The sequence below is a fragment of the Scardinius erythrophthalmus genome (genome assembly GCF_964197995.2).
Source record: "Scardinius erythrophthalmus genome assembly, chromosome: 12".
Taxonomy (NCBI): Eukaryota; Metazoa; Chordata; class Actinopteri; order Cypriniformes; family Leuciscidae; genus Scardinius; species Scardinius erythrophthalmus.
The window spans coordinates 18619404-18751881 of record NC_138232.1 but is presented as its reverse complement, the minus strand read 5'-3'; the positions used below and the strand labels follow the sequence as shown (position 1 = coordinate 18751881).

Sequence of the window (132478 nt, the reverse complement as noted above, 5' to 3'; positions counted from 1 at the left end):
GTCTCAGCCTCAGACGTCACGCCCACGGAACGTTGGCTAAACGTCTGATGCATATGGTACACTTAACTGGAAACACTTCAGGAATGTCGAAGTCGTCATCTGATTGGTTGAATTTTATCGGATTTCCGGGGGGCGCGAGTGCCGCGTTTATTTTCGGTCAGCCGGGAAACAAAGAGCAGACATGTGATTGCGGAAGAAAAACTGTTGTGTTTACATGAGTGACAATGAGCATTTATCAAGATCAGCTAAACGTAGGATTCTCAAAAGTATACGTGCACGAACAGATCAATGACTTACTGCTTGTTTTCTTCTCCTTCTTTGATTTTCTATGCTGACTGACTTGTTGCACGCCGGTCTGTTGTTTTGGGGACATCTCCACGCCCCGAAACGTGACGCTGAACGAAACGAACTGTAATTGGTTGTTTGACATGTCGGTCAAACGGCCTTATGGGCGGGCCTTGGCCAAAGAAAGCTGCTATGAATTCCAGACCTTCAGTCGTCAGTCTGAAGGTCTGGCTACGCGAGACTAGGTGTCGCCCAGCCCGCAGCTCTACAAATGTCTGTTAGCGAGGAACCACGTGCCAGCGCCCAGGAGAATGCAATGCCTCTCGTGGATTGAGCATGCAACCTGAGCGGGCATGGCATTCAGTGGGCCGTCCTCTGCTTGGAGACAGCCTTTCCCTTCTGCTGGCCACCGTAACAGACAAAGAGCTGGTCTGAGGTCCTGAGACTTTTAGTTCTGTCCACATACAGAGTGCGAAAGTTGAAACCTTGGGCACATAGCCAGGCCGGGGTCTCAGTACAACATAGTTGTCACCTGGCCCGAACTCTAGGCACGATTCGTCAACCGAAAATACTTGCAGGTCCCCTATCCTCTTGATAGAGGCCAGTGCAATCAGCAGCAAAGTCTTCAAGAAGAGAAGCTTTAAGTCTGCTGATTGCAAAGGCTCAAAGGGAGTATCCTAAAGTGCTCGAAGCACCAGGGAAAGGTCCCTAGAGGATATGGACGGGGGTCGAAGAGGGTTTAACCGTCTCACCCCCCTAAGGAACCTGATAACCAGGTCACGCTTTCCTGTTGATTTGCCATCTATGTGGTCGTGATATGCTGAAATAGCGGCAGCATGTACTTTGAGGGTGGAGGGAGACAGACTTCGCTCCAACCCTTGCTGCAAGAAGGAAAGCACGGACCCTATCGAACATCTTCGGGGGTCCTCTCGGCGAGAAGAACACCACTCGACGAACAGGTTCCACTTCCAGGTGTTCCAGGTGTCTCGTGGACGGTGCCCGTGCAAAAGTGATGGTGTTAAGTACCTCTGGGGGTAAGTCACCTAGAACCTCTGCGTCCCATCCAGGGACCAGACATGGAGTTTCCAGAGGTCTGGACGTGGTTTCCATAGGGTGCCCTGTCTCTGAGTCAGAATGTCCTTCCTAAGTATGGCTTCATTTTTGTGTCATCTCTACCTCATTGTTATGTATTTTTCATTGTGCCATATTTTTCGATAAAAAAATATCTAACAGAATGTCCTTCCTCAGAGGAATGGGCCAGGGAGGGACTGTCACGAGGAGCATGAGTTCTGGGAACCAGGTCCGGTTGGGCCAATAGGGAGCCACCAGAAGGACCTGCTCCTAGTCCTCCCTGACTTTGCACAGAGTCTGTGCAAGTATAGGCTCACTGGGGGAAACGCATATTTGCAGAGGCCAGTGTGTGCCAATGCATCCGTGCCGAGTGTTCCCTCGGTCAGGGAGTAAAACAGCTGGCAGTGGGAGGTCTCCGAGGAGGCAGACAGGTCTACCTGAGCCTCCCCCGAACTCTCTCCAGATCAGTTGAACCGCCTGGGGGTGGAGTAGCCATTCTCCGGGGAGCACAGCTCGTGAAAGCTCGTCGGCCACACGGTTGAGCACATACATGGCGTGAAGCGACCTCAGATGCTTCTGACTCCAGAGGAGGAGATGGTGGGCGAGTTGCGTCATACAACGGGAGCGTAGACCACTTGTCGGCTGATGTACGCAACGGTCGCAGTGTTGTCCGTACGGACCAGCACGTCCCTGCCCTGTAGCTGCCTTTTTAAGCGGCTCAGAGTGAGACGTACTGCTAGCAACTCGAGGCAGTTGATGTGCCAATGCAGTTGGGGGGCCCGGCCACATCCCTGACACTGCATGCCCGTTGTACGTGGTACCCCAGCCGGTGGCAGAGGCATCTGTGAACACCACAGCATGCCTGGACACCTGTTCCAAGGGCACTCATGCCCACAGGAATGAGGGGTCTGACCACAGGCTGAAGGTCTGGAGGCACGCTGGTGTGATGTCACGGTCATCTCGGTACTCGGCCGTGAAGCCAGTGCTGAAGCGGTCTCATATGGAGCAGCCAGAACGGAGTTATCGCTGCTGCCATATGCCCCAGGAGCCTCTGAAATAATTTCAGTGGGACCGCCGTCCTGCCTTTGAACATGTTCAAGCAGTTCAGCACCGACTGAGCGTGTTCCTCTGTAAGGCTCACTGTCTGTGGGACCGAATCCAGCTCCATAACCAAGAAAAGAGGTCCTCTGCACGGGGGCGAGTTTGCTCAGTTGACCTGAAGACCCAACTGGCTGAGGTGCCAGAGCACAAGGTCCCTGTGTTCGCATAACTGATCTTGAAAGTGTGTTAGTATGAGCCAGTCGTCGAGATAGTTGAGGATGCGCACGCCCTGTTCTCTCATGGGAACAATGGCCCCCTTTGTGGCTTTCGTGAAGAAACGGGGAGACAGGGATAGCCCGAAGGGCAGGACCTTGTACTGATATGTTAGACCCTCGAACGCAAAGCGCAGAAACGGCCTGTTTCGAAGAAGAATTGAGACATGAAAGTACGCGTCCTTCAGGTCGATTGCTGCAAACCAATCTCGGGGACGGATACATTCGAAAATGCGTTTCTGCGTGAGCATTTTGAACGGTAGCTTGTGGAGACTCCGATTCAAATCTCGCTGGTCCAAGATCGTTTGTAACCCACCGTCTTTCTTGGGTACAATGAAGTGGGACTGTAGTACCCTGACCTCATATCGGACGCAATCACATAGCTGTGCCTGATGGTCAGAATGAGCCAGCGAGACGAACTGGGGAGCACTAACCAGGCTCGCAGAGACCTTACAAGCGGGACCAAAGGGACCGTAGGCGTACCCGCAGTGGGGCAGCGAGGTGGAACACAGGGTCTGGCTCAGGAGGCTCTCTCTGGGAGGCGGCCTGTAGCGGAGTCTGGGTGTGCTGAGCAACACTTACCTGGTTCCATGGGTCAGGAGGTACAGGAGGCGGCTTAGTTGCGTTCTCAAACCACACACTGCTGCCCGCTGGCGATAGAAGAGGCGGATGAGAGTGGTAAGGAAACTGCTCCTTTATTGAGAATTTGGGTACCGCTGGTTTTGAGGCCAGCGGCGGAACACAAACAAAGGGGAACAAAGGATTTTCCAGGCCCTCGGGGGAGGGAGCAGTGCGGTCACCATCTCCCGAAGAGCAGTCCCATCCATCTCTGGGTCACCCGTCCTAGGGCTGCTTAGCCTTGGCTTTGCTGCCCTTCTTGGCGGGGGCCTGGTCTGGCGGGGCGGCCTGCCTCCGTCTGGCTCCACGGCGCCGTTTAGGTGGAGCCTACTGCTGCGGCGCAGGAGCAAGGGCAGACACAGAAGGCCGCCCCCGGCGACGAGCAGACTGAGCGGGCAAGATGTGTTTTATGGCCTCAGTCTGCTTTTGTACAGCCGAGAACTGCTGGGCAAAGTACAGCCCGATCCTCACCGTAATCGTCAGGTTTCCCCTGCGGTGCCCGAAGCAACCCTCTGAGGAGGGTTAGATCGAGGCAGGGTTAGATCCGCCCCTTTGCAGGAACGAGAGTCTCGACCGCAGCTCCGTGATGGTCATCCTCCCACAATGGGTGCCTGACTCATCCACGAAGGCTGCCTTAGCGTGTTCGAGGCCCAGACAAACGAGGCAGCGATCGAGACCATCCCACGATCCCAGGTAGTGACCGCATCCAGAAACATACAGATAGAATGTCATCTTTAAAAAGACGCGTTCTATCTGTGTAAGCTCTTTTAGGGACTGCTCTCATAGGTGCTGATGCACGCAGGGGAACGGTCACCGCAATCACAGACAGGAATGTGCACCTGTCTGTGCGCTGTCTCTCTCTCTTACCAGCTGTGAGAACAGCTTTTTGTTTGCTCAAGTAAACAAAAACAGAAAAGAAAGGAAGAGAGAGAAAGACCACTCGCGCTGCTGTGCTGTGTTGCCCGCACCAGAGTGGAGAGGTCCGAAAAAAGCTTGCTCGTGGTTCTCCTGTAGAGTTGTAGAGAGCATCGAAGTGCTTGGCTCCGAAGCAAAAGACTGAAGTGCAATCACACCTTCTGCTCATTATATACCCGTGCTGCGTGGCTGAACAGCTGATGCAAATGATTGCTCGCCAATGTGCATTGGCTCGTTTAGTTTCACTCGAAGTAGATTGGCCTCTCTAGTGAGATTTCTATTCGTCGATCACAACGTATGCTGAGAGTGACCAACTGATTAGGGAACCCTTTAGATGATTCCTTCAGCTCTCTCTCCAGTGTTAGGATGCATTTTCTAATGCATCTATAATCACCTGTGCTCCTATTTATATTATCCTGAGATTCTGATTGATGTATCATCAGATTTGTTACATAATGTTTACTCATGGATAAATGTGTTATTTGAGTTCACATTGTGATTCTTGAGTTAATTAAATTATTAAATTGTGTTTTATGAATTGGAATGTGTGTAAAAACAGGTCAGTTTTTCTCAGTCGATTTGACACATTTCTTCAAATTAATGTAGTTGCTCTCAAAACAATTAACACAGCACACTAAACACTCTTATGTTGATGAAGCAGTTCAATATTCAATGCTTAATGAAGCACTGCCCTTTATAATGCATTTATTAAAAGTAAATGCTAACATCAAAACTAGGTGTGCTCTATTGTTTTTATACCATTCCCAGCAAAAACTTGAAGATGCAATGCACCTCCTGCTCATTATATTCCTGTGCTGCGAGGTGGAGCAGCTGATGCAAATATTGCATGCCAATGTGCATTGGCTTGTTTAGTTGCACTCGACAGCACGCCTCAGACAGCGCGTGATCCCGATATACACATAGCTTATACACAGAATAACAGTAGCCTAATTTCACAATATCTGTCTTGGCGAGTATTCTATTCTATGTTATGCACAGTTATGCACATTTCTCGAAACCATCACCCACTTTCTCAAAACCTTAAACACAAAAACAAATTTTCAAACTACGTTCAGAAAACATCTGACTCTTTTGGCAAAATCAAACAATTGCCTCAAAACCATTTTATGTGTTCAAAATCAAACAGTGCTTTCAGATCATACACACAGCAAGTCATTATTATAAACACTACAGATCATTCATTAGACACTACATGGAGAAAAATGGAGAACACAATGCAGTTACAGAAAAAAAGTGATTTGTAACAAAGTAAATCATTTTTAAATGACTTAAAAAAGTATAGTAATCACAATGTACAATAGTAAGGCGAATAAATTGTATACTGTATGCACTGCAAGTGTAGAATTGTACTGAATATTGTATAGTATTGAATGTCTGTATATTCAGCACTTGCATACTGTGAAAATACAGTGACCCAACTGCAAAAACCAAAATGAAAAGCATGCTACAGTACACTCAAAAGATTTGTGCAACTTCAAAATCTCAGTCTATGAGAGATTCATTCTGCCTCAGCATCATGTCTTCGTGTTGGGTCTTTGTCCACGTCACATAAACAATGTTGTCTCTTTACAGGCAAAATGGAAAAACCCTCTGGTGTGCTGGATCCAGCCTTGTCAACACTGTCAACACTTTGCTCTTCTTTGTCCTCATCCTCTTCCTCCCCATCCACCACCTCTTACACATTCTCTTCATCCTCTCCCTCTTTATTTGTTTTCATTCATTGTTGGTATCATTCAGTGCAACATTTTGAGTCAATTTTGGCACATTTTGAACTGACTTGTATTATGTACAGCTGGTTTGGTCACATCTTTAGAAATGAGTGTGAACAATTTTCAAAGTCATTGTGTGTAAACTGTGTTGTAGTTGTGTTTAACTTTTGCCTGCTTGTGTTTAGCATTTTGAAACATAAGTGCATCACAGTGAAAAATGTGTTTTAGAGTGAGAATGTGTTTAGAGGTAAACAGCGTTTTAACTACCTGAACTTGTTTAATGTTTTACAGAAAGAGTGATTTAATCGACAAATTAGTTTAAGCTATTGAGAATTTGGTTCAGAGAACGGGGTTTAGTGTTTTAGCAATTCAGAAAAACTGTAATAGAAAATAACAATAACTAATTTTTGAAAATTTGCTCATTGCGACTCATTTTGCCAGCATGGATCACATATTGTGCAGTAGGTTATCTAATTTTAGTACTTTCATATCATAAATCTTGTCTTTAATAGGATTTTTCTCTTCAAATTTCATTAGAAATGGAGAATTCACAATCAGTAATAATAACAAAGATTATAGTCACATAGACTTATAAAAGATTATTATTTTATGCTGAAAATATTTGTATTCAGCTACTTTTATAGTGTTGTTTTTTTTTTTTAATGTAGTGCATTTTGCATTGCTAGCAAATATATAAACATTATTTAGGCTATGCAATATAAGATAAGATAAAGCTTTTTTGATCCTTTTGGGGAAATTGGATATTACATTACTGGTCCTTTAAGAAAGCCTAAGTAGAATTGGATTAAGACAAGACAAGCAAAACCATTGTTTGTCATGCACTGGTCAGTTTTAAGATTTTTCTATAACATGTCTAGTTTCATGGGGTGATAAAAACTTTGTAAAAACCTGTAACTCCAATCAGCTAAATGAAACAAGAATTTTGAAATCCAGTGTTATCCAGTGTTCAGATTTCTGGTCTTGAAATGTGTGCAAATCAGTGCATAATTACTAAGATAATCCTTGTTTACATATTTAAACATAACATTTCAGAATGTCTTAATGTGCTGTGATTAATTAACTGGGGAAGTATGGTGATATAATTTTTTTAACCCTATTTAGCTGTGGTGTCTTGCTTTAAAGTCATCATGAAACTTACAATAGTATTTTCTTCGTCTTGTGATGTATGCCAATAGCCTAGAAATCTAGACGCACCCTAGCGGCAGCAAAATGTATTTCGCAGCCAGGTACGTCTAGCAACTCTCAATAAACCTTCTCGCTGCAAAAACCCAGATTGGGTCAGGCCAATCACGTTGTGTATAGAGTAGGCGGGGGCGGGCTTAACATACACGACAGAGTTGCGACGGTTACCTGGCTGCTGCTACTTGAAAACAAAGAATGGCGGCTGCTGATGGAGAACAACGGTCTTTCGAATAGGCTTTGGCCGCGACTCTGGAGGACTTGGAGTTAATTTTTTCTTTGAGAAAAGAGCAAAGAACGGCACTTAAGTCATTCTTAAAAAAAGGAAGATGTGTTCGTCGTTTTGCCGGCCAGATATGGCAAAAGTTGAATCTATCTACCCGCTGTTGGGAAAACGCTCTGGTTGGGTGAAGCGCTGTCCTATTGCGTGCAGAGGGAATTTGAAAGACAGCCGTTTATCCCGCCCCTCGGATTGAGCCGTGACTATGGTGAGTTTCCAGACCTAACATCTTGATGTAGGTCTGGCTTGCCAGGCTAGTATACCAATGTAAAACAGTTTCTCAAAAATAAAAAAATAAAGTAGGATGGGACTTGTCCATTGTTGGATCGTTGTGGTTTGCTATTGCTGCAATCTCATTTAAGTGAGGAGAGAAGAGAAGAGAAGAGAAGAGAAGAGAAGAGAAGAGAAGAGAAGAGAAGAGAAGAGAAGAGAAAAATAGTGGTAAAAATCATTTAGGATACATACTGCAATATTCCACAAAAAACAAGAACTGTCAATTTTGATTGACTTTAAATAATAAATACATACAAAGCTTAAAAAAAAAAAATGTGATGAGATTGCTCAAAAGTGGCTTATGCAGTGCACAATGGATTGTGCAAGAGAACATGCAAACCCTGTTTTTGAATAAATGTAACAATTTCTTTATACAGTAAACTAATAGATTTGATTTTGTTGTTTACTAGCTTTCTGCAGCGCCCTGCTGTAAAGTGGGATCTGCACTCATGACTGGTACGTGTGGAGAATGCAGACTTACAGAATGTACACCATAACTCTGGTCTGGCAGATGTTACGTGTTAATCTCTTGTTTATCTGATTACATTTCTGTAGGCTGCACAATGGCACAGTGTATGCTGCTACCAGATCCCAAACCAGAAGCTCTGCGAATATGTGCATTCTTTCCATTCATCAACCTCCCACAATATCCATTTACAAATAAACAAGCTTATACACACTTGCACATGACACCAACCTTTCCTAATGTAATGATGTACAGTTCACAACATGATCGTTTATATTTTTGTCTTTGAAGGCTCAAAGGGTTAATGCTTTTCCTACGAATGTGGGGACGTGTCTCGCAATCCAGGATCAGGCACTGCTGTCCCCTCAGGCCATGGCTTCTCATCCATGGTATCTCCACCTCTGCTCATAAAAGATCTACAAAGTAAACCTTGGATCATATGCCAAATAAACTAAGACCGTTTAAAAAGAAACAGAATAAAACAGAGTGATGACACTGCTCTGTGTGAGTTGGATTTCACAAGAGGATAAGTGAAAGATAAATAATATTCCTCTTTTTGATGGGCGTGTCCATATTAGTAGTGAACCTTGTTATTAGTGTTGTCATGGTGGCAAGATATATCACCTTATCTCACTGAACTGTGCAGAATCCAATTGGTTGATTTCCCTTGGAAATGGTGAAATAAAGCAGAGAGACCAATATTGTATCACACTGCTTTTCATAAGTGCCATTTTCATATATTGACTTCAGTGAATTGAGCTCTTTGTGGTCTGCTTTCTGTGGTTTTTCTTCTTGCATTTTGTAAGCACTTTTATGTCATCCCTGTAATTGCGGTGTTGTGTTGTGAGCAGTGTTTCCACGGAGGCTGAACAATAATTGCCCTCTTTCAGTTAAAAAAAATTAATAAAAAACAGCCAATAAATAAGAGCGGTGCATGTGCCACCTCCAAGAAATTATTAAAATTGTCAAAATATGATTCTAGTCTTTTGCATAATCTAGGTTGATTTGAGAAAGTGAATTGCATATTCTAAATGCATGACATAGTGTGGTTATATTTCTCAATATAAAAAGTGTGGTTGTATTTCTCAATATAAAAGTGATGTTAATTCAGCCAGCGCACATACCTGTATTTACTTCCTGTTTTCGGTCGAAGTCCACAGTAGTCGATTGTCGAGTTCATGCGCATAGGTTTAGTTACCTAAGATCACGCGCGTGAACTCGACAATCGACTACTGTGGACTTAGACCGAAAACAGGAAGTAAATACAGGTATGTGCGCTGGCTGAATTAACATCACTTTTATTCATATCTTTCACATCTACTGCAGTCAGATTCACCGTGTTCACTCTGAAGGAATCACTCACATGGCTGGTCACTTGTAATGACACATCAAGGCTGTTAAGAGGCTAAAAGCAGGTTTAAAACTTGCCCCATTTAAGTCAACAGGGTGCAAATTTTAAAAGAGGATAACACGGTGTAGAAAACACCGTTTTTTTCTCGTGTTCTCTGTACTGACATCACTCCAAATTTACAAAAAAAATAGCTCAATGTTAAAATTGACCGGAGTTCTCCTTTAACTGGCCTTATAACCTTATCAAGAAGTGACAGAGTAGCCCTATATGTGTATCTGTATAATACAGAATGATAATTTTGGAGGTGAATATACTGTTCTGGATGTATAAACATCCACAGTAATCCCTGTGCTTAGGTGTCGGGTACTTGATGGGTAATGTAGCACACAGAGTTCTTCAGTTAATCATCATGAAGTTTCATAATGGGAGAGGTTCAGGCTGCATTCTTCTGTGAAAAGGTAAGACGTTGCCCGTGGCTATAGAATCTTTTTCTTTCCATATATATATATTTTTTTTTTAATTGAAGCACAGCCTCTGACAAACTGACATCCTTTTTTTTTCATGCTTAGTAAATGGGTAAAAGTTGATATGGAAGGATTGCGTTTTGCTTTCTATCCGCTTTGAGTTCCAAGTTTATTTTCACAATATTACTGTTGTAATCAGGGGTGTAGTGTGTGTGTGTGTGTGTGTGTGTGTGTGTGTGTGTGTGTGTGTGTGTGTGTGTGTGTGTGTGTGTGTGCGTGTGTGCGTGTGTGTGTGTGTGTGTGTGTGTGCGTGTGTGTGTGTGTGTGTGTGGGAGAACCATAGAACCAAAAAGTAAACACCCCGTGTATAAGTGCTTAAACAAACAAATAAATCTCATGTCCCGGGTTTCAGATGATTTCAGATCATGCACATTTGAGTCAATAATATTAACACTACAGATCATTTATTAGACACTACATTAAAAAATGGAGAACAGAATCCAAAGCATGCAGTTACAAAGAATATATATATTGTAGTAAACAAATTACTAAACAAATTTGCAATTGCTTAAAAAAGTATAGTAATCACAAGTTACAGTAGTAAGGTGAATAAATTGTATATATGCACTGCAAGTGTAGTATTTTACTGAATATTGTAGCCCTATTGAATGTCTGTATATTTAGCACTTGCAAACTGTGTTAATACAGTAGTCCAACTGCAAAAGCCAAAACAAAAAAAAAACTCTAAATGAAAAGCATGTTACAGTAGAAAAAGATTCAAAAGAGTTGTGCAACTGCAAAATCAAGGTCAATGAGAGATAACAGCTTTTTTTCAATTGTTTACTCACTAAAATGAAAACTTTCCCACAATTAGCAAAACCTTACACTCAAGGAGCAAACCACCGGCCTAGATTTGCACAACTGTAAGCACATTGTCAGCTTCACACTTTTTGTGAAACATTGCACTGTGATTTGCAAAACACTAAACAGACTTGTATGCATTTATGATGTAATTTCCTTGTAATTTCAAAGCAAAGGCTTTCAAATGAACACACCCATGAACCAATTGATTAAACAAAGCCACGAGGTGTGCACACACACTGGTGCTTAATTGTAGACACACCAATCAGGTTTAAGCACTATAAAAAGGAAACAGGTAAGTTCACCTGTCTTCAACAAAAATGGACGGTGTCAGAGGAAGAGGGAGAGTGCGGATGAGAGGGGGAATCCGGAGAGAACAAGGTGGAGGAAGAGGCCAAGGTAGAGGTAGAGGAAGACCTGGAGGAGGGGTAGGACATGCACAAAGAAGAAGACAACCAAATCTGTGTAACGAAATTCGAAAACACAATTGCTATAATTGTGGACCATGTAATAAACCATGGACTAACACTGAGGGAGGCTGGACTGAGAGTACAGCCTAACCTAAGCAGGTACACGGTGGCATCAATAGTTCGGACATTTCGTCAAGAGCACAGGTAAGAAACTTATCTTCTGCCAACAGAAGAACAGTGAGAAGAAGGGGAAGAAACATCATTGGCCACAGGGCTATTGTCAGTTTACCAGGGCAAAGTGGGGGTAACTTTACCCTTTGTGCTACCATTTCACAGAATGGGGTCCTCCACCGCCATGCAACACTGACCTCATTCTTACATTTTTAGACAGATTACACAATATTTTCACAGCAGCAAACCAAAGGGACTAGATGCAATACATTGTCGTCTGGGACAATGTTGCTTTCCATCGTTCTGCTCTGGCCCAAAACTGGTTTCGTCAACACCCACAATTTACAGTTCAATACCTTCCACCACACTCCCCCTTCCTAAACCACATCAAGGAGTTCTTCTCAGCATAGTGGTGGAAGGTTTATGATCTCCGGCCCTATGTCCCTGTGGCCAGATCCAGCTAGGCGGAGAGATGTTTCGTGTTTTTTTTTTCAGTACTGAACTGAATATGTAATTTATGTTTCAGTATTACTATAAGCTTACAGTACAATGGTACGTTCAGTAATACTGTATGAAAACTGGAAAATGTTTTGTTATGAATGTTTTGATGAAATGTTCAGTATTGACTGACTTGAGTACATGAAAAGAAATAAATATTTTCATTAGTCTGCACAATTGGTGTCATGTGGTGTTGGTGAATTTATTTTTACACTTTCTCTGTGTAAATGCTAAAAGTGTTTTAGTTTGCGCACAGGAGTGTTTAACTGATTCAAACAGAATCAGACCATATGATGGTTGTGTTTATGTTTTGACAACAAAATAATGACATTGTATAGTTTTGACAAAAGTGTTCCATTTTGCAATTGATCTGAGGTCTTGTGCTACTTTGGTGTAGTGTTGGGTCCAGCCTGAGGACTTTGTCCACGTCACATAAACAATGTCGTCTCTTGACAAGCAAAGGGAAAACCCCTCTGGTGTGCTGGATCTAGCCTTGTCAGCACTGTCAACACCTTGCTCTTCTTTGTCCTTTGTCCTCTTCCTCCTTGTCCACCACCTCTTACACATACTCTTCCTCCTCTCCCTCTTATATTGTTTCCATCTATTGTTGGTATCAACATTCAGTGCAACATTTTGAGTAAACGTTTGTACTCTGAACTGACTTGTATTATGTACAGGTGGTTTGGTCACATCATCAGAAATAAGTGTGAACAATTTTGAGTCGTTGTGTGCAAACAATGACAACTGTGTAGCAGTTGTGTTTAACTTTTGCCAGCCTGTGTTTAGCACTTTGAAACATAAGTGCATAACAGTGTGAAATGTGTTTTAGTGAGTAAGAAAGTGTTTAAAGGTTTGCAAAAAGAGTGCATGAGTTTTGCAAACAGTGTCTTAACTACCTGAACTTGTTCATTGTTTTACAGAAAGAGTGATTTATTTGACAAATTTGTTTAGGTTATTGAGAATTTGGTTCAGAGAATGGGATTTAGTGTTTTAGTAATCAGAAGAACTGCTGCCTAATATTTTGTGGAAGTAATAAGAAGAATAAGTAATACTTGTAATGAGCAGGTATGTATTCATTTAATCAAAACGAAAGTTCTTTGATGAATTGACAGTTCAAAAGAACAGCATTTATTTGAAAATGAAAAAGTCTAGTTTCACTTTTGATGAATTTAATGGGTAAGCATTCATTTCTTTAAATCTCACTGACCCCAAACCTTTGAATGGTAGTTTGTATATATCATTTAGGATGAGAGACAGTGTGTTTGTGTGGCATATGTATTGCCTTGGAGGGTTTTGTGTCTTCTCATAGGTCAAGCGTCAGCGGAAAGGTAAATCGTGTCCTCTAGACAGCCGCTCTAGCTTTTTGTTGTGATATGAAAAGAGACTCCACATTGCCCTTGAGTGGAATTTGATTGGCAAAGTGGCCGAGGGTGGAGAAGAGTTGAGAAACTTTCTAGACACCCATGACCCCACATGACCCGTCTAACACCAGCGCAACATAGCATGCCTGGGGCGAGTAATACTATACAAACAGTCAATCGCCAGCCTGACGTTGCACATTGCCTGTAGCTTCCCAGTCTCCAACAAACACTGCTCAGGTCCCATCTGAGGTTCTAGAGAAGAAATGATATGTTCTGTATGCTCACAGAAAACTACAGAATAACCACTCATTTGTATGAAAGCCAGTTTCTGTTGTCGACATGAAACGGAAGTTGTGATAGTCTTTTCTTCCCTTTTCTGATCTATATCAAAGTGAAATGGCTACTTGAAGAAAAAATGTTGGGTGTGACTTGATTTTGTCCATTGGGAATTGATTGGATCATTGTAGTTTGCTATTGCTGTGATCTCATGTGAGTGACATGTTGTCCCGCATTCGCGCCAGTTAACACGTCATCAGAGAAGAGAAAAGATGTCACTGCATAAGGGAGGGGAATTTATTTTGATTAAAGATTACAAGGGCAAAGTAATTAAAACAATTATGTGCATCGATATATAATCTACAAGAAATACTGCAATATTCAATAAAAAAAAGAGTTGTCCATTTTGATTTCGTGGTGAATTTGAAGTCAGAGTGTTAAGTATTCTAAGTGCCTCAGGTCAGACTAGTGTCACTCTGTCTCAGTGTCTCTGAACATTGCTTGTTTGTTCAGTAAACACAAGGCACCTGTTTGCGGAATTCGGGTTGCCAACTAGACCAGTCCAGTGGCATTTATTATGCCTAATGACCCCAGACACTTTTTCCTTTTCGCTTTCTACTCGTTCCATCCGTCAGCCATACAGCTGTGTGTTATGTACCGGGGCAGGCGACGCAGATAGGGATACTTTGTTTTTATTTATCTCACCCCCCACCCCACCCCCTTTCTGCCTCAGCTGTCAGTGTTGTGTCTGGAGTGTGGTGTCAAACGTAGCGGGGAATGGGACCCTTGGAAAAGACTCAACTTTGCTAGCCCTCTCAGCTATGCAGAATGTAGAGGGGAGAGAGGAGCACGCCCTGGATTCAGATCCTGGAAAACAATAGCTATGGCAAAAATGTCAGGACACCATTGCTGAGTTGCTGGTTTGGCGTCATCACTGCAAAATAACAGCTCCTGTCATTTCGTTTACAACCATGAATTATTTTGATTAATCTCTAAATGTTAAAAGATGATTTAAGATTGCATACCAATTTTTTTTGTTTGGATTTTTCTGTTGGAGACTTATAAGCTCTTGACACGCAAAGATCGCTCTTGACACGCAAAGATCGCCGACAGCCCTATGTTAGCTAACATTCTATTAATTGGAGCTTCAAGATCTACACATTTAAGGGGGGGAAATGCCCAAAATATATGGAAATGTATTATTAACCTATATAATTCTAAACCTGTATGACGTTCTTCTACTGTGGAACACAAAAGGTGATTTTTTTATAATAATATATAATTTTATTTTTTTTCTTCAGTATTATGAAAGTGAACAAGAACTGGGGCCGTCAAGGTCCAAAATGCCATAAAAACACTTTTAAAACTATCTTTAAATTGGTCCACATTACCTATTGTATATAATATACATTATATCTAATATATTTCTATTGTGCTATATTTCTAACTCTATTTCAAGACTTCTGAAGTTTTATGTGAGAAATCAGGAAGTAACGATGTCTGAAAATTATTTTGAGCGATTATTTTTATTATTATTGTGTTCACAAAACTACTGAATGATTTTATTTTATTTTTTTCATGAATCATATTGATATGTTTCTCACTAGCTCAATGATTTGGTCACAGCAGTTATCAGTCCACTGAAGAGGGAGATTTTCAGTGAATAATGACTAAAATTTGGGTTTGCTCATCACACAAATCTATGATTTCAGCATACTTGTAAAATAGCGCATGATTACGGCAGAGTACTTTATTATGCTTTTTGCATCATTTTTGAAATCTTTCATTTACTATTTATTTTAGTTGCATGAAAAAGAAAAAAACAAGAGTATTTAAAAAATCTCTTTTACTGTTCAACAAAATAAAGAAAGTCATACTAGTTTGGAATGGCATGAAGATGAAGAAATTATAACAGAATTTTAGTTTTGGGGTGAACAAACCATTTCCAAAATAATTATTTTATTTTATTGCCTTTTTTACTCATGAATAATGATTTGATCAATTACATAATTAAATATCAATTAAATGATAACTTTAACATACACATTATCAAATCCAACATAAAAACTATATCACAAATCATCCTGCCAACTAAGAAAAAAAAAAAATACTGGAAGTTGTACATCAGTGTTAAAGTGTCCTATTATAAAGTGGCTACACTTTTGTTGATTTGTTTTATATATTTATTCACTTTACCTTTTCAGGACATCATTTAAATTGCACTGGTCCAGGAAACCATTTTCACTCATTTTCACTGGCTAGTAATGTTCAAAAATAATTACAAAGAAACAGCAAGTAACACATTGAGTTAAGCAGAAACTGTAATACTATTTTCTTGTAAGTAATAATCTAATGTTTTATGTTTTATTTAGGAATTCAAAACATAATTTTTACAGTGTGGGATTAAACTAGAGTCCCATGGGACTTCACAGAAATCATCTTGTAATCAATACCCATGGGGAGACAGCCCATCCTGTGAATAATGGCCACTTGCGCAACCAGTTATCTTAGCAAGAAGAGGAAAAGAGGAAAGAAAAACAACACACCATGATACGATAAAGATCTTTGATCCAGAAAGACATTAGTCACTGCATTTACAAGAAGTTGACAAACGAGGGGTTTCTTCTGTCATTTTTCTCATGAAAATACCCACATATTTATGTCCTCCTAAGCTCCCCTAAGTATTCTTGGGACAAGGAAAGCTTGTCGTTAATAGGTGTGTTTCCTTTAGCCCTGAAAAAGCAAAAAGCAAAATCCCTATTTGCTTAAAACTCCTGAATGAATTAATCTTAGTTTTGGCATTTTTATGCAGATTATTGCACAACAATTCGAAGTAACCTCCAAACAGCCATTTCGGCAGATTAATATAGTTTTATAGACCTTAGTGATATTTGCTCTGTATCAAAGCTGTTGCTATAGCTGACTGCAGGGGTCCGGCTGCTGACAGGCGCTTTAAGGGAGCATATCAATACGAGAAAGAGCAGACGCTGTTCTGGGGCCCACCCTAAGCCCTGAAGGTGCGTTAGTGCACACTCCATCCCTCCTGTGACTCCAAGGAATCTCAATCTTTATGCCCCCCAGTGTAACCGAAGCCCCAAAAATGCACCCACAAAAAAAACCCTACGTGCCTCGCTGGTTTGAGCGTTTAGGATACCACAGCTAGCGAGCAGGCTGAAATGCAAATGCATTCCACCACAATCTCTAACATTTTTGCTGAAGTTCTGTGTGGGTAAATATAGTGTAAGAATTGTAGAGTTGTACATATCAGATATTTAATTACCTCGTGTTCTGTCATGCAGTGCACCTGCATGTTTGTTTGACATCCCTGCAGTTCATCATCTGTTTTTATCCCACTTGAAGTCAGCATGCCACATATTTAAATTTCATATACGTGATTGTTTGCCAACAGGGGGCAATGCATGCCTTTATCCAATGCAATGTAATGGGATCCAGTGCAATGCATTGTGGCAAGTTTGTAGTCACTGAAAACCAAACAAGCAGTTGGATCTATGACACTCACTCCATGATACCCCCAGAAAACAGGAACACTGTAAAAAGTGGTCAGTTGTCTTAACTTAAAAAAGTGAGGAAACCCGTTGCCTTAAAATTATTACGTGAATAACCTCGAGTAATTGAAAAAATTAAGTAATGTGAACTTGACAATTCCTCATAACTTTTTTTCAATTATGCAGTTTATTTACTTAATAATTTTAAGGCAATGGGTTTCCTCTCTTTTTTAAAGGACAGTCAACTGATCACTTTTCACAGCTAGGATCCACGACTGTGTCCCTTTGGGAAAATTTCATCTCATTTGACCTTTTTATGACAAAGCATGGATAGTTCATGTTGTAAAAATGTGGTCATTGTGATTTTGCCAAGACAGGTTCCTGGGTAAACATATTTTGTTGATCCTGGAACAACATTTCTGTCCGAAAAAGTAGTCCCAACCTTGTCCCTACCCCTAACCCTACCTACTTATCCTTAAAATCAGAGGGAACTGAATAACACTGATAACCAGCTAACCCTGGTTGTAAGCCAACTTGACATAAACTGTAAACAAATCTGACTGGTTGATTGAAATGTTGTTCCAGGATCAACAAAGATGTTGATCCAGGAACACGTTGCACGTGCTGAAATCACTTTCACCGTAAAGGGTCATGGGGTGCGACTCCCCCAAAACTTCAATGATATTTATGAATCAGTAATTTATGATATTTGTAATGTACACATCATTGACCCAGATAGTCTATCTAATTTGTGGTTCTTCAGGTTATTCCACCCTTATGCTGCCATACACAACAACTGCTTCCACATTTCTATGCAGTCTTAAAAAGATGCACATCATTCAGTCATGTTGTGTGTTTACTTTGCAATGATGCTTCGCACTTAGTTCAGTAAAAAAAAAAAAAAAAAAACATTTTCCTCCACCAGTCTTACATGCCTCATGGTCTGAGTATGCTCAATTAAAAAAAAAGAAATAAATACTCATAAACTCATAAAACCTGAGCCAGCTAAAGCTCAGGTATTTACATTCGGGCTACGTATTGGTGACCTGAACTAGAGCAATGGCCATCTTTTCACCCCTCAGCCCCTGTGGCCCTTAAGCCTCAAACCCCTCTTGACAAGTGGGAGAGTTTATGAGCCGGGTTAAGATGTCAGCGGGTGCACGAGTTGAAAGGAACGCTTACGCCCCAAAGTGCACGCCACCATATCCCACACACACCCCAGCTCTCCATCCCCCTGTGCCCTGGAGCTTTTCTCCTTTTGACCTCTTGAAGCAGAGCATTGTGATCTCTGTAAATGAGAATCACAACACATTTCATTTTATCCCATTTATTCCTCATTTCTTTTGGCCTTGTTTTGTGTACTTGCTCACTCTTGCTCTCTCTCTCTCTCGACTGCTACTGTTTCTCTACTGCTGTGTCCCCGACAACCCCTTGCAAATCATGCAAATATGTCCTCCTTGAAATGATTGGCATGCCACTCGCAGATGTCCGTGCGGTGGGAGATAAATTCGAGTGAGTAGATGAGAGCGACAGCTGGGGGGTTACAGTTTCACCAGATGTCCACTGGGTGCTAACCCTCGGTCAGACATGAGCCACTCTGGACACTCCTCCCTCTTGCGCTCTGGATGCATTTGGGATACACGGTAAATATTTTTTTCTCTGCAGAATGAGGGGAGGAACGGATGGGAAGAGAAGTGAGCTGAATTCTCTCTGGCGAGACTTGCACGGTTTGACACATTGCAGATTGAAATGATGGACAGTAGTCTCACAATTTACATTAATAACCTGGGTGGTGCCGAGAGACTGGGGTGCCTTGTTTAAGTAGATTCACATCTGTAGCATTGATATGGGGCATCACTGTAGTCTTATTATAGCAATAGAATTTAAAAATCGAACTTAATGACACAACAATGATGTATCAATAAAACAATTCCCTCAGATACTACAGCAGTGAATAATTTTCAAGAATTTTTATGTGTTTTTATATACTTTTTTGTAATATTAAAAGTGCTGAGCAGTCTGGAAGTAAAAAAAAAAAATAACTGTGACTTTATATCATATAATTAAAAAAGCAATTGTGACTTTATATCACATAATTATACATTTATTTCTAATAATTGTGACTTTATCTCCCAACTGCTACTTTGTATTTGGGCCCGATCACCGATGGTGCAAGCACCATATTGGACTTTTGTTGGCTCCGTTTATGTTTCTTGTAATTGCAACATTTTAACTCACAATCTGACTTTATATTTATCAATCATGACTTTATCATAATTGGGATTTTATATCTCATAGTGTGACATATCCCACTTAAACGTAGTTTCTCGCAATTGTGATTTTTATATCTCAAAATGTGGGGTTATTGTAGTTGTAATTGTGGCTTTCATTTAAAAGTATAACAACAACAATTGTCTTGAAATTTTAATTATTTTTTTAATTTTTCAGTTCCATACAACCATTTATGCATTTGCAAAGTCACTACAGTTGAGATGTTGTTGTTTTTTTACACATAACACCACTGTACAATATATTCCAAGAAATGTATGCAACCACCACTAAGATGAAACTGTCATGTGAAATTTGTTGATTAATGACTTGTTTTTAATCTATTGTAAAAGACACAATTATGCTAACCGGATGCACTTCATGACTAAGAGTGCAACTGAGGTGCTGGTAATGATGACACATCCTCTGACTCCTAGTTGACAGTGTTTAATGGAGAAACAGACATAGAAAGAATAAAACACATTGTTCATTACTCATGTTTTAACCACAGCTATATAATAGGCCTATGTATGTACAGTAAGGGTGTTTTAGTCCAATTTAAAATTTTGTTTCAGTTCCATTTAATGTTGACAAGATTTAAATTTTAAATTAACATAAGTTGTCTTATATCAACAATAAACTGATACTATAATATTTCAATGCAGGTTTACAACATTTTGTGATTTACAAACAATTTAATATCATATTTAATAACATGTATTTATTTATTTTTGAACGGTTTGAATTTTACTCATTATTTTTAGTATCACTTCATTATCAAATGATTTTCCTTCACTAACAGCAAGTTAAGATGATGTAATGTAAAATTTGGCATAACTAAATGCATTTATTTGCTGTTTATAAATGTGATCATTGCACTTCGTTCCCATACAACATTTTTCCTGTAAAGGTCCTTGCTATGTCATTATATAGTGGAAACTAGTAGGAGTTTGAATAGAGAGATCGCATATGGGGATTTTCTGTCTTCTGTGGTAGGTTTGTCTCCAGTCAGCTGAATTTGCCCTGTGGGTGCACAGCCCTTAAAGAAGAACCAGGAAGAAGCCATGCAAACCTGTTTTGCAGCTCATATGTTTTGAATGAAGACATTAGTTGAGTTTAATTAAAAAAAAAAAAAAAGAGGAAACCCACTACTTTAAAAATTAAGTAAATAAAGTTCAAGTCAAACTGAAAAATATGATTAGGTTGACATTAATTTCTGAGTTACACTGACAAAATTAAAAGTTATTAAAACAAAAGAAAATGTGCTGTGGTCACTTTTTTTATGTTGGACTAACTTAAGCTTATATACTATGCTGACTGAGTGCTTTGCTTTACATCATTATAGTTTTATGTTTCACAATAGAATAAAGTTTGTAATACAGGATTTAGTAATACAATTTTAATAGATAATAAAAGCCAAATGTGTATTAGTTTATGATCTAGCTTGAAGTTAGATAAAAAAGAAACCAATACTGTTCCTTTGAAAGCACAAATAATTATAACACTATTACACTGATAGGAAGAGAATTATATAAAAACAAAATACGTTTCAAGTGCCAACCCAAAGAACACTAACCACCATAATGGTGACTTCAAAAGAAAAGTGAATAAATTTGAGGAATCAACATCAGTTATGGTCATGGTCAACTTCTGTGGTATTCTCTCAACATTTCCAGCTGTGTTGATAATTTAACAACATTCAAGATGACTAATGCAAAAGAAGAGGGGGAAATAAGAGAAAATGCAATCCGCCTGACTTTGCAAGTTAAGAACTAGGACACTGAATGAATCAGCATCAACTTTCATGTCATATCCTGCTCTTTGATCTCCATTCTCCACCGTTTGTATTTCCAGCAGTGTAATGCTATTTCATTTGTGAATGCCATGTCCAGCAATGAGAAAGTGATTAATAACATTTAACATTTTAACCAAAAACAGGTGTTAATCCAGATAATCTAATTAAATATTTTGTATGTGTGTTTGTGTCTAGTTAACATCTAAGTTGAATGAATAAATAAATAAAAACAAATAAAAATAAATAAAATAAAATAAATAATAATAATAATAAAGTGAACAATTATAATAAATAAGTGTAGTTAGCACATTAGAGCATGGCTAACTATAATACAGATACAGTACATGGTGATCCAGACTGGTGTAAATCCAGCGGCTGAGTGTTTATCGCTGAAATCTGAATCTGTCATATTCCATTAAGGAGTGCTTCTAAACTCCCAATATACCACAAAAAAAAAAAAAAGCACATGATAGTTTTTCATGAAGAAAAGGTAATTTAAAGGTGATAGTGATGTGAGTAGTTTCTTCATATAATTTATATCAGAAATATATAAATCTGAGAAGAATGGATAGTCTTTACCGACCCCTCCAGTGTCCCTTGGAAACATACACACACACACACACACACACACACACACACACACACACACACACACACAGCTGGTTGTCCTGATTGGCAGGTGACGTTATTTCATAGGAACCTGGCCCACCTTACAGTGTGAGTGTTCATGTACATACACACTATTACCTCCCTCTCACCCAGATCGGCTTTCATTCTCTTCCACGGCAATGTAAATTCCTTGAGCCAATCCAATTAGAAAAACAGATTACATGGCCTTTGCATCTAACTGAGCCCATGACTCCCCATTGCATGTATGAAAAGATTGTTAATGTTGAGAGCCAATGGAAACACATAGTTATTGTTAAACATTATCACATCGACATGCTTTCTTAGAGATGACTCACAGTGGAAATTTCACAAAGTGAACTGAATAGCTTTAACTCTAAAGTAGCCATTGTGCGTCAATCCATCTGCATAGGTGGATACAGGCTGAAACATCTGCTAAAAGCTGAGTTAGCTCTAGAGTTAATAAAGTCTGTTGCCATAACAACTCAAAAATACTGCCTTAATAGTCATGTAGAGTCAATGACTTAAAGGAACAACTTGAAATTTATAATCAAGTTACCCTTGATAAATGACTTTTAGCCTTCAGCTAACTCTTGAGCTGAGTGAGATCTATTTGCTTGCATTAAAGTAGCCCTTTACATAATTTAACCCTGTTTTATTTTTAAAGCCTATCCTGTGACAAAAGACACCTTAGAGCCTCTCTCAAATTACGCATGGATATGTGGTAGCTCATGGACCATGGATAAGATATCATTGAGATGCCACATTATGTACTACGCAAACATTCATTTTAATGGTTTGACGGGAGAACCAATCACGCTTGTCACTCAGTTGCCTGGATACCAATCTCCTGGTTGCTAAACACCAGGCCATAAGTTTTACATCATGAGCTATTTTTCTGAAAGTTAGAATATCAAAGATAGGGTTACCTCACAGAAGTGCTGAGCCGGAGACACCTGCTCAGATGTGTACAAGGGCTGTTAAAAGAGATCTCTTTTTACACGACCCCTTACTGCAACAACCCATAGGGTACACATGAACTGTCAGCAGTCTGAGGCAGCCGCTTATTTGATACTCTAAAGAAGAATTAAGTATTTGTCCAATGGAGATACAACACAACATTCGTAAATCAAAAATCTCAAACTTGACACATGGTGCTTCATGTTCAACAAGTTAAATTAAAGGGATCATGACATGAGAAATCTAATTCTGCTAGTGTCATAGTTTAAAATGTCCTCTTCAAAAAACAAAAAAACAAAACAAAAAAAAAGTAACACAGATTGCAAAAGCAAATAGATCTTCAAAAGCAAATAGAACCCATTAAAATAACTGACGCTGTCTACACTGGATACAGCATTTGCCCGTTCGATTTCTGATGTACTCCACATGCATGAGCAATATTCCCGACAGCAGGAATATTGGATATGAACATCATATTAGCATCTGCATAGACTTCTGAAGGACCCCAACGTCAGGAAGAAGTGGATGATTTATTTTTATCCCAGATCGTATTGGAAGATTATATTGAGAATTTTCAAAGTGTCTATATTAATCCACACAACAAAGTTAAGAAAATGCAACCATATGTAACTTGCACCATTCAAAGGGGAATTTGAACTAGTCAAGTCAAGTCAAGTGTATTTGTATAGCGCTTTTCACAATACAGATTGTATCAAAGCAGCTTCACAGTATTAAATTAAAATAATACAACAAGGTTTGTTTCTGATGGAATTTATTGATTGATAAAATTAAAAATAAATATCCCCAAAATATCCCCAACTGAGCAAGCCAAAGGCAACAGTGGCAAGGAACCGAAAAACTCCATCAGGTGACCTAATGGAGAAAAAAAAAAAAACTTGGGAAAACCCAGGCTCAGTCGGGGGCCAGTTCTCCTCTGGCGTTTATGAACTAGAGACCGGATTTAACTGTAAGATTAAAAATATTATATGAATGCCTGGCTCAAGAGATGCGTCTTTAATCTAGTTTTAAAATGGGAGAGCGAGTCTGAGCAACGAACAGTATCAGGAAGACTATTCCAGAGTTTTGGAGCTAAATGTGAAAATGCTCTCCCTCCTTTGGTGGATCTGGATATCCTAGGTATGACCAAACGCCTCGTATTAAGTGATCTTAAAGAGCGCGATGCATTATAGGGCGATAGAAGATCCGTTAAATAGACTGGAGCTAAGCCGTTTAGGGCTTTATAAGTCAGTAGCAATACCTTGTAGTTAATACGGGACTTTATAGGTAACCAATGTAGTGATATTAAAATCGGTGTTATATGATCATATTTTCTTGATCTAGTAAGAACTCTAGCGGCTGCATTTTGGACTAACTGTAGCTTGTTTATTGAGGATGCAGGACAACCAGCTAATAAAACATTACAGTAATCTAGTCTCGAGGTCATGAATGCATGAACTAACTTTTCTGCATCAGAAACTGATAGCCTATTACGTAGCTTAGCAATGTTTCTAAGGTGGAAGAATGCTGTTTTTGTAACACCGTTTGTTTAAACAGGTTTTTCTGGACTTTGTTTACCTCTGCAATACAGAATCCTCTCATTTACTGAGAAAAAAAATGATTTTCAAAAGACAGGTTGCAATCTAATATAACACCCAGGTCTTTTACTGTAGAGGATAAAGTAACAGGGCATCCTACTATGTTAAAATTGTATTGTGAGAGGTTTTGTGGGTGGTTTTTTGAACCGATAAGTAGTACCTCTGTCTTGTCTGGATTTAATAAAAGAAAATTACGCGTCATCCAATCTTTTATATCTTTAACACACTCTGTCAGTTTGGATAATTTAGCGTTCTCTTACGAGAGTCCTCTCGTAATGCGTTTTGTAAAAACGCTACGGGAAAAACTCTTTTTTCACGAAATACTGAAGCAAAAAATTATCCTTAATTTTCATACATGTAAAGCGCGTTGCAGCAGTACTCAGCTATGGCGAGACGGCTTGCTCGCTCATTGGCTGCTCTGCGGCAACTGCATAAGCCTATCGAGCGAGGCCTGAGGTGACGTCAGGCCAATGAGGGCGCTTCGCGCCCTCCTTGCCATTTCCCGCCGAGACGGGTGTGATCCAGCGCACGCATCGCTGGATCACGAGGAAGCAAGCGTCGTCTGAGGCAAGCACTTCAGCGGGACGAGCCCTCGAAGCCGCTGGCCAACGCCGCCTTCTACAGCCGTACCTGCTGCGCTTTCCGACGCCATATCCTTTCCATTATTTCTACTGTTCTTGTGTGTGTGTGTGTGTGTGTTCGCCCTGCGACACTCACCCCCTAAAAGAGCTGCGTCTTTTTAAAGATGCCTTCATGCGGCTCGTGCCGAGCCCCACTCACCGAGGGAGACCGCCATGTCATCTGCGTCTCCTGTTTGGGTGAGGACCATGCAGCGCTCGCGCTCGCTGACGGCGGCTGCCCTCACTGCGAGCTTTTGCCGATGGTGACTCTGCGGACTCGCCTGGCATTCTTCTCAGAGCCTGCATTCCCCGCCGCGCTGCCGCGCCGTAAGAAGCGCCGCTCGCAGCGGGTCCCGGAACCCGCTCCAGCCTGACTAAGCTCGCCGGTTCGCCCGCCTGCTTCACCGGCTTCTCCTGAATCACTTCCTGATGCTCAGCGCCCGCAGTCTGCCGCTGCTTCATCAGAGGAAGTTGTTTCCGAGGCCGCGTCGGGAGAGAAGGATTCCTGCTCTCTGCTAGCTTCAGGCAGTGAGGACTGGGCGAGCTCCGAGGATCTCGCGCCTCCTGCCCGCAAGCCCACTACGAGAGCCAACATCGAGAAGGAGCTCATGCGAGTACTCGCGCTGGCCGCTGGCGCTGGACTCACAGTCTATGACAGCGCGGCTGTCGCCACAGCGCATGCTGCACATTCAGCGCGCGGCGAGATCCTTCCGCTGCGGCGCGACTACCCCGCTCAGGACGTTTCAAAGGATGCTAGGTCTCATGGCCTCAGCATCACCAGTTCTTCAGCTGGGCTTGCTCCGCATGCGCCCTCTGCAGTTCTGGTTGAAAGCGCGAGTACCGCGCGGAGCGTGGGTGTCCGGCCGGTTACGTCAGCCCTGATACCTTGGTTGGCGGACGACTGGTACCGATCAGGTGTAAGCCTGGGGACTTCCTCGGGAGTGAGGATGGTGTCGACAGACGCATCCACCTCGGGATGGGAAGCGCTGCTCGAGGGCAGACCGTTCTTTGGCCTGTGGTCGGAACGAGAAAAGCTCCAACACATCAACTGCCTGGAAATGCTGGCAGTGCACAACGCGCTGACGCGTTTTTGTCCCCAAATCAAGGACCAACACGTCGTAGTCCGCTCGGACAACACGGCCGTGGTGTCCTATATAAATCGCCAGGGCGGTCTGAGATCCACATCCCTGTACAGGCTGGTGAAACGCCTCCTGATATGGGCTCAGCACAATCTGCGCTCGCTGAGAGCAGTGCATGTGCCTGGGCTCCAGAATGTGGGCCCAGACAGACTGTCCAGGAACAACATTCCCCTGGGCGAATGGTCTCTACACCCACAAACAGTCCGACTATTGTGGGAGAGATTCGGCAGAGCGGAGGTGGACCTATTCGCGTCCCGCGAAAACGCTCATTGCCCCGTGTTCTTTTCCAAGAACGACAGCGCGCTGTCCCTGATGTGGCCGCGCTGCCCGCTATACGCTTTCCCCCCCGTCTCCCTCCTGCCACAGGTGTTAGAGCGGGTCAGGGAAACAGGATGCCCAGTGCTGCTTGTAGCACCGTTCTGGAAGAACCAAGCATGGTTTCCAGTCCTGATGCAGCTAGCAGACATCGCTCCATGGCCAGTGCCATTGAGGAGAGATCTCCTCTCGCAGGCCGGGGGCTCGATTTGGCAACCACACCCGGAGCTGTGGTCCCTTCATGTGTGGGCGCTCAACGGATATCCGTTGAACTCGCAGAGGGAGTGATAAATACCATCACTCAGGCCAGAGCGCCGTCGACTCGGCGGCTTTATGCCTCAAAGTGGTCGGTTTTCTCCGGCTGGTGTACAGCTCGGAGCCTATCACCTCTCAATTGTGAGGTGACGGAGGTTCTCTCCTTCCTACAGGAGCTGTTGGATAAGGGCAGATCCCCTTCCACGCTCAAAGTTTATGTGGCGGCTATTACAGCGTTCTCTGGAACAACGCTGGGTCAGTCACTAGGAAGGAACGATTTAGTCATCCGCTTCCTCAGGGGAGCTAGGAGGCTGAATCCACCCAGACCTCCTTCAGTCCCTATGTGGGACCTTTCTACGGTTTTGGCGGCCATGAAAGGTGCCCCTTTCGAGCCTATCCAATCTATTAGCCTCAAACATTTGTCTTTCAAAACAGTGTTTTTGATGGCTCTCGCTTCGGTGAAGCGCATAGGCGACCTGCACGCGCTCTCCGTGAGCCCAGCGTGCTTAGAGTTTGGACCTAATGACTCTAAAGTCATACTCAAACCTAAGCATTGCTATGTGCCAAAGTCCCTCAACACGCCGTTTCGGGCTCAGGTTATCTCCCTGTCTGCCCTGCCGGGATCAAGTGAGGAAGGGGACTCAAGTTTTCTTTGCCCTATTAGGGCTTTAAGAGCTTACGTGTCCCGCTCTGCTGTCTTCAGACAGACTGAGCAGCTCTTTGTCTCGTTCAGTGGACGTTCCAAGGGAATGGCTGTTTCGAAACAGAGCTTATCCAGATGGATAGTTGACGCCATAGCGCTGGCTTATACTGTCAAGGGCCTCCAGTGCCCGTTTTTGGTCCAGCGGGATTTCCTTACAGGATATATGTACGGCGGCAGGCTGGGCCTCGCCGTCTACATTTATTAGGTTTTACAACCTAGAGGTTCCCGCCTTGCAGGCTAAGCTACTATCGGTGTAGTCGATTCAGCTGTCTAGCTAGAACACTGAAATCGCATGCGCAACGCGCTACCGACTGTCTTATGGGCAGAATTGTGTAAGACCCACATTTCCCACATTTAGTTCAGGTTCCCCACCCTGTCTATGTGATGTCATATTCACGTCTGCTGACGCGACCATATAAGGACGGAGGGAATCCCCTCTTGTCTCTAGACTCTCTCTGTGAGGTCATGTTTTACGTCTGCGGACGCTACAGTATAGGGAATTAAGGTCCCCCTCCCTTATTCCCAGACTCTTTGTGAGTCTATCTGGTGGTTATGCACTGTACACCTGGCTTAGCTTCCAGTGATCGGTGTCTTTATCCCAGCACGCACGGCGTTTTACAAGGGGTTCCCGTAGCGTTTTTACAAAACGCAGTACGAGAGGACTCTCGTAAGAGAACGTACTCGGTTACTAACGTAACCTCGGTTCTCTCTAGAAGAGGGAACGAGTACTGCGTTCTCTGCCGTGCGTACGGTTCACTCTGGTTCGCTTCGGCGATGAAAATCAAGTGAATCAGCCTTTTCGAGCTCCTTTTATAGAGGTTAGCCACACCCGTCTCGGCGGGAAATGGCAAGGAGGGCGCGAAGCGCCCTCATTGGCCTGACGTCACCTCAGGCCTCGCTCGATAGGCTTATGCAGTTGCCGCAGAGCAGCCAATGAGCGAGCAAGCCGTCTCGCCATAGCTGAGTACTGCTGCAACGCGCTTTACATGTATGAAAATTAAGGATAATTTTTTGCTTCAGTATTTCGTGAAAAAAAGAGTTTTTCCTGTAGCGTTTTTACAAAACGCAGTACTCGTTCCCTCTTCTAGAGAGAACCGAGGTTACGTTAGTAACCGAGTACGTTTTCATCCGGCCGTGATGCAATATATATTTGAGTGTCATCAGCATAACAATAGCCGCATTTCCACTGTGTCGGGCCATGCTAGTGCGTGCCAGGGCCAGTCGCGTTTCCACTGTCACTTCCGGGGCTTGATCGGGGCTTACTCGGGGCCAACGGCCAGGATTTCTGGCCCGTCGAATACCTTGGGCCAAAGCTGGCCAGCTCGGGATAGAGGAGTGGTTACGAACAGAGGCGGAGTTCACCTGAGTCGGGAGACGGCAGCGCCGGATGATTCTGTCAGCATTAAAGACTTTTAAAATAATTCAACTCGCGTTCATGTTTGAATGCCTTCTGTTTGTGATGCAAAAGACTATGCGCGCTAACCATTAGCCTACCATAGTAAACATATAACGCTTGAAGATACGCATAGTAAAAAAACATAGTGAACGCTTGAAGAAATCAGACCAATCATGAATCACAGTCATGTTTTTATTTTATCTGTCAGTAGCCTACGTCTCGTCTCTTTATACCGGACTATCATAAAATAAAGCAACTTTTTTTTCGGGAGCTTCCTCTGTTTCTCTGACTGAAAATATCTGTATGGGAGTCGAGAGAGTGCTAAAGCTCCTCAGGTCGTATTTTTGGTGGCATATATTTGTAGAAATTATCATTCTTTCTAAATGTGATGTAAATATGTCCTGTAACTACCAGATAAACAGAAACAGACGCGACTGAAGAAGTAAGTGTGTCCTCTTTCTTTTGTGAAATAGACCTAACGGTAATTTATTTCTGAGTGACTAATGTGCAGTTTTGACAAATTAATTCATTATGATCAATGTATCACTTTTTATTGTAAACCTGTGGTATCGATGCATCGATGCTTGGTTTTTTAAATATTCAAGTAAACAACAAAAATGCCAGCAAACGGCCGCTTTTATCATGTTTGTTTTCAACGCTGTTTCCAGTGATTTCTGATTAGTTTTCTGATAAAACTTCTATTTGTTGGTGAAATGATGGGTTAGTGTGACGTTGTTCCAGAGAGGCGTGTTACGGGCGTGTTTTAGTGAAGCGCTGTGGAGCTTCTGGCCCGACAGTGGAAACGCAGGCCCGGTGCTATTAGCCCGAGGCTAGCCCGGCACAGCCCGTTTAAAGCCCTGGCTCGCACTGGCCCGACAGTGGAAACGCGGCTATTGGAAACTAATTCCATGTTTCCTTATAATATTTCCAAGTGGCAACATATATATTGAGAATAATAGAGGACCTAACACAGATCCTTGCGGCACTCCATAGTTTACTGGAGTTATGATCGATTTTTCTCCATTTAAATAGACCATACTTAAATAGTATGATCTGAACCAGCTTAATGCTTGTCCTTGAACACCAGTATAATTTTGTAGTCAATCTAAGAGTATTGTGTGATCTATAGTATCGAACGCAGCACTAAGATCAAGTAAAACTAATATTGAGATACAGCCTTGGTCAGAAGCTAAAAGTAAATCATTTGTGATTTTAACAAGCGCAGTTTCAGTGCTATATGGTGCGGCCTAAAACCAGACTGAAACTTTTCATAGATGTCATTTTCTTGCAAGAAAGAGCCCAGTTGAGAGGACACAACTTTTTCTAATATTTTAGACATAAATGGAAGATTTGAAATTGGTCTATAATTTGCTAGGTTATTATGATCTAATTGTGGTTTCTTAATGAGTGGTTTTATAACTGCCAATTTAAATGTTCTTGGAACATGACCTAAAGATAAAGATGAGTTAATAATATTGAGGAGAGGCTCTTCCACTATAGGTAACACTTCTTTCAGTAGTTTAGTTGGTATAGGATCTAATAAACATGTTGTTGTTTTAGATGAAGTGATAAATTTATTTAACTCTTTTTGTTCTATAGTTGTAAAGCACTGTAATTGTTCTTGCGGGGTGATAATTGAGGCTGAATTATAAGGCGCGATTGAAGATTGAACGTTTACAATTGTGGTTCTGATGCTTTCTATTTTCTCAGTGAAGAAGTTCATGAAATCATTACTACTAAACTGTAACGGGATATTTTGTTCCGGTGATGCTTGTTTATTTGTTAGTCTAGCCACGGTGTTAAATAAAAACCTTGGATTGTTTTGGTTATTTTCTATTAGTTTGCGGAGATGCTCAGTCCTGGCTGCTTTTAGGGCCTTTTTATAACGTGACATACTGTCTTTCCATGCGATTCTAAAGACCTCTAAATTAGTTTGTTTCCATTTACGCTCTAAATTACAGGTTTCTCTCTTTAGAACATGCGTAGTATTGTTGTACCATGGTGCTTTAATTTTCTCTCTCACCTTTTTTAATTTAACGGGTGCAACAATATCCAATGTTCTGGAGAGAATGGTGCTCATAGTGCAAGTTAGTTCTTCTAGTTTGCATTTAAAGAGCAGGGGAGTGAGATTTACCTGCACAGCTCTTATTAATTGGCCTCCATTACATTCATCCCCCTAAACCTCACCCCCACCCCGGTTACTGCACCAACATTACTAGGGCCTACTCGGACCATTACAAATGGGATTGAACCATTAATTGGCATGGGAGGCGGTTAGGCCTCAGGTTAGGCACACTAACTTGAGGGCAAGGGAGTGAGGTTTACATGCCTAGCTCATAGATTCTTGTCTCTGATATTATGCATTATGCACTGGTGCAAATGATTTACAATTTATTTTCCTCTAGAATGCAAATTTTTATTGGTATAAAAACTGATTTGATGACATCTAAGCAGTGGTGATGATCAAAACCAGAAGTAATGCCTACTAACAACCAACAAGTGCACTGACTGCAATATTCAGCAATGCAGGCGGTGTGAACAAGGCTTGAGATGTGAGGCTTGAAATGACTGTTGTTGAGAACACATTGTGTCACACTTACAGAGTATTTTTTTTTCTCAGTAAATGAGAGGATTCTGTATTGCAGAGGTAAACAAAGTCCAGAAAAACCTGTTTAAACAAACGGTGGCTTACCCATGTGTCATAATGTGCTCTGATTTTTTATATTATAAGTTGGAAGGTGTTTTTGTTTGTTACCTTTAAAAAAAAATCTGTTCATAATTATAATCTTATGATGATTACTGCACTGTAATTAAATAAATGTTGCTTAGATAACCTGTGAATATTGTCTGATACATGCATGATCTTTAGTTCCTTACATACTTTTAACCTTTGCAGCAATCAAAGTTTTTGCAATCAAACTGGAACATGCACAAGAACAAATAGAAAGGTGAAAAATGAAGGAGAAGTGTGTTGTGTAAAAACAACAGTATTATACAGTTCAGGAAGGGTTACATGTTTTGGAGCTGGTGCAACACAGCTGCAAGACAAAAAACAAAACAAATCAGTTGTTTTGTTGTAGACTAACAGCTTTTACTAGATGTGAATTATTCAGCTATAATCCCAAACCAGTTTGTCATTAATAATGCAACAGAGGATATAAAAAAAAGAAAAAAAAAAGAAAGAAAACAAATCTGGTTCCCACCAAAAGCTGTCCTACAGGATGATTCAAAATTTGGCATTTCGCCTTTAACTCCTTGCCACCAGCAACTTGAATTTTCCCATGAATGGTGACACAACTGATTTTAGGTGGAGAAGTCACTGTGACAAAAGTGAGCTGAGGGTAGTAGGTATAGTGTGATTCACAACGTGGGAAAGTATTTGTCTCTGTCTACAGTTTTATACTTAGAGCAATAACAAGGTGCACAAACTAGTATTATCTCTTTAATGACAGCATGTGAGAGGTGGAGTTTTTTTATAAGACGCTTTCAGTTATTGTTTCAAAAGTGTGAATCACTTGTTACCTGTTCATTTTTAATAGGATCTATTAATGTATTCAAAACCCCATTACAAATGCAATTTGCATATAATATAATCAGTACATAGTATTATGAGCATGTTTTTAATTTCAGAATTAAAATGAAATGTTTTATTTTTATTTTATGTATGAATTAATTTTTTGGCAGGGGGCATAATACAACTGTCCTGATCATAATGAAGAAAACAGCATCAATAAGATTAAAAAACCTTACTGATATTTTTATGACAAGGCAAGGTTAGTTCTGGTTTTATTTTTAAAATTATATATCTGAAAATAAAAATTAAGATGTGCACACTCGTGTGTATTCAAGGGGTTATGAAAATGTTGTTTGTTTGTATTGCACCACATGACATTTTAGAGTAATTACATTGAAACCTTTCTTGAAACTTATATAAAGTTGTTGTTGTTTTTTTTAAAACCATATGAAACCAACAAAAATACATTTCTAAGAACCTGGCATACAAGACTTTTCGATTTCTTTATCAGAAACCGTATCGTTGTCACTATTCTAGTAATAATTTGCCATTCCCTCCATAGCAAGTGGATTATTTCGCCCTTTATTTTGTTCGTAAAAGGAATGATCCGGCTTCATGTTTAATGTGACAGGCTGATGTAAACACTGGTGAGTTGCCGGGCAGTTTTGGAGTTGTTCACAAGCCTCTGTACTCCATGAATTATCACCTCTCAAACACTGCACTGAACACCAGTCCCTCTGACTCATTTGGATACCCACACCATTAGTCACAGCGGGCAATACAGACACATACGCATACGCTTGAGCCCTACACTGTGCCTGAGAGTGGCTGGCGTATGTTCGTCCCACGCAGTGTACGCTTGACCTCATGTTGAAGACCGTCCTCACCAGCTGCCCCCCGACAACTGCTTAGCCGTACACAAGCACAGGACAGTAATAGGTGGTGTGAACTGCCGTACCATGGTGCGTAAAGGAAGATAAAGGGCATAAAGACGAATTAGGATGGATGATGTACTTAAAGTTGCATGTGCTTCAGTCATAGCCTTATAAACAACTACTTTTAACCCATCTATGCAAGTACAGATTAACATGGGTTTAACCCTGCAGATCATGCAACACCACTCTGTGATCTACACTGCAACAAGATAATAAGCACATTAGAGATGTGAGATTAGACACACACAGGCCACAGCCCACTGTAGAAACTGACGTAATCACGAGGGCCCTAAATGAGAATGTGTATTTCATATGAAGTAATAGGGATGGAGTGACTATCATCCAATGACTGCATGTTAAGAGCAATTAACACTGCAGTGATGTAAGGGTTTCATGTGTCATCTGCAATATCACTTGGACTCAACAAGAGATCATATTAGTAGTGTTATTTTGTCCTTGCTTGGAGAACAGGGGTGGTAACCACTACAGTGTGTGGTCCAAATTGGTGATTTGTCCAAATATAATTGTTTATGGTGAAAAAGAAAAAAACTATACTATGCTAATTCCTCATGATCTTTTCATATACAGTAGCCAAAAGAGTGCTTGTCTATGGAAGCTTGTTTCCGCCACAGAATAAAACATTTTAAAAGATAATTGCGACTTTTTATCTCACAATTGCAAGTTTACATCTCGCAATTCTGACATTATTTCTCAGGATTGCGAGATATTAAGTCAGAATTGCGTGAAATAAAGTCGCAATTGCATGTTATAAAGTCAGAATTGGGTGAAATAAAGTCGCAATTGGCACAGCTACTAGAAGACAGACGGGTTGCTCACGTCACATCTACGTCGTCAAGCTCAGTTTGAGTTTGTGCAGTACGCTCGACCCCCAGGAAGTAAGAGTTTCTAATTTACTTCACTTTGTCTCCGTTGAATCCAATGGGGTCGCTGTGTCCATTTCTTTTACTGTCTATGATTGCAAGTGGAAGGTACGGTGGCCAAGAGGGCTCAACACGCTGCAACTGAAAAAAACACATGCAAATAGAAAAAACACCAGCAAATTAGGAAAACGTATTCATCTGCAAATACTCACAACGCAACCAAATACAGAAGCGCGCTGCAAACAATCACAATGCACATACCATTACGGTGTTAAAAGTTAAAGTTAAAAATGTTCATTTAAAATAAACATTAAAAAAACTCACCTTTTAGGTCATCGATGTCACAGTTATTTCTGTTAGATTCGGTTTCATTAACTTTTAGTTCGTATTCATCCGCTGCCTGTTTCCTGTGTTTGTTCAAGTTTCCCGCCACTCATCGGTTTCCATTGACACTCATTAATCATCACAGCTGTTTGTCACCATAGACAGTATATAAACTGGACACAGCGACCCCATAGGTTTCAACGGAGAAAAGTGAAGTCAATTGGAAGCACTCACTTCCTGATGGCCGAGCGTACTGCGCAGCCTCAAACTGAGCTTGACGACGTAGATGTGACGTGAGCAACCCGTCTGTCTTCTAGTAGCAAAAAGAAATCTGAATCATTCCCTTCTGAAACTTGCAGAGATGGAGAGCGTGAGTAGGAGGTGTCCATGAGCTAGGAGCAGGAGAAACTTTTGCTAAGTATTCTGATTAATTATTTTGTCATTTTGCCTCCACGTCCCCCCGATTGCCCGCGAGCTTCTCCTCCTGTCCATACGGTTATTTCTCTACTGTGCGACAGAGAGTCGCATGGTTATGACGCAATCGTTAGCCTATTTTTACAAAAACTGCATCTACGGGACCATAACGTAAGATACAAGGTAATGGAGCCTTTTATACATTTTCGTGTTTCTTTAGAAATAAATAATGGACAAATGGAGTCTTTAAACGCCTCAGATGTAAAGTTATTCACTGTCAAAGTGACGCCAAAATGAATGGGAGTCAATGGAATGCTAACAGCAGGTGGGGTTCTTCTAATCCATGGCGGCGCCCGGAGAAGCTTCAATGTTTTCAGAAACATTGGCCCCCTGTTTGTCACCCATGACACGGAGATGACGCCAGAGCCCACCGCAGACGAGGAGCTTCCGCCTGCCGTGATGGAGGAGCCGCCCTGGAGCTGAAGCACCACAGTGAGTCTGAGCAGGTGTGCGAGCAGGCAACATCTGTGAAAAGGAGAGGGTTGGTGATGTTGGACACGGAGGAATGGCTGATCGATTGGGAATGAGGTTATGTTACCCACCCAGCCCTGCCCTGAGCCTTCTGTACCCTCATCATCGCTGGTTCAGCCCAGCCCTGAATCATTTATGCCCTCATCATCACTGGTCTGGTCCAGCACAAAGACTGTTTCATCGCATTGTATTGAAATTGTGTCATCACCGCAATGCTCCTACCCAGCATAAGGACTGCTTCATCACCCTGTATTGACATCATCGCTGACCCCACTCAGCCTCCCTTTCCCACCTCCACTGCAAAGTTCTGCCAGTCCTTCAGCCCCGCCTCAGCTGGTCAGGAACTTATTGTTTATTGGAACTATCTTCATCCTCCTTGGACTATAGGCTTACATTACAAGAATCGACAAACACCACTGACGAGTAGACACTGAACAATAAGCATGTCCCAGCCAGGTTTGTCACTTGTTGGGGTCCCCTTGAAACATTTCCGTGCTATTTGCAGCGCTTTTCTAGATTTGGTTGCATTGTGATTATTTGCAGCACATGTGGTCTCAAACCGAAGAAGATGTCATCTTAATTTGTTGTTTTTCTTCAATTGCAGGGCATTGCTTTGTGCTATTTGCATCACATTTTTGAATTTGGTTGCATTGAGTATTTGCAGCACATGTGTTGTCACATGCTCTGCCTTGTGGAAACTGACTTGTTACATGTCTATTAAATCTGAAGGAATCAATACTAGAATAATAGTCTTCAGTCGTCAACCTCGATGCAGAGTAATTGACCCTTTTCACATTTCTGGGTTTCACAGAAGCGAAAGTAATCACAGGTGGGTAAACTTCTATTGCATTGAATGAAAGACTCCATTAAATATGTATAGGCTATATATAATATAATTTGCTCAAATAACAAAAGAAAAACTCCACAATAGTGTTTTCACAACTTTCAAAAAGGGGAATAAAATAGATCCAAAAGTTGATAACTGCATCATCACAGACTCTCTCACGTGACACTCAACGGCGTGTTTCCCCTCTGCTTCTCCTGTGCCTCCACGCAGGTGTCGCTAATTGCTACATCAGTGTGTTTTGCAACCCTTCTCAGCGGCGCTGTTCCCACGCTCTCAGTTCTAACTACGCGGTAAAATAAATCTTATTTTTGCCTGAGAAGTCACCTTGTCGTTGCCGTAGCTTATACACTATAGCCTAATTAATTAAAATTGTACAGCCAGTATAGCGAGCTAGCTTTGAATTTTCCCCACGGGCTACAAACAGGCGTGTGGTTAATAAATTGCAGCAGATTTCTAGTTTCCATCATGCTTTTCTTCTGACTGTTAAAAGAGGTAATGTTAAAATTAAGTGTTATTTGTGTTTTGGTCAAGATTAGTATGGGGAGATCAGTTAGTGTTTAATTTTCTGTTATGTCTGTTTTTTTTGTGGGCTTACCGGTGAGGATAGAGCCTGAGGTTAGTTTGAGGATTGGCCTAAGCTCATCAAGACTATTTGTTGCTTTATATAAAAACTATGGCTGTATACTTCAGAACAATGACGGTCGCTGTGCTAATCTGTTAAGGCGGGCATACACTGCGATTTTCGTCCGATTTTGAGCCAAATTCTGACTCGTGCGACTCTTTTTCGGGTCGGGATTTTCAGCTTTGTCGTGCGTTGTTTGTCTTGCAGTGTACAGGGGGAAACGAGAGGCGATTAACCTCTCCCGACCGGCAATCGGATGAATTTCTGGCATGTTAAGGCGAGCATACACTTTGCGATGTCTGTGCGATTTCAGCAAGGTACCTACTCACTAGGGCTGGGCGATATCGCATGACATTGTTAGGCGCATCTCGTCAGTAAAGCCGGTTCCTTGATTAGTAGTAAATCACCATCACCTGCTTTCAGATGGAGTGGCATTTACTACACAGAGCCGTAGTTAACTGACAAGCTGAGCCATATCGCATTAAAAATCGCGGACGTATCGCCTGCGATAATTAATGCGATATGGCTCAGCTTGTTATTTATGGATAATATTGCTATCTATGGATAGATTAGCCAGGGCAGCCTACCTCCGAGTCCATGGTGTTGATCGATGCTGAAGAGACGGACGTGTTCACAGAAAATCAGGTACACACGCACTGACGATGGGCGGGTGCTCGTTGGTAGTGGGGGAGGGGCATGAGAGTTGTAAACATTCAAAATTTTGGCTAAGTCGACCCAATCTGCCAGACTTGCCGACTGCAGCTTTAATATTTGGCCACTTCTTTATGATAGAAATGCTACAGTCATTGTAATTTCTTGAACAAGAACACATGAAAACATTCAAACTCAGATCAAGGGTTTTAGCTTTTATTTTGAAATCGTGATGAACAACAATTTGCATACTTATTGTATACTTAAGTTGCATACTTATATATTGGAAACATATTGACGTGTTTTGCTGTGTTGTTATAGGTTTATAAATGATCAACGTTACAGGCCTGGTGAAGTGCCGTTCCATTTCCAGATGAATGTCAACTTTACCATCGCTCCCACAGCTGCTGTATTAGAAACACCCTCACAGTCAGCAGTGTTAACTAGTTTTGTGTAATTTGATGCAAAGGTAATATAATAGGCTACAAAGCATACAGTAGTGTTATACATGTGCATGCATAAAAAAATAAAAACATATATATATATATAAATATATATGGGGCAAGAGAACCACGGTCAACATCAAGCACACAGTTTTCCTTGGGCCCAAATAGAATGATTTCAGTTTTATTTATTTATTTGTTATGACATCCTCTTCAGACAATGCTCATGATAACTGTCGTTAACTCTACAATAAGTAAATCCACTGCACCTGCTAATTTCTCGACGACAGCAATGCCATAGAAATATACAGAGCTACCGCTAAAACGGATGTTCAAACACGTCTATAGAGTGTTCTGTTTTGTGCTTCACAAACTTATAACAATAATTGTTAATTGTGTAATGTAATTCTGCAACTCCCTTAAGAATGCACCTATAACCTGCTGACACTAGCAGAAAAAATCAAAACAAAACTTTTGATCATTATCTTAAACTAATTTGTTGTCATATGATTTTATCATCACGGTAAACACCTGCATACAACAATACTTCTCTTTGATCTATAAAGCTAGTCTTTCATGGGAGACGGGTATAGTAGATATTTTACTGATTTAAGTTTCACAAACCTTATGTACACAACTTCTTTTTGGAACGGAATGTAGAGACGTGGATTCAGTAACTGGTCTGACAGTGGCTGTGTTTGAAATCGTCCCTTATAAATTCACTACTCCCTACATTACTCCACTAATATAGTCCATTTACACCACTTGAAGGAATGAAGTGAGCAAATTCGGACACTAAGTCCACTGGAAGGGCTCCCACTTTTGCATTGTTTGTGCTTGCTATTTAATAATCATTTGAAACTTAACAAACTAACAGCTTCAGTAGTAATGAAAAGACTTATATTAAACTCATGGAAATGTAAACTATGTATAGCTTTAATTAAACAATTTAATAACCAATTAAAAAGGAATTTATACTTGTATGATTTTGCGCTGTACCCACATTGGACAAGCGGTTTGGAAAATGGATGGATGATTCACCTGCAGGCTTCATCTTCCGGAGAGATTAATTCATGCGGGTGCCTTTGAGTGTACAACGGTTGCACACTTGTTATTGCGGCGCATTATGGGATTAAATGACTGCACTCGATAACGTCTGGAATGGTTTCGGATACCACTGCAAATGGCTGTCCCCTCAAATAGTGCCCCATTTAAGGGTATAGGGGGCAATTTCCGACACAGCCAATTAGTTAATTCAGGGACGGATTAGAACGGATGATTCCTGAGTTTGTGAGTCTTTTTGAATGATTAATTAAAATAACCGTATCCTTTATTTGTGAATCGGACTAAACTTGTCGCGTCACTCTCTTGTATGTTTGTTCTTGCTTTCAGTCTACTCGACAGATAAGGCACGTTTCCTTGCAATTATTTTGTGCAAAAAAAAAAATATATATATATATATTTTTTTATATACAAATCTTATCAAATTCAATTCAGATTGCAAACTCATTTTCCGTAAGATTTATTTAGCCGTGGTGTTGAAATATTCTACCTCCTTAAAGAGAGCAGAAAGCACTTCTCTAATGCTTTTAGTTATTTAATATTTAATATCCAGTACACAGTGAAAGTCTGGGATTGTATCGAGTGACAGTTAAGTTAAAAGTATTTTCACTTTGGTAGTGGGTATGTGGGAATCTGCCTCCATCTATAAACTAAAGCCAAGTACAGCTGGGCGAAACATTTAGTTAAAGTTGGATTCTGCTCAGGAATGGCAAAATGAGGACACACAATTTGCAGATGTTTGTAAAGCTATCTGCCTGGGTGTGTGCCGTGTGTGCTTAACTGTGTGTTGGGTGTGTGTTGTGGGGTTGGTCTAAAATAACTTGCTGCTTGGCATGTGTAGGCAAAGATATATCAAAGGACATGAGATTGAGAGGTTGCCGGTCAGTTAGTTAAAGCAGAGATGTTCTTATTAGGTCCGTGACTTTACCATTGGAGAAAGCGTAACGGTTAATTTGGCCTTAATGTCATCGAATTTGACAGTCGTAAAACACTGACAGAAATTCAAGACATTAAGGCTGTAATGTGATTGGTTATTAAGGAACAATTATTTGTGACTTCTCTACTCTTCTTCTCCAATGACATTAAAAAAAGGCCTCTGGTCTCCATCTCTGCCTACCACCGCATTTACACTTTATTTGCTAATATTGAAGGCTTTCCTTAAAGTGGCTTTGGTTAAAGTAGGCATGAAACAGAAGTTTGTATTCAAGGATCGGACAACCTGTCACTCACATGAGATCACAGCAATAGCAAACAACAACGATCCAACAATCCAATCAATTCCCGATGGACAAAATCGAGTCCCACCCTACATTTTTTCTTGTTCGAGAAGCTGTTTCACTCGGATATGTCACAATAGGGAAGAAAGACTTACGTAAATTCCGTTTTATGCCAACTTAAAATTACAAGGGCACATGAATAAAAAATAAAATAAATAAAAAACACAATGATATGCATGAATGAATCCTTTGCTGCATATTTAAAAAAAAAAAAAAAAAAGGAATTGTCCATGTTGATATTTAAGTAAACATGAAGTTACAATTTTTCAGTATTTTTTGCTCTTCTACCAAAACACATTTGCTTTTCTGCTAACATAATTTCACATAGGCTATTGGATAATACTGCAAATCTGCAATCGGGTCTGGTTCCATTCTGGAATGGGACATCCAGTTTTCAGAATCCAGTCAATTCCTAATGGATACAATTGAGTCCTGTCTAAACTGGGTTGCGAAAAAGAATGGATGTACAAACAAACGGCCTATGCCCTGAACACAATAGTTTAGTACACACTGTGCACGTTATAAGGTTTCCCTTTATAGTACATTATGGGTGGTGGAATAGGATAGAAGAAGGAAGACACTTGACTGAGGCTCTCTTTAAAGGTACAAAAGTCCGGCGCACCGGATCGTGTTCCCTGGATACCCAGCATCTATTTATTATCCTTCTCCCCTCTGTGACCTCCCCTTTATTTTAGACCTCTGATTCATCTGCAATTCAACCCGTAAAAACCGCAAAACACCTCTAAGTTTACAGCCTCTGGTCTATACCATCGGCAGGTGTGAATCAAGTGAGATTTTTCTATAATTTCTGTGCGCATCTATGGATGGCTTGATTCTAACAATACAGCTATGTGTTGTGTTAAGAGAACATTGAAGGACATACAGTGGTAGTTCTATTTTAATTTGCATTGTAGAATTGATAGCAACCAACAAGCTTACATCAACAGGAGAGCATCATTTTGAGTTTATAATGTTGGTTTTATTCATCTTATTCAATAAGAGCAAAAATCTGCCAATTAAAATAAGCCTGTCATGTCACAGGTGCTTGCTCTGCATGTTAATGGATGAAGGGATGCAGGGTGATAAACTTCTAACACAGAGTTTCAGCCCTATTGACAGGTCAGGAAGCCACCGTGGTCACCGAGGGCTATTTGATGTGACATCTATTTCACCTGGTCAGGTTAAAATAGAAGTTAGCGGCTAGAGTGATGCAATCACCACGCATGGCTGAAAGCTCCTGGGATTCTGGATAGAAACGGCAGCCAGCGAATGGACAGCGGAATGTGCTTTTCAGGTTAGTGCTTAGACAGACATCGCTGGGGACATGGACTAGGAATGGAATGGGTGGGGGTTGTTGCTTAATATCTATATCCTAGCAACTGAGTGGGTATGATACCATGTCCAGTTGTTGTCAGGGATTGGTCAGCATGTTGGCATTGACGCCACCCCTTTGCTTGTGGGCTGTAGAAAGATTAAACCAAAATTAAAACATCCTCCACACTTGATTCACTCCTGTGCACTTGACCTTCTAGCACTTTAATCTGCCTCACAATTTCTTTTTTGTTTGTTTTTCATGTTTTTCATTTATTTATAACTCCAGATCTGCTGTAATACATGTGCTTGGGCCACTTGCCGATAACCTTGACGACCTCAGTAAAGACCCCAGTCTGGCAGTATGACCTCTCCCTATGCAGCAGTGCAATTCTGCCCAGAGCGAGCATTTCAACGGTAAGACAGAAGCAACAGTTTGTGCCAATTTGTTGGCCAATTCTGAAAAGCCATTTTAAGGTCACCAGGTTTATCTTGACCACTTACTTGGGCATGCACACATGGTTTTATTTAGTTGCTTCATTTGTAAATAGATATGAGCACATTGCAAAACAACATGTGGCTGTTTCTATGGTCCAGAACAGTTTTTTTGTTTTTTGTTTTATTCTCCTTATTAAAGAGTTGCTGTCTGGACTGAGACTTGCTGGAGGTGCTAACAGTTATGTCTGGTTCTCCAGCTGCTGCCTGGCTATACGGTATTTATAGGTGTGCTGTTCTTATGTGAAAGTCAGCGTTTTGTGCAGTTTAGGGTGAACTGTCTAGATACTCAGCTTGCTTGCTTGTTAGCTCTTCATCCACTCGCTACTGGACATTTGTTTTTGTGGGTCTGAACAGAGTTCAACTCTAAATACAGCTGTATTAATAGCTAGGGATTCAATTCTCATGCTTGTATCCGTTAATGCCGTTCTAATGTAGTATTCCATTTCAATGGAGTATTGGCACCTTTTTCATATACTTTCATATACTACGTACATTTTCAAATGCCAGATTTTCTTAGCTGCTTTGGATCTAAATCTCTGTATTAAATCAATTGTTATGGTTAAATAGGTTATGTACAATGAACACCAACATATTTTATCTTTATCTAGTAATTTGGTATGTTGACAATCACAGGGTAATGTGGAAGAATGCTTTTCAATCTGTTCATGTGAGAGTATGCAATTTTTCAGGCCTGTAAAATGAACAAAAATATATTGTTTTAATGTAAAAAGGTTGTTACTCTAACACGTAAATTTCAGGTGAAAGCCATGTAATTGGTACAGTCATGCTAAATTATGCTTTAGAAGAGACTAGTAGAGCTAGTTGTCACTTTCTGTAAAGGCACATACAGTAACTAAAAATCTTGGCTATTACGTTCTTTTCTTCCCTGAAAAGACCTGCTCTGTTAAAACATGCAGTTCATTAGTGAGGCACGTTGACACTAAGGAAGGTTGCAACAATTGATTAAACACGAAAATTGCAAATATAAAATACATTGATATAAAAGAAAGAATTAAAACAAATTTAATAAATTGTGTAAATCTGTAAAACACATGGGACAACTTGACCCAGTAAAAGTGTTAGTTCAACTTGTCCTGAGCTGAAAACACATAAGTTCAACATCTTGGTTAAAATCTGCTTTAATAATAGTTTTGACACTTGCCTGAATGCCACTGTGATTTTATTGTGTTCATTTATTTACCTAACAGCTAAGGAAAAAACTATGACATAATATTTTAAACCAACTTACAAAACTACGGTTAGAGAAATCACACATGTTATTGGACATAGTTACTGTCATAAATCCCTTGTGACAACTTCCCTGTGTGACGACATACGGTCTAACTTACCACTATATTGTTAGGTCTTGCAGAGACAGTTGTTTTTGAGACTAATCCAGCTCCTATCAGTAGGTCTAATCTACAAGAGAAGAGAAACAGATATGTACCGATTAAAAATAACATCAACAGAGGTTCTCAAAATAAAATGAACATGCATTTCCATGCAAGTCCAAATCACTTCGACTCAGATATTTTAAATAAAAAACAAACTTTGACTCTTAGACCCTCTTGGAGTAATTAAATGATCAAATAGGGGGAAATGTTGAGTAGATTTCGTGATTGACCTACATTAAATTCCTTATAAATTATATTTAATTGCCAAACAGGTTAGAACATTAAATTGTCACACACCTGTTTACTCTGTTATGCTTGAACACGGGATATTGAATGATTTTTTCCGTATTGGCAAGCTGACATTCATTTTTAAACATACTTTTGAAAACAAATAAATTACAAGTGCAGAGTGAATCAAGTCAATATGAGATTGTCTAACTTTGGGACAGTTCACTCCTTTGCCACATTCAGTTGAATTTGGGCATTGACAATAAAAGCACGCGTCTAAATGGAGGAAAAATCATGGGGCCACTATTCTTTTGTCTGAGCCACCATGTCCATCCTGCAGTCCCGGGTTTGAGGGATGAGGGAAGGGTCGACAGATCCCTTTGAACGTTACCTGGCCTCTGATTAATGAAGATAGTGGAGAAGCCCCTCTCACTTGTCTCCCCAGATTTCAGGACTCTGTTTGTTTTGATTGCATTTTCATCGCTGGATGTGCCCAACCTGTCAGGAGACAATGGGCAGCCCTGTTAAGCTGTGACTTTTGACCCCGTCCTGTCTGCGAGGGGCCTGGTCTGTGTTTAAGTGGACGCAGTGCAGCCTCTCCCTCAGGCAGAATGCATAACTCCCCCAGTAACCAGACACCCACCCACAGCTTCCAAAGAAGCTATACCACTAGAGATGAAACCAACCCTCCACATAGCCACAGTGAAAAACTACAGTTCACTATTGTCTCCAAGAAGTTGATGCTTTTTTTAAAGGTGAGCTAAGCCCTGAAATATTTTCATCTCAATCATCTCACTAAAATCTCCTTTATGGTTTTTATTACCTGTAATGAGGATAAGAAGCATGGTTCCTTGGCTAAATTTGGGATGCGATGGCTGACATAATGACAGATGTGGCAGCCACCGTGGTAAAGCAGAATTCTTAACATGTTTAGGCTTTGGTTATTTGACGGAGAATGACAGAAAAGTACATAGTGTTCCTTCACTGCGTGATTCCTGAATTACTCATTTTCAGGTTGCACTATTTGTTTTATCAGGCTTTGTGAGTGCTATTATTTTGGTGCCTAGATGTTTAATTGATGAAATGGCCATTCCCATGTTAGCTGAGGATGGATCAGAAATCTGCCCATAAACTTCACCTGTCATTTCTGTGGGTGTAAATCAAAGCTGGATATTTTCGCGCATGGGTGCTGCACCTTTTGTGGGACCATGATGTCATTCTTGGCTGAAAATCCCTGTCAACCATATTGTATTTCTAGCTACTATCTAGCATCCGTTCGTCCATTGTTTTTAGACCTTTTGCCGAGAGTGCATCCTCTCTGAACTTTAATTGGATAATTCCCCTGGCACAGGTTTTATGATGATGATGATGATGATGATGATGTCATGACACCAGGGCTGTCACCCAGCTCTCAGCCAGGGATCTGAAACATGTCCTGTTGCAATGTGTGACCTGAGACAGCAGCCTCTCAGCACCTGCTGGAGACCTATATAGTCCTCATGCTCTCACCAACCTGTAATGTTGACAATATTAAATGCAATAACATATCAATGAGAGAGACAGAGAGAGAGAGAGAGAGAGAGAGAGAGACATGTAATCCCTATACAGACAGATGCTGGAACCTTGTGTAAGGTTATTAACCACTACATTCTCTGACATAAGAGAAGTAGTATCTTGTTTTGTGGTTTTGTTGTGTGTGATAGCAAAAGCTAAATCTAAGCGTACTGACAATTGTAGAGCTATTTAGCACTCTCACAGCACTATAAATGAAACATAGTCTTCCATGATATATGATATAGATGACATACCCCTATGATATAAACACTTTGCTTAAGTTGCTTCCGCTTCTTTATAGCTTGTCACTTCTTATTGCGTTGTTTATGAGCCTTTTTAAAAATAATTAAAGAACATGGACAATTAATTGAAGCTTAATTGTTGCCTCATATATTTAAAACTTCCTTAATCCCAATTAAAGGGTTAGTTCACCCAAAAATGAAAATATTGTCATAATTTACTCACCCACAGTGATGGGTGAGTAAATGGGGGGGTCAATGGAGCCCATCAACTGTTTGGTTACCCATATTCTTCAAAATATCTTCTTTTGTGTTCTGTAGAAGAAATTCATACAGGTTTGTTACAATTTGAGGTTGGGTAAATGATGACAGATTTTTCATTTTTGGGTGAACTATACCTTTAAATTCGATCTTTTAAAATGCTAATATTTTAATGACACTGTTAAATGCAATTTTTACCAGATCTCAAAAATTAAGACATTTTTTATTCTATTCATTAGTTGTGATGCTTATTATTATTATATACATTTTTCATTTATAGTATTTTGACAATATAGTGTTGGATTTTAAAATTGTCTGTTTATTTGCATATGGGATCTGTCAGAATCAGTGCATCCTTACTGGGGGTTAATTTTCCTTTCAACAGAAAAACAAAAGTAAATCAACTAATACTAAAAAATATTACCTACAGTGATATAGTGGCGCTGCTTTTTTATGATTGCACAATCTAACTCTGCAATAGAGAATGATAGCAATATTAATTTTATAAAAATAGTTTTGTGTCTGCGTCTTTTTATTTTGATATCCAGATGCATGTGTTTTCTAGTTGGCTACATTGGCCTTTATAACTTTGTAAAAAAAAATAAAAAATTATCTCAAAGTTCTGCTGTGCATGCGAGATCCATTTGATAAAAACGACATATAATAAATATTCTGAATTACCTTCTCTTTGATTGTACTTGTAATGGGTGAAGGATGAATAGCTAACAATATGAATAGCTGTCAGTAAGTTAGGGCCCAGCTTTCATTTGTATTTACTTACTCCCTTAAAAGCCCCCCAGACTGTTCAGGCTGACAGTGTAAAATGTAGAGGGGTTTAGATTTTTATCTTACAATGGGAGGTAGGAATGCTGAGGTATGGACCTATGGACGCACTGTGACAATTGACGCATTGGGCTTGGCATTTGTGTGTCTTCCAGTGTGCCAAATGACAATATCTATGAGGCTTAAAGCAAACATTAGCAATGAAAAAGCTTTTATCCCCAGTGACAGGCCTGGCAGCACACCGTTGTCCCAGTAATTCAACTCTAGCATTCACTTTGTGCCACACCTCTTCAGCCGAACAAAGACTAAAAAAAAAAAAGTATATACCCTGCGTTTCTTCTGAAGAGCTATGTTTGGGGAGCCCATGGAAAGAAAAGGGAAAAGAGGAATTTTTTCATGGTATTGAAGCAGAATTCCAAATGCTTCTTTTGCCCCTCCCATTTTCCCTCTTTTAGGAAATGAATATAGTTTTCTACCCCCCACCCCCAATTAATAAATAAATAAGATAAAAAAAAAAAAAATATATATATATATATATATATATATATATATATATATATATATATATATATATATATATATATATATATATACTCTTTTGTGTTCCACAGAAATAAAACAATGCTCACAGGATTTTGCAATTATCCCTTTTAAGAAACACCATTTTTTTTTCTAGTTCTAGTTTTCTAGTTCCCAAGTTTTTTACTAGTTCGTCATTTCAAATTCATACAAATGTATTATGTAAAAAAGCTTTGTGATGCTAGGCAGAACAAATAGGCCTACTGTAAAATGAAGTTTCTCTTCAAAGGCTGGTATCGAAGTGTCACTTTACAGTGATATAAAAGAATAGTGTTGCTTTGTATCTCTGCCTAGGATACAGTAATTTGACATCCTTTGACCTAAAAGCATTCAGCATTTATTAGGCATGCCTACATTGCTTAGTTTATTAATATCTCCTCACGCACAGAATGTAGGGGAATTCCGGCCCCACACCCGAGTGCCAACGTTAGATTATGGGTTGACACCCCAACTCCCAGACACACACACACACACACACACACACACACACACACACACACACACACACACACACACACACACACACACACACACACACACACACACACACACACACACACACACACACACACACACACACACACACACATACATACATTTACTACCTTCAACCCCCATCCACAGCCAAGCCCAGTTCAGCCACACACATTCCGAATACTGCATAGCGGTGGTGTTGCTATCATATAGACAGCGAAGGGGAATTCCGCTCTGCTTGGTCCTCAGCGTGTGCTGCTTCTCAGAAGGAACAATGAGACGCCGGCTCTGGCTTGGTGTCATATTTCAAATAGAGAGGGTAGTCGTGTTTTCACTGACAGTCTTATTCTTTCTACTGCTCCTGAATGTCATGTTAACACTGGTTATTGGTGTTGCTTTAGACAGGCACAGAGCATGGCCTTTGTGGGGGGAGAGGTGATTAAGAATGAGTTGTGTTTTTACATCCTGAAGAAGTGCAGTGACTTACCACCATTAAGGCAATAACCAGGGCCGGATTTATGCATAAGCATTCTAGGCATGTGCCTATGCTCGCAGGTCCAGGGAGGCAATTACAATAAAGGAGAAATAATATATTTGTTATTATTATTATTTCAGTGTAATGCCAAACTCTGTAAGACAATTACTTTATAAACTAATAACATATCATCACTGTCAGGTCTTGTATCTCCATATTTTGTAATTTTATATCTTTTATATGTCTGTGGGTTTTGCAAATATTTAACCAATGAACAGCTTGTGACTAAACGTCGTAACTCCATTGGCTCCTCAAACTGTCGGTTAAAACCTCATGACTTCACCCCGCCTCAATCTTGAATGAAGTACCGCACACATTTTGGTTGACCATCTATTGCAGAAGTGAGATTTTGGACAAATGACAGAAAAAAAAGAAGAAGAAAAAACTAAGTACACACATAGCTACAGCTGCAATAAATCTGTAAGATGGCCTCAGATGCGGCCATTGTAATGACTGGGAAAAAAACAGGACATTCGTTGGTCAAAAACTTGGAAACTTGATTTGAGCTTGATTTTGGTAAATGTTAATATAATTACACATACAAGTAGGTTGTATGATCATATATAAAGCTACAATATCAACTTTGACAACACAGTTTTTAATTCAAAACCAATGGTTTTTTTTTTTTTTTTTTTGAAAAGTAGCAGTATTGGTCAATCCGGCCCTGGCAATAATGCATACTGTATCAGTTTACTAAATGAAATTTGAGTTCAAGTCATTTGTTACTTTAATTAGCGGTGATTGCAGAGGTAAACATAACTATTACTGCTGCTCATACTTAGGATAAAGGATGTTCATAACTGATGTTCGTAAATAATATATATATATATTTTTTTTTTTCGTCTGGTGTACATATGAAAATATGACATAAATATGGAGTAGGCTCTTGAAAGTAACCAAACAAAAAACCTAGCAAACGCCTGGCAACACCCATATCAACACCCTTGCAAACACCCACAACAAACCCCTGGAAGTGACTTTAGCATGAGCAAAAACAACACTCTTTCTCTTTCTTCAGAAAGTTTTAGTTTAATAAGTTTAATACAATGTAAGTGTATCTACAATTTATATGAGGACACACATTTTGAGTTAACTTTTGTTTCCATCTCTCTAGATTGAGAGAACCCGCAGCAGCTTGTCTCTCATGGGCTGAAGGTTCTTTCCTGGCCTCCATGTCACAGGGCCAGGGCTCTCAGGGTACAGATATCCTCGGACAAGACGTCCTCAACCAGCTACTGGAGATGCTGGACCAGTGAGTTATGAAGTACCTTATAAATTCACTTGTACTTTAATACATAATAGTAGACACTTTACTTAAACCCTTTATATATTGCATTATAAAAGTGTTTTGTAGTCACTTTTAATTAATCTCTGGGGTCAGGTATTATGCCTTTATAATGCATTGAATGGTCTTGTGAATAATTGTAACCACAATTATAATGCTTATCTATTCATTGTTACACTTTTAGAAAATATCATGCATTAAAACATGAAAAACAACCAATTGCAGATGTAACAAGCAATCTGCACATATTTATGTAAAATATTTAATACAATATAATAAATACAACTGCATAATGCATTATACATAAAGACTTTAAGTGTTACCCGCTATACACTAAAAGCAGTCACACCCACTTACTGGCTAAATGATATGACATTTTATTTAACTTAGACTTTTTAAATAAAGAAATGAATAAATAAATTCAACATTATTTACTCATTTCACCAGTAATCAGTCCATTTGCTGGTCTCTGTTCCAGGTCTGCACTACATTCAATGCAGCCTATCGAGCTGAACTTCTCTGAGGGCTCTGCAGTCGGATCAGCATCCAATACCATACAGATTAGCATGGACTGCATCACGATGCGTGGGCCTGAGGAGCCCCTTACAGTGAGTACTTCATTTCACTAAACACACAATTGTTCACACTTAAATTTCCACGTTTAGAAACTACACCAATTTGAATCAAACAACAATTTCACTTATCTGAAGGATATTGCTGTGTCATTAAGATCTGAGCAGTTACTGTGGGACCCTGTTCTTGACACATTTCAAGATGTTGGATGATGTATAATGCAAGTGCTGATCTTCTCGAGTGCATATCTAAGCTTTAAATATGGGAATATTCATTTTAATTAAGTGTTTCATTTTTTAAAAGGAGGAGCTAAGGCAGGTAGTTGATAACTGGTTATTGACTCAAACTATCACCCAAATATATACCATCTATTACCGGTAATATATAGTGATGCCTCTATTGCAGTATTTTGTTGAATTTTCTGTAATTTCACATAGCATAAAACTACATACAGTTTAGATATTTTAAAATGTGCAAAAGCCATTAATACAAAATATTTAATAATCTTTTCAATATTTAGCTTAATTTTCTACTGTTTGTAGTACTGAAGAATTTAACTTCCAAAATCCCCCGCACAGTTTAAAACAAATGTACATGGGGATTTTTTTAAAACCTCCCACTGAATGGTCTCAGACAGGCTGTTTATTGATGGAAGCAGTAGATAATTAGCTCTTTTAATTCCACCAGAAGAATTTCTGTATTTTTTGCCAAATAGTTTTAGCTCCTTTTTGGTTTGTGTCTGTGTGTATGTTTTTAAATGTAATTTGCTTTTAAATATTGAACTTCAGCCAACAAGTTTTTGGAATACACATATGAATTTTTTAAGCAGAGAAACGTAATTATATGATCACATATGAAACTTGGTTTTGTTTAGTGTGATCACTCAAGTGAATAATTTCAGTAGTGGGGAATTTAGTGGTAAGCCCCAGCAGAAACAGTTAACTTACACTTGCATGTGGGGGTGTTACTGTTTATTGGGGGTGTTATGGGTTTTCCCTGGTCATTCTGGATAGTTTTAGTGGCAACAAATTCAAAAGAGATGTCCAGGTCCGGATGAACAGCACTAAATATAAAAGTCCTGATGACGATAGCCTTGCTTTGCTACAATGGCAGATCCGATCTGAAGTGCTTCAGTTGTTGCATTGTGTCATGTAAATTAAACGATTTTTGAATGATCATAAACATTTAAGGGACTGAATTGGATCAATGAATTATGAAGATGGAGATTTACAACAACACTACACATCAGACAATTTCTTCTTTGGTGTAAGTTATCTTTTTTTTTTTTTTTTTTTTTTTTTTTTTTCTCGCCTCTCTACACTCTGGATAAGATCTGTTTCTTGTTCGCACTATTTAATCCTTTTCTTTTATAAAATGTAAATCTTGTATAAATTAGTTTGTGAACTTTAACACTGTTTAACAACTGTTAATTTGCGATGTAAGTCAAGCAAAATTGATGTATCCCTCGGGCAGATTTTATCAACACGTATGGCTCTAACATAGTGTTTATACAAAACAGAAGAGCAGTGGAAAGTTTGACATTAAGTGTATGACCTGACGCTGAGGCCTTGTAGATTTTCTCTGGGTGCACAGGAGAATTAGGTGGTTGTGGTTCCCCTCCCAGCAGAGGAATGTAGTTGTCCGGTAGTAAAGATGGGAAAAAAGGGAGAGACTGAGCAACGCGTTGCCTCTCTGGCCCTGAGGGATTATCTTTTCTCTTGATCTGGTGATTAATACCCCCCATACAACACCACCCGCCCCCATTTTCCTCGCAGTAAAGATCGGGTGTGGTGCGCAGCATGGCACGCTAACACTTCGTCCCTTGCCAGCTAGCGTTCATGTTGATCGAAAAGGTGGAAACTATGGAAACCTGCCAATCGCCAGTTAAACTCTCGAAGGACTTTTAATGAAAGACAGCAGTGGGTATTATAGGGATAGTTCACCCAAAAATGAAAATTGTCATCATTTACTCACCCTCATGTTGTTCCAGACCTGTATGACTTTCTTTCTTCTGTGGATATCTTGAACAACGATGGTGTCCAAACAACATTGGACAAAAAATACTGAGACAGAATTTCTTTTTGGATGAACTATCCCCTTTAATAACCAGCTTATGACTGATCTGTGAACTCTTTCACCAAAAGAACAAGAATTAAGGAAAAGGTTTGCCGCCCTTCATTAATTATCAAATGATATGCACTGTTTAGCGCCCTGAGGGTCCTCGGTGTTTGTATTGTGCATGGGGTTTAAAGCCCTTTTTTAATCTGAAATTGCTCTTTCTTTTGGAGGTGTGCTTTCTCTGTAGCTGCAGGGCAATAATTTAGTGCAGCACCTGCCGCTGTGAGTAACTGAGGCTTGCGTCCTATTCTGTCTGTGTGAGATCAGGGATAGGGGAGGAGAAGGAGCGCGAGAGAGAGAGAGAGAGAGGTGTCGAGTCAGGTAGAATGAAGGAATGTGACAGAGGAAAGGTTGTGTCCTGACATCCAACAGCTCAGCTGATATCATGGCGAGATGGAGCAGTTACTCAGCTAAACGTGGTGAACTCATGAGCTAGTATTTTTGTAGCTGATGAAATAGCCAAAGAAAAGGGAGACAACATGTTTAATATTAAATGTGCCATTATTTAAAATTCACCTTTTTTCAATGACAATAGCAAACAAAACTTTTTGCTTCTGTCAACGACAACTGCCATATAGGCCAGTACAACAGAAACATAAATTACTGTGTGGAGTTATTTTTTACAAACAGTTCATGCTTTAGATTTGTTACTACTATTTTTCCACATATTGTTATTAAAATTAAATTATATTTTAATAAATTAAAAGAGATGATGCTCAACCACATATGAGTGCATGTTCATGTAAACTACCATCAAAAGTTTGGAGCCAGTTTTTTTTTTTAAGGCGTCTTTTAAGGCTGCACTTGTTTGATACAGTAATCTTAGACTAATCTTAGTTTTTGGTAATATAATAATGTTAAATTGATAAGATTAACAATCTTATTAACATTTGACTTTTAGTGTAAAATCAGTAATATTGTGAAATATTAGCCTATTACAATTTAAAATGAATATTTTCTATTTTTATATATTTTAAAATGAATAAAAAGTCAGTTTGAAAAAAACTAATTTTTATGAAGTAGAAATATGTTGTATCATTATAAATATCTTTACTGTCACCTTTGATCCGTTTAGTGCATCCTTGCTGAAAATAAAAATCAGTCTTTGAACTGGTGTACAAAGCTGTTTGTTTTTGTTAAACTTAAATAATTTAATGAACAATTAATCTCCTTGGGGTGTGTAAATAACAACTTATCATAGTAAGTTACTTTTTAGTTACCCTAGTGAAAAAAACTATAAAATGTATTTAAAATGTATTAAAAAATGTAATGTAAATATATTTAAAATATGCTTATTTCATACTAAGTATAGTACAAATCCACTAACATATTCATTGATATATCGCTTGAGACTACTGATATAAATATTATAATTAAACTTTATTTAGAGTACTTCTTTACTGCACAATGCACATTTCTTAATATTAAGCCTTAACTATGTTTTAATATCACTACTGTAAGGATAGTGTATATATGTATCTTTAAATGCAAGATATTTAAAGTAAAGTATACAATCAAATATACAAGTACATAAATATGTAAATGTATTTGTAGTATACTTAGCATAAAATAAATGTATTTCGAATACATTTTGGTATATTCATTTTTCACTAGGGTACTAAGGACAGAAAATGAAATCATCTGTGTAAAGTTGTTTCTGTTTGTGTGGATGACACTTGCTTATAAAGACTCCAGTCAGAGGTAGATTTAAGCATCACGGCACACTGTAAAAAATGTTACTGCTATTTACTTAAAAAAATTATGGTAACAATATTACACATACTATTTTTGAGTAGTTAAAGCTTGATTTCATTCATGGAATCTACCTGAATAAATCATGTAAAATGCCCTAATTTATTTAGACATAATGAATTACATTTTTTTTGTGAAATGTGCTTTTTTATTTTAAGTATTTTTTATTCTCAAAATTGTTTGAAGTCAAGTGAATGGATATGACCTGTTTATATTTAACTATGAGATATATTGTTTTATAATAAGACTATGCTGCTAGGACAGCACAGAATCAAACTTGTTACTGCACTATCATTAGCAGAGTTATTACTACATGTATAAAACAACATGCTTCAGAATATTAAAAAAATGCAGTTATTCACAACCTAACCATAAGCCCTACTCTTCTGCACAATGGTAACGATCAAAACTTTAACATAATAGAAACTCTTTCAAATGTCAAACATACCTGAACATTAAACATTAACAGATGTTTCCCTTTACTCAAAAACACATGAAATAACACTTTATTTCAAGATTTACTCTCCATTTCCAGCCATGTGCAAAGCATGCTGGGAACAAACAATGGTGTCTCTAAATAAAACCGCATAAATGAGCTAATTCTCTTAAAATAAATAGGTAGCCCCTTTTCCTTAATTTTATGAGGTTTATCAGTTCCTCAATTCAAGCCTTAAAATTGTGTATGTTTCCTTAAGAAAAATAGGAAAATGCATCTATTGGTGTTATTAGTGAAATGTTCTCAATATTTTCAACAAAAACTGAACCACAATTTTCTTAATAAAATATACATAATATTTTTAATGATCACTTCAATTTTTTTAATGAAAATTACAAGACTCATGATTCATTTTTTACAGTGCAGTAACGATTTTCCACAACAGTTACAAACCACTGTGCTTTTTTTTGTCCCATCAAATGTCGTAGCCAATCTAACCAATATCGATCTAAGCAAAGTTACACATTAACAGGTTCTATATTTTGCAAACTGCTTCAAATAGAAGCATTTGCGGGAGAGAATGGCTGTCCATTGAGTACTTTTTTTTTTTTTTTTTTTTTTTTCGTCTGGGTGTTGCTGAGCTGCAAAAATTCAACATAATCTATCCCTTGGCTCGAATACATTGAAGGTGGTGAGGCAATGGTTTGTTTAGGCTGTGTTGTGTCCTAGCCCTTGATTAGTCATTTGTAGTTTTCTTTTCAAGTAGAGCCTGACTCAGCATTAGGCAGGAACACATAATGAAGGCGTGCTTCCTTACAGCAATCCATGCATTCTGTAGCTACTGTTTGTCTTGTCTGAAATGTTTCTTTTAAATTATTTAAAATTGTGATTTATAAAATATTATAAAATCTGATATTTACTGATTATAAAATAAGTGGTTTTCATTGTTCCCCATTTTATTAATGTTATTTAATACATTTTATTTATTGTGGTGGTTTTCATAGTGCTGATGAATGTCCGGTTCAGATGATCAAAGTCCTTACAGTTGTTCTTCTACTATATATTTATATATTCACTCTTTTCAAATTTGAGATTCAACTCCTCAGTTTAAATCACGACCGCTAAATCACTGCTGACTCGTCACCCCACCAGTTGGCCTCAAGCGAAATTAAAAAGTACTGCCTTGTAAACATTTGCATTTTTTGCCCTCTGTCTCTTTCTTTTTTTCCACTCTCTTCCTTTATACAGTACATATACATCAAGGCACAAGGCGTGTTTAGTATTTGTAAGATCAGTGTTGTTATGATTCTAAATATCATCTTCACAAATAAAAAACTCAGTATAACTAAATGAAGAAATTATAGCACATATTTCTGAATAACTAAAATATCTTTAAGGCTTCCTTCTCTGTCTCATACGGAAAATCACAGCAGTGACCCTTAACCTGGTTTAGTTGAAAGGCTCTGCAATTTGATTTTTTAACCGTTTTTACTTGTATATTGTGTTTTTTCTTGTCAACGGCTGAAAGGATACCGTGTTTTTTTTTTTAAGTCAGACATTATGCTTATTTGAAACTAATAACTTTTAACTAATAACAGAATATAACCATTCCTCGAAGACTATATGAGGATCAAAACAGGATAGCGAGGACTAGTGCAAATTATGCTGTAAAACTATTCTTAAGTTCAGAGTGCAGGTGTTGACTTTTGCTCTGTGATGTCCACAGGTGTTTAGTCTTTGACATCACAAACAGCTTATTATCCTGAAGTGTTGCACTGTACCCATGAGCTAGTGAACTCAGTTAAAGCAGACTGACCCATAGATGAGTTTTAAAAGCATAGATAAAAAAAAAAAAAACACTGTAAACCCTAACGCTCAAAATAACTAATTGGTTTGAGTAGGACAAACTTAAATTAGACTAATTAGTTCAGTCAAATTAACTTTTGTGAATATTGAGCACTTTCTTTTTCTTTTGAGTTCACAGAACTGATATATTTTAAGTAAACTGAACTGTTTCATTGTTTTGATTTTTATGATATTATTTCTTTTAATTTAGACGAACTTAAGTGGACTGGGATTTCTATTTCCCAGCAAGCTTTGCCCATGGCACTTGAAAGGGAGAGTAAATGCTGAAATTAAGTGTAATATAATGTTTTTTTTTTTTTTTTTTTTTTTTTTTTGTGCAAGATTAATGTTTAGTGGGAGATTTAGTAGTGATTAATGTTTTGTTATGCTAATTTAGAATCATTTTTGTTAATGTTGATTTTAGGAGAGTTACCGTCATAATGACTAGTGGTGCATGCGGCTTGGTTTGAGAGCAAGTATGTCAATGCTTTATATTGCTGCATTCATACAGCAAGTGCTAAACTATACAATTGATAGCAATTATTGAACTAGTTTGTTATAACCAGCTAAGTTTATAATAACAAAAATGTTCGCATTGAGGTTACATGAAAATTTTAAGTTAAATATATGGATTAATGTACTCAAACATTTCACGTTAAGAACAAGTAAAATGTATGAGTACAAAATAAAAGTCTGTAAGTTCTGCTTACTTAAACTTTGAATTTCTTTACTGAAATATTTTGAGGCAACTGATTACCTTAAATGTATTGAGTTTTGCCAACTCAATACATTTAAGTTTACATAAAAAAAAATTAAATTATTAAATAATTAAAAACAAAATAATTAAATAATAAATAATGATAATAATCATAATAAAAATTTGCCATAAAAACAATAGTCATAAGTAATCAAATAAAATAGAGAATATATACAAGATATGCAATAAAAATATAATAAAATAAACGTCTTACCCCTCTTTTTTTCTCACTCCTCTGTTAAAAGGCGATTCAGAGTTTCTTGAGCAGGTGTCTCTCAAAACTCAAGCCACCTGACACATGACACCTCACTAATCCTAGAGTTGTAAGCCCAAACAGTCCTTCAAGTGTCCACATAGATCTAAGTGCAGCATCTTTTGTCTGAGCCACCGGGAAGCTTCAGTCAGGTTCATCACCTTTTTGCAGAGCCTGTTTATTGCCTCACAGTGGTTGCCTAATTTAGCCTAATTGTTTTGAATGAGTGTAAGACTATATATATATTCACTTCATGAATCGGAGTTGACCTGCCAAGTAGAGTCTTTAGTCATTTGACAAGGGGTAGCACATGATCTTTTGTTTGCTGTTTAAGAGTGGATAAATAAATTCATAAATTAAATAAAAAGAAGGCCCACACCATTATCTAAATGTAAAATTAAAGCCTCGAAAAGAATGCAAGGTGCGTGCAAAACCAGAACAGTTAACCTTTTGGGAATGATCCATCTCAACAAATATAATCTACGTGTTTTGTTTTAGTCATGAATGACCATGCCTCCCTAAAGCAAAACCTTTTTTAGGGACTTACTTCTTCTTACTGCAGTCTGTGGTATAATTTGTGATTGTTAGGTGGGTCAGGTTTAGGGGTCCACCCTTTGTGCACCGTGTCTATTGTCACCTGAGGCTGTCCCTTAATGCTGTCACCTCTGACCCCCATGGGACACATAAATAACTTCTCAACCAGGAATAGCTTTTCAAGTCGGTGCAATAAACCCCCCCAAAAGTATTTTTACATATTAACATCTGTTAATACAACATACGGACAGCCCAAACTATCTTAGATCATATGGAACAATCAAACAGCAGACAAATTTTGTGGAGAATACACTACTGTTTAAAGTTTTACTACATTTGTTATGTTTTTAAAAAGACTCTAAAGCTCATCATTGCTGCGTTTTTTGATCAAAAATACAGTAAAACATAATATTGTAAAATATTACCATTTCAAAGATTGTAATATATGTAAAATAAAAAATACTTTATATAAAAAAAAAATAAAAAAGTATTTTTTTAGGATTCTTTGAATAAGAAAGAACAACATATTTTCAATATTTGAAATAGAAAACTTTTGTAAAAAATTGAAAGCGTTTAGTGACACTTTTGATCAATTTAATGCACCCTTGTGTAAAGTATTAATAAATCTTACTGAGTACAATGGCAGTGTATGTACGTGTAACTTTCTTGCTTGCTTACATGACTTTTGATACGTTACTTAGAAGGTTTTCCTTTTTCCTTCAGAGAACATTGCATAAGGAATAGCAAATATAATATAGACATAATAAATTGCTTATTAGCAGTATATTATAAACATGGAATATTTAGCTGTGGTCGATTGAATGATTTCATTCTTTTGCAAGAGCTACAGTCAGCTTGACCACAACACCTCAGTTGAGTTTTTCAGCAGCAGCCCACTGTGATTTCAGTGCTACAACAGTGAGGGCCTTAACACCCTATTGTAGATTGCAACCAATGTTTTTCTAACATAATTAGAAGTTTGTTTAGCTAACCCTAATTGCCCCCCATCCAAAGTGCTCTGAACAACAGCTACCCCCAGGAGGGTGTGAGCCACTGTTTTGAACAATTTTAAAGTGTGCTCTGGGTGTTAGATGGGGGTAATAGTTTAAATGTGCATTTTGATGCTAGTTTAATATATTCTTGACTCATAGTGCATTAATGAGGCAGTTTGCCCTTCTCAGAGGTGACTAAGTTGGCATAAGACTGCTGTACAGGGGGTTGTGGTTACCAACCTTTGGAATGCATAAGTGAACAATTTTCTCTTCATTCAGTCTGTTAAACAGTTCGAATTTAGCACATTCGATTGGTACAAGTTGGTCTACAAGTACATCTGCAAGTTGGTAGGTTTGCAAAGATAGCAACATTTGCTGAAATAACATGATACAAATAAAATGGAAAAAGCAAATATCACAAATGAGATATGTCTAGTTTACAGTTACAATTCAATTTATTTGCATGGCTGGTCACATTGCACTTATGTAGTGGGTAAAATTATGTAAATACCTCAAGCTAAAAATGTGTAATTGTTTTTCTTTCTTCTGTTTCATCTGATGAATCTAACATGAATACATTTAAATTTTCACAAAGGAGTGGGTTGGTTCTACCCTATCTGAAACAACATTAGTGTGTTCAAAACAAATTTACACCAGCCATCTCTGATAGATACAAGCTGTCAACTGTAGTCCTATTGTTTCTGGTGAGACTCTCATAGGGCCATGCTAGAGGCTCTTTTGGAGGTTGGGAGAGGCTCATTCTTATGCAAACAGGGGCTATGGATGCTACTACTGGAGAGAATTTAGCGCTCTAAGGTCTTTGTAGAATTATAAAGAGGATTCCAGAATTATGTGTCTGGAGGCTCCATGTTTCAGAGCAAAGTCATTTACTGCGTCTCAAAATTCCATCCATGATATTTCTGCAAAAAAAAAAAAAAAGTAAATTAAATGGCTGACCTATTTTTACTACAGAATTTCTTATGACTGAAATGTGTTTTTTTAGGTATTGGAGTCATTGAAAAATTAATAATCACACTTGCACAGATACATTTTTTTCCATGTTATGAAAAGTATTTGCTATATTGTATTTGAAAATTGTTAATTATTCGCTTTTTTTAAAAGTAATTTTCACTTATTTTTCATTTATTTTTGTATAAAATATTATGTAAAAAAAAAAAATAGATAGTGAAAAACGATAGCCATTTGCATTGGAAGGCGTCTAGGTCTGGTGCATACTCCTTAGGGTTAAATCTTAAAGGAAGAGCTTGAAGACGAGCAACACCTTCCCAAAAGTAGGGTGTGGTATTGGACTCAGGTATTGGACAGGTAATTTCTCAGGACCTCCCTTTTTTGTCCCTGGTATATATGGCAATCCCATTGAATTCCTATAGAGACTTTAAGCCTGTCCCGTTCACCTCTGTAGCCCACATCGCACTTTTAGGGGATAAAAGGAGGAAAACAAGGGGTAAGAATCCTGGAGCCTGTGGAGCAAACAGCGGCTGCACTGCTCAACCTCAGCGCCAATATGTTGTACCTGGAGACCAATCAGCCCACATCATACAGTGAGGTAAGGCCCTTGCGCTACCACTGCCCATCTGGAGACTGAGTTGGTCCCAGTGCTAAATTTTGGGTTCTCAGGGAACCCTGTGGAGTGATTGCCAATAGTGGCATCAAAAGTAGGCCTTACAAAGGCATTGGAATATGTTGCGTACTTTATTTTATCCTTTTTTATGCTGTTAACCAAAAACATTTTAGGGGATACTGTTACTTCTGAAAATGTTGTGATTTGTCGTTCTGGTCTGACACTTTGCATTTGAATTTAATTTACTTTTAAAAAAAATAATTATTGGTTTTGATTTGTTTGTCCACGTTTGCCAAACTTTTTTATATTGAGACTTTAGAAAATGTTTGCATTTAATAAGTCATGTTTGTTGAACTGCGATAATGGATTTTACAATGGCTTGTGGGTGTGAAAAATCGGATGTGTGTCTACAAATAAAAATCAACATGTATTGCTTTAATGGTTTGCCTAGCTGCTGTTTTGTCTACGGTGTACTGCTCTCGGGTTGAGTCAAGGTATTTGGCAAATAATGGATTTGTCTGAGATGGTTAGACTGATAATCTTGTTTGTATAGAACAATAGGCTGCGATTGGGCAGTTTGCTTTGAGAAAGTAATCATAGAGTCTACTTTTACTTAACCTTAATATCCCTTGTATTGTTACTTTTGCTTACGAACAGTTTCAGAAGGTTTTTTTGTAACACGTATACAAATATTTTTTTTACTTTAATGGGTTAATGGGTACAATTGCACTTAGACATCCAGAAGTCATTGTATTGCTATATCAGGAAAGAAAAAGAATATTAATACTTTACGCCAATATAATTGAGTGAGGTGACAAAAGGATCATGGTTTCACAGCTAAGCTTGAATTTCGTGTCAGGTTGCTAATGTGTTTTCGAATGGTCATGGATGAAAGTTAGCGAATTTCTGAGTGTATTTTGTTGAACTGCAGTAAATGCCAACACTGAATCTTCTGTAACACAGAAGATATATGGAGAGCACATGTAATCGTTCCCCAAAATTATACTGTTTTCACTTTTTTTTTTATATAATATTTCTAAAAATATTTCTAATTTCTAAAAATTCTGTTAATAATTTGTCAACTGAACTTTCATACAACAAAGCGATCTTTGTACTGTTACAAAATAATGCAACTTAAGTTTATAACTTGAGTGTTCTGAGCTATCTAAGATAGTGGCCGGATCTGTGTTTGTTCTCTAAAAGCACCCCCATTCCTTCCTGACAGGTGGTAGTTCAAACTGTGATTTCAGTGCTGCCATTCTCTTGCACAAAGCTGTTGTCAACACAACACCGTTAGCTCAGAGACAAACCTGTTGGTAGAAACACAGTCCGGCCACCCCAATCCCCCCCACCCCCTTGTGTTTTTAAAGCTGTCTTTAGGTAACCAATCCACTGCCCACACAGCTTTGATTAATGCTTTTAAACGCTCCGTCTCTCACTGTCTTTAATCATGGTAGGGGTTATGGGTCCGTAGACATGCATGTTTTGTATTGTAAGAGGAGACATAGAGGTGCAAGGAATTTAAGCCAAATGAGATAGAACTGTGTATGTTTTGATTTACCCGAAATTTGTTTTAAATGATGGTTGAAATATGAAATTAGCTATTTTTAAGGTATGTTCTTTGGAGAGGTTCCTTAACTTTTAGGTTAGAGTTGGGTTTAGGTCTTTGAGAACAGTTTGGGCCTTAAGATGCGCCCATCTTTCTCTCAGCAAAGGGTCTTCAGGTTAAACTCCCGCTCGTCTGAGTGATAGATTGCGGAGCCGCTTTGAAGAATGCGTGCATCAAAGTGATCCTGAGAAGTCTAGGAATTGCAATTGTTTTAACTGTGGTGTATACAGATACAATCATCTGCTCTGCCCAGCCCACTGGGTATGAAGTGCGAAGAGAGTAAGAGCAATCCCACCTAACCCCCCTCCACCTTCTTCAATTTAGTACTTAATGCTTTCTTCCCCTGTGGTCACTCATCAAGGCCTCACAGATGTTCTCAACACCCATCCCGGGTTACAAACTGCCCAGGTCACTGGAACACACCCAGGAATGGCAGCCATTTCAGCCCCCCCAGGCCAGGGCAGCCTCAGCTCCTGTCACTGCTCTTGAGTAAGGAGCCCTCATTTTGGTCTCAAACTCAAGACTTAAGTAGCTGTTAGAATGAAGAAGCAGTAATTTAGTGGTTTTGGTCATTAGGATACTTTTTGTGAAATCAAGAACCAAGACCGGTACCATGCAAGGCTGAAAACCAACTGTACTGCTGGCTCTACTGACACCTGTCAACAGCACATTGTTAAAAGATGGAATGAGTTCTTTGGAATTCCTTGAAGGCTGACATTGCAGAATTGAAAGCAGAAATCTGTATGATTTGCTATCGCTAGAATCGTTTCTAAGAAACTGATAATCATTCAACATCCATGTGTGCATTTAGGCACAAGGGCAGCAATGGAGAGAGTTTTGTTTGACAAAATATTATTATTACATTTACATTTATGTATTAGACAGAAACTGTTATCCAAAGCGACTTATGTTGCATTTAACATAACTGAATTATATTATATTATATTATATTATATTATATTATATTATATTATATTATATTATATTATATTATATTATATTATATTATATTATATTATATTATATTATATTATATTATATTATATTATATTATATTATACATTTTAAATGTAAACTCTGCAGAAAGGTAGATCTCCAGAAGAAAGAATTTGAGGATCCCAACTGTACAAATGCCATATCAGCATATATCGTGGCATTTCAAAAGCTCCATCTTGTTATTAAAGATTGCACCTGCAGCCTTTTCTTTTGGAAATCAGTCAGCATCCCTTTAAATTTTTGTTTCTGCCCATTCCAATTTGTTCATCAGCAATCAATGCATATTGTTCAAACTTTCAGTGGTGTTATAAAAAACGAACCCATCATGGCCATCTGATTTATGGCTCTGCTTAAGCATGCACACATCCCGGGGGCTCACTCTCCAAGGAGGCTATAAACAGGGTGGTATTTTTAAGAGCAGCTAAAGCAGTTGTTGCATTGTGGAAGAGTATTTGATAAAAATGTGCTAGAGAAAGTTACACACTGATCAAAAAGGTGGGCTATATGCTAAATAAAAAAGTTATTGCTGGATGTTTTGTCTACACAAACTTGTTGAATTATGATGTTGTATTTCCTCATAGCATATACACAGTTGGTAAACTTCCCCTCTTCCCCCTCACTTTATTATGAGTGTTTCCTTCAACATTATTTGAGCAGCTCTAATGATTCTTAGAAATTAGGAAGTGTGGGTAGTTTCACACATGTAACTTGTACGTTAAAATAAATCATAAAGGGTAACTTCATATGGCTCATTCAGTTTACCTCAGTAAAATGCTCATTCTAATAAAATTATCATAAAATTATTCCACTACACTACATGAGACCAGTTTTGGAGCTTAGCCTATACATGACTTGGCCTCTCAAGCAAAGATGTTTTGATGATTTCAGTAGTGAATTCCTCTATACTCTTTAAAACTTACAACTCTTAAGAAACTTAATATTTTAGGGTAATTCTTTTATAGCTGCATTGCTTTTTCTCTCTTTTTTGATGCTTTTTGTGCTTGTGTTGATTGTTGTCCAAGTGCTGATTGTTGTCCAAGTGCTTGTGTTGATTGTTGATAAAGCCCAACTTTAATTCTAATTTTAAATGAATGCTAATGTAGTGCTAATGGCTTGGAGTAGACGGTGCACTGCCCTAGACCTCTGTAGTGGGATCAGACACACAGACTGACTTGCGTGGTCTTACTCTCTCTAAAAGATTCCATTATGTCCTAATTGCTCCATTGTAAGGACGTGTGTGTTTGAGAAGTTCTGTTGAGGCTGGAGGGTAATGCTCTAGTGTTTGGGTCCTCTTTGTGTGGGTATGTGTGTCTGCTCTTACAATACGCTTCTTTTCATACACCAATAGACCTGGTCTATTGTTTCTTTAGACATGCTCTTAAAAGCCAGAGACTCATTGTTTCCAGGAGGCTGAGCAGACTCGTGGCGTACACACACACACACACACACACACACACACACACACACACACACACACACACACACACACACACACACACACACACACACACACACACACACACACACACTCTGACCGACCCCTGTCTGTACAGTGCAAATGGCACTCTCAGGTGTGTGGGTGTACAAAATAGGCTATTTATAAAAAACATTTTAAAACTTTTAAAAATTGTCTCTTTCTAGACAAAAATGAATTATTTTAACACATGCATTAGTCAAAATGAATGGACGCTTTTAACATTTCTTGGATTCTCAGAAGCGAAATATAATATACAAATATAATTTGCGTGCTCCCATTTGCCCCAATAGCAGAAATCCATGATAGAATTTTGATGACTTTCCAAAAGAGGAACAAATATTAAGAGATTGATTATGTTTGTCAGAAGAGAGAAAGATCAAATTTGCAGTCACTCCCTCAGCCATTGTTTTAGCAACACGGACACGCAGCATCATTAACCAGTTTTCTCTACTTTAATGCCAAGAAAACACCAAGTATACTGTTATAAATGTTTTTTTTTTTTTTTATGAAAATATAAAAGAACTTTGCTATATTTATGATGTAATAACTATAGAAACACGTCATCACAGTCTGCGAAAAGGGCCATCACAGATTGTGGCCCACAGCATCAGGAGAATTTTATGGAGAGGGAGTGAAAAAGAAAGAGACAGGAAAAGAGAGAGAAAGGGGAGAAGCGTGCAAGCTGGACAGCTGTCTCCATCCATGCCTGAAATAAACAAGGGACTCGGTTGAGATTAATGACTGTCTAAAGAGCCACACAACCATGGCACCTCATCCAGGAATGTGGCGTATATAAATGGAAAGGAATGGACTGGAGGAGTGGGGCTGGAAAAGACTGGCTTACCTCCAGAACATTCTTCCTTCTCTCAAATGACAGTCATTTTAATTCCTCTCTGCGCCTTCACTGGAACAAGGCAACAGGAGCCGTGTGAACTGTGTATCGCCCATTCACTGGCCGTCCCCCTCCCTGACCCCACCTTCCTTTGTTATTACTGCATCTTCCAGTTCATTTAGTGTCTTTATTCATTCCTACAGAGCCCACCCTCAACATAAGGGCAATTAAGGAGTGCTAAAGACTTAATTGGTCCTGAATATGATGGTTGTTTACATTGTAAACGACTGCAGTTTCACACCTATAGAATAAAAATCACTGGGGTAAATTTAGAAGTAGTTCATTTTGAGCTAATTAGATGTGTCATATTTAAGACCCTATTTGTTCCTGTTAGATGTTAGGCTAGGTTCAATTCCTAGGTTTAAAATTAATTAAAACATTTAAACCAATGGTTGGGGTTGAAAAAAACAAGCATTCTTTTTTTTCTTTTTTTTTTTGAGTTTGTGCTTAGTTGTGAATCATTACATACTGAATTATGGTTTCTAATAATTTACATAATGTTATTTTTTAGATAAAACTCTTGGAAAACATTTGAGTGAGAACTGAAAATTTACATCCAGTAAATTAATAATAGTTACATAATGTGTCATTATTGTGGCAATCCTTCTCATCTGTCAGGATTGACATATGATGCTGTTATAGAAGGACATGTACTGCCTTTCTTAATACAAGTACACAGACGGGGCTGTTTGATGAACAGTTTGAAAAAGTGCATAACCTCTTGGGTCATAATTCTCTCTGACTTGTGCATACTGTACAAAGACTTATTTAAGTCTGCCAAGCACTGGCTGATATGCACATCATCTGTTTTTCTAAGCCCACCATTACATCATAGCCTGATGTATTAACATCAAAAGAAGCTGTATTGTGGCAACAACTCATTAATGTTTTGATGAATATTGTGTCTTTGTTCATGTGACACTACTAATACCATAAACACTTGAAAAGATTGTATACTGATAAAAAATACTCCCTGTTTTTCCTCTAGCCACAGTATACAAGTCTGGGGCTTCTCAACAGCATGGATCAAAATGGTGGCTCCACCTCCACCAGCCCCTACAACAACGATCATGCTCAGAACAATGTAACGGCACCATCACCCTACGCCCAGCCCAGTTCCACCTTCGAAGCCCTGTCTCCATCACCTGCCATCCCATCCAACACAGACTATGCTGGCCCACACACCTTTGATGTGTCCTTCCAGCAGTCCAGCACAGCCAAATCAGCCACGTGGACGGTAAGTCATAGCAATTGTGTATATGTGTGATGGATGTGTGACTTTTATATTATTTTTTATATTATGAAATGAAATATTGCTAGTTAACTACAGACAAATGCCATTATACTCTTTATTTACACCCCTCCCCCCTTACACACACAAGCAAACAACAACAATACATTTATGGGGTAAGGGATTAGAGCCAAACCAATAGAGGAAAGAGACCATGTTGTCCCTTAAATCTATATTGGGGTTAAGTGTCTGGCTTTAGGGAAACAACCAAATATTTCTGCACCAGGAAAGTGGACCTCCTGCCCTCTGGTTACAAATCATCTATGAATGGCATTTGGAGTGTTTTGTTGTGTTATGACAGTGTACTGTGGTTCTCTGTTACACAAGGACAAAGACACTGTGATGTGCTTATTAAAGCAGGTGATTTCTTGCTGTCAAGGGTTCTTCTTCCTCTAGAAGGATAGTAAAGTTTTTGTCTGTCTGAACTCTGCTTTAGGCACTTCTGTGAACTATATGAAAGTTGTCAGTTACAAAACTCTCTCTGGCTGAGAAAAAAAAGCCACAACGTTTACTGCACAATACTTGCCCTCTTCCTTAAGATTTTCTCAAAGTCAGTTAAAATAGGTACAAACATAAGCAGTTATTTTAAAAAAAAAAACGTTTTATTTTTAATCAATAAAATGCATCATCTGATTAATACTTGTACGCAGTAACTCAATTTTTGAAAATTAAAAAAATGTGAAAATATAAAAATATTTTAAAAAGACGAAAGGAAAAAGGGCCACAACTGACCCCTGCTGGTGAGTTGTTACTTTTCACAGACCGCTATGTCCACATAGCGGAAACAATGCGCATCAGTGAGCATTACAGGAGCTGTGTCACTGTCACTTTGTTTTGCATAGATAGGTGTCACTCCTTTATAATCAAACTGACTAAACTTGCTAGGCTAGTTGTAGCAGCATGGGACCAATCCCATCAGGCCACTAAGTCTGTCAACTAAAAAGTAAAAAAAAAAACTGGCTTTCGGTTGGACAACACACCCTAGCGGTCGCTAGCTAGTTATAGCTAATTAAGGTTCTGTCGACCTTGTCTTCACACCGTTTCTTCATTATTATTTTTTTGCTTTGTTTTATGATAGCAATAACAACAGTTTTTATTTTTGCACTAAATGTGATACATTTATTTCTGACAAGGCTAACCTGAGCCCTTCAATAGAAGTTATTTAATCACAGACATTAAATCAGATAAATGTCTGCCATTATTTGAGGTTAATTGATCCCAGCTATTATAAACCAATGTTGTGTTAATCTTAAATTTGGCAGATTGTGGTCTTGAAAAACCAGTGAGTCAGTTGCGGTAATGCTGTCTTATATCTTTGAGTAAACAAGTTGAGCGGAGTTTGGTTTGTGAGTTGCTCAGTGCTCATTGGCTACAGTGCAGTGTGGGATTGTGACATTTACCCTTTTCCCACAAGATCCCTTGTCATCCTCACTTCTTGACTTCACCAATACAGCAGCAATAGTCAGACACCTCAGCGTACTTAGAGAAGACTTCTGGGTGTGAGAAAGACACCACACCCATGGTTGTCTCATTTAAGTTGTCCCTACTCATTCTCTTCACTGTGAGAAACGGAAATATGAATGCTATGAAGAGTAGCTCATCTTTTAATTTAATAACAGTTTAGCAAAATGAAAGGCATTTTCTGGGTTAAGTTTTATGTAACCCACGCTTGTTCTCCATACGCAGCTCAGTCTAATCCTGCATATATTGCTTCCATGACACACACCCACACACATTTCCTGGCATTGCATCCTACCGCTCATCATTTACGGGAATGCTTTTGCAATCCTGCTTTTTTGTTGATGTCAATGATAAGACAAACCATTCATGAACCTTTTTTCTTCGTTTTCAGTTTTCAGAGGAAACCCATCCCCTCAATCATTTTCAGTTAACTTTTTTGGCTGGTGTTCGTTTTGTTTGATGTTCTTTAGGGCAGAGTCTCCATTTGCATTTTACTGTCAACCTATCAACACATCCAACGGTACGGGCACGATTTTGTTTGCCCGTTGGTTCACCTGTATAGAATGGCATGACCGAAGGAATGCGACCACTAGAGTTGTTGTCTCAAGAAGTGAGCTAGGGATTAGAAGAATGGGTCAGTAATACTCGTGTAAATACTTCATGCCTTCCCCCTGAACCCCACAGTGCCAAAGGGGCTGTTCCCTGCTCAATGAGTAAAGCTTTTCGACTGCGTCTCTCATAATGCCGCAGGACAAGGAGATGAGAACGAGGATAGAAGTTGGGGGAGGACAGACGCGTTCAAAGAGATGAGTGTTCCAGCGAAAGGTGGCAAGATACGACTTGTCCATGGAACATCTGCAGGCCCGTCCCACGCCTCGTGAGATGGAGCTCAGACTTGTTTGTGTCAACGAGCTTGTCGAGACTCGTCTGACATTGCCACGTAAAGCCCTAAAACCTAGAGCAAGCAGAGGAAGAAGAAAAAGGAGGGAGAGGTTAATTAAAAAAAAAAAAAAATCTGAGGTTGAAAAGATTTTTATGATAGGGAAATGATTTCTAAGAAAGGCGTACCTGGAAAAGCACACTTCTCTGACAGGTTCTGTTTGGAGATTTGTTGTTCTTGTTGTTTTGTGTGTTTTATACAATGAAAGATTACCTGTGCTTTTAAAGAGGTAGAACTGGACTGAGTCAAAGAAGAGATCAGTCTGTCAGCACCAGTCTGCTTTAGCTCACTTGCACGATCATAATCTCCATTTTCTCGTGCAGCCGAGATACAATGGATCTCTCTGAAAAGGCCCGGCATCTACTTATTAGACGTGACCTTAAAGCCCACCTTTTGTGCGACACCTTCAGACCATAATTGATCGAGAACAGAAATTCAAACGCCTTCATTTTCAGCAAAAGAAGAAATAAAGGTAGCTGTGAGGAAAGAATTTGGCAGCACTCAGGGGGACCATTGAGCAAAACTAGGGGAAATCCAGCATAATTACACCAAAGCTTGTCACACGTTTTCTGGGAAAGATCACATTTCCAGAGCATATAATTTAATCACAGGGCATTAACTAGTGCCAGGAAGCATTGGGGGCATTTGTTTACATCACTCGAGAAAGTATGAAGATGATGAGGGTAGTTTGCAGAACAATCTCCCTCCAAATGCACTATGAAAAGAGTTACTGATTTTGGTTTGAAAACCAATTGCATTTAAATGTGGATATGTACCTTTGGCTTCAACCTTTTTGTGCACAAAAGGGCTGATTTTCACTTTCGAACCAGTTGAAGTGAATATGCATAAACACCATGCAAAGTTTTCAGGCATGAACTCAGCATGGCTGTTGATTTGCTAATCAAAAGTTAGCAAACGTGCAACACAGCAAACAATTGTTTCCCATGTATTCTAGTGTAAAAAGCATGCCATCATGAGTAAAGAGCAGTTTGAACTCTACTTTACCCTCAACATTTCTAGCATGAAATATATTAAGCACAGGTAATGGGCAATGTCCTGTGAAATTTGCCTTGGAACAGATAAGCATTTTTCTGTGTGTAATTAGGATTTGAGTGTAGGGGGTGCAAAAGTTTTGCTTTCCAAACTCACCAAACAGGTGTTTTTATATTTTTTCCCCTGCTGCGCCAAAAGTGTGTGGTGGTGGTGGTGGTGGGGATGGGGGGGCAATTTTATTTCTTTCCCAATGATACAGGTTTTGGAAGAAGCAACAGGCGTGATAGTACATGTCAGGTATGAGGTGGGACAAGACCAGAGGCGCCAGAGCGTTGGGCCAACCCGCCCCGCCATGCTGAGACACGAATACAGCCTTAGCCCGCAGCCCTGCTCTGCTCAAACACACACACTACAGATGCAAACTTGTCACAACATGTACAGCACTGTATGTGTGTGCGTTTGTTGTATGTGATTGTGGTTTTACACATAAATCACTGTATGTGTAAAAATCTCTTGACTGATATGTTTATAGTGCACATCATCAATTGCAAAGACATTGAAAATGATTCAAGAAACAGTTGAACCATATTAGCACTTTTTATTTAATATTTCAGTAATTAACATTTTAACATAATTTTACAATAATTAAAGGCTGCAGGACAATAAAGGAAGCGAACAACCTTAAATACGGTGCTTCATTTCAGTCATTATTAAAACAGAGCAGATTCTGCACATTTCCTTTAGGCTGATTGTCAGCTAACAAACTGCTGAAGTGGTCTGCAAGAACTAAAAGATCACTTTAAAACTACCATACCAGCTTTTTAGCATCTTGCAACTGTAGTGTAGAATTCTGGGTAGCACTTTACAATAAGGCTCCATTTGTTAACATTTGTAAATGCATTAAGGGGGTCATGAACTAACAACAATGTACTTTTTAACATACATAACAATGCATAACAATTTTACTTGAACATAAACTAAAAAGAAAACTGAAAATATAAAAATAAAGGTTAAATAAAAATATCAATAAATGCTATAATAGTTTATAAATAATAATGAAACAACAGATATATTTTAACACTGTATATATTTAACATAAAATGTATGAATGATCATGAAATAACAATAATATGTTTATATATGAACATTAACCTATAACCCATAAAAAATATTATTCATTATTAGTTCATTATAACTAATGCATAATTTTAACCTTTTTGTAAAATGTTATGAAGCTCCTTTTCTGTTCAAACAGTTACTCTAACCTTTTTGTTCCATTCTCAAGCTGTGTAATTCCCATTGTAGCCCATGACTGGAACATAATTACATGTTAACACCACTGTGCCCCTCCCTGTAAAATAGCCAATGCCTCCAATTCATCAGATCACTGTGTGGCCCCACCCTTTGTGTATGTGTGTGTTTTTCCGTCAGAAGCGGCTCACTTTGCCCTAAGCAAACACGGGAGCCTCCACACGTTTGCATTTTGAAAATGTGTTGCTTTAGGGCTAGAATTGGTATTTCAACTGCTTTGTTTGTGTGGTAAGTTTTGTAGGTTGAAGTTTACGATGTTGCAAAATATGTAAGAATGGTGTTTGTTGTCAGTATGTCATTTATATCTGTCTCTGGCTTTTTTGCTGGGCCTCTGTGTGACTGACCCTCTGGCATTCGTGTCTACATTCATTGGTCCTAGAGGATCTTCCCTCTCCCCTTCTCTCACTCGCCTCATTTAAATGAATGACAGGAGCGTACAGGGCATATCAAGTTGGGAGCAGAAGGGCAATTACAGTTATTTATCTTTCTTTTTTTATAGAACACCTTTCAAATAGTGCGTTGAGTTCACGCACAAAACACCTCCATCATCCCTCGGTGAAAGCACCCTGGTGCTAATTTAGTCCGAGCTGAAATGGGTCAAGTCAGTTCTGAGAGTGCAGATGATGAGTGAAGGTGCTGTATGCTGTTGATTTTCTGATAAAGACTTCATCAGCTAATGCAAGTGATATGACAAGTCAGGGAGCCCAAAATTAGACTGTACAGACCTATTTTCAGCGTAGCTGACATAAAATTTGTCAAAAAAGATGCAGTTAAGTCATAAACTAACAATGAATTTTAGTACAGCATAATGTCATTTATAATAATGATATATGTTGAGCAATTTATTAATCTATTTTAAATATATATATATATATATATATATATATATATATATATATATATGGTTAAACATTAAACAGTTTATAATGTTAATATACTATTATTAATTCATAATATTTTAATGTTAATTTGTGAATTAAATAATGTTTATTTATGAATGTTTATTAAACCTGTTAAAAATGTATGTAGAATGTATGTAGAAATGAACATTATTCTAGATTAGTAAATGCTGTTAAAGTATCTTGTATCCTTTACCGTGGTCTTATTGTATCAGTAAAATCATAGGCTGTATGGGGAGGCAAATTCTTCATGGATTATTCTTTTCTTTTCTTTTCTTTTCTTTTAATGGTGGTTTTTCCCCCTACATCATCCAGTTTGTTCTACCAATTCCTTCAGGAAATGGCCAGGATTTGTGTGTGTGTTTGTTCTTGTCAAGATTGTGTAATACTGTGAAAGCTCACAAGCAGGTGTGTTGGGACGGGCTCCTCTCATTGGAACACTTCATATCAAAAGTTAATAGAGATGGAATTTAATGTAACATTGTTCTTCAGAACAGCCCTGGGCAATGTTCACAGCCCTTTTTTCTTTCTTCATCTTCTTCACCTTTTCAAATGAACTTGACAGGAAAGTTTTCTTCACAGTTATTTTCCATGTACTTGATACGCTTCTTTCAGCACAAGAATTCATTTCAAAACTGCAAAGAAAATTATGGTCTGTGCTATTTTTCTTGAAAAAGAAGTGATGTGCAACCAGCCATTATTATCTAAAATACAAAATCTATGGCATACCATAAGGATTTGCAACATTGATGGTGGCTGAGGGGTGATTTGCAGTTGTCACAATGTTGGCGGTCACACTTTGTGAGACTGTTTAATCACGTCGATTTTTTTCTTTTTGACCTATTGTGTGTGGTGAGACAGTATCTTAAACACTTGATGATGCTGTAAGTATGAGTAACACCTGAGTTTTAGCCTGTGGTGATGAGGATGATTCAAGCACACCGTGTGATGCAATTGTGATTTTTGTGGTCAGTGACACAGCACATCAAGCTGTCATCAGTGATGAAGAGGATATTGGGAAATACAGTTGTGATTACCTCATAAGATTTCTTTTTAATAATGATATGTACATTTTGTTTTCATGCATTTAAAAAACAATAAATCTAATTAATGAAACTCCAGCAGAGCCTGCTTCTGTGTTAAAAGCCATTCTTACATAAATTGTTGATTTGAACATGACAATTTATATAAGAATAGTATAATCAGGGCTTATATATATATATATATATTATTATTTTTTTTTTATTTTTATTATTATTATTATTATTATTATTTACTGTAGTCTTTTAAAATTGCATCTGAAATAATAAGTGCAATGTATGTCAAAAATATACCATTTTCAAAACATGTTATGTCAAGCCTTGAGTATGATTAACAAATTAGACCATTGGTTCTTAACCAGGGGGCCTCAAGCAAACTTCCAAGGGGTCCTGATTATGACTTAACATTTTTAAAATATGACAAACAAGCTGAAAACAAAAAAACAAGTGGGGTCTGCAAATATTGTGGACAGTGGGGGGTTAAAAAAGTGGAGAACCGCTGTTTTAGACACAATTCGTTCTGTATGAACAAGGCCTATTAAGGGCATTTAGGATTTAAGCTTTTCATTGCTCAACATCAGAAATATTATCACTTCAAGGTCATAATTTTTACATCAGATTTATGCAACAAAATGGTTCCTGACATCTTCATAGATTAATTATGCTTCAGGTGGTTTAGAAAGCATATCTTAGTGTGCTTTGTGTGCTTAAACACAGGTATATCTTAACCCATGACAGCTGTAGGACAGAACCAGAAGTCCTGCTGCCGAATACCAGCTGCTATTCCCTTTAAAGACAGTTATATGGCGCTTATTCCACTAAACGGTTGCCAAACTGCAGCTGTTTTATCTCTGCATTGGCTGTTTAAGAGAAAGACATTCTTTACATGAACATTTTACAAAAGCTCTCAAAGAAAGCAACATTTTAGTAATACTGATTAAAATGTGCCTATATTGTTAAAATAGGAGTGCAGTGATATTACGGATACATAAAGTAATTTTTGGTTGTTTTAATGGCAGTTGCTAACCAAACTCTTCTGTTTTTTCTTTAGTACTCCACAGAGCTGAAGAAGCTGTACTGTCAGATTGCCAAAACCTGTCCCATTCAAATCAAGGTCCTTACCAATCCACCTCAGGGTGCAGTTATACGGGCCATGCCTGTCTATAAGAAAGCTGAGCATGTTACTGAGGTGGTCAAACGATGCCCGAACCATGAACTGAGCCGAGAGTTCAATGACGGTATGTCACTCTTCTAAATTTGTACTCTAGAAATGTGATTAAATGTGTTTTTAATCTTCAGCTTGGTGATATAATCGACTGACTTTTGTGTTCATTAGGCCAAATAGCCCCACCCAGTCACCTGATCAGGGTTGAGGGGAACAGTCATGCTCAATACATGGAAGATTCCATTACTGGGCGTCAGAGTGTGCTGGTGCCTTACGAGCCCCCTCAGGTGAACACACACACACACACACACACACACACACACACACACACACACACTGGTATTCCAATCATTATGAGGACATTCTATATGCGTAATGATTTATGTACTGTACAAACTGTATATTCTATGCCCTAAACCTACCCATCACAGAAAACTTTCAGCATTTTTACATTAAAAATAAAAAAATCACTTAGTATGGTTTATAAGCTGTTTTCCTTGTGGGAACATAACATAGGGTTTACAAGGTACACACACACACTGCTCAGTGAACCTGGCTCTCCTTACATACCCTGCACACCTGAAATCATTCCTAACCGATGTTAATTTAAAACAGCATAACAGCTCTACAGAAATGAACAACTGTGTGGTGTATGACACGGTTGTTTCCCATTAACAGGTGGGCACAGAGTTCACAACCATCCTGTACAATTTCATGTGTAACTCCAGCTGTGTTGGCGGGATGAACAGACGGCCTATCCTTATCATCGTCACTTTGGAAACCAGAGAGTAAGACAATTTCAAAACGCATTGGATTGTACTGAATAAAATATCGCTAATTTGTGAAGAACAAAAAAATGGAAGCATGCTTACATTTCTTCATTGGTCTCTCCAGTGGTCAGGTTTTGGGCCGACGGTGTTTTGAGGCTCGGATCTGCGCGTGTCCTGGACGTGACCGCAAAGCTGACGAAGACAGCATCCGCAAACAGCATGTCAGCGATGGCACAAAGAGCAGTGAGGGTATGAAACGCCGTAAGTAGTGCTGGGGGCTGGTGACTGGGCTTCATCTAACACAAATACATTTGCATTGCATGTTTCTTACTCCTAGGTTTAGTCCTCTCACCTCTATAGATACTGCATGTCCTCTTGAACAAACAAACACAAACAAACACACACACTGCAACTTCCTTTCCTCCTGTTCTGTGCTTTAGCTCCGCATCTTGTGCTTGCAGATCTTCTTTTGCAGCTGTTTCACTTCCTCTATCTCTGTGCTCCACAGCTTTCCGCCAGGCCTCTCACCTGTCTCAACATCCCTCCATCAAGAAGCGAAGATCCACCGATGAGGAAGTGTTTTGTCTGCCTGTGAGTACCTCTGCTTTGTCTGTAATATTCCAGCATCAGATTTTCGGTTATTTATTTGAAATAAGATATAGTTCACACAGGACTTATTCTTGCATAAGTTTATACAATTTTATTTTTATTATTATTATTTTTCAATGTAAACATACACTAGGTGGACATCTTTGAAATGTCATCCTGGAACCTGTTGTCTTCCATTCTGTTGCTCTCTGTTTAGCTATTTTTGGACAAGACAATCGGTCCTAAATGAACAGTCCCTCACTCGATGAGGAAGAGTTGTTAAAACTTTCTATGAAGCCTGCTTATATAATGCATTTTTGTTTTATTTATGTTATATAACCCATTAAAAACACCAAACTACATGTTACCTTGTGGTATAATGTGCTACTTTTTAACTGTGAAAATTGAAAATGATTATACTTAGGCTGTTTTATAACTGTTATGATAACAATTAACAATAACTTTTATTATTATTTTAGTTGTAGTTTTTAAGCATTTTACATATTTTATATTGCATATGAACAATAGTGTATTCATAAATTAACATTAATTTAGATTAATAAATGAATTATGAATACCTTTACAATGCATTAAAACCTGTTAAAGTCATACTTCATAAAGTGTTACAAAAAATTTTGATACTGAAAAGATAATAATGTAAGCATAATGTAAGAGTCTGACATCCAGACTTATCCCTCCTCTCTTCCTCTCTGTGCTTCAGATTAAAGGCCGTGAAATCTATGAGATTTTGGTGAAAATCAAAGAGTCTTTGGAACTCATGCAGTTCCTCCCTCAGCACACTATTGAGTCATACAGACAGCAACAGCAGAACCTACTGCAGAAACAGTGAGTACCTTACACATGCAGAAAGATTCCCTAATAAAATGGGGGTGATTCTGCCTCATTGGAAAATTGAGAAAAACAATAATATGGGGAATTGATCCTCAGTTCATCGTTTTTTATAATGTGACTAGCCACAGCAATATATAGGCAAGTACTACACAGTGCTAGCAAGGTCCACCCACAGATTTATATTTGTGGCAGTGTGTTTTAATAACTTGATCAACCTGTTTGCTTTCAATGTTTGTGATTGCTCATTAACTGACTGTGAACTGACCTTGCAATTTCAGTTTTTTGTTTTTTTGATCAGCCATTAATTTCCACCTCTTATGAGGGTTTCTAGAGTGCAAACACATGGCAGTTTAATTCTCTCACACTGATGATACAATCTTGGTTACAGCGTGAATGTATGCGTTTGGATTGCATCTGCATGAGATTTGTGTTGTGCATCACTGATGATGTTGTTAAAAGATTAACTCTTAATCAAACCCTGCTGTTATGGTCAGCAATTTACATAATGTTAGCTATGTTTTGCATTCTGCTTGGCTTCATATTAAGGGTGTACCTTGCTTTGATTTCTTCACTGTTAAGATTTCCACAGAAATTTCCACAGAAACAAGTTTATACTCTGCAAGCACATTTGTATTGGTCTTCATGGTAAATGCATATTTAGTCTGCCCTTAACCTTTAGCATAATTTCCTCATAAGCACATTCTGTACCTGCTGTAATAGTGCTCAACAGAGGGGGAGGGAGAGACCTGTCAGTGATTCCTTAAATGTCACCCTTCATTAATGAATGCTTTTGACAGCTTCTCTTTTGACAACAAATGTCTGACAATTAGTCAATAACTGATGTCTGACAATAAGAATTTAAATGTCAGTGATTGTCTTCCTGTAAATTTCCTTAAGACCGTTTAAACCATCCACACCCAACTGAGCTGTTCACTGACGTCAGTTTGTAGGTCAACTGGATTCGCCATGGATTCCCAAGGGAAGTTCTAATGGGTTTTCAGAATAGCCTTTTTTGGATGTATGAGTAAAATAAAGATTTGGTTACATAATCTCACATATTTTTGGCTATTCTATATTATAGGACAAAATGTGAAAATCCTTTAATATTAACCACAGACCACATTTACTTTTAAATAACAGCCATACTAAAAACACATAGATATTCCAAAGGGAACCGATGGCTTAAAAATGCTAATTCTCTACTGAGTTTTAGAACTATAAACTGCTCAAACAGCTCTAGTGTGAGAAAATGTGAAAGAAAGGCTGTTGATTATAGGGTTCATTTGTCCCCTGTGTACAAGAACAAGGAAATGTGCATCGTTTGACTCTCCAAAACTATATTTTGAGTAGCCTGTTAATGCAGTACACATCGAAAGCATCCCTGTCCTGATTAAATAGGTAGAGAGTTTATTTAACATTTCCTGGCACAAGTGTGGTTTGATCATTTTCAGCTTTGTCTGCATGCTGTTAATTCCCTCTTCTTTCATAAATCTGTTTTTCTAACTATATCATTTTTTTCTTTCTCTGTTTTAAATAAAGCTCCTTCTGTCATAGATTCAGTGGGTTGGTCGTTTTATTTTGTTGATTTCCTTCTTGTTCTTTCTCACTGTCTCTAAAGTTTAAATACTGAAATTACTTCCATAGTTGCAACTCACTGCCATCTTGTGGAACGATTGTGTGCATGCTAAAAGATGGGAAAATATATATCATGCATCCTAATATCAAATATTTCAACTTTTTATTTTTTGGTTGACATATCTTTTAGCACCTTTAAATCACATAATGTAGTTTTATTTAAACGAATGAGGCTTTGAAGATTTTTAGATGCATGTTTACATTGTATCCCATTTCTTTTAGGCTTATAGTCGATATTATTAAAACTTAATATATTAAATATATGATTAATTATTAATATTATTATTATATAATTCCAGTTTGATTTACCCATCATCAACTGCTCATCACTGTGGTCCTCTCTTTCTTTTATTTCATGATACAGTGTAATATCTGTTTAAATCTTTTTCATTTTGTTATTCCTCCACCTCTTTTTCTCTCTTCTCCCCTCACATCTTCCTGCATTTTCCTGTCTTTCTATTTCTCACTGTCTATCTTTGATTCTTTTCTACAGTCTGATAAGGGCCCGTTTGCGCTCTGAGCTTCTGGACCCAATAGGTGAGCAGAAGAGGCGCTTCAGTGCTTCCTGAAAATAGGAATCCCATTCCTCCTCCCTCAGAGCATCCTTCGCTCATCTATCTCCATCTCTTCTTCATCTCATCCTCTACCCCTCAAGGGGCTCCCTGTGCTTCTCCAAAGTGTCACCTGTGGTAACTCCTAGACTTTTTACATGCCACAAATAGGTTGAACACAGGATTTTGTTTCTACCACCTGAAGACCTCGTTTTAAATGTGAGCTCTCAAGTGAAGTCGTTTTAGATATTTTTTGGAAAGTCCATTGCATGATTTTGCCCCTCCAAAAGTGTATTATCCAGACTATGGTGCTTGCTTATCAATTGAAATGATCCGTTTGTGTGTTAAATTTGCTTACACTCAACGTACACTCAGATTTAGTTGCATTAGTATTGTTGTTCAATAATCTGAAGTGTCTAAAGTTTCTTAAAACATTTCATTTTTCGTGTTTGATGTTTCTTAAAGGGCCCTTGTGACTGAGGCGGCTTGTTGCCTCAGCATTTACTATGATCTGCTGGTATTGCACAGAAACCCATTGCACATAATCAGTATAGCAACTTGTCAGCTGACCACCTTATTTCTCTCTTTCCATCTGTTTTTCTTCTTTCTATCTCTCTAAATAATCCTGAATGTCGAAACTGACCAGGAACCAAGCACACACCTTTTTATGGGACTCATAGTTTTTCCTTTAAGCTCTTGATGATGGTTTATCTTAAATAGCTTTTTGTTTTTGCCTCTGTCTTCATTTAATTATTGGAGCTGGACTCGTTGAGTTGTCTATAAACGTGGGGGGATAGACTTTATTGATGACTGAATTTTGATAATGCTGGTCATGTTTTGTAAAGTGTACTGCTGGGCAGTTTTTTTTTTTTTGTGCGTTTTGTCTTGATTATTTGTGCATTTTCTTAAAAAAAAAATGTATTCCCTGCTATGTACATGGCAGTTAAGAGAAAAGGAAGTGAATGCTACAGTGTTGACAGATCCTTTTGTTGTTTCATATGAAAATACTGGTTGTTGTATTCTCAATGGCTCTTGCACTTTTGTCAGTTACTACTATTCAATAAATAACTTCTCTGCTTTTGTGGTCCTATCCCTACACTTCCTCTTTAATCTCTTTTCTCCTCCTTTATCTCAGTTTTTCCTTGAATTGTCAGGGCCTTTCAGTCAGCAGGGCATTTCAAAATATCAATGAACTGAAAAACCAAGTGTTTTTATTATACATTATGTGAACAAAGAAAGCAACATATGGGTTAAACCACCCAAAAATCATTTACTCACTCTAGTCACTCCAAATCTGTATTTTTTTTTTTTTTTGTTCTTATATTTTTAGAAGAATAATATATAAAGAATATATATATTTTAAAGAATTTAACCAAACCAATCTGATTTTCAGTGACGTCTCTAAAAAGATCTCCTTTTATGTTCCAGAAAAGAAAGCAAAATCATATGTGGGAGAGTAAATGAGAATAAACTATTTTTTCTTTGGCTGACTTAACCCTTTAAGGCCATATTACACAAATATGTCATGTAAATTAACAATAAACGAGTCTCATATGAGTCAATAAATCAGTTTTTCCCCCTATTGTTAATTTACATGACATATTTGTGTAATATGGCCTTAAAGGGTTAAATAATCCAATTTTTTTTTTAATTATCTTTTTTTCTCTACACCAGAATATATAGATTTTTGTGTATACCTCTTTGCTGAGAATTGCAGAACAACAACATGTTAGAGACCTTGCAAAAAGTGTCCAAAACATTTAATCATGACAAGGCAGCACATTTAATATGCCTGTATAAGCCTATGCGAAGAGTTCAGTAATGGGTCATTTGGACATCCACTATAGTTTAGGCAAATATCCAATGACAGTATCAGAACCTGTACTTTCTCTCTCCCTCAGGAGCTCTCTGCCACCCCAACCTTCCTTCGGTTCCAGCTCACCCACCCTCGGGAAGAACAAGCTGCCATCAGTCAGTCAGCTCATCAACCCCCAACAGCGCAACACACTCACCCCATCCAGCATGGCTGGAGGACTAACTGACAGTAAGGACTCTATTTAATCATCAGTCACATTAATAGATGCTTACAGTCTATCTACAAATGGAATATGTTAGGACTAACAAAAGATCTTAGAATCAGTGTAAAGCAATTTCTGAAGTTAATTTTAAATGCGAAAGTGTCTCCGAACCCTTTCTCCTCAGTGAAGGAGATCCTGTCTGGACTTGAGAAACTCTCAGTTCTCAGTGTCACTTTGACAGACAGTTTCCTTTTAAAATTGAACTAGATCTTTGTGGGACAATCCGCCTTCCCTTCGGCACACTGTCAAAATTTACTTATACATGATAAATATGCATTGTGAAGTGTGCCTCAGGTTTCATGTTTTCTAAAATCACCTAATGCAAATTTGGTGCCCTCAGGTGTTAACGTAGAGTAGAATATATAGGCTATAATAATTGCGGTTTGGGACAAGGAAATATAACATACTTTTATTTTATTGGTAACACTTTACAATAAATTTAAAAATAAATTGTGAACATTAGTTAATGCATTTAGTATCATGAACAAACAATGAATTAACAAATAGGCCTATACTATATGTATGATCAATTGTGTGTATATATACAGGGTGGGCCATTTATATGGATACACCGTAATAACATGGGAATGGTTGGTGATATTAAAGTCCTGTTTGTGGCACATTAGTATATGTGAGGGGGCAAACTCCTCAAGATGGGTGGTGACCATGGTGGCCATTTAGAAGTTGGCCATCTTGGATACAACTTTTGTTTTTTCAATAGGAAGAGGGCCATGTGACACATCAAACTTATTGGTAATGTCACAAGAAAAACAATGGTGTGCTTGGTTTCAACGTAACTTTATTCGTTCATGAGTTATTTACAAGTTTCTGACCACTTATAAAATGTGTTCAATGTGCTGCCCATTGTGTTGGATTGTCAATGCAACCCTGTTCTCCCACTCTTCACACACTGATAGCAACACCGCAGGAGAAATGCCAGCACAGGCATCCAGTATCCGTAGTTTCAGGTGCTGCACATCTCGTATCTTCACACCATAGACAATTGCCTTCAGATGACTCCAAAGATAAAAGTCTAAGGGGGTCAGATCGGGAGACCTTGGGGGCCATTCAGTGTGTGAAGAGTGGGAGAACAGGGTTGCATTGACAATCCAACACAATGGGCAGCACATTGAACACATTTTATAAGTGGTCAGAAACTTGTAAATAACTCATGAATGAATAAAGTTACGTTGAAACCAAGCACACCATTGTTTTTCTTGTGACATTACCAATAAGTTTGATGTGTCACATGGCCCTCTTCCTATTGAAAAAACAAAAGTTGTATCCAAGATGGCCGACTTCTAAATGGCCACCATGGTCACCACCCATCTTGAGGAGTTTGCCCCCTCACATATACTAATGTGCCACAAACAGGACTTTAATATCACCAACCATTCCCATGTTATTACGGTGTATCCATATAAATGGCCCACCCTGTATATACACACACATAGTTTGGGATTTAAGAACTCTTAAGTTCACAGAGGCTGCATTTATTTGATCAAAAATATAGTAAAAATCATTAATACTGTGAAATGGTAATTGGTAACACTTTACAATTAGTTAACATTAGTTAATGTATTAACTAACATGAACTAACAATGAGCAATACATTTGTTACAGTATTTATAAATCTTTATGTTAGTTAATAAAAATACAGCTGTTCATTGTTTGTTCAAGTTAGTTCACAGTGCATTAGCTAATGTTAACAAATGCAACCAAGTAATACACTAAATGCTGAAATTAATATTAACTAAGATTAATAAATGCTGAAGAAGTTTTGTTCATTCTTAGTTCATGTTAACTAACTAAGGAACCTTATTGTAAAGTGTTACCATTATTACAGAGTAAAATAATAATTTTTTTTCAAAGATCTTTTGTGACATAAATTTTCATTTTTGATCAATTTAATGCATCCTTGCTGAATAAAAGTATTAATTTCTTTTAAAAATAATAATAATAATAATTGTATGGTAGCGTATCACGGTTTCCACAAAAATATTAATGAGGCAAAAAAGAAAAAGAAAGAAATGGTAATAAGAAATGTTTCCTGAGCATCAAATCAGCATATTAGAATGATTTCTGAAGGATCATATGATACTACATTAATGATGGTGAAAATCCAGCTTTGTCATCACAAGGATAAATTACATTTTAAAAGATATTAAGATACTTAGCATAAGAGACTTCAAAAATGTTTTATTTTTAAAAATCGTTATGATTCCAAGCTTTTGAGCGTGTGTGTATTTTTAATGAATTGTTCATTGTTAATTCATGTTTGTTCATTATGTATTCATGTTAATTTACAAAACTTGTAATGTCATAACTGTACGACTATATGCAGAAATGATTATGCCGTAAAAGTATTTTTCATTGTTGGTTGGTGATACCTAATGCATTAACTGATGTTAACACATTGAACCTTATTGTAAAGTGTTATTTTATTTCCCTTTTTTTGAGGTTTATTACAGTCTCAACACTTTCCCCTCCCTTCAGTGACCCCTCCGATGATGGGCGGCCCTGTTCCCATGAACACGGACATGAGTGGCCTGAGCCCCACCAACCCCCTGCAGTCTCAGTTACAAATGGTGCCCTCCTCTCACTGCACACCTCCGCCACCCTACCCAATGGACAACAGTATTTCCAGGTACACAAATACACTCGCAGTAAGTCTCTCTAAAATGGCACATACGTGAAAGGGAAATGGCGTTATCGTAGTACTGTTTAAAAGCTTACTATCTGTCAATTGCAGTTTCCTGTTGAGGCTGGGTTGTTCAGCCTGTTTGGACTATTTCACAGCCCAAGGACTGACCAATATCTACCAGATTGAGAACTACAACTTGGAGGTGAGGAATTTGCCTTTCTCCTTAGTGTCTATTTGTCAGGTGTCTGTTTAAGACAGCATCGCTAAGAATTGTTCAACGTGGAACTACAGCACAGTGAATGTCAGGATTCGGAGATCAGAGCAGTGGCTGCTGTATTCATGAGCTCTGTGGTATTTCCATCCACAGGACTTGTCCAGGCTGAAGATTCCCTCAGAATTCCAGCACAACATTTGGAAAGGAATCATGGAGTACCGGCAGACCATGGAGTTTTCTCCACCTCCCCACATCTTGCGCACCTCTAGCGGGACATCCACTGTTAGCGTGGGCTCCACCGAAGCCAGAGGCGAGCGCGTAATCGATGCGGTGCGCTTCACTCTCCGTCAGACCATTTCCTTCCCTCCGCGGGATGACTGGACCGATTTCTCCTTTGACCTGGCTCCCGATTCTCGTCGCAACAAGCAACAGCGCATCAAGGAGGAGGGCGAATGAACACTATACACGCATACAACGGCAACAGTGTACATTTACCGTACGCGCACACACTCTCTGTTTTATATTAACACACTTGGTGTTGGTCCAGATCGTTTCACAGTTTTCCTAAGCAAGTGATGATTAAAAAAACTGTGAGCCTCATAATCTAGTTCACTTAAACTTAAATGGGCAGATAAAATGCACTTAAAGTCCTTTACGGTTTCATTATCTTCTGGTGGATTTAGCTCTGGTTGTCATTTCAAGCCCCTTTACTGAACGCAAGCAGCTGTGGCTGAGGGGAAATGGTGCTTTGCTAGATTGTTTTGTCATTTTTACTGTTTCTTGAGACGAAGCACTTAAGAAATGCTGTTGTTACTACTCATAAAATACACACTGAACGTTTGGGGTTTCTTTCCTTCTTTTTTTTTTTTTATGGCCAACGGTATATTTCTACGTGATTGTTCTTTTTTTTTTGTATAAAAAAACAAAACAAACATTTTCCTCCCAGCAGGAGCTTTAGTGTTAATTGTAATCATTGTTGAGAGAATTCCTTGCGGTTGAACAATGTCATTTTTAAAAGGCTGACGTTTGTCCGTTTTGATTGTATGTATTTCGAATCGCACATGGTTCTCTATTCTCGCAGAAAGTGTTATTCGTCTATTTTTATTTGTGGTGTAAGACTGATGTTGTCATGTAGCCTCTATGTAATACTGTAAACCCTTTGTATCTTTTATTTGTGAGTCGCAAACACTCCAATACTAGAATTGCAGTGTGTAAGTATTGAATTTAATTGCTTGAACTGCTGTTTACTGGCCCGTAAACTATAAAAGTGATTTTTATCGGTTCATTGGCCAATGTGTTTGTACATTGTCAATGCAATGTGGCTTCAGTATTTTTTTTAACCAGTTTCCAATTCACTTGATACTCGTTGTTAGCCTTTTATTATTGTAATATTGCCTAATATTGTACAGTTTTTGTTTTTTGTTTTACTTTCATTTGACAACAGAGTAAACAATTCTTTATCAAACTATTAATAAGGAATTATTGTAAATATGTTGCAATGTACTTATTTTGATATAAACCAAAAATAAAACATATCATTTAACTGTTTTTTTTTCCTATAATTAAATAAAACAGGTTTCATTCAAATAGAAGTCAGACATGATGGACCTCATTTTGATTTATTTAAACAGGAGATATTATCAGTAGCATTCTGTGGTTTTAACAGACAAACAAAGGTTGAAAAGTTGAGCATTGGGGATAATCCTATGAACATATTTTAATTTACAGGTCATTTTAAGAATCTTATTCTCATTTAAGACTTCAATTTTTAAGCACTTGCATAGTGTGAAACTGACAGGACTATTTCCAAAAAGGTTACCATTTCCTCACACTGATTTGACCTCTGTTAAGGTTTATGTATAGATTATGTTTGATACTGGTAAATAGTTTATGTATATATTTATTTTTGATGGACACTGGATTCACAAGCCAGTTTTTCTTTAGTGCTTTCAGCATCAATACATAATACTTGCATTACTGAATAACTACTCAACAGATGCTGGTTCACATCTTCAACTTTCTTAATACATTCTCTCGTAAACTTGGCCATTACTTATAGAGGTCTCATTTTACTGTCACTGTCTCATCAACCCATTCCTTTTAATCTCGAAAGCAACAATCACAAGATAACTTCATGGAACCAGGTGATCCAACAAAAGGTTAACAATTTCTGGGCATTTTAGTGAATCAGTACAGAAAGCAGCAGAGTTGTGTGGAAGTATATGTGTGTGTCACACTGGCGCAGCCTCTTCTGCAAGCAACCATACTTTCCACATATGAAAATTAAGTATATATTCACCTCAATGCCTGTGATGAGGCTCCAGGTGAATTTGTTTGCTGTAAAAACACTGCTCTGATAAATATGTCAAAACTTTTTCTGTTACATGAGTATTCAGTAATATATGATGCTTACATCTTCAAATGGCAAAATAATTAGTGAGCTCAAACATTAAAGCAGAAAAAGAGCAATGAGGTTCCTTGATTGAGGTTCCAAAACCGTTTTCTCACCCAGAGGACCTGTTTGAGACTCATATAAAACAGCTATAGCTCATTAAGGCTCGAGACAGATAGATAACAAATCTAACTTGCTTAATTAGGTCAGTTTCTCAAATCAGAAATCGAAATCACAAAGCAAAATGAACAAAATCACCATAATGCAGGCTCATTTTGACATCTCCATGCCCAAAGTTTTAGAACTCCCGTCAATCATGATGGCAGCGTGCCCAAAGAGTCTTGACAGTATTCCACGTCAGTGTTGCCCAGGGAGGAGGATCATGACAAGAAAAAAGAACAAAACAAAAAAAGTGTGGGAATGCTCTACTACCCCCTTCCCCTTCAGGCTGTTTTGGTTGGAGCTGTGGCTGTCTCCTGGATGACCGGAGTGAAGCATTTCTGATGTCTCTGTCACTAAGAGCTCTCCATAGCATCTAAAACTTTCATGATTTGTTGTTTGATGACTTTAGTGGCGTCACCAGCGTCTGGAATTAAATACCTTGAGAAGAGAAGACAAGAAATATGCTTATAATCTTGCAAACTACACAAAGACAAGTAAATGACACCAGATGCCGTGATGCAAAAAAAAAAAAAAAAAAAACCTAAGAACATTTGCATATACTGTTATTATCATTAACTAAAACTATTAAAACAATTTTGTTCATTGAAATAAATCTGAAACAAAATAATTGGATGAAATATCTAAATAATAGAATAAATTATAAATTTTGCTTTGGCAACTAAATGAAATATATTTAAAGGCAGAGTATGCAAGTTTCACCACTAGAGGTCACTTAAGTTTCACCACTAGATGGCGTGAATAAGTGTGGAATCATGGGAGGTCTCATTTACACCTCCACAGCCGATGGAAAGCAATCCGTCGGGACTCAGGTAGAAACCATGTTCATATATGAGCTAATGTATTGCTGTTTAACTTGGTCAAAACAATCACACTAAAAATACATTTGAGTGTGTTGAAAATTTTGTGTTATAATGTTACTCTGTGCGTTCGCTCGGCGGCTGGTATGAGACACTTGTTGCACATTACAGTAAGCTAGATCGATATTAGAATATCATGTAGCTTGTGTTGCTAAACGTAATGCAATTAATTTTAAAATATTGTATGTATGGCTGTATTACTGTTACTACAAATTAATCTCTTTCTGATTATGCTATGTTAGCCACTTGACAAAATAGCGTTGTCTCTGAGGAATGGTACAAAAATGTTACTCAGGGTAAATCAAGAAAAAAAGAGATTCGAACAATAAGATTAACCGTGTTGAGCTATATAACAATGATTCGTTTTCAGGTCTATAAAAGTATCCAAACATTTGCTCACTTATCTAATAAAACACATAACATAATTATTAAAGCGTCTTTGGTGTTTCCATGGTTTCTACAGAAGTTAATTCTACGGAAATCGAGGGTAACGCGGATATGACATCATTGTCAGACGACGCAATGACACGAGCTGTTACACTGGTTAAAATGGCTGATTTCTCTGGATTTAAACATTTTTGAAAACATTTGGGAAAATGTAACAACACAAGTCAACAAAATATTACATTATATTGTTCTAGTAGCTTTTGGATATTTTAATACAAAAATCTTACATATTGTGACTAAGTTGAAGCACTAAACTTACTAATGGGAAATAATAAATAAATAAATGAACAAACTAAAACTGAAATAAAAACAATTAAATCTAAATAGTAAAATTTAAAGAAAAGAAAATGTATAAAAATGACAAAAGCACAAAAGACAAAAAACTGAAAGTGTAAAAATAAAAGTAAATTCAAAATATGAATAATATATTCTTAAATAGTACAATTTAAAGAAAAGAAAATGTATAAAAATGACAAAAGCACAAAAGACAAAAAACTGAAAGTGTAAAAATAAAAGTAAATTCAAAATATGAATAATATATTCTTAAATAATAATAATAATAATATGAATGTATTTTTGGAGTTAAAATACATAAAGGTCTCTTGGTGTCCTGTTGTCATATTCACCATACCTCTCTACAGCCACTATCTCCACTCCTGCAGCATTGTTGTTGCCAAACTTAAAAGTGATGAGTTCTGGATGCTTCTTCTTGGAGGTGATCTTCACCACAGAGTTTAGGGCCTGCCTGGACTGGATGTAAGCAAAACCTTTTCGGGCGGCGATCTCTCTCAAACAGTACATGTGTGTTGCAGTGATCAGCAGGTGACTGTGGAAAATAAAACAATAAATAAAACTGTTGTTTCACTACTGGATGAATCAGCGTTTTTTAACAAATCTCTTGAATGAATGTTTCAATGACAAATATATATTTTTAACAGTCACTTGTCGCCACCTACTGGCGTAACTATGTAATTGATACAATCTTCATTTGAAGAGTCAATTATTGAATAATTGTAAGACAGGAATAATATGTGTGGTTGAAAAGACGTTTCTTACCCATGATAACTGCTCTCTCTGTGTCAGCGGCACCATGAACACAGATTTGAACGTGATAGTTTTCGAAGGTTTAATAGACATGGCTGAATCATTGACATCTATGAATAAGACCGCGTGGGTATTTGAATTGAGATCGCAATCTTTTAATGATTAATCGTGCAGCTCTAAAATGCACCCACCAACCATCTATCAGCTGGGAAGCCTCAGTATCTGATAGGCTGAATTATTAACATCACAGTTTTTCACATGCAACCACTGAATACCTTGGCCAGAATATAACATAATTGTGTTATAAAGTTAGAATATAACCTTGCTTCTTTTCTTTTTCTTTTAAATGGAGGAACTTTTTTTTTATACTTAAACTTTTATTTGATGATTTCGCCTCACAGTGGAGCACCAATCCCATGTCTAGTTCTGATGTGCTCAGACATGTGGCCTCACCTTGGGAACATGTGTCCAGTCTCCTTAACTTCATTGCATGGAATATGGTGCTTCACATCTGGTTTGTTGATCCAAGTCTGTATATTGACAATCTCTTTCCTGTCATCATCTGATATTGATGAACTGTCAATCTCATCTAAAAGAAGGAAAGGAAAAAAAGAAAACATGAGGAAATACACAGGGACCAAAATATGAGATGACTGAGTGTAGTGTACCAAAAGTTGAATTTATAAATATCTAGAAGTTAGGTTTAGTACAGTGGTTCTCAACTAGAGGTCCGGGGCCCAATAGGGGGCCTCGACAAAATTTCTTATAGTTGTATTAATAATCTTAATTAAAACGCTTAAAAACACACACACACACACACACACACACACACACACACACACAAAGATGTACAACATTAAACTGACATTACATTTTTAAGTATATTTATTTTTATTACAACAGATGTTCCAGAGGTACATGTCAGCTTAGATTGGAAGGCTTTTGAATATTGTCTTGGAAAAAGGGTAGGTTATTTTGTTAATATATAGTTTTAAAAGATATTTTGTTTTGGTTCCCTAATACCTTGCTTAATAGAAATTATGATTAAAAAGAATTCTGCAAGCCAGTATGACATGGCATAAATCCAAGGTCAAGATTTCCACAAAAAAATAAATAACATTTTGGTTTGTTTCTCATCAAACTCTGTAAAATGCGATCCAAACACTGAATTATCCCATGTGACTTGAGCTGTATATTCTGTGATATTTTTGCATTTTGTTTTTCAGCTTAAAAGGTGTCAGTTTTTGTGTTGGATTTTCAAATACCAACACTGGCTTGTGCGTGTTTGATTGGAGCTTGAACTAAACTCTGCAGGAAAGTGGAAGTTGAGTTGCCTGGAGCAGGTTGAATGTCCCTGGTTTAGATGGACCTTTGTATTTACCTGTATCATACTCTTCCTCATCTCCGATGCTGAAAACAGGCTTCACACCCCTGTATGGCTTCCCCACCCGATCACTGCTGCTTACGTGCCTAAAGAAAAAAAGAAAAAGCATCAGAAGTACTTACAAGAGCCACTAGAAGAAAAAAGGTTTGTCCTTCACAGTAGCATTGTCTTCCTTGTGCTAAAACAGGCATTCTAAGAGCATGGTAGTGAGATGAGGTGTCCTCTAGGATTAGAAAGATGAATACTGTTAGTTGGAAGAGAGGGAAGTTAACATGTTTGCATTTTAACAAAGATGAGAATCAAAGTGTGGAAGGCCAGAGTTTACAAAGCGAATCTCTTAAGAGTCCATTTTACAGTAAAACTGAAGAACTTTAACATTAAATCAAAATTGCCCCAGCCTTCCACAGCAGAGATCAAATCTGTATAAAAACAATGAAGAACTGCAGTCTCCCTCCACACAAGTTAGGGGCATCAAAGAGGACTCAGACTTCAGGCTGTGAGACAGACACTGCTGGCATAAAACAAGCAAAGGCACAAAGTGGCAAATGCAGTGAAAGAGGTCAAAACAGCCAACACGGTCACAAAGTGACAAAAATACCTGTGGTTCACAGCTTCCACCATTCTGAGTGGTATTTGTGAATTCTACTACACATGCATGTGAATATTTGGTAGTGGATGACAAAGTCACAAACTCTAGAATATTACTCTACTCTGATGATATTCTCTGAAGAATTTTAGCAGGAAACAGGAAATTCAAAAGACTGAATAGGATATTTGTACTATAGATGCAGGTGATGCAGATGCGTATGGTGTTAGAGCATGAGTGTGCCGTTTAATCTGGGTTTTGAAAACCCCTACAATGAGCTAAAGCTGACAGCGCCACCTTGAGAGGGCAAGTTACGGAAACCGGATGCACGCTGAAGGGGGCACAGACAAACAGTAATGAAGTCTTACCGATCCAGTATTCCCTTGTCTGGCCAGGGTAGATTGAAAGACATTCTAGTGTGAAATAACAGGGCATAGGTTGGGAGGATTATTAAAAAAAGAAGACTTTAGATAATCAATCACTTTAAATAAATGCCTCTATGTAATATCATTTAAGTTATTTTCTTAAGTAAGGGGTAAAAAAAAAAGAAAAAAAGAGATATGATCATTTAACTCTTTTTTTCTTCTCATCAATTGTTCTTTTTGTTTTAATCAATAAACGGACATATCCGCAGAGAAGGATGTGAAAGAATCCCTGTCTGGTGAACTGAAGATTAAGGATGCTCACCTGTCCACCGGTGTAGAAGTGTTTTCAATGAAGCTGATCATCTTCTCCTTCACATTAACTGACTTTGACTTGAGAGCAAAAGTCATTTTGTTGACAAGTGATTTAACTCCTTTGCCATCTGTGCTGTTCAGTTCCCCCTGTATCAATATAAGAGATGGGCTGAATTAACTTAACCCAAGTTTGAGAGGCATTTGCTTATCACAATGGAAGTTGAATTTAATGGCTTGCTTTACATACAATGTCCACTAGATGACACTAAATGCCACCCAGAAAATGAAAGGAAGATGCTACATGTATTCAGCTTATTTTTCAAAAGGGAAGTAAGCTGTTTCCTATGAATGTGTGCGAGACTTCAGATTCCTTAGCCACTATAAGTAATTAACTAGAAGAATAACAAAGTGCAGTAAGCAGTAAAACTATTTGAGCTACAAGCCATTGTGTTTTAATTACAATAATACATTTATCAATTGTACAGCTGGAAGCCTCGCACATTCAAGATAAAAAATGGCCATGCATGCTCCTACTTAAAAAAAATAAGGAGGATAAATCTTCAGAGAAGTACCATAAATATCTTGAAAACAGATTGAGAAAATGTTGATGAGGAGGACATGGGCCACAAAAGCATGGTTTATGGGCTGCATGCCCTGAGTAGTGAGTAGCAGAGCTTTAATGCACAATCTGATGATGTAACGTACATCTCTCACACTCACATACACACTAAACTCACATCAGCTGAGCTGAGGCTACTGTGGGATCCTGAGGTGCTCACAATCCAGTGAACATAAACATTATCCGGCCCTTCAACATTAATATCTGCCAGGTGCTGCTGTAATGCTGAGAATAAAAGAAACAAAAAGGCAGTGAGTCTCATCAGCACAATAAAACTGCTTCTGTCACCATGTAAAACTGCTGATCAGATTTTATAAATGCATCCAAATGCATTACATTTTATTTATTTAAAGGCACACTATGTAAGATTTTTGGATCAAAATATTGAAAAACCACTAGAACAATGCTATATATTTTGTTGATTTGTGTACTTACATTATCCCAAATGTTTCTAAGAATGCTTAAATGCAGAGAAATAAGCAGTTTTAACCAGGACATGGACCATGCCCATGCGTCGCCTATCAATGACATCATACCCGCGTTACCCTCGATTTCCGGTTATATTTTGTAGAAACCATGGAAACACCAAAGATGCTTTAAAAAATTATGTGTTTTATTTGACAGGTGACCAACTGTTTGGATATATTCATCGAAAGAAAATGAACCGTTATACAGCTCAACACAGTTAGTCTTTTTGTTTAAATCTTGTTTTCTTGATTTACCGTGAGTACCATATTGACCGTGCCTAATATCGATCAAGCTCACTGCGGTGTGCAACAAGTGCCTCATTTAGTAGCCGCCGAGTGAACGCACAGAGTAGCATTATAACAACTTTCAACACACTCAAATGTATGACATGATAAAACAGCGTTGCGTTACCCTACATACGCATGACCGGAAGAAGCAGAAGCAGTCTGTGGCATTATAAAAGCTCCACTGCTCTCGAGCTGTGTGTCGTGCTTGTCTCTCATTAGCAATCACTCCAGCGGCCTCGTTTCGCTCCAACGGCTTTCGTAGCATTAATAAATCTTTAATACATTACCGGTCATCCATGAATATGATTTCTGTCCGAGTTCCGTCGTATTCTCCACCGGCTGTAGAGGTGAAGACAACAACTACCATGATTCCACGAAATCAAGGCATCATCAAGCTACGCCTTTGTTTTGAATAAACAACCTCTAGTGGTGAAAAGTTACATAGTGTGCCTCTTATTGTTTGTTGATATTTTATCAATTGCATTTTGTTCCAAATTTGGCCAGAAGGTACAGTGCACAGATGATTAAAAAAGTGTTAATGTTGCAACTGAAAATAAAACTTACCCATAAATCCACCTTTTGCTATGCTCACATACTCTTTATTTTTCTAGACAAAGGAAAGGAACATTTATTTCTAATAGTTATGAAATTCTTTGAATAATAATTTACACAACAATTCAATATGTAGCAGCAGACACAGTTCTCACCTGTAGAAAGTGGGCAAGCACCATGTTCATGTACATGTCCTCTTCTTCACGTCCACTGCCCATGAAGCACAGATGCTCTCCGCTGGCCACAGAGCCCGACTCCAGAGACTGCTTCTGTGCCTCCAGAAGAGACTTCACTGACAGGGCAAACTCAGAGGGGTTATGGAGCATCTGTGAACCAAGAAAAGGACGTGAAGGACACAGGTGCACAGAGCTGTGTGCAATTCCTCTGTGAGGCAGCTACACATATTAAACATAGTATTTTTGTGGAAACAAAGTGGATCAGAATCTCTAATTCAGAAACTCTATTTGACGTTCATATTAAGCCAAATATTTACAAATGCAATTGCATTTTCAAATCAAAGGCATTCTTCTCTGCTTGCAAAAATTCTTACCAGGTCAGAGTCCAAGTGAAAGGCAGTGGAGAGGTGACCAGCATTGTACTGCTCTGCAGGACGGCAGTCGACTACAAAAAACCTCACACCCTCCTAAGTAGCATAAAACCGCAAAAATATCATCACTTGAAATAGGGCATCACATGCTGAAAACAGATTTTCTGTTGGTGATTCGCATGCAAAGCTGGCAGAAATCAAGATGTTTTCAAGGTCAGAGGGTGTGAATTTGAAGAAATTGTTTTTTGCAATGTACATACATACATACATAGAGCACATCAAATATGGCAAACAGAAGCTCAAACATGCATGCTTGACACTCACAAAGATTTGTTCTTACACATCAAGCATGTTTACCATAATTGATGTGTTCTATGTATGTGTGATGATCAATGTTTATATGTGAATAAAAGCCTGAGTTAAATGACTTGAAAGTCTCTTCAGAAGGCTTAACTGCTTCATTCATAAAGATTAATTTTACAATGTCTTTATGTACTTTTTGAAGAACAGTATGAAAACATTAAAGCTATCTTCATTTGTCAAAGATCATGAGATATGAGGGAGTAAAAATAGTAAATGACAAATTTAATTTCTGGGTGAACTATCCCTTTAATGTTGAACCCTTATCAACAACATTAATAATCATTAAAGATGATTTGGAGAGGTCTTCAACAGTAATCTTGGAGTGGGGACTCACAGGTTGTAGCTGGTTGGCTTGCAGGATCTCAGGGACGGATACAGGCAGACAGAGTGCTTGACTCAGGTCCATGTCCTCTTCTTTTAGGGCAACCAGACTGCTGCCAAACAGATTATGGTTCTCCTGCACACACATCAAATACTTAAGCATGTAATACCTCAGGGCTCGATAGTGTGATTCACTTGCAATTGTAAATGAATAGAGATGTGGGCGAACAGTAAAATGTATGTGTACCAGGGCTCCAGACTAACTTTTCCACTGGTTGCACTGGTGCTACCAACTTTCTCAGTTGGTCGCACCAGCATATGATTTGGTCGCACCTTTTTTTTTTTTGCTACATACCATGGGATTAATCAATGCATGCTGATGAATAGTGGTCTTAATCTGCATAACCTAGTTTTGCACTGATGTAATAAGACTGACAGTGACACAAGACCTAATGTTAGCAAAATGTTTTAATCTTTTAACTCTAAAAAAAAACTAATAAAAAACATATATGTTCTTTAATGTTTGATTATAATTTTACTGTCTTCACATAGGGATGGGAATTGATAAGATTTTATCAATAATAATGCCACTGACGATTCTGCTTATCGATCCGATTCTTTAACGATTCTCTTATCGATTCTTGATAGCACTGTGTGGAAAAATGTAGTCATATGCTTATCAAAAAAACAAGTGGTTTTATTTATTTTAAAGCTTAAGCTTGAGTAAGCAAACTGTACTTTTTATGTAATTTATGTAATAAATAGAACCTTATTGTAAAGTGTTACTGATTAGTTATACACCGATTCAGACGTCTCCTGAGTTCACTGTTGGAAAGATCAGTTTTTTTAACCATTCATTAAAATGAATCGGTTCAAAAGAGTCATTAGTTCGCGAATTGGACGTGTCATGCGCGTTGTGTGATTATCCCAGCACTGACATGGACATCCTAGATTTGTGTCAACACAGAAAACATTTCATCACTGGATAGTTTTTTCGTTTAATTAAAGTGTTGTTTTATGTCAGCTGATTTTCCGGAACGCTTTTCAGAGAAGATAAGGCAACTTATTTAGCACAATTCACACCCAGTGGTAATTCAGGGGGGAAAAAAAATCTCCGAATGCTCGATGGAAACTCTTCCGACCTTTTACCACCATGTCGATTTATTTTGATTAGTATGCGCGCGGGAGAGAGCGCAAGACAGCGCCTAGTTTGGAGACGGTGTTCGTCTTGTTTACACTTTCGCCTGGCTCCGAAGAGAGAGAGAGTGCGCGCGCGCGACCGGGTCTCTCTCTCTCTGCTCTTTCTAACAGGTTAAACAAGGGCGGCAGTTCATCTACATTACTCACCGATCAAATAAGACTTTGGCGGGCGCTAAAACAAGTTCAATGCAGGAAAATACATGCGTGAATTTAACTGAGTAGTACATGACCATGTACTCGCACAAATGCGACCACATCAAATTTTAACTCGCACATTCTCAAAAAATGGTCGCATATGCGACCATTTTGGTCGCAGTCTGGAACCCTGTGTACTGTGTGTGAATAAAAAAAAGCCTGCAGCTCCTCAGTTTTGTGAAATGTAAGGTCATAAAACATCTTAAGTGGCATAACAAACATATTAACTATTTTAAAAGGTATTACATTTGAGGGTGGAAAACAGGAATTGTGATTCAGCCAAATTTGATTATAAAACTTTTAAATTATGCAATGTTATTGCAATGCACCACAGTTCCTGATCTATTGTGATGTGCATCATATCTCTAGGAAGTTGGAAATAAGAAGGGATATAATGCTTTAGCTTTAGGGATATAATGCTGGGATATAATGCTTACCTTATATAAGGTAAGCATATAATGGGGATATAATGCTTACCTTTCTAAGCGATAGAGGCGTCTTGCTGTTGTAATACTGTGCTAAAGAGAACAAGTCTTCAATGTCCTCTGCCTCTAGTAATGACGGAGACAGCTCCAGCATTTCTGAGAAAAAAAATAATAATACAAAAATTACAGCTGTACACTTGTCACAATGCAACAGGTTTTTGTAATGTATTTTTATTATTATTAAATAATGCATTAAATTAAACAATTAAAAGTAAAAAAAAAAAATTACTGATTATCTCCTCTTTGCCATCTCCTTCTTGGGCAAGAATGCTGTCTCTGGACATCAGAAAAAGAAGAAAAACATATTTTGACTTGATCTCATGAACACACGAGTAGAACTGCCATAGTGTAGTTCATTAAAGGGGTCCTATTATGCTTTTTTCTTTACTGTGTAATGTTGTGCATGAAAAAGCGATGCAAAGTTAGAAAGCACAATGTCCACTCCAAAGGGAGTTATTCTCTATATCAGTAAGCAGGGTTTCTGAACTCTCGCAAATGCCTCGATTGTACAATGTACAATCGGAACGTGCATGTCAATATATATACCGGTTATGGTAAGGGAATTACATTTCCGATACACGCTTTAAGTGGTAGACCAACTTACTGTTCAACAGATTGAGGTGGTTGACCAATCAAAGCAGACTGGGCTTTGCGGAAGGTGGGTTTTATACAAAACTGAAACTAAAACAGAGTGTTCAGACAGAGGGTGAAAACAGGCCCTACAACAATGTAAATTGTTGAACATTAAACGATGTATGAACATATTTAGTAGATGCCATAAACAAAATTATGAACCTGTGAATGAGCATAATAAGACCCCTTTACTCAACTAAGTGCACTGAACAGTCTGAACTGTCACATACTTGGCATTGACAAGGATGATGAGCAAGAGGAAGAAGATGAGAAAAGGGTCAGCCTGTTGGAGATAAACATCCCACAAGGCCTGTGTTACCTCAGGGAGACAGTGGCTAGAAAAGAGACTGCCCAGCTACAAGAAACAGGAATGCAAAAAAAAAAAAAATGTATTTAAGTGTGAAGTTCTTTAGCAAAAATGATACATGTATATTTGATTCATTCTAGGAATATGACCATAACACTTTTTTCAGACTAGCTCCATAGCATGTATAAGTTACGTATAATTGATATACTAAGCTAGGGGTGTCCAATCATGCTCCTGGAGGGCCAATGTCCTGCATACTTTAGCTTCAACCTTCATTTAACACACCTTCACCAGTTAATCAAGGTCATGAGGATTACTAGAAACTCCCAGAAGGTGTGTTGGGGTAAGTTGGAGGCTTGGAGCTAAATTCGTTGGCCGTGTACGAGCAGGTTTGGACACTCCTGTACCAAGCCAAATATTTCATCAACTATTGCCAGAAAAAGACTGACCCAGCTAATGGCGTAGGAATCAGGAGTGATCTTTTTTGTATCCAGGAAGGAGCAGAGTTCAGGCTCATGGTACTGCAACAGGAGCCTGAATAGGTGAAACGGCCGTCCTTTCACAAAACAGTCTCTGCAAAGGACAAACAATATGACACTAAATCAAGGAAACTGATATACAAAGCATGCATGTTCCCCCTCTGCCAGCCTAAAGTGTTTCACAGTTAAAGTTGGTGGAATTTAATCACCTTGAACAAAACTGAACATTTCAAAACTGGCCTTTTGTCTTTTTAGACAAGACATGGTAATTTCAGGGATTCTGATTTTCTACATAATACGCAACATTTTATTATTATTATTATTTATTATTATTAAAGTTTGATCAAATTACATCAAACCAAACTTGTCATTGCACAAATAAATCCTGGATCAGGTAAGTTTTGGAGTGAAAAAAAAAAAAAAAGATTAAAAGCAAAACTGTGGGGGTTTTGTTTATTATTATTTTTTTGTATAAACACAGACAGATGAATACTCCTACTACCGTGGGATGTATTTATTCATGATGGCATAGAAGCAGTTGTATAGGTCTCTACGGGACAGCTGTAAGCCCAAGAGTGGTTTGAGGATGTGTGGCCAACTAAGATCTTGAGTGAATGTGACATTTCTGGATTTGCAGTAGAAGGTGATCACTGACTCCACATCTGACACCAGGTCCCGCCCTTCCTCCACTGGTATCCCCAGCTCATCTATATGCAAAGATTGCAGAGGTCAAAGATTAGCATCATTATATAAAAAAATCCTACTGATTTTTATGGGGCTGTATTTCACAACACTGTAAACTACGGCTTGTGGGAAAAGTAGTAGTACATTGCTTGATGCCTTGTTCTTGCCACACTAGCTATTTTTACAGAAAGAACAAGGAAGAATAACTAACTAACCTTTATACAGGAAATTAAAAAAAATTTTTTTTTTCAATTGTACTTGTGATAATAAATTAATTCACCATAAAATGGAATAGAGATTTTCTTCCGCAACGTGACGTTGTGATTGAAACAACTTATCAAAAATGGGCTTGGTTGCAAGCTTGCAGTTGATTGTGGAGAGGTGGGGTTCAAGCAAACAAAATAATTAGAGAAGTCCGGTATAAGTCACTGAAAGTCTGTCATTTTCACTGGAAGACTGAGTTATGACATTTTGATCAAACATTAAAGGTTGTATCAGTGATTTCAGGCCCCAAAATTTTTTATCACATTCATCTAATCTTTCCTAACGATCCGCTAGCTGCCCGCCCCATAAGCATGCCGTCAAAAAAAACGCGTCTCTGTAGGCAGCCTAGGCTCTAAGATCTGCACACAAAAACAATTGGTTTCACCAACCACTCAAAACCAAAACAAATAGTGTTCCAACCAATCACCGACAGGGGGAGGGTGTTGTGAGGTTTTGAGCCAGCTTCTTCTTCAACTCCGACTTCGCGTGCAGCCGTACACGAGCACAAAACCTCACAACACCCTCCCCCTGTCGGTGATTGGTTGGAACACTATTTGTTTTGGTTTTGAGTGGTTGGTGAAACCAATTGTTTTTGTGTGCAGATCTCAGAGCCTGTTGTTTGTAGAACAACATTGGGCAGGATGTGAAATAACTTCTTTTCTTTTAATAAATACAAATTTTGTTTTTTATCCAAATAAAAAAAGAATAAAATACAGAGACATATAACCATATAGCCAAAAATACTAAGATATTATTTTTTTGGTCATATGGTGTAGTACATAACCACGCATAAATGACAAATTGAAAATGAGGAGAGGTGATTCACCAATAATCTGCTGACTGCGGGTGTGAATGAGCGTCTGTTCTGCTAGGTCCAAAGCCCCATCCCATGAGGACAGACTATCTCCTTTACCAGACACGTTCAAAGCAATCTGTCAACAAACATGAAACTAAAACTTAGAAAATTAAACAGAGAAAACACCTACAGTTCAACAAGGCTTTATCAGCAGCACTAGGGTTGTCAAAAATATTGATATTTCGATATTGATACTGAAATATCTGAAATAGTTCCAATACTCCTTTTCTGCAATATTGATACACAACACCAGCTGCACATTCTCACTCTCTCTCCTCTCCGCATGTTGTATAACAGCTTATTGGATCCGTGCATAAGCTCGTATAGTGACAGCAGCCTAATAAACCTGATGCTTTCTGTCATGTTAATCAAAGAACAAAGAGAAAATCACTCGCTGATCTTGACAGAATAACTTTTGTAACTTTATTTGTAAGCATTAGTCTGTATTTAATTTTTAGAATAGAAACTATCCAGTGTTGTTTTACATTTGATTACTTAAAATTCTGCAGTATTTCTTTTCTGAATACTACTGTTAGACCCACCTGAAAAACCTTTATTTTAATGTTTATTTAATTTGTCTCTTTATTCTATTGTACTTATTTGTGCTATTGTTTTCAATTTGTTTATTTATTCTATTACTGACTGTTTACTGGCCTTTTTTTCTAAATGTAGTTGAATTCAAACAAAGCCTCCCTGTGTGTAAAATTATGATATAACAAATTATCTGGATGGTGGTATATATGGCAGAAATTCCAGTATCATGACAACTCTAATTAGCAAACCATTAGATATAAGCTAATCTCCTACGGGGGTAAGTTTAAAGGGTCCTACACTCCAAGCTAAGCTACAGTTTCCTTAATGGCCATCTGATCAATACAGAGGCTCTCTAAAGCCCTTTGGGACCCATTGACTCTGAGGGAAATTCTTTAAAACAAAGCCCTGCATGGATCTCTTATGTATTTTACACATAAGACTTTTTCTGTCTCTCTCATCAACACACATGTACAATCTTTCCACAGCTTTTTCATAATACAAATAGTCTATTTCCACATGAGGCTACACAGGCTGATTAGTCAAGCTGTTTAGTCTTTATACACTTACCATCCATAACTTTGCCCGCTGTGGTGGGGAAAGGTTTCGGACCTGGATGACACCATCCTGATCAGTGTCCAGATCACATTCTGCCAAGTCAAGAGCATCTGCCAGATCCTGATTCCTTCAGAAAACACAGTAAATGTACACATGACACACTGTGACCTGACCACTCAAACTTCACTCAGCAGAAGTCAAGGGCAGATTGACCACATTCAAGTTTTCTGAATTCAAGTGTTTGCATTACCTACATGTACGCAGAAACTATGCTACCAACTATGCAAGCAGAAACAGAAGGGTTTTAAAAACATTATATAAAATTTCTATATTTCTTCCTACGACTCAAAAGCTGGGGGTAGGGCTGCACGATATTGGAAAAAACCTACATTGCGATATTTTGTGTTTCTGCTATATACAGTATATTGCGATATGAAAACAATTTCACCAGATGATTTTAATAGCTCTATTTGTAAAGAATGAATCATTCTAGGATGATTTTGTAGCGGACTAGCGGAGTGCATCTGCAAAGAAAAATAATACTTACAAGCATAGATAAAATACTATAGAAGAAAGATACAAATGAAATAAGCAGTTTTACAGGTAGGTAAATCTAACAGTATTCAGGTACAGAAACTGAATAATCAAATGTAAAATCAAAGTCTTCACTGCATAAATAGAATATTACTAATATAATTAATGAATACAATTTATATTTGTTAAAGCTACAAAAATGCTTTGTTGTTTGATTTACAATGGTGACACGAACAGCTGCTGTTTAGGATGCTTTTGCTTTAAGACAAATGCACGGTTCCAATATAATGATATACATATCCGTTTTCTTTCTCAATTGTTTACAACACTGTGTTTATGAGGATACTCGCCAAGACTGGCATTTTGACTTTATTTTGTGTGCACGTGTCCGTTTAAGCTCAAAAGGATGAGAAAGAGAACTGATTTCACTGTTCACGTGCTGTCTGTGCAGCTCTGTGTGCACAGATTTTTTGACTTGATTTTTAAACTTGCAGGACTTAAAAACACATGCAAATGATAAACTTTCACTCGATGATGGTTAAACTTTGCAATTAATCAATGATCATGTGTTCCGAACCTGGGAAGCAGCTGGCCCGTTCGGATCACGGATCTATTAATCCCTACTTGACATTTCTCATACTGCGATGTGACTATCGCGGATGTGCACGAGATTGATGCTGAATATATCATGCAGCCCTAGCAGGGGGTATGAAAGATTTAAGATATTTTTGAAAGAAATCACACCAAGGCATCTAACATACAGTAGTAATATTGTGAAAAATTACTAGAATTAAAAAAAAATCTGTTTTCTATTTTAATATATTTTAAGATGTAATTTACTCTTGTGATGGCAAAGCTGAATTTTCAGCAGCCATTACTCCATTCTTCAGTGTCATATAATCCATCAGAAATCATTCTAATATGATGATCAGTTTGGTGCTCAAGTATCAATGTTCAATGTCTAAATAGGTTGTGCTGCTTAATTTTTGTGTAAAACATAATAGGCTGCTAATTTCAGGATTTTTGATGAATGGAAAGTTCGCAAGAACAGTATTTATTTTTACATTGTAATCATTTTTATCATCATAAATAGGGGTGGGCGATATCTCGATATTTACGATATATCGAGATATTTTTTAAACTCGATATGGATTTTGACATATCGTATATATCGATATATTGTTTATATTTAATTCTGATTTCGCCAATTTGCTTGTTTGCCTTCTCTGTGTTGTGCTCGCGCTCGCCCTCGCCCTCCTCCGCCTCCTTGCTTTTTTTGTTCCCCCTCCCCTCGCGTGTTGTCTCATTCAACCAAGTCCCCCGAGTTCGGTCAGGCACATCAATCTTTCCCCGCCCAGCGAGTGCTTGAAGTGCGTCAGAAACAGCGCGCGCGCGCGATCAGTTGTTGTTGGTCATTTTTTGTGTAGCGTCGCCTCTCGCCGCATTGCTTTTGTTTGAGGGCGATAAAAACACTCACACTTAACATGCTCCCCTGTAGAAACGGGCCTGGCAGCTCGCGCCAGGTCTAGACACGGTGAAAGTTTCCTGATTGTGACGGATGGCCGAATTTACATGACACATTATAAATTAGCATTAGCCTAAGTTACCTATTCTGCTATATACAGTGTCAAAAAGAAGAGAAGAGGATAAAGGTGGATAAAGACAGAGGTAAAGTGATGTAATGAATGAACAGTTTATCTAATTGCATAGTAGTAAGATACTGTAATTTAATGGCAGTTATTTTTACCTTAAACTTTATGCTAGCAGTTGTTCTGAGTTCCCCAGAGGCCCCAGACAGTGTGATTTTGTAACAATCATGTCAATTTTTAGATGCATTTTTATCACTTTTTTTTTAATTAATGTTTTACTCTACAGTTGTGCAGTTTTGGGGGGATATGTGGCATTTTTTTTTTATTTATTTGCCAAAATTAGTAATGATATTTCTATACAGGTTTATTAAAAATAGTGCAATATGTATTATTTCTTCCTTTATTTTACAGTTAAATTATTATTTTTGTATACAGGGATTTTTTTTTTTTTAAATGTCGCAGAAGCACTTTGTTCCTACATGAACTGCCTACCTATTTGCACTTCAATAAAAAAAGACTTTGTGGTATTTGGCATATTTGTTTTTGCAGTAGTTTTCGGGGGGTTATTTTTCCTGTAAAGATATCGAGATATATATCGTATATCGAGATATAGCAAAATATATCGAGATATATTTTTTGCTCCATATCGCCCAGCCCTAATCATAAATGTCTGTACTGTCACTTTTGATCAATAAAATGCACCCTTAAATTGCATTAAAAAAAATTACTGACCCCAAACATGTTCGTTTACTGATCAATGTGTTCACGTGAATAAAAGCTTAAATTAAAACTGTTTATCATATAACGCAATCGTGTCTCTTCAGTTGACTTGGATTAATTCATATGGATTTATTTTACAATCTTTTTTATGAACGATTTGAAGAAGTTTTGTGAGAATAGACTTCCTATGGAGGGACAGAAATTTCTCAGATTTCATTACCAAGATGAACTACTTTCATTTCCAAAGATAAACAAAAGTCTTGGAACGACATGAGGGTGAGTAATTGATGACAGAATTTTCATTTTTGGGTGAACTAACCCCTTTAATATAAAGAGAGTATAAAGACAATGGCAACTTATTCTAATTAACCTATACCAGAATTAAGGAGAAAAATAATTATTTGTGTTAAGTGTCTGATGAATTTATTCTTATTCAGTCAAATGCATTTTTATTTAAACAACAAAAAATAGCACAGGAAAAAAACAAAAAGCATCTTGTGTGAACAGCAGTGGCATGAATCATTTATGAGCAATATGCTGAGCAACTATACAGAAATTAATATCACCACAACAAATGAGGTGTGTGTATACACGGTAGCTGACATGGCTGTGCGATGAATACACATTACTGAGAATTCAGCTGCAGAAAGAGGCTTCTACCAAATTCAATATTCAGTCAAAAGGGTATTCAGTCTCTCTGCACTGCTCTTCTGCACTTTACTCTCCTCTAGGGTTTCTCCAAGAGCTATTACAAATCCTAGACACTAGCAGAACAAGCCAAGAACCTGGTACAGGGTTCTTCAGGAGAAAAAAAACAAACAAGCACTCGACTTGCACTAAATTGCATTTTAAGCTAAAAAAAAAAAAAAAAAAAAAAAAACGAGAAATCCTCTGAGGCCTCTTTGCCATCTGCTATACTGCCAGGGAAAGAAACTGGCAGACAAAGCCCTACTCTCACACACTACTGCTGAGAACAACTGTGCTGAAATCAAACAATGAGCATCACTCACACAAACACACCGCAGATGCTCCAATTCTTTCACACACACAACCTCTTCTCAGCTGCAGCAAAAACACCCCTGACGCATTACAAAATAAACTCTTTTTTAGAGCAATAATACAAAACACTTAATTGCGTAATAAGAACCTGCAATATAGTAGTTAATGGCATGAATGTTTTTTACAGCATAATCATTTTCAACCCATTCTAACTGATTATTCCAAGACTATCAAAAGTCGTTTTCGCAATTTTGACAAAACCTCATTTGTTATCGACCTAAACAACATCACCATGGTGACACATTTATTTACACCAGTGGAAAAACATGGTTAAATAAATACATCAAGAAAACTAAACACTGTAAAGGTGTAACTGTAGTAGAAATCAAGTTGATTATTGATGATGTGTTCCACAATCACTCTAAAGTCCTGACATACTCTTAGGGCCCTTTCACACCTACCTTGTTTGATCCGGACTTTTCAGTTTGATCCGAATCAAAATTACAGGTGTTAAACCTCCCCCGGACTAGCCTGGAAATCCAGACCTAAATCTAAAAGATTAATGGTCTGGCATCGACTAATGAAATTCGGCCAGCTCGAGGGGCGGCACCAAGCATGCATTTGAAAATCTCACTGTACGCAACTGGATAACACTACGACCAATCACAACAATAAACCCCATATGCTTAGCTACCAGCGGAGCTAACTGGTAGATTATACTCTTACCGCATCCGGACGGCAAAACAGCAAAAACGTCCTTCTTGCAAAGAAACGATTCGAGCGGCGTCTTCGTTCCTGTTTTAGATAAAAAGCCAAGTCTAACTCGTTCATTGTAGCGGCCAAAGCCGTTTCAAACAGCTGGTATTCATCCATAGCCAATTAGCCATCTTGCAATGTTTACTAATGACTTCGACGTCACAGCGCTGTCGTCATCTGTTTAGCTCGCGTCTGGCCCGCCTATATCAGATACACCGATGTGATTGGTGCAGCTCAGATCGAGGGGCATATTTAATGAGCATCATTACTCGACACCAGAGTAACTCGCTGAGCAAATTCAACTTGTGCTCTCGCGAGAACTCTGGATTACCAGGGTACCCCCGGACCACAAACAGAGGAGATTTGGTCAGACGAAAAGAGGTAGTCTCGGTCCAGATCAAACTTAACAAAGGTTTGGTTCGTTTCTAGTGGGAAAGCAATTTCTGTATGGTTCGGACTTTCAGATCATTTACAAGAAGTTCTGGTGGTTCTCGCAGGATTACTTGCAGTCTTGTCCTCCTTTCCCGCAGGCAACGATAAAATGTTCGCACAACGAGGACGTTCATTTGGCGAATTTGAACTAGCTTCGGCCCTCGAGTATAGTTGGTGTTGCAGGTAGTAATGCCGTAACAGTATAGTGGCAACGATATGCGTCTGTTCATTCATTCTTGTCAAAAAATTTTTATTTATTTTTTCATTCTTGTCAAAGTCATCCGCCGAATTGACAACACGCTGACGTCAGGTGGGCGTCCGTTTACAAATCAATCAATGTCAAGATGCAGCCCACATAGATGATGATGACAGGATAAAGCATGTAAAGTTATTTAGTGCGCTCGCATAATTGCAATGTGAAACCAAACCAAAACTTACCGAATGTATAAAATGTATCAAAACACTTTGGTTCAGTGCTTGGTGTGGACTTTTAGGTGTGAAAACACCCTAGAGATGAAGAAAGCTGTCTAACAACAAGCCATACCAAGCATTCAAACCTGGGGTGAAAAAAATGCAAGTTGCCACATATTTAGGATGAATGCCTGAATAATGAGGTATGAAGCTTTACAGTCAATACATTCTTTTTAAGGTGCAACCTAATTAACATGCAAACATCTGTGGTTAATAATGGACTTAGAAATCACAGCCTGAAATATATAGCCTACCACCCTGCCACAAACTTTGCTCCTTTTATCTCTCCTAGGGAGTCATTTGTCTTCCTTGTCATTGTCTATGAAAACAGGAAGGTCCATATTCAGCATAAGAGGAAGAGGACACAAAGGCTCACTAAAAGAAGTTAGAGGAATCATTAAAAATCTAGGATTGAAAGTATTTTTGCCGATTTAATTGTCATTACACAGTGTATCTCTTGTTAAGCAAAATCATTTTTAAAAACTATAATGGTAATAGTGGATTATGAGAAAAAGAGTACTTTGCGGTGACCTTCAATATAAAAAGAGTTTACAAATGCCATGGCTGTGAATTACATCAGGGTTCAAAATTCTTCTCAGAATAATTCTGTTGAACTTCTACGCCACATGTGCAGATAAACAATAAAGCAGAAAAAAATGTTGACGTCAATAAGCAGTCAATGTAGTTGGGCTGAATTCCTCAAGCATTTATAACTTGGGAGGAGTTTCTAATGTTCATACTTATTTCAAATCTGTACAAGACATACTGAAATATTCACAAAAGAGTCCATACTCATTCAGAAGAATCACTTGAGGAAGTACCAAAAAAGGGTGAACCACCCATGTTCAGATTTATTTATTTTTTCAATTCCAGAAAACCACCACAGCTATTAAATATGTCTTACAGAGCTAAACAGAATAATTCACACTTTTAAGGAGAGCCGAATACCGTAAACTGCAATCATACATACCATATAAGTAACGTTAGGGGAAAAACATGGTCATAGTGAAGTAATACAGGAGATAAGAGATTATCATAATCATCATCAACTCTATTGTGTCCATTCTGTCCAAAGCTACGCTAACACCTAGCAAAAGCTGTTTTAACACAGCCAACTGCTAAGGAAACACAACAATGACATATTTAATCTCTTAGAAGACATATTATACAGATCACCATAAAAATAAAAGGACTATGTCGAACTGCTGAGAAGGTCTGAGAAACAGCTGGAGTCTCAAAACAATACACTAACTGCTTTGACTAGCCAGAGTAGCTGCTTAGCACAGCATCGCTGTCTCACAAACGGATGTCGTGGAAAAAACTACGTGATTAATAATCTCTCTTCAACGGACTTCAAGTTCCAAGTGATAATATCAGACTGGGACCAGTAAATCGTTCTGCGGTAAAATTTGATCAGTGGTGTTTTCTTACCAGCTGCCTTGAAGCACTTCCCCTACAGCATCCGCCATTGCTGTGGTGACGGTCCACGTCAAACCGTGTCGTAAATACCAGCGTCCTGTCGCTAGGACCACATGCGCGCGCTTGACACTAGTCTAGACGTGACGTAGAACGCGATATTCAGCGGCGCGCGACTTAAGCTTTGATGAATAAAAAAATTGCATTCTAGACCTGGTCGGTTTCAACACGGTATGACACTTGTTGCCTGCCTCTAACATAAATTAGTCTTTCACTTTTTTGTGCTTGTGCATGTAGCCCACTGTCTTTTTAATTGATTTGAAATAAATTGTTATTCATTTTCTGCCATGATGCATCCCCTTATTGTATGATTTATGTCATATGTAATGTGTTATTGAATAAACCAAATAGTTAACCACTCGACTGTATCTTCTGGTCTAAGTTTAATTTATTTGCCACGTGACCGAAAATAGCCTCATCAGCAAAGGAGGCGACAAACATTGATCATTCCAGAAAATAGTGTATTACAGAGATTTAATTTAGGCTACATAATGGTTATCCTTGTTTTTTTTCTTTTTCTTTTTTTTTTTTTTTAAATATATAGTATACGTTTACGCCCTATATAGCCTTCAAGCATTTTTGGGTGGATATGAACATTTTTATTAGAGGGTAAAATAACCTATTATATTAGACAAATAATTTTGATATAGCCTCTATATGTATTATTCCACTAAAGTTTTAATTATTTTATTTTTTCTTATACTACGTTTTAATTATTCAGGGAAATTCCACTTATAGCCTAGACAAAGGGTCAGCGTCCAAGAAAATTATATCAATTTCCTCCAGGAGACCAAGGACTTCAGCACCTGGTTGAAGAATATTATGTCATAGGGGGTCTGTTTTCACACAATGTTTTGCAAAAAATAATCTTGAGACCTGATAGCCTATCATTTTGTTAATTTATCACTAAAACCACTTGCTCAGAGCAAATTCTGATGACAATACCAAAAAGGGCGTCGCTCCTATTGACAGTAAGTGTCTAATTCTAACTGAGCCAAGATTAAACAAAACATCATTCTCCAAAAATTAATTTAAAATGCATGATGTCTGATGAGCATGGGTCAAAGTCAACTAGACAATATCATCAGTTAATCTATCATCCTGGCTCTTAGGGTGCTTTTGACTTTGTTTTTATTATACCTATCATGAAGATGCTTGCCAACCTCAACACTTTCATGCAAACAACTGTCAAAAGATATATGTTGATAGATGGATAGATGTTGGCAAAACCTGAACAAAACTACTGAATAACACAGGGGCCATTTGCATAGCATCTGTCTTGAAAGTTTGACCAACTAGCAGTTAGATAAGAGGTTATCAGTCTTTAAACCTTTTAAACACAATATGTTTGTGCTTTTTATATATATATATATACATACATACATATTTATATTAAATAAAAAATGTTGTGTATAACTGTGATCAGTTTAAGCCAAAATAGCTAATTTTCATCTGGGAATGTGCATTTAATTATTACACAAATGTAATAAGCATTAAATAAAAATAGTTACAAATAACTAATCTAAAAAAACGAATTCACTTTGGATAAAAGCATCTCCTAAATGAATAAATAAATAAATGTAAATCTGCATCGAAAAACGAAAGCAAGCTGGCTTTATGCATAACTGTGGACAACTTGATTCTTTATTTTAGGGTATCATACATTAATATTACACAAGTAAACTTTACCGACATCACATTTACCCCAACACCCCCTCCTCCTCCCTGTCTTTATGTATTTTTTATTTTTTACTTGAGGCATCTTTTTTTGCACAGCAACTTTTAACAGATTCAGCACAACAAATTCATTTTAAACCTTTAGGTTGCGCCAAATAGCGTGAATTAGTTTATTTTAAAACAATCGTTTTGAGATCTTCAAACATGCAGCAGAATGACTGGAATGAAGTTCTACCAATATTGGTAGGTACCAATTAATAATCAGTAACTATTAATAATCGATCAGGCTGGAGAAAAAGAAAATAGGCAAACATTTACATATTAGGCAATGCTTAATGTGTACATGCATAGGCAATTTATCACATCCTTTTCCCCCTCTAATAGCATAGGACAGGACCTATAAAGACAGCAATGCCATTTTGTTGTTTTGATATTGAAATCATCTTAAAGCAGAAGATGGCTGGATGAATGCATATAAGAGAAGAAATCATGGTTGCAATATTTCACTTTTTACTGCCTTTTATTAATAATGGTTAAACTGTGTATGTTTCATTTATATATATATATATATATATGTATATGTGTGTGTGTGTGTGTGTGTAACATTTAAAACTAGTTATTCTATAAAATTCTCCCCGCAGGCACAAATATGCTATATGTAATTAAGGACATGCCATACTTTAAAAGTACCTCAATATTCCAAGATTTTTACAAATCAATGCAAAATTTAAACAAAAGACTAGGGAGGGGGAACTTAGTCGCTAAATGTAAGGTGTTTGTTTTTGCATTGAGCCATTCTTCAAAAATACCCCTCAATGACATTTTTATTTCACAGAGGAATTAAACAAATAAAATCAGATATGTGCAGTTTTAAAAATAAAATGAGAGGAATGTAATTTTAGCGCTTCATAATGTATCTAGGTTCATTCTTGTTTTTGCACAAAAATGCAACATTACATTTCTCACAGCTTTGTTTTAAACATTTAACATTTTAGTGCCTCAGTTTAATAAGATGGGAAAGGTGGTTTCAGAGCAAACTTCTTGTACAGGACTAAGAGGGTTTTAAATTACTTTAGTTATATTATCTTATACATTAAATAATGTGTAATTTGCCTCTATTTTTGTGTCAGAAGAATATTATCTTTAGGATGTTACTTTATGTGTTTTTTTTTTAAAGAGAAATCTCATTGCTGCACAGAAAATATATATGTTTAAAAAAAATCCCAAAATTCAAGATAAAAAACACAAAAATGAATTTCAAATTTCAAACTTTTCCTTGATATAATCCCCATCTTGCAAACACAGTGTAATCACAGCAGTGACGCATCAGAACATACAGATTTAAAACAAACACATCTCAACTAAAATTTTAATCCTGCATTTCCCATACAACAAAGAACGCAAATAAGATTGCTAGGATGTGACAGTGAAAGGACAAAGCTTACGCACATTACAGTATCAAACCATGAATACATAACGCAGTCCTGCTGATGGTATACACTGATTTAACGTAGTGAATCTGGTGTTTTGGAGAGAAAAAAAAGAAAAAAAAAGAGAAAGACATAATTACCAATTGGCAGGGGAGGCTGAACATGAACAAATGAGTGCTGTTTGTAAGTAATAATATAGCCATACCCAATGAGGGAGGATTTGAACTATGATCATTTTATCTTTAACAGAGCAGCCATCAGTCTTTTTCACGAGCTTGTTTTTGCATTCTCGTTTCCTTTTGCTGCTCCTCCACCTTCCAGTCCTCAAAATTGGTGTAAACACGTGACAGCAGAACATGTTCGGTCTTTCTTTTCATTGACAATGATCATCTTTGATGAAGTAAAAAAAAAAAAAAAAAAAAATCTAACTTATGAGATGTGTACTCTGGCCTGGCAGTAGAGAGTGGAGAAAGGAAGCAAGAGTTATAGCGTGGGAGGCTTGAGCCCGTACTTCTTGGCCACCTCCGTCTGGGCATAAGCAGCATCACAGAGGGAGTAAAGATGGGCCATCTCCATCTCTGACTTGGCCAGGTTGATGGCCTTGTTGAACATGTCTATAGCCTTGTCCAGATTGCCTCTGTGGGAAAAAAATTTTAATATTTTTAAAGGGGCTATAACAAGAAGGATTGAAAGTGGAGTCGAAAATTGTAAAATTCCTCAGGTATCTGAAAAATCTGGTGTCATAACCTTATTTATTACAAGGTTACAACCCTGTAATAAGGCTGTAGAAGTCACATCAACTTTTACACAAACTTTTCAATCAATGACCCACAAATTGTGTGTGTGTGTGGGGGGGGGGGCAATGTAACAAATTGGGCTTCACAAACCTTTGGACTTCAATGGTTCCCATAGTTTCATAAGCAAAGTCGCATTTATTGTCAATTTCAATGGCTTTGCTAATGAGTTCGAGTCCCATTTCCAAATCTTGTTTCCATTGAAGCTGCAACAGACTGCAAACAGAAACACAACTGATAAGTATTTTCTTTGTTAAACTTAGATAGATTAACATACAAAAAAAGGATAAAACTAACCCTTTGTGGACATATGTTGTGGCGTTGTCAGGTTCTAGTTCAATACATTTATCATACATTTCGTCAGCCTTACCAAACTGTTGCTGGTCAGTTAGTGCCTATCACAAAAGTAAAAAAAAAAAAAAGACAAAACATTATAATTAAAGATATGAAGTAAACTCTGATCAAATTCAATTTTATGGTTTTATGCCATCAAGGTGAAAAGTACCTGTGCATACAAAGCATAGCCCTCAGCACACTTTGGAAACCTCCTAATGACATCCTCAAAGCCATCCATGGCTTTCTGAACCTGGGATGGGTTGTTTCCAGTGTATGCCTGTCGGTACTACGAGACAAAATAAAAGGCAATTAAGTTTATACCACTTTTACAGTAAAATTAAGAATTTCTCATATTAGATTGTTCTGGTTGAAAGTCAACAGCAGTACACAACACCCATAAAGTCAATTATCATGATACCATTCATCATCGCATTCAAATGTCACCACAAACAGTGCCAGAGCACAGGATTTAATGTGTAAACAGTACCCACTTCTGGTACTTACCAATGCAAAGCACTTCTGGGCCTGGGCGAGTGCAGAGTCTGGTCGAAGTTTTATACACTCATCAAAATCTCCCACAGCCTCCTCCACCTGGTCCAGCAGAATCTTCAACTGAGAAGTGAAAATATTCCCAAATTGGTTATCCATACATAAAGTTTGTTGCTGTTAATTGTTGGGGAATGTTGCTAATTGTTGTTCCTAACACAGTTGTAAGGGAATGTTGCAGAAAAAAGAAAAGAAACTTGTAGGCAAGAACTTAAGTAAATGGACATCAATGAAATTCCATTTAAGCCTAAGAGAACCCACGTCACACCCCTCATCTCACTCCACTGGCTCCCAGTTGGGGCCAGAATCAAACTTAAAGCTCTAACGCTGGCTACCACTAGAACAGCACTTTAGGTGAAAATTCCAACATGTATGTGACGTCATACCTGTCCCCTGTGGTGGTAGACATCAGCATTACGGGGGTCAATTTCTGCAGCCATGTTGAAATCCTGCGTGGAGTGCTGGGGCTGCTGCTGCTGCATGTACATGCTTCCACGTTTAATGAGCGCATTAGCACGCAACTGAAACACATCACAAAGATGCATTAACACTAATAGGATCAAGAAGAGAGACAAGCAGGGCGAGAGCTGTGAGAACAGAGCGAGGCTGGTGGCGCAAGTGATAATGAGCATCACCTGCGCCCCGCGGAGGAGCTCCGGAATGATAAAAGGAGGAGTGAAGACAGTGAAGGACGAGAGAGGACCAGGCCTGATCTTTACGTAGCTTTGATTAAGTTTGTACGGCAGTCGTCCATGCCGCTTTACTTTCATTTTGAAGGGTTTATTTTGGACATTAAAGTATGTTGAACGTTCGCCGGTTCCCACCTCCTCCTTCCCTGAACACAAACCTTGTTACAAATTCCCTTAATGTAAATGTCAACAAAATGTTTTAATCTTTGATAATTTTTTAGAGTTATAAGATATAAACCTACAGATGTTGCAGGATAGGTAGAGACAGGTAAATCTGATTATACGTAGTATATTCATTTTAAATGATAAAAATGGCAGTAAGAGAAGGCATCTGAATTCTTGCAGGCATGTGACCAGCTAAAAACAAAAAAGAAAGAAAACCTGGCCCCCCAGGCAATTAATATTATGAAAGAAAATGTTCATCAAATAAAAAATAAATAAATAATAAATAAAAAAAAGTTTATATATATATATATATATATATATATATAATTTAGCAAAAATACAAAGTATTGTCCTTTAAAAAAAAAAAAGTTTTTTTCATTTAATAATCATGATAACGATATAATATATTACAATACAATATGTTATAATAAAAGTAATAATGGAATTGTTATTATTATTTTACAAAACAACAGTAAAATGACAATACTGACATTTATGGTTGTCTTAATTTCTTTGCTTTCAAATGTTAAACCATTGATCTTTTATTTTTAGCATAAAACTCCAGGGACACCTTATTGCTTCTCTTTGTTGACAATAACAGATTTCTAAACAATTCTCATAATGAACGTTGCATTCCCAAATGCAAATTATAAGCGACTCAAACCTTTCAGAGTAACATTTGTGAACTAGAAAACACAGTGCTGTTACAGTACTCTGAAGCATGCCGTGCATCAGACTATATGTTTATATAACTACATCACAAACGTTGTGATTTGATGATCGGGCAACTGGCAAATAACACGGTTTCATAGCCAACTTTAACTCGTATTTGGGCTTTGAACCCTAGCTAACATGCTAATAGTGTCCAGCATGGCGCTGCAAGCTCGTGCAGAGCTGTTAGAAGCATAGACATGCACTAACACGGGACTACCAAGGGACCCAACATAACAGTCGTTAACAGGGCGCGTTAAAGGAGAACTCCGGTCAATTTTAACATTGAGCTCATTTTTTATTTGTACATTTGGAGTGCTGTCAATACAGAGAACAACAACAAAAATCAGTGTTGCCTACACCGAGTTATTCTATTTTTAAAATTTGCACCCTGTTGACTTCAATGGGGCAAGTATTAAACCTGCTTTTAGTCTCTTAACATCCAACTGAAACAGAAAATGTGAGTGATTCCTTCTGAGTGAACACGAGTGAATCTGACTGCAGTAGATGTGAAAGATATGTATAAAAACGATGTTATTTAAGCCAGCGCAAATACCTGTATTTACATCCTGTTTTCGGTTGAAGCCCAAAGTAGTCGATTGCCGAGTTCACGCGCATAGGTTTAGTTACCTATGATCAGGCACGTGAACTCGGCAATCGACTACTTTGGGCTTCAACCGAAAACAGGATGTAAACACAGGTATTTGCGCTGGCTGAAATAACATCGATTTTTGTAGTTGTTCTCTGTATTGACAGCACTCCAAATGTACAAAAAAATGAGCTTAATGTTAAAATTGACCGGAGTTCTCCTTTAAGGTACTCGTGTGTGAGAGGGTTGCGGGAGAATAAAACGACTTGCGGGACTCCCGCAAAATGGAAATATCTATAAATAAAACAACAAAAATTGTTATTCATCTGTTTTTGAAAAAGTAACAAGACCAACTAAAATAAAATGGAAACAATTTACAGGCCAGAGTTTCTATTTATAACATATTCGCACCATTGAACAATGTAGACAATCACAGACATTCGTGTTGATTTCTTGACTTTTTGTTCAGCACTGAATTCTGCATGCTGTCAGCTTCATTGATAATAACAGAGATTTGTGAGATCGCGATGAACTGAGATGTCAGCATTTTAGAAATTGTTAAGGGAGCATACTTTGAGCGCATTCTGTTATGCCAAACCATGCACGCAGTAGCCTGCTTGCTTTTATGTTAAATTAACAGTGGTTTGTGAATGTTAATGCTTTAGGGCTGCAACAACTAATCGATAAAATCGATAATAATCGATTATGAAAATCGTTGTCAACGAATGTCATTGTCGATTAGTTGGTCTGCTCACGTCACGGGGAGCGTTACTGATGACGTCACTTTCATGACAACGCAGTCACACGGCAAGCAAAAACTGTATATTCTCATTATATGAAGATGTGAAAATGGTATAGTCTAGTTTAATTCAATGCTACTGTGTTAACAGCTTTGTTTACTAACTTCGGGACAGTCACACTACTAGATCTATTTTGTATCGAGCATCAGGTTGCGCAATCAGTTCGCTCGCAACATAAGTGATGGATTAAAATAGCGCTACTGCAGAAATAAATTAAATGGTGTTTACAAAGTGAAGCACTAAATAAAAAGGCAGTTAATAACAGCAGCAGTAAAATATTGTTTTTTAGTCACTGTAGTCTGTAGTTTTCAGCGAATGCTTGTGCAGTAATACATCATTTTTCCTGTACTTTTAACCAAGCCTGTTGTCAGCTGCGTACCTCCATTCCGCTCTCTTTTTATAGCATGTCTACTATGTAAGGGATAATCCCGCTTATTACATGGCTACCCACCAAATAAATCAATAATTTTACACAAAATATTGATTTAAAAAGGAGTTTATTGATTTAAAAATGATTGTATTGCTTCCGCTAAAGAAAATAAGTTAGTCCGTTCCGTCTCTACGGTTAGAATCCTGCGTCCATAGCAACGCTCTGTTTTTCTGGTGTGTTATACTTCGCAGCGGTCTGTTATCAAGAAATAACAGATCGCATTCTACATTGGAATTCAAAATCTGCTGCTTAATATCTTATTACAAACATGTTTGTGTCCTAATTTCATAATGTTAAGTTTATATGAGCAGCACAACTCAATATTTTGTTTTGTTTATTTATATTTTGGATATTTAAAGAAGTTTTACTGTTTAAAAACTGGACAAACTTTTGTGTTTGGGGTTTAAAATGTAAAAATTAAAGATTATATTAGTAAAACTCAATGTGTGGCTTTTGCACTTTTTAAAGTACACTTTTACACATAAATACCCTGATTTAGGGTTTTATTTAGTTATAAACAAAAATCAAATTGAATTTTAAAAAAACCCTATCCGATTAATCGATTAATCGAAAAAATAATCGTCCGATTAATCGATTATCAAAATAATCGTTAGTTGCAGCCCTATAATGCTTTAATAACAAATCATTTATAGGGAGCATTGGTTGTGGCGCAATGTAGGGTTGAACTTGAAAGTATTTCATGGATGTACAGAAAAAAATCTATTTATACTTTTTAGCGGGCGGGAGTCTGTTTTTCACAGATTTACACAATTTGTGAGTCATACAGAAAAATCACATCCTTGCTATAATCTGTTACCTTAACACTGGCATTCTCCATGTTAATGACACGGTCCAGGTCAGGCTGTGCAGCTGTAGCGTTGCCAATCAGCAGGTAGAAGGTGGCTCTCAGCAGAAGAGCTTCAGCTGTGTACCTGCCTCCAGACTCAATCTCCTTTGTGCACTCACTGATGATCTTATCGTAGTTCTCCTCCTCCATATACTGCTTAGCCTTTAGGTAGCCTGAGCTGAGGAAACATTTCTTTGTTAATTTAGGAAATGATTTTGATTCAAATGTGGAACAACTAAAAAAAAACTATTATACATTAGCAGTACAGCATTTTTTTTATTATATTTTTTATTATAGAAATAGAAAGTGTATACTGAGTAAAGTGTATGACAGTGACTTATACTTAGTTGTGACTGTATAATAATAATGTAACAAAAAGACACTCTAAACATTTAGGGTTAAAAAGCAACAAAAGGAAACAAAAGCACAAACAGTGAATGTACAAATCTCAGTGTGTATTGGCAAAATATAACACCCTCAGCTCTCACCTTCCTGTGACCTCTGAAGCCTCACCCTCTTTGTCTTTATCCTCATCCTTCTTTTCGCCTTTCTGTAGGGGCTGTGAAATGATGTCATCAGTAAAGGAGCTGAAGTAGGACTTGATAAACTGAGGAGATGGCATAAGAGGCTCCCGGTTCTGAGAAAAGCAAACATGACAGAGCAAAAAAATAAATAAAAATAAAGTAGATTAAATATGTAATACAGTTTACATTCAAGTCTGAGATCTGTACCTTTCCATCACATTCCCACCTTGTATTTCTCTTTAGCCTTTTCTTTTCCCAGCTGTTTCAGCACCTTGTCTGCAAGAAGCATACTCTGCTGGTTCTGGAAAACCTCCAGAATACATACTGCTGTCACATCTACAAAAAGTAGAAACATATTTGGGACTGAAACACATGTTATGCCAGAGAATAGAATGTAGTCAATGACTAAGTTTACATGTGCACCAATAATGTGATTATTTAAAAAATAAATAAATAAAAATTCAGAGTAAGGTCTTAATCGCAGTAAGATGTTTACATGACACGAGCAGACCTCTTCACTGCAATTTTTATTATTCTGATTATTCGCAAATAAGTATGGTTATACCACACTCATATAGGCATACAGTATGCATATTACCGGCCTCATAATTTAATATGAACATGGTTACTACGATTACAGACTTAACTGCATTAGTTTGAATGAAGTACTGCGTTTAGATGAGGTAAAGTTTAAATCACATTATGAAGGTGCATGTAAATGCACTCAAGGAAGTTCTTTTTTAATTAAAAGAATTGATTGTAATTAATGACAACTTGATTTAATGACCAATATCAGTGATTGTGAGAACGGGTTGTTTAGAAACATAATGTGCTTAAAAACAACTTAAAATATAAAAGGTTGAAACACGTCATATATTTGACTTTAAAATTGAAATCTTCCACCCAAAGCAAAAATTCTAGTAAAATTAAAAACAAACACAACAGAAACACAATTAAAATCAAACCAGAAATAACGCTAACCTTCTAGGCATTCCCTCTTATTATCCAGTTTTTCCAGTGCTTTGGCACGCCTAAAAAGGGCTTTTACATAGCAAGGATTCAGCTCGACTGCCTGAGAGCAATCCTGTATCACTTCTGTCCATTTCATCTGAAACACAAAAACGAACAAAAAGCAATCGTTCAGACATGTAACACTTTGTGATGATGCTACAAATGATGATCTGACAGACAAACCTGTTGCTCGTAGGCTGCAGCTCTATTCTGGTAGAAGGTGGACAGATCTGCTTTCTGTTCTTTGGGACATAGGCTGATGGCTTCTGTGTAGCACTGGATGGCCTGCTCATATTTGCCAGCCTTGAAGTATTTGTTGCCCTTATTCTTGGCAGATTGTGCTCTGTCAAGGGGACTCTGGATGGGCAGACAATTATTTTAAATAAAACTATCAAGATTGCATGATGAACAGAACATATGATAAGAACAAAGCTGCATGATATATCATAGTGTAATGTGATTGCTCTAGTGGTAGTGAAATCCAACACAAATGTATGCCACTGTCATTAGAAAATGTGAAAATTGTATATGCTGGTTAAACAAAAAGATGTAGAAGGCATTTTTCAGAAGGCATGCTACATACAAGAAGTTCTCAAATCTGACATGATGACATCAGCAAACAGACCAACATATAAAAATTAACTTAATTGTGTTTGCCATAAGCTCAGTCAATGTTAAAGACGCCACTGAGATTAGCAGGTATTGCAACAGTCAGCTTTACATGATAATTCTGTGTGCATCTAAAGCATGTCTTTTCCTAATCTACAAATGAAAGCACTAACTCTTTTTTTCCATGTTGATGTTCCTGTAGTTCCTATATAGGCCTAAATGAAAATGAAAACATACAACCATTTCACCTTAACCCTCCACATATCACACCTACATATAACCCTCCAAAAATTGCATAAAAATCCAAATCTCTGGATAAGACTCCTCCCCCTGTCTAGCCCTGGACAAATCCCCCACTCCACGTCAGTCTGTCTGTCTAATCCCCAGATCTTACAAACAGAGAGGTGAGCTTCCTATTCAGAATAAAGTCTTAATTACAAAGTGAGTAACCTATATGCATTCCCAGATTGCAAAGTATATGTTAATGGAAGAACAACATGATAGTATGTGCTGTGGGTTCAATATTTTTTTACGTAAAGTAACTATTAAATATTTATTATTATATAATATTATATTTAAATAGCTCTAAGTTTTCAAAGTTTTCACAAGTTCCTAAACATTCTAACAGCAAAACGTCCAGCCAAAACGTCCTTAAACTATAGAAAAATGAACTGACATTTACTGAAAAAGCCCTGCATCTATTAATCTGAAAGTATAATAAATAGAGGTCTCTGAATTTCATGTATTATGTATTATGATACCAAGTTAATTTTGCTACATTTGTAGGGATGAGGGCTGGAAGCTGGAGACACATGCTCTACTTATTTGATCTTGTTCGTCAGAGCAAGCCTGTAATAGATTAAATGGGTCCTATTATGTTTTTTCAGCTGCGGTTTGAGAGAAAAGATCTGCAGTGCACAAGGTTACAAAGTAGTTCAAAGTCCACTCCAAAGGGACTTTTTTACAGAAAAGACTTTAAGAACTTCAACAAACGGCTTGTTGGGACTACAAGTTTCTTCCAGATCTCAAGTCACAATGTCACTCATTTAAATAAACCTACAAACTTTTGCAAAAAGGGGTGTGGCATTTCCGGAACACGCTATAAGTGGTGCCAATCACAACACACAGGGCCATCTAACCAATCAGAGCACATTTCGTATTTCTGAAGGAGCATTTGAGACAGACTGGGAAGAGAGGTGCTGCAATAATGTAAAATATGAGAAAAATAATGCGATTTTTTAACAACCTGGCAAGAAAACCTATTCTAGTACACCCCAAAAATAAAAACAAGACTTCGTAAAATGGCATAATAGGACCCCTATAAATGCAGCTGCTGTATCACAGTTCATGTAGTATTATGTATAACTCTTACCATGCACATAAATATAACACATATGTTCCATAGCTGTAACTTGAGCAATTTCCACTGGCCCAGTCATATTCAATATTGCTAAATGCATACATTTCTGTGTGTAATTCATGCATGTGTCATTAGAGGTAACCTAGGGTTCCCACACTTTTGACTAATGACTTTCCATGACCTTTCCAGTCATTCGAGATTACTGGAATATGATATGCAGCATGATTAAACACTAGTTTGACAAAAAAATGATCGAGTCAAACAGTCCACTCACAAATCAAACACCATTATGTTTTTTCTTCTTGCGAACAGAGATGGACTCCAGAGCTCGACCCTGACCATGTAACTGAACGAATACTATACCTTAAGTTATAATCGAAGCACAGGTCCATGTTCGACAACATTTTTACGTTTTAAATGTTGTTAAACTTTAGGCGACGCTGTCAACACAAAGTGCAATAAAAGTAACAGATAAAAGACTAATAGTTAACATAGGAAACTGTCACATGTGGCTTGCCTCAGTCTGACCATCTCCACGCCCTCGCATACAACACACCACCAGAATTTAATATAAAACCGCGACCTTTAGGCGTATGATCAATATATATTCTGCATCAGGGTTATCAAACCAAGGGCATTTGACTACCCTAGTAGCCAGACTGTACAGATTTTGATCACAGATGTTGTATAGGAGCTCACGTTTGGAAGCTAGCTGGCTATTGCACATTCGCTAAGACGGGCTAGTTTGTCAAGCGGGTGTCCTTGACAGGGAGAGCAGTAATGTTAGGGTGTCAAGAAAATATATACGGGCAAAATGACAGGTCCACATATATACATGTTGTCTATTAAGAGAAAAAGAACTGTTAGGCTTTAGAATTGGGGACATTACCATGTTCTCCAGCTCTGGGTTAGTCGCTCCGTGCTGGCCCTGGACAGGGCTAGCGCTTCCTTCGGGAGTTTTCCTCTCTCCATTCTTTTTCCCTTGCTTTCCCTTGCTGCGACTTCGGTTCCACAGGTAAACAGCCCCGACGCCTAGGACGATCGGTGTCCCTACTAGGAGTGCCAGCTGCCAGCGGGGGAGCCCACTCCCGGACTGAGGCTCTACGGGCTTCGACGCAGCCATCATCCACGCAGCAGCACTCAGCTAACGCGCAAACTCACACACTCACTTCCTTTACAGAACCTACTTGGGAGGTCACCGCGCTGAGCAGGTGGTATCATGGGATACTGGAGGACTGTACTGATTGTTATCCGCAATGTTCTTCCTTTTTTTTTTTTTTTTTTTTGAACAAAGAACACAGGGGATACATGTATCACACGAAAAACAGGATAAGAAACCCAAGGTAAAGAAAGGCAGTAAAGTAAGAGTTTTTTTTTTAATCATTCAAAAAACATTTAAATCAATAGAAACTAAACATTTAATAAATAGAAATAAATAACATGAGAAGAAATAAGTGAACATAAAACATAAAAACATCTTCAGGAAATCATGAGGTAACTAATGAAACCATAATTTCTTTGAGCAACAGAGCAGTTTTAGCGGATTTCTTGTTAGCTGATAAACAAAGAGAGTCATAGAATAACTTTAAATCAATACAAAAAAAGCCTAAAATTGGGCTTAGAATCAGTGACTTTAAATTTATGAAGATGAAACTCGCCACATAAAGTTAGCAGTTTTAATCTGTCATCCATCTCCTTTGACCCAGAGTCCCAAATCAAAAACAGCACATTCATAATCTCAAAAGTAAAAAGTTTGTAATAAGCAGAGAAAATAAGCCAGGCTACTTCTTTCCAGAACTCCTTTGCATAATCACATAAAAAAAAAGTGGTATTGTTTCAAGATTAGAGTTACAGAATGTGCACTGTGAAGAGATGTCTAACTTAAACTTAGAAAGAAGAGAGTTAGCCTACAGGGATAGTAATTATGTAGAATTTTAAAGTGAAGCTCTGTCCACTTGTTCGGTAACAGAAACTTATTAATGCCAGTCCATATATTAAAGGTGGTATCAGTGATTTCAGGCCCAAAAATATTTTTATCACATTCATCTAATCTTTCCTAACGATCCGCTAGCTGCCCGCCCCATAAGCATGCCGTCAAAAAAAAAAAAAACGCATCTCTGTAGGCAGCCTAGGCTCTGAGATCTGCACACAAAAACAAATGGTTTAGCCAAACACTCAAAACCAAAACAAATAGTGTTCCAACCAATCACCGACAGGGGGAGGGTGTTGTGAGCACGCGAAGTCAGAGCTGAAAAAGCTGGCTCAAAACCTCACAACACCCTCCCCCTGTCGGTGATTGGTTGGAACACTATTTGTTTTGGTTTTGAGTGTTTGGCTAAACCATTTGTTTTTGTGTGCAGATCTCAGAGCCTAGGCTGCCTACAGAGACGCAGTTTCTTGACGGCATGCTTATGGGGCGGGCAGCTAGCGGATCGTTAGGAAAGATTAGATGAATGTGATAAAATATTTTTGGGCCTGAAATCACTGATACCACCTTTAATAGCAGAAAGAGAAAGATCATTTTATTTCTAATAAGAAAGCTTCTAATCAAAAAAATGTAACATTTCACATTGGAAAGTTCCAATCCTCCAGTGGACGCAATGATCTTCTTCTTAATGCCTGTATTTTCTGTCAAGTTGACATAGACAACTGATCATCTTCTTTTCTTTTTTTTGTCTTATTGGTTGGAGACAAATATTAATTCACTGCCCACTTTTGCTAGGAAAAATAGGCTATTATATTTGAAATGCTGTTGGATGATTAAAAAAAAAATTTTAAATGATTTTTTTTTATTAATGTAGCCTAACGTTGATTCTGTGCAAATTTTTCATTTATAAATGCAAATGTATGAAGATGAAACCTTTTCTGTATTCAAAAGAGACTTTATTTGTCATTAATTTCCCTCATTGGAATGTATGAAAATTAAAAAGGCCCAGAAATGTGTTGGAATAATAAGAGCTTACATGGTCTCGAATAAGAGACCCTTTCTTTCTTTTTTCTCTTTCTTTTTTAAATTTTTTTTCTTCAGATATATGTAATTTTATATTTTTATTTAACATATATGTACCCTGCTTAATACTTATTTGTCTGTGTTTATCAATGCAACTGTAGATGTATATTTTGTTTTAATTATTTTTTTATGTATGCCTATTTATTGAGTTCAATTAGACATGTACAATGCAAAAAATACAAGACAAATTAAAAATAAAACTACTAATAAAAAAAAATAAAAAAAAATTGAATAAAAAGTGCTAGGCCTATATAATATTAGGGCAGTTAAATGAATTTGAAAAGCTTTAAAAATAGTATTGTTTTTGTAAGCTTTTTGTTTCGTAATCTCATGTTTGAAAGAGTTTCAAAGTATATTGTGAGATCGGTGTTATAAAAGGTAATATAGCCTACAAGGGTTTCTTTTGAGTTATTTTCCTATTTGGGAATTAAAATCTCTAAAAAAATAATTCTAAAAATGTATTGGATTAAAAATGTTTTTAAAAATCAAACAAGTATATTCAATATAGTCCCATATTTTTTATTTGAAAAACTTGGGCGATTAAATTTTTGTTGCAATGTCCTTAAATTATTGAATTGCCTTCTCCTAATGAATAGATATCTGTATAATATTTAGAAATAAATTTAGAAATCATGCCTATAGGTCTTCAGAAATAATGTAATACATTTTTTACTTTCTAATTAGGCACATTTCTGCATTCCTTTTCTCAAGATTAAAAAAGTATTTACTGTTTCTTTCACCTTCTTCAATCCATTTCCTTCTAGATCTTACTTGTTTTTGTTCTTGGTGTTCAATAATAAAAAGATCTTCTTCTTCTTCTGGTGTTTAATGGAGGTTGGTAGATGGGGCATTCCGCCACCTACTGGATAGGAGTGTGGAACGCATGGTTGGGAAGTTGGTATACGGTAAGACAAATGATCTTAAATACTATTGATCAGTCTTGTTTCTTTTAAGAAAATTAATAATTCATGAAATATTCTTGATTGTTTTTGGGCCATTTCCCAACAGTACCTGAAGTGACAAATTATTTTCAACATATTTAAGTAGGCAAACATATTTAAGTAGGGGAGACCGGGGACAGTTGTAACAGGGGATGGTTGCAACATGTCATTTTTCTCCAATCAGAAACAAGCTAGAGTGATGACACTCACACTGAACATGCACAGTTAGACCCTCCTCCCACCAAGAAAACGGTAGACACATTCAACATCTGCTGCTGCATTTATTGAACAAAACTTGTTTTGGAGGTATGAAAGTAATTTTTTTCACTAGATATATTTTTGTCATACTGTCCTGAAATTTTGTATGAATTAATCAAAACTTACTTAGTTTGAATTACTGTTGTGCTGACTTCTAAGTGACATGGTTAGCATGTGTCAAAGTCAGTGTGTCTAGCAGGAATATGATGTTCTGTCATGGCTGATAGGGTCGGGGACGGTTGCAACAAGTTATAAATTGCATGTTTAATAAAAGTTTGTTGCATTGCAAATTGTTCAATTCTTCCTGTCTGACACTAAAATATGGAGAGATTGAATAGCATCTGTAACACCTGCACACTGAATCTATGTAGGCCTATGTTCTACGCATGAACAAACAAAACTCAATAACCGTTATTTGATAAATATGACTAAATAAATAAATAATAGGCTACAATAATATTATTGAAATAAATAATACTATAATATTATAGTAGGCCTAAAACAGTTAATATTTTCAGAATTATATGCTCATTGAGACAAGAAGATTAAGTTAATTAATTAAATTTAAGGTATTTTTAATCATGTTGCAACCGTCCCTGGGTTGTGTTGCAACCGTCCCCTGGGTCGGGGTCAGTTGCAACATCTGACTTCTTCCATTCAAATAAATACTGTGAACGATATGTCATATATAATCATCTTTAAATGGTATGGGTAATTAGCAGACAGATGCAAGTTTAATATATACAAATTTGGCTGGTCTAGTCCAAATAGTCTCTGAGTAATTGAGAGAAATGCAAAAAGTGTTGCAACTGTCCCCGGTCTCCCCTAGGCTATGTGTTCTGCTGATTCTGCTTGACCACATTTGTCACAGTGTCCGGTTTCATGCTTCCCCTTTCTATGCAGACACTGATTTAATGAACAATGTCCAATATGCATTCTTGAGATTAAAAAAGTCCTCTTTCCTGTTGCCAAAATGTCTTCTTTCTAGACCTACCTTTTCTTAAATGTGATGAAAGTGTCTACCCTTTGTTCCCTTCTGCCATTTCTTCCTTATTTCATATGCTATTAAACATTTTCTGATTTACTCATTGACACAGTACTTTTTTGAATGTTTCAAAGCCTGTTTAGCCAGATGGTCTGCCTCTTCATTTCCTTTCACACAGGAAGTTTACTATAAGTCCAGATTGTCTTATTCTAAATAAACTGCATCACTTCAAATATTATATCTTGTCTTGCTCTTGATATTCTACTTAAGCTATTTAAAACTGAAAGGCAGCCTGTACAAATTACTGATCTTATTGGTTGTACTTCTTCTATCCACTGTATTATATTATAAATATTACCGTAAATCTTGTCTTGCTCTTGATATTCCACTTAAGCTATTTAAGCTAGGAATATTGCTAATTATCTCTAAAGTAAAAACAGATATATGATCTGAGAATATTTTTTATATTTTGACCTTGAAGTGGGGTATGTAAACTGCTGCTGTTATTCCGATTCAGGAGCTTTTGAGTCTTCTGTGTATATTTGTACTGTGTTATAATTTGCTTAATCAATGCATTGCTGTACAGCTATTGTCACGGAGGCTACACCCATAGACATAATATACATAGACGCCCTATTGGCCGCTGGATCGTACGTCAACGGCGCCGCCATACTGCGGAGGGCAACTTTCCCATACCTCTCATAACGAGAATTGAGAAAAATGCCTATTTCTTGTGCTGCTTGGGGCTTTACAAATCGCCACACAATTGAAAACAGGTCTCAGGGAATTACCTTTCTCAAGCAAAACTGAAAATTTGTTTCTGGTTGCATTTCATTTACTATTTTTATTTTCAGAGGAGAAAGGCCACGAAATTTAAAAATACTACTGTTATTGTGTCACGAAATGTAGTTTTAAGAGTTTTTCAGTCGACAATGTAGTTGTTTAAAGCTCAAATCTGTGGTTTATTTATAAAGATAGCGCCTTTTTAAAAATGTTATCTGACGGTTTCGGAGTTGTGAGATCCAGCGATCCCCGCGGGCGCTCAGCGCTCATGTACCCCGCCGAGAACAGCCTTGCCTCGGCTATAGTGCCTGTCGTACACCGCTTCTGAGTTCTGACGTTAGTCGCTGTCAGTCTAGTGAGAATAATTCGTCTTGTGTTTATCTAAAGGGCGATCTTTGGTTTCATTAATCTATAATTTGTTCCTTGGCAGATTGTTTTGGCTGAGGGCAAAGTGAAGTTTCATAACTTAATATATTTAGGCTATTATAACAGTGTAGCCTGCTGTATGTTTGACTGGATCGTTTACTTTATTTCTTGATTTGTATAGCTTCTTATACCTTTTAAAAACTGAAATTTAACAAAAAGAGACAGGGTTGCGTCATTTTTTATTTGATATAGCCTATGTAATAATATTTTAAAATGTATAAATTTACATTATTTATTATTGTTATTATAATAATATACCACTTACAATTATCAATCTATTATAGTTATGCTGTCAAATTATTTTACTATTCATAGTAACTATTTAACCTATTATTTTTTATTGTCTATATTCTGTAATTGATATTTCATATTCTACTGCTATTATTAAAGTATACATAAACTATATGCTATTATCAATATATTATTATTATTATTATTATTATTATATTAGTACTTATGATATTATATAATTATACTTTTCATTACTATTTTATTTACTGTATACTGTTTGTTTATTTTATTGACTAAACTATTTACTATTAGCCTACCTCTCACTTTATCTTATATTTACTATTTGCATTGCACTGTAGTTGTACCATATCATATTACCATAAAGGATCCATCAGTTATCTTTGTTATTGCTAAAATCGGGTCAATGACAGAATATGCTTTTCCCACAATAAGAAAACTTTATTTAATTTAATGTGAAAATTAAATTATATCTCAGTATGGGGGTGTTCACAATTCTTATCCAAGAATGAAAAGCTAAATACATGACAAGCCAGAGCTTTGGCCATTCCTTATTAAAAAAAAAATAATAATATATAAGTCTAACTATCGAGAGTTTAACTAACTACAGATGGAACTTTTTTTGTACACCACATACAAACCACTGAAATCGGTTGATAAATGTAATTTTTTTTGGTTTTTATACAGAAAAACCGCAGCTCAGCAGTTTACTTGCATTTGATTACAGCGCAGTCTTGCCCTCCACAAAATGGCGGACGCGTTGACGTATCGCAGCAACGTTCCAAAGCGGCCAATAGGGCGTCTATGTATATTATGTCTATGGCTACACCATCGTCCACGCCAGACCCTTTAGCTCTTCTTCTTCTTCTTCTTCCTTGGGTTTTTAAGGCAGTTGGTATCCAATATGTTACATTACTGCCATCTACTGACTGTTATCATGTCACTTCTTATTTATATTCTTCTCTCCAGTCCAGTCCTCTTTAAAAAATCAAACAAATATTGCTTTCCTTGCTCACTCTTTCCACATCCTAATATACTTTTTACATTGTACTGTCCTATACCGATTTCTTGTAATCTATACTTCAACTCTTGTCTTTCTTTTATAAATTTCCTGCATGACATAAAAATGTGACTAACTGTTTCCTCCTCTTGACATTCATCACATTGACCTGTGGGATGTTTTCCTAACATACAAAGAGTTCCATTTAACTTACAATGCCCAATCCTAAGTCTTGTTATTACCACTTGTTCTGTCCTTCTATTTGACATCTCTCTTAGACTACCTACTTTATTTTGAATCATGTTTAACTGTCTTCCTTTACTTTCATGATCCCATTGCTGTTGCCATATTTCCATTATCTTTTTCCAAACTAGACTCTTCCCTTCTGATTTTGACAATTTAATTTCAATGTCAACATGCTCTTTTTTTGTTGCCTTTTTTGCCAATTTATCAACTGTTTCATTTCACCCTTTAGCTCCACCTGCTCGTTCAGCCTCACCTGAATACTAATTGCATTCACCTGCACCAGCTCATCAGTACCAGATATAAGCAGTCACACTTCCCTTCACCACTGTCTGGTCTCATTGATGCCTACCGTTCAACTTACCATCCTCATCCTCATCCTCATCCTCATCCTCATCCTCATCCTCATCCTCATCCTCATCCTCATCCTCATCCTCATCCTGCCATTAATAAACCATGTCTACTACATTACCTGTGTTGTATCCTTCTGTCTGCTTACAGCTATACTTGTTAACATATTTCTTTCCTTATGTTTTTCTTCATACAACTGAACATCAACTACAGGCATAGGATAAAGCCAAGGAGGAATTGCTGAAGTTGCCACATGCAGAAGGGGCAATATTGATGTCACTTCATCCCATATGTTGTACCTCCTCATTGGCAGTCCATCCAAAGCTTGGTAGCTTTTTTTACTCATATTCAGCAATCATTCAGAACTTTCTTAACTGGATGACTATCTAAGTGTCCTTTTATATTAATCCAGTATACTTGAACTTCTGTTATTGGAGATGATCTTATTAGTCCACAACATATTCGCTGTGATTGAATTGCCTAAATCTTTAAAAGTTGCCTAAAACATTTAAACAGGAGAAAAACAACAGCTAAATCAGGTAAAGTAGCTCAGTGGTAGAGCACATGCTTTGCTTGTGTGAGGTCCTGGGTTCAATCCCCAGCATCTCCAAGCAATATGGAAATTTCCTTTTGATTCGTAAACATCTGAAGTGCATGTGCATGCATTCTAGTGTTGAACTTTATCAGCAATTCATTTAGATATAAAGGAACATATTAGGTGCATAAAGAAAATAACATTTAAACAGGAGAAAAACAACAGCTAAATCAGGTAAAGTAGCTCAGTGGTAGAGCACATGCTTCGCATGTATGAGGTCCTGGGTTCAATCCCCAGCATCTCCAAGCAATGTTGGACTTTTACGTCAAAGGTATACATCACATATACAACGTGCATAAAGAAAATAACATTTAAACAGGAGAAAAACAACGCTAAATAAGGGGATGTAGCTCAGTGGTAGAGCGCATGCTTTGCATGTATGAGGTCCTGGGTTCAATCCCCAGCATCTCCAAGAAATGTTGGACTTTTAAGTCAAAGGTATATATCACATATACAAAGTGCATAACGAAAATAACATTTAAACAGGAGAAAAACAACAGCTAAATAAGGGGATGTAGCTCAGTGGTAGAGTGCATGCTTTGCATGGATGAGGTCCTGGGTTCAATCCCCAACATCTCCAAGCAATGTTGGACTTTTAAGTCAAAGGTATATATCACATATACAACGTGCATAACGAAAATAACATTTAAACAGGAGAAAAACAACAGCTAAATAAGGGGATGTAGCTCAGTGGTAGAGCGCATGCTTTGCATGTATGAGGTCCTGGGTTCAATCCCCAGCATCTCCAAGCAATATGGAAATTTCCATTTGTTTCTTAAACATCTGAACTGCACATGCATGCATTCCAGTGTTGAACTTTATCACCAATTCATTTAGATTTAAAGGCACACAATAGGAAACAACAGAACACTAGTATCGCCATGAGGGGATGTAGCTCAGTGGTAGAGCGCATGCTTTGCATGTATGAGGTACTGGGTTCAATCCCCAGCATCTCCAAGCAATGTTGGACTTTTAAGTCAAAGGTATATATCACATATACAACGTGCATAAAGAAAATAACATTTAAACAGGAGAAAAACAGCAGCTAAGTTAGGGGATGTAGCTCAGTGGTAGAGCACATGCTTTGCTTGTATGAGGTCCTGGGTTCAATCCCCAGCATCTCCAAGCAATGTTGGACTTTTAGTCAAAGGTATATATCACATATACAACGTGCATAAAGAAAATAACATTTAAACAGGCAAGGTAAAGTAGCTCAGTGGTAGAACACATGCTTTGCTTGTGTGAGGTCCTGGGTTCAATCCCCAGCATCTTCAAGCAATATGGAAATTTCCATTTGATTCGTAAACATCTTAACTGCATGTGCATGCATTCCAGTGTTGAACTTTATCACCAATTCATTTAGATTTAAAGACACACAATAGCAAACAACAGAACACTAGTATCGCCATGAGGGGATGTAGCTCAGTGGTAGAGCACATGCTTTGCATGTATGAGGTCCTGGGTTCAATCCCCAGCATCTCCAAGCAATGATGGACTTTTAAGTCAAAGGTATATATCACATATACAACGTGCATAAAGAAAATAACATTTAAACAGGAAAAAAACAACGGCTGAATCGGGTAAAGTAGCTCAGTGGTAGAGCGCATGCTTTGCTTGTATGAGGTCCTGGGTTCAATCCCCAACATCTCCAAGCAATGTTGGACTTTTAAGTCAAAGGTATATATCACATATACAACGTGCATAAAGAAAATAACATTTAAACAGGAGAAAAACAACAGCTAAATCAGGTAAAGTAGCTCAGTGGTAGAACACATGCTTTGCTTGTGTGAGGTCCTGGGTTCAATCCCCAGCATCTCCAAGCAATATGGAAATTTCCATTTGATTCGTAAACATCTCAACTACATGTGCATGCATTCTAGTGTTGAACTTTATCAGCAATTCATTTAGATTTAAAAGGAACATATTAGTAAACAACAGAACACTATTTTCACCGTGAGGGGATGTAGCTCAGTGGTAGAGCGCTTGCTTCGCATGTATGAGGTCCTGGGTTCAATCCCCAGCATCTCCAAGAAATGTTGGACTTTTAAGTCATAGGTATACATCACATATACAAAGTGCATTAAAGGGGTCATATAATGCCATTTTTGTACAAGCTAATATGATTCTTTAGGGTCTAAATTAAAAGTTTGTAATATACTTTAATTAAAAATTCTCATTAGTATTGTAAGAAAACACTAATTTTACCTGCTCAAAAACAGCTCTAAATGATAATGAGCTTTGCTCACCCCGCCCCTCTGTTCTGTGCATGCGTACACCAATTCTAACACAATAACCACGCGTTGTTCATTATAAACGTGGGATTATGAATTATATTGAGAACGTCGTACATAGAAAACATGCCGTAATGTACCCGGAGTGTAAACCTTAGATGCATTCATCATGAAGCGTGCAGCAAGGTTTGCAAATTTGCAAAGATTAATATAAATACTAATATAAAGGTTAATAAAACATTACACTCACATCTTCTGGAGGTTCAGCAGTAACACGTTGGTACCGATCCGTTTTTTCTCGTTTGTAACGCTGTCTGATGTGAAATGATTCACGCAAACAGGAAAGCACAGACGATCGTGGGGAATCCCCGTGAGGGAATCCCCGCGTCAATCCTTTGGGCATATCGCTTCAAAAACAAAACTCAGCCACTGCATCTTCAATGGCTCAGATTTAGGAACATTCAAATGACTGCTGTGTTCCTTATTACACCGAAGAACAATCGCAGACACCATTATGCTCATAGACAGCGCTCCAGTGAGGGTATCAACAATGACGCGCGGACTATGATTGACAGCTCGCTCATGAGCGAGGGCGGGTGTGTGTTGAAACGCTGCAGCTGTCAATCACAATCGTGGGAGGGGCGTCCGACCGTGTGACGTCACACGGTCGAACGGCTTGATTTCAGAGAGGTTCAAACATATAAGGAGCTTAAAAAAAAAACACTGGATGGATTTTTATCATTTTATGATGGTTGTGTACAGGCACTGCCAACACACATTTCAGTACAATCAACTTGTAAAAGTGCATGTACCATTATATGACCCCTTTAAAGAAAATAACATTTAAACAGGAGAAAAACAGCAACTAAAATAGGGGATGTAGCTCAGTGGTAGAGCGCATGCTTTGAATGGATGAAGTCCTGGGTTCAATCCCCGACATCTCCAAGGAATGTTGGACTTTTAAGTCAAAGGTATAAATCGCATATACAACGTGCATAAAGAAAATAACATTTAAACAGGAGAAAAACAGCAACAACTAAATAAGGGGATGTAGCTTAGTGGTAGAGCACATGCTTTGCATGGATGAGGTCCTGGGTTCTATCCCCAACATCTCCAAGGAAAATGGAAATTTCCATTTGATTCGTAAACATCTCAACTGCATGTGCATGCATTCTAGTTGTTCTGTACCCGTTTCACAGTATGTGTCTAAGTTAATTTTGTTCCGGAACTGCCATCTAGTGGACCTTAAAGAAACTACAGGTTTTTAATAGCAGGAAGTGCAGCTAGGCACATGGCTGATGCATGTTGCTCTGTCTGAGTGTTTTTCCCATGGATAATCCTCATCAATCCTTGCTTTTGGAAGTTTGAAGAGCAATAGCT

General features: G+C 37.9%; 3 protein-coding genes across 19 annotated transcripts; 1 reads left to right on the top strand and 2 right to left on the bottom strand.

Moving 5' to 3' along the window:
* Nucleotides 1–41748: 41748 nt before the first annotated feature.
* On the top strand, nucleotides 41749–85160 carry tp63 (tumor protein p63). 15 transcript variants are annotated; one of them, XM_081380303.1, is made up of 15 exons: nucleotides 41771–41951; nucleotides 42172–42247; nucleotides 49194–49331; nucleotides 49843–49972; nucleotides 66169–66417; nucleotides 74167–74353; nucleotides 74452–74567; nucleotides 74959–75068; nucleotides 75175–75299; nucleotides 75559–75641; nucleotides 76360–76484; nucleotides 80578–80720; nucleotides 83251–83401; nucleotides 83507–83600; nucleotides 83766–85160. In XM_081380303.1, exons 1-15 carry the CDS (start codon nucleotides 41912–41914, stop codon nucleotides 84066–84068), a joined length of 2070 nt encoding a protein of 689 aa, XP_081236429.1. In that variant the 5' UTR covers nucleotides 41771–41911; the 3' UTR covers nucleotides 84069–85160. The 15 variants fall into 15 exon arrangements, with proteins under 15 accessions (XP_081236433.1, XP_081236432.1, XP_081236430.1 ...); XM_081380301.1 differs by having other exon boundaries at nucleotides 83215–83401; XM_081380302.1 differs by having other exon boundaries at nucleotides 75175–75311.
* A 52-nt stretch (nucleotides 85161–85212) lies between these two features.
* Nucleotides 85213–107577, bottom strand: tbc1d23 (TBC1 domain family, member 23). 2 transcript variants are annotated; one of them, XM_081380311.1, is made up of 19 exons: nucleotides 107464–107519; nucleotides 100544–100658; nucleotides 99413–99518; nucleotides 98141–98345; nucleotides 97609–97732; nucleotides 97083–97207; nucleotides 96449–96495; nucleotides 96212–96315; nucleotides 94353–94475; nucleotides 93659–93751; nucleotides 93264–93434; nucleotides 93121–93163; nucleotides 91920–92026; nucleotides 91193–91329; nucleotides 90874–90918; nucleotides 89917–90005; nucleotides 88989–89124; nucleotides 88123–88317; nucleotides 85213–86604 (listed from the first exon to the last, which is right to left on the bottom strand). In XM_081380311.1, exons 1-19 carry the CDS (start codon nucleotides 107499–107501, stop codon nucleotides 86520–86522), a joined length of 2088 nt encoding a protein of 695 aa, XP_081236437.1. In that variant the 5' UTR covers nucleotides 107502–107519; the 3' UTR covers nucleotides 85213–86519. The 2 variants fall into 2 exon arrangements, with proteins under 2 accessions (XP_081236437.1, XP_081236436.1); XM_081380310.1 differs by lacking the exon at nucleotides 90874–90918 and having other exon boundaries at nucleotides 107464–107577.
* Nucleotides 107578–110447: 2870 nt separating this feature from the next.
* Nucleotides 110448–121245, bottom strand: tomm70a (translocase of outer mitochondrial membrane 70 homolog A). 2 transcript variants are annotated; one of them, XR_014031281.1, is made up of 13 exons: nucleotides 120916–121245; nucleotides 118241–118414; nucleotides 118028–118154; nucleotides 117273–117382; nucleotides 117011–117159; nucleotides 116493–116700; nucleotides 112678–112812; nucleotides 112250–112357; nucleotides 111915–112031; nucleotides 111707–111804; nucleotides 111503–111625; nucleotides 110821–111252; nucleotides 110448–110704 (listed from the first exon to the last, which is right to left on the bottom strand). XR_014031281.1 is itself a non-coding variant. In XM_081381668.1 (12 exons), exons 1-12 carry the CDS (start codon nucleotides 121150–121152, stop codon nucleotides 111099–111101), a joined length of 1740 nt encoding a protein of 579 aa, XP_081237794.1. In that variant the 5' UTR covers nucleotides 121153–121245; the 3' UTR covers nucleotides 110448–111098. The 2 variants fall into 2 exon arrangements, 1 of the variants encoding a protein (XP_081237794.1); XM_081381668.1 differs by having other exon boundaries at nucleotides 110448–111252.
* Nucleotides 121246–132478: the final 11233 nt, after the last annotated feature.

Coding starts and splice junctions, on each gene's coding strand:
- tp63 (XM_081380294.1), top strand. CDS start 41,912: ATGCAGCAGTGCAATTCTGCCCAGAGCGAGCATTTCAACG. Junction 42,248..49,193: donor AGCTGCTGCCTGGCTATACG/GTATTTATAGGT, acceptor CCATCTCTCTAG/ATTGAGAGAACCCGCAGCAG. Junction 76,485..80,577: donor CAGAACCTACTGCAGAAACA/GTGAGTACCTTA, acceptor TCTCTCCCTCAG/GAGCTCTCTGCCACCCCAAC.
- tomm70a (XM_081381668.1), bottom strand. CDS start 121,152: ATGATGGCTGCGTCGAAGCCCGTAGAGCCTCAGTCCGGGAGTGGGCTC. Junction 118,415..120,915: donor ACCCAGAGCTGGAGAACATG/GTAATGTCCCCA, acceptor CTGCCCATCCAG/AGTCCCCTTGACAGAGCACA. Junction 118,155..118,240: donor CTGCAGCCTACGAGCAACAG/GTTTGTCTGTCA, acceptor TTTGTGTTTCAG/ATGAAATGGACAGAAGTGAT.
- tbc1d23 (XM_081380311.1), bottom strand. CDS start 107,501: ATGGCGGATGCTGTAGGGGAAGTGCTTCAAGGCAGCTG. Junction 97,733..98,140: donor ATGAATAAATACATCCCACG/GTAGTAGGAGTA, acceptor TGTCCTTTGCAG/AGACTGTTTTGTGAAAGGAC. Junction 93,752..94,352: donor AAGCCAACCAGCTACAACCT/GTGAGTCCCCAC, acceptor TATGCTACTTAG/GAGGGTGTGAGGTTTTTTGT.